Below are 130,235 nucleotides of genomic sequence, written 5' to 3'. Positions count from 1 at the left end.
GTGCGGCGGCAGTTGCAGGAACGCGCAGAGCTTGAATTTGAAAATCTCCGCCACGGAAGGGAGTTCCTAGACGCCGGGACCCTGAGGGAAATACTTATAATGCAAACACAAGGCGCCCCGGCGGTAGATATAGAGAAGAGGCTGAGGCTCAAGAGCGGTGTTGTGAATAGATTAGGGCCGCGTGGGGTGACAATACCCCTGTCAAGCGGATAGCAATGCTTCGCAACGAGGAAGACGCGAAGATATTCGAAAATTATATGGTTCAGTAATCGTTTTTTTGGGCCTCTCCTGAGCACATGATCACGGATCAGAGGTATACCAAACGCCGCCTATCGTAACGCTTCATACACCTGCTAAACGCTTATGCAGGCACAGCCAGCCATCGATGTTCGCGAGATGGGTGGGTATGATTAGCGATGCCACGCTCCCCAAACATCAACCCAACATGCCAATATGCAGCCTAGAAATATACCCCGCCGAACTCTCTCCTACGCCCGTCCCCGTATACGTCTACCAAGCTGCGTGACCGCCGTCGATCCGCAGGTCCGCCCCCGTCATGAAGCGACTGGCGTCGCTGAGCAGGAACACGGCCGCGCCGCGGTAATCCTCCGGCTTGCTGAGCGTATTGAGCATATTTTGCCTGGGCCACTCGACCGCGCGCTCGGGGTACTCCTCGAACAGCTTCTCGACCATTTTCGTGACAATGTAGCCCGGCGAGAGGGTATTGACCCGGATCTTGTTTGGACCCCACTCCATAGCCAAATTGCGCCCTAGTTGGATTACGGCAGCCTTGGAGGCATTATATACTCTAGAGGCTGGGTTAGCTCGTGCTGTTGAACAATCGGCCAGAAAGACAGACGGGATCCGTTACTTACGGGCAAATCAGTCCGCGATTTGCGATAGTTCCACTCATGCTGGCAACCAGGACGATGCTTCCGGGGCGGCCGCTCTCGTACATCCGTTTCGCTACCGCTTGCGCCGTCATGAGGACACCGGTGACATTAACGCCCAGCAAGCGGTTTGCGTCATCGGCCGTGTAATCCAGAGCTGAGGTTTCCTGTTGGATGCCGGCTGCTGCGATCAATCCGTCGATGTGTCCCTCCCTGGCGACGATCTCCTCGGTAATCAGCTGAAGCTTGGGAGCTCCAGCGAGTACATCTACCTGATGGTAGGTCAACGGGCTGCCTAGCTCCTCGGATGCCCGTTGTGCCACCCTGGCGTACGCCGTATCGGGACCTGGTTCGGCCTGTCTGTCGAAAATGTGTACTTAAGACGCCGGAATTGTCAGCATTCTCCAGCCGTAGAAGAGTATGTGGACTTCATCGCACATACCTCTTGCCCCCGCCTCCAGTATAGCTTCGGCCTGTACGAGACCGAGTCCTTGGGCCCCACCTGAAATAACGACGACCTTGTCCTTCAAGGAAAACTCGGGCAGCAGCCCAGGGCGCGCCTTGAGAGCCGAACCGTTCGTACTGCGTGGGGTAGTACTATTGTAGGCAGCTGCCGTCGTTGGTGTGCTAACGGAAGCAGACATTGGCACCGCATGCCGTGTGGTGCTACGGGCAAATCCGTTTAACGCGGTAGAGCGTTTTCGAAGCGCTCCTTGCATAAGTGACCTCATCGTGAATTTTCCCCGGTGTCTGAAGGACGCCGAGGATTTAATATAATCGCTAAAGACGCAATTTGTTGTCTGGGGAATCCTGCCGGGTGTCTTGTGAGTAATGATACCGGTGCCAACCTAATGATTTCTTACCTCAAAGCTGTTCAAGTCGATGTGCTCCCATTAAAAACGACACGGTTCGCGGTCAAAGTTGAGAATCCGAGTAATACAGAGTTGTAATTGGATGTGTACAATCGAGGGGTCGAGATGAGGACGTTCCACGATGCTGGATGATGACAGAGAGAGAGGGAGAGAGAGAGGGAGAGAGGCCGAGAGAGGCCGAGAGAAAATAGGATCTGGTTGACGGAGAGAGGGCCCTTCCGGGGTACCACGATACTTATAGCGACGCCTGGACGCCGCTCTGCTTACGACTATCGTGACCCGATACTTCCATTTTTTTGCCAAGCGGAACTCTCATACCGCAAACATGGCCCCCCTCCCCCTCTAACCTCCGCTCTCAAAAAGGTTGAGCTACAGACATAGTGCCTTGACTCATACCGAGCCAAAGCGAAGCGCGGCCAACTAACAGCGGGGGGGAAGGGAGAGGGCCAAGCGTTGCCCAGTCTAGAACGAGAAGCTTGCCGCTCCTCGACTCGCCCTGTGTGTGCGGTACATGCGGCGCAAGGAGGTACTTTTGGTCTGAACTCGGGCGACTTGGGGGTGAGAGCGGAGGGGACGGAGGAGGGGTTTAGACGATGGTGAGGATTTGAAAAGCCGGTACGTGATCCAAGACCTAGGTACGGTTATTCCATTGAATCGAATTTCGGTTCGCGATGACAACAGCCGAGGCAGTAGACAAGTAGATACCAAGGAAGGGTTTCGAGCCTGACCCCTTTGGGGCATTACGAGCCTAGGAATACACACGTGGACGCCTTGCAAACAAAGAGCACCGTCGGCGAAATCGCCATCTGAGGCCTTCGAGCACCCAAGCCCCAGCGAGCGAAGGCCTCTGAACCTTCGGCTTTCCCGTTCTGGCAAGCCAGAGCGAGTTAACAAGTGGAGTTTTGAGCTATTGCATAGACGCGCTAGCGACGTCAGCCATTCGTCTACTCCTGTGTATTTCGAGCTGGCCCTATCTCGCCGTAGCTTCTGGGGGGGGTTTTTTTTGGTCACGTCCGAGAGCCTAGTTAGGAGGCTAAACGGGGTGGAAGGACGGGCTGGGCCTCTGGCTCCGGCAACCGGATGATGGTGTTGTGGGTAGAGAGTAATATCAACCCGCGCCACATGATCACTTTTATTGCCCGGGTCCTTGGCCATGCATCGCTGTCTCATAGAAGTGTAGGTATACATAGGAGCTGCGAGTCTCCTCTTTTCCCCGCGAACCCACTCCGGGGTCGAGGTGCGCGGGAACTTGGCCTGCAGGGCTTGAAGGATTCCGGGTTCCCCTGTGGTTGGCGGCTGGCCGTACCTAAGGATCTAGCACGAGCTTGAAGTCGCTCGCAGACACTACGGGGGCTTCTGCGAATGATTTCGCGGCAGCGCTGAAGGCGAGTGGCACTATAACTGGGGGGGACCTTGGAGGGCGGTGGTTCAGCTGTAGGGCCAACAAGTTTTGACTCTGGGCCGTCGACAAAGAATGCGGGATCCGTGTCTCTGCCGCGGGTTCATCCTCGGCCTCTAGAATGGACGAATTCGAGTCTGACAGGCTTACCTACCTTACGCGGTCGCATGCGGCTTACAACACCGTGGCGCTCCCCCCGTTCACGATTCGCCGGCTTCGAGGCGAGCAGCAGAGATTCGACAGCCCACTCGATAGAACAATCCAGCCACTACAGAATCCGTCGGATCGTGCCAGGGTCCTCGCCAATGGCGGGGCCCCTGCCTTGATGTACCTACGTACCTACGTTGGGCAGAGGCATCGTCAGTGCCAACGTCGGCGTGGGGGTTGTTCCTAATGCCAATGTCCCTCTAGAACAAGCCCTTCCCCGGGGGTCCACGCGGAAAGGGATTACGCAGCGGGATGTTGGTGGAGAGAGTCTTGGACTCAAGGCACCCCCTGCTATATCTCTCAGCTTCGAATGCCTGCAGCATCGGAGACCGTGGCAACCACCGCGGACGATGGAGGGCAAAGAGCGGCACGCCCAAGAAGAAGCTTTCGCGATCGGGTCTCGACTATACGGGTCGGTTGTCGCCTTTGCTTACAAAGGCAGATATGGGCATCTGCTTACGCTTACCGTATGGGTGCCCCCTAATGGATTGCAAGTAGGTATGTAGTCGGCACCGGCTTAACGCTGGCGACATCCGTGAACGAGGGGATTAATCCAAGCCGCCCTCCCCAAGCCACTCACAGAGTTTGAGGTATCTTTCGAACACGAAAACGCCTATCCGCGCATCGTCCGGTGGGCTACCTCATTCCTACGATCATGTATTGGGATGGGAGGGAGGCCCCATCCAGCCTAACGTTTGGGTGTATGCCGCCGGCTCGTGCCGGCTCCCCTGACCCCGCTGGGGAGGGAGTCGGTGACCAATACTACGGGAACTAAGTCGTACGATCGTGAGGTGCACGGCACACCGCAAGTGTATGTACATACACAACACGGTCAGGATCGTGACCTTCTAAGAAGGAGGCGCAAGACGGGGTTGCGGAAATAATGAGTTTGTTGGACCTGTCAGTCTTATCGGGGCTAGACCGGCCGGTCCGAGTCCCCTTCCCCCCCCCCCAACTCTTAGGCATGAAGGTGCCGACAACGCCTAATTCTTTATATTCTTCCCAACTCGACAGCCAAGCGCCGCTCGCCTCCCACTCTCGCCTTCAAGCCGATGGCACATACATAATCCCGATGGGGTATAACAAACGTGTGTCGGTCAGATTCCGGGCGAGGCAGCACCCGCACGGCAGAGCTGTCTGAGAGTTACATGGCCGAGAAACCCGTTCCGGGAGTGTTAGTATTGATCCCCGTTTGTCTTGAGAGAGCGATCTCGTATACATATATTTATATGTATGTGTATATCCTACTCGGGGAGATCATATTGGCCCCCGACACTTCATTCCGCCCTCCGGTGCTGCTCCCAGTACCTAACCCACAGGCTGCGTCGAATTAATACGGATTCAAAGCGCCCCAAATCTCTCGTGACCGGGCACCCAATAGCCAGCGGCATGGGTGCGACCGCCCAATGGGATGTCGGGCTACACGATGCGGAATGGAAGCGACAGTAGCAATGACAACGATGCATGCAACCCTTGCGGTCTCGAACTGGGCCACAGCAGCTGCGTACACGCATGCGCAGGCCCCTCCGATAATGCCAACGGCGATATGACGCCGGGGCCAGTCGTGAGGGTTTGGGGCATCCCCTATCCGGCCGGACCGCACCCACGACGAGCGCGAGGTTCCTATTGTTCAACTAGAGACTGAACCGGGGGGGATCTATTAGGGAAGGCAAGGAACTTGATGCCGTGGACTAGCGTGAGCATCACCCGCGCGCTCGCATTGCTGCGTAGCACTGCTAGTGACGGGAAACCAACCGCGGTCGGCGGAGTTAAGTAGGGGTGGAATCAACCCGAGAGAGACATATCTTCGAAGCTGCGGCGTTGCAACCCGTGAGTACATGTTTCGTGTCCAAGGTTGCATCGAAGGCAGCTAGCCTAGGTATGCGTGTACAAGGCAATGCCATGTCGTATTCTTACGTAGCCCCGTGGGCATCGTTTCACATAGCAGTGTTGGCCATGTAGCAGTGCCTACAGCTCGATGCTGCCTCCCTTCAACTCCCTGGCCTCCTCTTAATACCGACGAACTGCTTTACTATCGGTTACTGCACACGCCTCATTATCACCGAGTGAAGACTACCTACACAATGCGTTGCACCTCTTAGATGGGCAGTGGATTTGCGCTTGATACGTAGGTGTGTGACTCTCTCTGCCCGTGTCGTACATCTAATCTGACTGAAGCCGAGCCGGACTATCCAGTTCTGCAAATCGGTCATTACGATTGGCCAGTACAAGCAATCATCGCTCCGCAAACCCCGTCGTGTACCGCGTCGTAATAGAGAAGGGAGTTAAGCACACTAAGCGAGCCGATAATAGCACCAATACCGCAACGCATAGCGAGTCGGTAGCCCCCTGCGCTCCGGGCTCCGCACACGCGTCGAGATCCTATCTCCGGGCGGCGATTCGTCGTAGGCTTCATGCCGGATCCCAATCTGTAAAAACCTCCGTGCCCAGCAGAGCCCGGACGTATTTCCTGAATTGCCGGGGGAGGCAATAGAGAGAGGATATTGCTTGGCTCATTCGAGAAGCTCCGAGGTGAGCTTGGCCTAGGTAGGTAGTCTTATGTCGCTCGGGTCACGCGCATGCCAGTCTTCGACCTCTCGGGAAATAAGAAAGAAAAGGGAATAAGGAGATGGCGGGGGCGTAAGAGAGGAAGAAAAGAACGAGGGTAAGAAATTGCAGCGATCTCACGGTCACTGTATTTCCAGTTCTAAACATGGAGAGCCAGGTTTAGGTACCAGGTGGGTACCTAATGCAGGTACCTTATGCATTGCCTGTATGGGGTATGCTCATATGTAAATATCTAGATATGCAGAAACCCTCCGTTCATACTTACATTGGTCATTCATTTGCTTGAGGGCGGTGAGGGAAAGGGGGGCTCTAATTTTACTAACTACGTCTCTTCTTCGCACTATGATCCCGTTCGTATTTTGCGCTGCCGATTACAGTTCCCGGATACGTGTCGCACGGCCTTTCGCTGCGCCACAGCATAGATGGACCTCGACCCTTTCTTCATCTCCAGCCCTTCTTGCGCGACGCGTTATTCCACGAGGTCACCCTCCTCAAGTACCTGCATACATCTCTACGTCTCTCCAATCCACGCTCGGTCCTGAAGTGAGACGCTATAGGCCGATGGAAAATCCTCGTTGAATGGCTTCGATGCGTCCGCAGCTTCTCTGCACACCTAATGGCACGTGATGGGGGTTCGAGGCTGACGGCTGTCTGGTGAGTTCCCGCCTGGGAGACGCCGAGGACGGGGGTCACACTCGGCTTCTTGCGAGAGAGCGCCGGCTAACCGGCGATGATGTTATTGTTCTCTGTGTAGCTTCCTAGCCTCATACATATGGCTGTCCTGTTCCCTGCAGAGACATTCCTTGACAGGTGAAGAGCCCTTCTTGCTAATGCTGCTTTTCCTCCATACTCTGCCGCCAGAGGCTCACAGAACCCTCCAGATCAGCCCCGGCTATCCTCCTTCTTGCTCCTGCTAATCGCAGGTGCGGCGGCTTTCTCTGCCAGCCTGTTTTCGAAATGGCTTCCTGGTGCCGATGGGAGATTTGGTCAGTCCTTGGCCGTCCGCCAAGTTCGTGGATGGGCCACTTCGTACTGACCACCCGCGCTCAGACTCGGAGGCTGTCCTCAAGCAGTCGTCCCTGTTGCCACATCGGCCCCGCCGTTTCTACATCCCTTGCGTCATCTTGCTTGTCATCATCCGGCTGGAGATCGCGCACAGGGTCATGGACGATTTCCAATGCGCCACCGAGGGCGTAGAGGTAGGTGCAGCAATGCCTCCTAGCCGTACCACCAGCGAACGCAAAGCTGATCTCCTCCATGTAGGCCTTTCTTCCCGCCTTCTTGGCCGCCTATGAGCTCCTCTCATACCGTGCCCCCCAAGTCGTGGTGGACCCCGATGAGCCACAAGATATGTGGGGTAACCCTTTGGATGACTTCAAGATCTGGCTCCAGGGCTCCCCGATCTCCCTACTATTCAGCACTATAGTCTTTGGCTATGGCGTTTATATGATGCACGGCTCTACGATGAAGTCTACCTTCTACTGTTCCGCTCTAGGCAATCAAAGCTCGTTCATCGTGGCCATGCAGTGGTTAGGGGTCTTAATCGATGCGGCCATCTTGATAATGCTCTGGAGAATACTCTCGTGGGCGAGGACGACGAAGAGCCGCCTTCGGACGCTTGGTGGCATCCTGGCCCTAGCCTCCCTCGGCGTCTCGGTCCTGTGTTTCGCGACACAAATCTCCCAGCGTCGCGAGATCATCGGCCATCACCCCTTCAAGGGAGTGGGTTCTCTCTACTTCTTCGACATCGTCAGTACCGGCCTGCTTATTTCTACCTTTGTCATTTCAACCGCGCTTTGGATTTGCGATTCCACCGCGTTAGAGCCGACGGCTGTTGCCACCTTCACTTCCGGAATGATCGCGAGTATCCAAAATGTTCTGTTGACCGGGACATATCAACAAACGTCTTCCCCTCAGCCACTGGCGGTGCTTTCCATCATTTCGTTTGGTTTCGTTGTCTTCACGTACGCGAGCAACATGAGATGGATCGTTATCTTCAAGCGGGTATTTCTTCTATCATTTCTGGTTTTAATTGTATTGACTTCGGCAATATTTACCTCGACGAGGAGCAAGACGTTAGGCCGCCATCCAGTAGATGACCTCGTCTATAACGGTAGAGTAGAATTAGACCGTTGGCTACGACATGCGAGTATTAGTACGACGCTCAGACTTGCGGTCGCCGTATACAAGGAAAATCATCAGGGACGCGACCCCCCGCCGCACTTCGACAAGTGGTTCGAGTTTGCGCAGCAGCGAGAATCTGTGATCATCGATGCGTTCAACCAGATCGATAAGGACATCCAGCCTTTCTGGGGGCTGAGCCAACGGCAAATCCAGGATCGCTTCGAAAAAGCAAGGGAGCTCCCAGGCATTTCTATCATTACCATTGCGGATGGAAAAGTATCTCACGGTCCACTCGCCGACCCTTGGGAACAAGTGGTGATAAGTGAGGCAGCGACTATGATTTCAGCCTTTGCCGAGTTCCTCCCCGACATGTCTATAGCTATTAATTTAAGGGAACGACCTAGGGTCTTGGTTCCTTGGGATGATGTTCATAGACTGACCATGGCTGGAAGCAAAAGCCGGTTTCAGTTCATCCCCCAACGCTTACGCAGCCTTCACGGAGGTGAGCCAGCAGACGACGGCCCAACCGAAGCATCCAGAGCGCCCTTGGGGTCAACCGCCCAACCGTACGTATCAGCGAAGAAATTCCGTCAGCTCGAAGCCCTAGCATGCCCGCCTGGATCGGCTGCCCGCGGAGGTGTACACTGGGACGTCAGGGACTTTTGCTCGTCTTGTGTAAAACCGCATTCCGAAGGACAGTTCGTGCACGACTGGGAGATGTTTCTCGATCCGTGTCACCAGCCGGACATATTCAACCTCCACGACTTGCATACGACACCTCATTTCCACGACTTGCACCAAGATCTTCTGCCAATCTTCAGCAGATCCAAGACCGACAGCTTCAATGACATTATCATACCGCTGTTCGGCACTTGGCTCGGGGGCGACGCGGATACGCGGCCATTCAATAACAAGTTAAACATCGTATTTTGGCAAGGCGATGCTAAAGATTCGCAAATCATGACACCTCGGTCGCTGCACGGCGGGCACCGGCACCGGCTGGTTCATTTCGCCAACAACGCTAGTGTCGCCGATAAAACCTCGATGCTCCTAAACGTCGGAGTAGACGGGAAGGATAAGTTCCAGTATGAAGAGGTGCATGTCCAGGCAGCCAACCGGCCGCTTCCGCTCGAATTCTCGTTTACCAACGCCGGGAACTGCAACGATGCGAGCTGCCAGCTTCTCGAGCGGGAGTTCGGTTTCAGGGAGCCGCCGACGTCGCTGCTCGACTACCGGTACGTGATGCTGCTCGACAGCGCCGACGGGCCGCCGCCGACCCTGCTGCAGATCCTGCGGTCGAACTGCGTGCCGATGCTGTCGTCGGTGTTCCGCGAGTGGTTCACGGACCGGCTGATGCCGTGGGTGCACTTCGTGCCGGTCGACCTGCGGTACCACGGCCTGCACAGCACGGTGGCGTACTTCACCGGCCTCGAGGGCAAGGGCCCGGTCAACGGGCGCGAGCGGCCGGCCAAGGGCCGCGTCGAGGACGCGCGCTGGATCGCCGACCAGGGCCGCAAGTGGGTGGACAAGGCCATCCGGCGAGAGGACATGGAGGTCTACATGTTCCGCCTCCTGCTCGAGTGGGGGCGGGTCATCCAAGAGGACAGGGACTCGTTGGGCTTCACGCTGTGAGCGGGGAAGTTGTCAACGCTGGTGGGGCCACTGCTTGCTTGCGGGTACTCACTGGTATGGGAACCGGAGAATGGCGTAGGATATAACGAGACGTTATACCCAAGAGTGGTTGGTATGGTGATGGAGCTGGGGCTAGAATGGTAGGGTTTTGATTTGGGTGCATACCCCCAGGAGGGGGATAATACCTTGGGTACTTATATAGAGCATCTCTTGCATGTGTAGAGTCTCTTGAGGTGGCATTCAGATGGGTTTTTTTTGTCAGCTAGACTGGTTTGTACTCAGAGCTTGAGCGGTAGAAGCAGTGGTATTCCTAGGCGCATAATAGGAGTCCCTGACTTGAATAGCAGGAATAGTTTCGTCTACGTTCTTATATAGGGCCTATGTACATACCTATATACATAGATGTGTATATGTAGATCATCATGGTGTTGTTGTTTTTTCCCAATGTCAGCCGTCGCCCTCGTCCCTATCCTCATCCTACGTGCCTCTCTTTACGTACTTAACGTGACACACACACATCTATAGAGACGGTTGTGCAATTGACCGAATATAAGATATGAGCAATGTGACATTACTTATAACTTTTCTATGGTTGATATAGCCACTTTATGTGCCTGGAGGAGACACATGAGGTAGGTACCTGGGTACCTAGGTACCTATGAATACATCCAATAGACAAGCCTGAGGTTGCCTCGGCGTGCCTTGTCTTACGTATGCCTATTTATAGAGCATCCCGATACAGGAATTAACATTCCCTACATAGGTATTCACTCGAAACGGCATATTTCCGAAGAAACCTCTACCTGTTAATTGCAAAATGTGACGTACGGTACCTTACATAGAGGCAGCTCTCCATCTCCGACCCGCCGCCCCCTCTTATCCCAAACCTGCCGAGCCAATCCCACATCGCCAACCTCACTACTACAACATACCTCACCTGCATCCATCCCAGCAACGGCGAACAATACAGAAGCATTACAACGTCTCTCTCTCTCTCTATCTCTCTTCGGACAAGCACAGAGCCCTACAGGAAAGCATCTCACCGCGATAGGATCTAACCAGGAACCAGCTCATCACGTCCTTTACGGCCATCACGTACTCCGACATCCGAATCGCAGCTAGCCAGGCTACGCCAAGTAGACCTGGAGAAGGACCCCTCCAACCATGGCGGTCATCGACGAGGAAACGTTCTCCAACATCCCCTGGGGAAACGGCGGAAGCGATTCGGCTGGCCTGGCTGGATCAAGCTCGTCGACGCCCACCATAGAAGCCGAGCCTCCCAGCACCGAAGACCAGCGCCATGCTGAAGACCTGCAGCGCCAGGATCCCGGCTTGTCCGGCGACATCATCGAGTGCACCGTCACCGAGCCCCGTAAAGAGAGCGACGGCACGAAGGACGCTTTTGTATCATATCTAATTACCACCACCGTGAGTCTGCGACACTGCCCACGTCCGGCGCTTTGGCACGGCTAATCAATCATCCGCGCAGTCCACGTTCCCCTCCTTCCAGAAACCCACCTTCACCTCCCGACGCCGCTTCACCGACTTCGTCTTCCTCTACAAGACCCTCTCTAAGGACTATCCTGCGTGCGCCGTCCCACCACTGCCCGACAAGCAGCGCATGGAGTACGTGCGGGGGGACCGCTTCGGCCCCGATTTCACCAGCCGGCGAGCTTACTCTCTACAGCGCTTCCTCGCGCGCACCACCTTACATCCCATCTTACGCCGGGCGCCTATCCTACATACCTTCCTCGAGTCCCCCGACTGGAATGCGACTATGAAGGCTCGCGCCTCGAGGAGCAGCACAGCCTCTGACCAGGGCAGTGGCGGCGTTTTCGATAACTTCGCTGACACCTTCATGAATGCCTTTACCAAGGTGCACAAGTACGACAAGCGGTTTGTCGAGGTGCGGGAAAAGAGCGACAAGCTAGACGAGGACCTCGGGCACGTGGAGAAGGTGGTGGCGCGGGTCGCGCGGCGGGAAGTGGATCTCGAGACCGATCTGCGGGACCTCACCGAGCAGTTCCAGAAGCTGATAACTCTGGAACCGGGGGTGGAGAGCGCCGTGCATGGCTTCGCAGCTAGCATCGAGGACACCGCTGCAGGTCTCAAAAAGCTCCGCGAGCACACGGACCAGGACTACCTCGGCAGCCTGCGGGACATGCAAGCGTACAGCCAGGCGCTCAAAAACCTGCTCAGGGCCCGGGAGCAGAAGCAGCTGGACTACGAGCAGCTGACGGAGTACCTGAACAAGTCCACGCTGGACCGGGACGCGCTGGCGTCGGGGTACGGGTACGGCAGCACGGGGGCGCTGGGCGGGGCGGGGGGCTTCATCCGGTCCAAGATCGAGGACGTGCGCGGGGTGGACCACGAGGCGTCGCGGCGGGAGCGGCTGCGCAAGATCGAGCTGCGCATCGACGAGCTGACGACGGAGGCGGAGCGGGCGAAGAAGACGAGCGAGGCGTTCGACGAGGAGGTGGTGAAGGAGGTGGTGGACTTCGAGCGGATCAAGCGGGTGGAGCTGAAGCGCCAGTTCGCCGGGCTCGCCGACGCGCACGTCGAGTTCTACGGCGGCGTCATCGACGTCTGGGAGCAGTACGTGCGCGACATGGACAAGGCCGGCCTGCTGGCGCTCGACCCGTCGACCTACGCCGACTAGAGACGACTTAGGGTCGCCGAGGCGGAAGCCTGAGACGAGCCGCCGGGACCCGAGCCGGCGGCCCGCGGCCGATCTGGAGGGAACGTGTTTCTTTTTTCTTCTCCTTCTTGTCTCCAAACGAGCTTACTAATACAATACACTACACTGCCGCTCGCCACCGCCGCGTCCCGGTGCGGGCCGCGTCGAGCTGGCCATGTCTGCCCCCTCCGCTTGTTATCTATCCAGGGTACGGTGCGCGCGCGTACGCGGACGCACGGTAATATAGGGAGTGATAAGAAGGGCTCGCTTCCTTTTCTTCTTCTTCTTCTCTTCCCCTCTCCGAGCCACGCACCGCGGGAGAGCAGGGCGGGGGAGGAGGAGGCGGAACACGAAGACGGACGGACGCGCAGCTACTATGACGAGGGCGCGCCTAGGTGTGTGTGCTAGCGGGCGAAGAGGGGAAGAAAGAACGAAAGAAAAGAGGGAAGGAGGCAGGAGGGAAGGCGAGAAGCGCGTACAGGCATACGGAAACAAGGGCACTCGGGGGGTGTTGACGTGGGAGGCAGGGAGGCAGGCGGGTAGGATGCAAGGTCGGAGTCCGGGGCGTTCGTTTTCTCTCTCTCCTTTTTTCCTCTTCTCCATCCTCTTCTTCTCCTCCTCCCCCTGCATCTCCTCTCCGCCTTCTTCGTCTGCTAGGTAGGCGGGCTGGGGGTTTTTTTTTTGGCTTCGGGACCGTCCTCGGCGCGTGGACGCGCGTACGGAGGGGGAGGGGGGGGAGCAGGACGGGCCAAGAGACAAACAGGAGAGGCTGGCGGGTGTCATCACGCGGGTTATGTCGAATCGCGTCGGCGAGCAGGGGGGAGGGAGGGGGGATCCGGGGAAGGAAAAAAGAAAAAAGATTTCGGCTCGCTCTCGCGTGGTTTCTTGCCCGTGGGACGGCTTCTCTCCTCTGCTCGGACGCGTGTACGTGTAGTGCTAGACGACCGGCCGGTTCGATCAATCGATCGGCCGAGGACTTTGTGCGTGTACGGCAACGTCGCCCTGGACCGCGGGAACTGCTGCTGCTCTTACTTGAGGACACACGTCGCCGGCGGACGGCGGCGTGTACGCATGTGTATGCCGTACGCATATTGTTGGTATGGACGCATGTGTGGATGTATGTATGTATGTAGCAATCTACACGCCCGCGCCCCGAACGCCGTACGGACCCAGAGCTCCTCCCCTCGTGCCGGTATCGACGATACTAGTACGCTGGTTCGAGATAAATATATACACATGTGCACGTGCGGGGGGGCCGCGCACCGCGATTGTCCTAGGTTACAGGATGCTGCCGCCAGCCTCACTCGCCCTCTCCCCGCCCCCCTTCTCTTTTCTCTTCCTGGTTCCCGGATTTATTTATATGCTTTTGGCGCGAGGGCTTACTCCCGCGGGAGACTTTTGTCGGAAGACTCTCAGCAACCTACTCATTTCTCGGTTAGTAACCTGGAAGTCTGCTGCTGGCGCGCGGCCCCTCCGGCGTCGCCGTTGTCGTCATCATCGTCGTCGTCGTCGTCGTCGCGGCTAGCCACGCTACGACGCTCCCGTGCCGAGCGGTCGTCCTCGTCCTCATCCTCGCTACCGCCAGCGAAGGCGTCGTACAGCTCGCCGCCCCGTCGTCGCTGGCCCTTCTCGACAGCTCCGGCGAGGCCGTCGCCGTCCTCCGCATTGAGCGGCTCGAACTCGTAGCTGTCGCGCGGGTTGTTCCGCAGCCGCTTGCGCCGGACGAACCAGAACCACGCTCCGAGCCCGCAACAGAAGGCGACGATGAGCCCCAAGGAGCCGTAGATCCAGGCTTGTGTGCTGGAGGACACGCCGAAGGTAGGCAGGAAAGAGGGCAGCCAGGAACTGGTGGTCGTCTCGGCAGCTGCGGCATCGGCGCCCGTCTCCGTAGCAGCACTCTCGCTCGAGGTCGCGCTGGGTTTGGTAGGCCGTTCGGGGTGATCTGATGGGACTACCGTGGGCGCTGCGGTGTTGGTGGTAGCCGGGTTCGGAGGGAGGCTAACAGTAGTAGTTTTCGCATCGTGGTCCTTGTCGTCATCCTCAGTCGGCATAGGCAACACTTTGGCCTTGGAGGGGTCGATGCTCTCGCCCCACAACTTGAGATGCCAGTCGATGAAGGTACCAGTGTCGTCGTTTACTTTAGTATCCCTGACGACGAGCGTCCAACTACCAATACCGGCTTCACCCCTGAGTTCCTGTTAGCTTCAAAATTCACCCACTACTGTCAAAGGCTAAAAGCTCACCAGTGGACGACGCTCATGAAGGTCCAATTGTCGTAACCGTCCTTGCTAGTATCTAGCTTACGCGTGGCCGAGAGATGGCTGACCACATTGTCTGGGCTGATGAGATCGACGCTCAAGTCGCCTCGTCGGGTGTGCTCGACGTTCATTGTGACCGTGACGTGTTCAAGGCGCTCCAGATTCGCCTCCGTAAGCATGTCTTTCGTGACTTCGAAGGTGACTGATAGACCATCATTGCCCTGGGGGATGGGCTGGTGAACATGCAACCACGGAGAATAATACCAGGCCTGGGGCTTCACGTTCTTCCAGGATCTCGCAGTTTCCACGAGGGCATAACTGTCAACCTTGCCGTACCCAAAAGTGTGACTGAACTTCTTGCCGATAGTGGTTGGCTGCCATTCCCCGCCCTCGAGGTCGATGGGCACCGCACTCTGCATCGCAATGTACTGCATATCTCTCCAAGACAAATCAGGGCGGATTTCGAGAGCCAAGGCAAATATGCCAGCGGCTAAAGGCGCTGCAGCAGAGGTACCCCCGTGTCCATTGTAACATTGGTTTTCCCCAACATCCGTGGTGTGCTGGGGTAATGTTAGTAGGCAGACCAGCAGCTGGGGAGAGAGAGTCACGTACAATAGCATCTCCATTACCACTGCTGTAGGTAACGACAAGCTGTGCCGAACATTTTTCTGAATAGTAAGGGTGAGACCCCTGCCTATCTATGGCGCCGACAGTAATGCTGTAGATGCTGTTGGTATAACCATCAAAGTTGCAGTTATCATCACTCGCGGCGCCGTTTCCACTAGCAAACACGTAGATAGACCCTAAAGAATTGCGTCCGTTCTGCACACCGTTCAGCATGGCGGCCTTGATAAGGACACCGGGGGCATCCATGGACTTCCCGTCGTCGGGCGGGCCCCAAGAGCAGGAGTAGATGTGGTTATGATCGAAGTCGTAATTTAACGCCGCGGCCTCGTCCGCATCGGAAATCATCTTGCTCAAAATCCGGATGCCGGCGATCTTGGAGTCGTACGCTACGCCGATACCGCACACGTCGTTCTTCGCAGCCGAAACCTCGCCGGCGCATCGGGTGCCGTGCCGGTCGTCGTCCAGAGTCGGACGAGGCTCCGGCCTCTGATCGTTGAAGTCATAACTACCGAAGGCGTAGTAGTTCGGCTTCAGATCATTGCTGTACATGTCGAGGCCATCGTCGACTATAGCTACGGTGGCGTTCTTGCCCGTGACCCCCGAGAGCCAGACATCGGTGACATTTACGTCGTGGCCGGGTTGAATGGTGTTAATAAGATGCCACTGCTCGTGAAATATGGGATCGGATATGCCCAGCTTCTCCATGACGGCTTTCTGCACTTTCACGACGTCCGCGCTGGGCTTGTCTGCTCGCCTGGCAGGATAAAACCCCGCTGGAAGGGGTGGGATGACGCGCTTCTGCATAGGAGCCCGTAATTTTTGCTTGCCGGAGAATTTGACGCCGTCAAGGACATCTAGCCCCCCCAACGACCGTCTTCGCCGGCGCGCTTGCACGGCGCGGCGCACGATGTCGTCGTCGGATTTCCTGGTAGAGAATACGTGGTGGCCTGTGAGCTGGCCTAATTGGCCCTCGTGCCTCAGGCCTAGACGGGTTGCAATTTGCTGGGGTGGCACATCGCGCTCGAGATGGAGGACGTAGTAATCGTGGGTGTCGTAATTCCGGCGGGGGAGGGTCGCGGGCGCGGTCGCGGTGCCTAGTCCAGCCAGGCCGCCCACGATGAGGCTGACGAGGGGAGCGAGCTTCATGTTGGCGAATGGATTGGGCGTGTACAAGGACACCCTTTGTGTCTCTAGTCGATACTACGGGTCGCGCGTGTGGGCGAGCGGGCGAGCGGGTGAACGAGCGAGGGTATGGGCGACGTGGAGGAAGAGAAGACGAAGGCAGGCGTCGTAGCTGTTCAGTAGAGAGATCCTTTCCGTCGATGAGAACCCTTTGGCAATAGGAGGTTTCGGTAAAACAGGATGCCCTTTTTCGAGGCGATAAAGAAGCCCTCTCCCCGTTCTGGGATCAATTCCCCCGGCTTACGAAAACACAACACCAGAGCTTCCCGCCCGGTCGAGCGAGGGATGTGAAGGCGTGTTAATCGGGACGCCGCGATACTATCGTCTGCGTGGCATCAGATTGGCGCCAGCAACATACACGAAAAGAAAAAATCGAGAAGCGAGGAAGAACACGAGACAGATAGGGAAAAAGATGATTCTTGGTCTTCCTCCCGTCGCTTGCAAGGGCCGGCAATGGATTGGAGAACGGGCTGTGTGGGTGGGATGTGTTACTAATATTACATTAGGAGATGCTCCTTTGGTCGTAGGCGCCTCAGTCAGCCTCGGTACGTACCCAGACGCCTTGATGCCAGGTGTTCGCGAGCCATTAGGGGGAGGTACCAAAGGAGGTACCTATATTGTACATGCATGTTACCCAAGTACCTACAGGTACCCGAGGACGCTTGCGCGGCCCCCAGCCACACCACCTTCAGGTCGACTCGGTTGAGAAATAATACTGCTTAGTGTTATAGAACGCTTTTCATCAAACCCCCTTCCATCCGCGTATGGATATCCTGAAAGCAGACGCACTACCCATACGCATGTCCCGCGTTATCCTATTATCCTCCAGGGGAACAACACTCTTTTCGTATTAAAAATTCTTTTTTTTTTTCCTTTTTTTTTCATACAAAAAGGAGAAGGGGAATCCGAGCCCAAGCTCCTCGTTATCGGACTAAGGGTATTGAACCTGGGTTCCTGTCTATCGTCCCTCCCGACTGCCCTCCAGATTTTGCCGGAATGGCTACCAGCAGTTTGGCGATTTTAGGCTCGGTTGATCTTGCGTTGGGCAACCGCTTGGGTACGAAGGCCCAGTTAGAAAGCCCCGTGTCTGAAGCCGTATACGGGTCTTTGCGTCGAGTCAACGCCATATCACCGCTAGCGAGCGTGTCTAGCAGTCACGAACCCGCTCGATATTGCAGCACGCCCAGGCAACCTAGAGCAATCGCCGCGGCGAGGTTTGCTTATTCCTAAGAATCAAGGCGGTCAGAAATGCACCATCATCCTCCACAATGTCTTCCAATAGGATTGAGAACCAGCCGGTGAAGTCTCGGTGGGGTTTCGTCGGATTGACCCTAAACCTATATTGCTACAGTCGCTAGCTAAGGGGTTGGAAGGGCTCCCGTAGGACTTCATCCTCAGTTAACGCCGGCAACACCGAACTGTCTGGCACGGGTTGGTGAACCTCACTACTCGTTCTGGCATATACTTATAGTCCTTCTACCCGGAACTCCCATTGAGTGAGAAAAGCTCGCCACTTCAAGTGATACCTCGTTTATGAGGAAAATGCCGTCCTTGAGTGTAGGTATATTATCGGAGGGGCAAAGGCTTTTAGATTTTTGTCAGGAAAATCAAGATATTCGTAATGACTCAGGGCAACTCACTCTGCGTTGTCCCTTTGGGTGTATAGCTGTGTTTTCGGCATCCAACGGGTTTCAAGCACCCCCTCCAGGCTTTACATTGGTAACAAGCTTTAAGCCTTCTCATATGGAACGGACGCCCTCTATCAAAATTTTCAGCGAAAATGGCCTCCGGTGCTAAAATATTGTACCTGTTCAGAAATACCATGAAGCGGCCGTCTTACGCCTGTCTCTGGAAAAGATGAGGAAATGAAAGCGATTGGGTCTGCGGAGTGCGGAGGCGAGCTCCACCACCCGGATCAGCCTCAACAGACCCGCCGGTCTCGGTGCAGCTTGTTGGTGATGTGATTGCTGTTGACAGGGAAAGACACCGAAGGAAGCATGGAATCCGATGTTGCACCTGCAGGATATATTGATGTACGACTATGTTGAGTATTGTTTCAGCGAGGAGGAGGCAAAATACGAGAATGACTTCTGCACGGAGTGCGGTGGTCGTACCCATCGCGGCCACCACAGCGAGGGGAGAAGCTGCGAACACGAAGACCAACCTAGAGGCGGAGGATTCGCGTAGAGGTCACGGTAGAGACGAACAACGCTACGGAAAACCCGATAAGGTTGGTGTGCGACAAGACCGAGTAGGCGATGTTGAGAGATATTTATAAGAGCCGACGCCGGTCTTCGTTTGGCGCATGAGGCTACTGTTGAAGTGACTGGGGGACGGCAAAGCATGCATTCCTACACACGCAGAAAGAGGCCGTCGCAGACTCTGTTCGGCAGCGTAGAGAAGTCCTAGTGCACGATAGAGAGGCCACTGGAGGGTTTTCTGCTGTGTACTTCTTACTGTACGCCATCCCGAGACTTTAGCTGTCGATGATGGATTCGTCGTACGAGCGCCCTCTTACACGTGGGCCGCCTCTGGCCTCATGTTGTAGCTGGGCATCACGACCTCACTCAAAGCAGGGAGCAGCATTAGTATCTACATACCTAGGCAGCTCTATGAGTAGACATAAGGGAGGGGTGCAGGGGGCGTCTATAGTAGCTGGACCAACCACCTCGTAGTGCCGAACTACTAGGTGCATCCTGGAGGTCGACCGCCTACGGGACGATGGGCACTATGCACAGGTGAGGCGACATGTATGCAGGGGTCGAGCTGCTACCTAAGTATAGCTGTCCTAGAGCTCTCAACCCTTTTCTCTGGCAAAGCTTGTCAGTTTACGTAGTGCCCGTGGGGTCGGGTGTGTAGAAGTAAGCAGATATACGGGTATGTAAGTGCTTATGCTGCAAGGGCCGGGGATATTCGGCGGGACTGTGCAATAGAGGGCAGGTAGTATGAGTGAGTGTAGTAGGCGAAAATATAGGAACGAATCAGGTAAGATGGGAAGACGGGAATGCCATCTCACTTAACTATGGCAAAACAATGTACCTGATAAGTTGACAGGCTGCTGGGATCACCTCGACTTGCCTGGCCTCTCCCAGCCATTTCATTTTGGTCCGGGCTAGCAATCAACAACAACCAACAACCACGCTACTACCTCATCTCTCGAGCGTCTTCGTCCTCGTCTCTGTCGAAGCCGAACCCAGGCAGTTGTAAAGCGAAGGGCCGTCTAACGTAGATACAAAATACCCACGAAGACCATACCAAGCGAAACTCCGTCCCGAACGAATGCTGACCGCTTTTTCCCCTATGGGCTTACAGCGGACGATATACACGGCAGAACTTGCAGACCTGTGTTTTGTCCGTTTTTGTCGTTTTCTTGTACGAGGTTGGATCTGTGTCTTACCGGCTACGCGGGATCGACCCGCGCAAGCTAGGATTCAAACGAGGGGGGGGGAGAAAATAGGGAGGCTTGCGAATGCTAGGACTGCCGGAGTTCTAGAGGGGAGGGTGTGGGAAAGAAAAAAAAAAGAAGCAAGAAAAAAAAGAGATTCTATCTACATATAGTAGCATCATTTTTTTTTCTCTCAACAGCTGGCGTGTAGGTATTTGAATAGTTATCCAAAGCTGGTGACAACCGCCGACAGCTGGAGACTGCTCTCCGTCTCGCCATCTCCTTGTCTCCCAGCCGATTCGTTATTACTGGTGTGATTATATCGAATCCCCTTCTTCCCTCCCACTCCCCCAACCTACCTAGGATCGAGATCAATCCATTCGAGCTCCGATGAATCCCTACACCTGTCCGAGACATCCTGTATCCCGTAGCACATACTTACATGCATACGTACATGCCCATCCTATGTACTTATAGCTCTAGTTCTTGCTCCGCATCGGTTGGAATCCCCATCTTCCCCTGCTTTACTTGCTCGCTACGCTACCCTTCTCGAGTCGCATGTGTCTGCATAGCATTGGTCTGTCCATCATGGGCACCCGCAGATGAGAGCTTCCTGGCCCACCACACCTAAGGTCCCTCCAACCCCCCCAAGCTCCGACTTCAGCTTGTCTTGCCTTGGCGCCCAATCATCACCGAGCCTGATAATTGTCTGGCGCCGCCTGCCATGTCCGCACCGTATTGGGGCCAATTGCCCCCATCCAAAGCTCGTCGCATGTCCGGCGACTATGACCAGACTGATCGCAGACAGTCCTTGGATCAGACCGCTTCCCAGTCCCAGTCGCGATCTAATCGACTCTCTCTTCAAACCGAGTCCACACCCAGTCCTCTCATCTCTCCCGTTACCTCCAGCTTCCCAGCCACCAGTCTTGCTCCTCGTCCCCCGTCTCTCCCCTACGGACAGAATCGATACCGCTCAGAGCTGCAGGAGCGACGCCAGAGACGCACCAGTCGGGCCCAGGACGACGACGACGACGACGACGACAACCTCTACGGAGCTGCGACCTCACCTCCGCCAGCAGCCCCCGAAGTCCCCAGAGCACCTCCTGTTAGCTACAAGGACCCTTATAGGATCGGTAGTCCGACTTACACGTACAGCGCGGACGGCCGCCCAGGGCCACCGATTTCAGCTTACGGACACGGATCTCCCCACGCGCGAATATTAGGCATGGAATCCGAGTCATTCTACAAGGATGCCACGCCACCGGCCGAGAAGCAGGCTAGAGCACCCGTGCTGGACCGGTCGCGGCAGGCCTTTGACGAAGACAAAGGAAGTAGTACACAATGGGACAATGACCCTGAAAGAATTACCTTCACCCGTCTACCGGCAAACACAGACCCTATCGACACGCCACCCGCAGACTCGTCTCTGCCGAAAAGAAGAGCGACGCTAAGCGCGCAGCCACAACACCCGACGTGGGCGGATGATCGATCGCCGCTGCAGAGACTAGAGCTTACGCTCGACAGCATCACGAAGGAGGAGAAACGAGCCCGTGTCGAGGCTGCCGAACGGCGGGCGATAGAACGAACCACTCGAAAAGATAGCGTCTCAAATCGAGATGGGCTTCTTCAACCTGCGCCAGAACGCTCGATTCCTCAGCAGGCTCAGTATAAAGACAAGCGTCCAGCTAGGGATCGTGAAGGGGGCCAGCGGGCGGGTGTCGCCGATCCAATCCAGGCGCAGCCTTCGGCGGTTGATGCAATAGACGAATCGTGGTCTCAGAAGCCTCGGAAGGAGACGAGGCAATATTCACCACCTGACCCATCTCCGGAATCGCAGATTCCGGCTGCTAAGGGCCGGCAAGTTATCTCGGTCGAAAAGTTCGACCTGCCTCAACGTAACTTGAGCTTTCGCGAGCGGGCTGCTAGGAACGATGCCAACCTCCCGAGAGATGCGGGCGGTAGCTCGCCGACGTCGCCAAATACCGCCTTGGGCGGGGGCTTTTCTCTCACACGGAGTGGGAGTAATAAACTGAAGAAGAATCCACCCGCCGATCCCCGGTACGGCGCGCGCAGGGACTCGGAAGAGAAATCGGCGGCTTATGGTAGACGCGGCCCACAGGCTGGAGGGGAGAACGGGCAAATCAGCCATGCCAATACCGCAGCCGCTGTAACCGCCGCAACCGCCGACTCTCGGGTTGAGACGGCGAGGGGGATGACTTCTGCTCTACAGTACGGAGATCGACCTCCGGCTAAAGGTAAGCAGGTCGCTCAAGGAGGCAGCTTCGAGGACCCCTTCCTTCAACGGAAAGGGTATGTCGCAGCAACCGCCCCTAGCCACGCCGATTCGTCCAGTAACGGCCAGCCGTCACCGCCGTCGCAGCACGCCTATCAGTCATCGTTACGAAATACGGAAGTTCCCAAAGCTGCCGCCGGAAATCCTGTGAAGTCCGTCAAATTCCCAGATAGAAAATACGAGGCACGAGCGTTTAGTGACGAGGGCCACGAGTCGGATACGAGTGGCCATAGCCATGGCTTCTACAGATATCTACATCGGGGCAAGCTTAGACCTGGCCGGGGTATGTACCAGCCGCCTAAGTACCTGGACGAGTGGAAACAGGCTACGGTTGGGAAGCTGTCGGGCGCCCTGCTAGATCTTAGCGACGAGCCCGCCGAGAGCGCCGACAAGGGCACGGCATGGTGGGAAGGCCAGCGTAGGGGTACTGTCACGGCGAGGCCACAGGAGCCAGAGACCTCCAACGGAATATATGATGACACCCAGGGCCCGACTCGATTCAAACCACCCTTGTATCTCAAGTGCGGGCCGTTACTACGTTATTGCGGGATCCGGCATGAAAAGCCAGCGGCGCAAGCAAATCACGCTAACGCCACAACCACGGACCGACACATGTGGAGAGGCAGCATCATGATCGTTACCCGCGATTCTGAGTCGTCGTACGATGTCCCGCCGATTCTTCGTCTCTTCGTCCAGCCAATCGAACTCCTGCCACCACCCCCCGCAGAGCTACGCAGCGAACAGGCTCTCCTACCGGAATATGTGGATCCGATCCTCGGCATACCAAAGCTCGGTCGACGGGGGGAGACACTCTTTGTCCGACCGGTAGAACACCTAGAGGAAGGCAAGGATGTCTCGATGCTCGAGCCTGATGACGGCTTGTTTGAGATCACAAGATCTACGCCCGACTTCGACGGCGCACCCGACCCTCCCGGCTCTTTTGCTAATCGCAAAAGGCGCACACTAGTCGATGGAGAGAAACTCGGGAGGTACAAAGACGTGCGCGGGTTTCGTCTACACGCCGAACGGGGGCACACGTTCTGGAGATTCAACATCGAGATTGAGCTCCGCGACGAGCAGCAAAGAATTGCCTATCGTATCAACCACGGTCCGGCTACGGGCTTCTGGGTACCTGCTCGAAACCAGTCGATGAACATCATGTCGTACAGCTGCAACGGATTCAGCCTGAGCGTGAATCCAGACGACCTAAGCGGACCCGATCCCATGTGGCGCGACGTCCTTAACAACCATCAAACACGGCCGTTCCACGTCATGATCGGAGGCGGGGACCAGATCTACAATGATGCTGTGATGCAGGAGACCAAGCACTTCCGCAGCTGGCTGCAGATTAAGAACCCACTACACAAGAACAACGCGCCGTTCACCGCGGCCATGCAGGACGAGATGGAGAATTTCTACCTGAATAGGTACATGATGTGGTTCTCGCAGGGCTTATTCAGCCTAGCGAACTGCCAGATCCCGATGGTCAACATGTACGACGACCACGACATCATAGACGGTTTCGGCTCCTACCCCGATCACTTCATGAAGTCGCCAGTATTCTCCGGCCTGGGAAACGTGGCATTCAAGTACTACATGCTCTTCCAACACCAGAGCCTACCCGGAGAAACGGAAAAGACGGAACCGAGCTGGGCACTAGGTCTCAAGCCAGGACCCTATATCCGCGAGCTGAGCCACAGCTTGTTCATGTCCCTGGGCGGGAACACTGCGCTGCTTGCTGTTGACTGCCGGACCGAGCGCACACGAGACGAGGTCGTCCGGGAGGATACATGGAAGAGGCTGATGGATCGCTGCTACGACGAGATCGTCAAGGGCGAGACGCAACACCTGCTCGTACTTCTAGGGGTTCCTATCGCGTATCCTCGGCTTGTATGGTTAGAAACCATGTGAGTAGCTCTCGTCCTCTCAAATATCAAAGCCGGAAGCAGCAAGCACTAACTTTTTCTCTTCTAGTCTGACCTCGCGGCTGATGGATCCGATCAAGGCGCTCGGAAAGACGGGAATGCTGGGAAATTTCCTAAACCACTTCGACGGGGGCGTCGAAGTCCTTGACGACCTCGACGACCACTGGACGGCGAAGAACCACAAGGATGAGCGGCGGTTCGTCATCGAGGACCTGCAGGACCTCGCAGCGGACAAGTCAGTACGGGTCACGATTCTCAGCGGGGATGTACACCTAGCGGCGATCGGGCAGTTCTATTCGAACCCGAAACAGAAGCTCGCGAAGCACAAGGACTTCCGGTATATGCCCAACATTATCTCATCCGCCATCGCCAATACACCGCCGCCGGACCTCATGGCCGATATCCTGAATAAGCGCAACAAGGTCCACCACTTCGACAAGGAGACCGACGAGGACATGATCCCCATCTTCACCCACGACGTCGATGGCAAGCCCCGTAACAACAAGCACCTCCTGCCGCACCGCAACTGGTGCTCCATCCGCCCCTACCAGCCGGGCCAGACCCCCCCCTCAACCCCGCCGCCCGAGGCCTTCGAACCGGCCTCGGGGATCACGCCGCCGGAAAGTCGCGGCGGCCTGTTCCGCAGGTTCTCTCTCTCTGGGAGCCGCCGTGGTCGCGGCCCGCCCCGCCCCGAAATGACAGACCGCTCACGTCCGCCCGTCTCCGGCAGCGGCGGCGGGTTCCTACGCTCGCTCTCACGGCGGCGTGCCTCCGCGTCGGACGATGGTCACTCGCGGCCAGGCAAGATCCTGCGCACATTGTCGCTCGGCCGTGTCGATTCGACAGCGCGCCCGCGCACGACAGCCGTCGCCGCCTTCGGCGGCGGGAGCGGCAGGATGAGTATGGACCAACCGGACGACGGCGGCGTCAACGGCACCTGGGGGGGTTACAGCGACGAGGACATATACGACGCACCTGTGTACCCGCCTGTGTCTGCTCCCGCGCCCATCGTCGGCCTCGCGGGTAACCATCACAGCAGCGGCGGGCACGCGACGGCGGCAATGGGGCTGCGCGGAGGCGGCGGAGCAGGGGCCCACCGTAACGACGAGTACGAGGCCGGCGACGACGCGTTCTTCACAGCGCGAGCACCCCAGCGTGCGCTCACGCAGCCGGCAGCTGTGTCGCTGTCGGGCCAGCGCACTAACAGCCACACCAACCACAAGAACAACGGCTACGACAATTACGATGACCTGGACGACGACGGCGACGAGCGCTACTACGATTACCACTACTACCAGCACGCGACGCGGACGGGATCGGAGCCGTACGTGCCACGGCGCGCGGCGACGGTATCGGCGGCGATGGCGGAACCGGCGCCGAAGCCGTTCCATCGCACGCCGACGGGTCTCAGCGCGCGCAAGCTGCGCAAGGATGGCCCGGCGCGATATGAGGTCGACCTCACAGGGGGCCTCGACGTATGCCTCAACGTCGAGGTCAACGCGCGCGACCCGGCCGGGATCACGGTGCCCTACCGCCTGCTCGTGCCGCGGCTGTGGTACGAGTACCAAGGCGAGGACGGCGCCGGGACTCCCGAGGAGCAGGAGCCGGAGCCCGAGGAGGAGGAGGAGCCCGCGTCAGGCGCGGGACGTCAGGCGATGCCACCGGGGCCGAGAGGAGCGGCGACCCCGCCGCCCGCTCCCCACTACGGCGGCAACGTCGGCCCCGGCGGGATGCACGACGACTACGACGGCGGAGAAGAGGGAGAGGAGAGGGGGCCCTACGACGACGACGGGGAGGGGAAAGGGGCAGAGGGGGGGGGAGGCAACAGGGTCGGCCGGGGCCTGAAGCGCTTGTTTAGCGGGAGCGGAGGGGGCAGCCACTATAGGGCGCGTAGACAGTCGCCATGACGAGGGCGGGATGAAGTTTACGAGACGAGAAGCAAGAAGGATCACGAGCGTGACGGGAACGACGTAAATAGGGACGACACGAAGAAATGGAACAGACGAAAAATCGGGGAAAGAGGCCGGAGGATCCGGTAATGATGTCGTGTGCGAACCCGGGAACCCCGGCCCGGCGTCCGTGGCCGGCTTCTTTTTCTTTTTTTTTCTTTTTTGGGTTCGAAACGTCGCCCCCTCCTCCTCACGCCCCGTCCCAGCCTTTTTCCTCTCTGGACAGGTCCGGTCGGATGGCCTGTTCATCTACTGCCTGTCGCTTCCGGGTCTATTTTCCCTTTCCCGTTCTCGGGTATCGAGGGAGGAGATTCGTGCAGGGATGCGAGAAAGGGATTTGTTTTTGTCCTTTTTTTTTCCATCGCGAACGAGCTCTTTTTTCTTCCTTTTGGGGGACGGATGACTGGCTAGGCGGGGCAGCACGTCGGGTACGATGCGATGCGATGCGATTACGATACGATATACCTTGGTCCACCTTGGGGGTTTTTTTTTGCGGAGTCCAAAATGAAAGAAAGAGAGGGCGCATGCGAGGAGGCAGAGCGGACGACGAGGGACGGGCGAGACGGCACGAAGGCGCGGAGGGCGAGGCGAGGCGTGATACCGGGGTGCTACGATGTACCGGGTTGGAAGCAGGGGTATACGAAAAGAGACGGAGCAATTTTGACTGACGAGTTACGACGTTCGGCGTGAAGACGGAACGGGTGGCTGGCGCCGCGAGAAGCAAGGCAGGCGGCCTGGGAGGAGGAGGGGGGAGGCGGGGGGGGGGGGGGGGGGGGAGGGAGCGGATGTGGATAGATCATGACCACAATGCATCTAAAGTGTTTATATGCTACGTATTCGTGCTTGCTGCTGCGATCTCGATCCCGACCCGGGCTCGTCCCTGGCGTTGCGGGACGGCGTGTGTTCCTTGGCCGCCACCCCTCCCCCCCCTCTCTCGACGCGCCGATGAGGCTGTACATGCACAGCAAGCAAGCAAGCAAGCGTGCATGCGGTGTATGTAGCCTGCGCCGGCTATGGTCTCCTCGAGCTTAGTTAGCGTGACACCGTACCGCTCTGCCTGTTTGTCGGTCGGTCGGTCTCTCGCGGGAGAAGTTGGGAGCTGGTGGGCGAGGACGACGCTTCGCATCGAGCCAAGCAGCCGGCCCTATCATGATCCCTCGTTTGCGAGAAGGGACTCCTCCTCCCCTAGACGCTATGCTACGGAACCGGGATCGCTTGCGGGACAAGAGAGGGGAAGCAAGGGAGGAAGGAAACGGGGGGGGGGGTGGTTGTGAGGGGCAGCAGCGAGATGGAGCATGCGAGGCCCGTCGGTGGGTTCTGCTCAAGAGAGAGGCGTGCCCTGAGGTCCGGTGGGCGGTTTCCAGAGACTTGGCGATCACGCACGCTTTTCGGTTCCGCAGAGTCCTAGCTCTCTATCCACACACACACACACAGACATGCTTGGCTTCCTCGGGCATCTGGGACTGGGACTGGGACTGGGACTGGGACTGAGACGGGACCCTCCCATCGGCGCCGCGACTCCAAGCGGTACAGCATCGAGGACTTGGCCGGCTCCCCACAACCTGCTTGCCTTGCCCGCTTGGCTAGGTAAGCAGACGTCCGCCGCCGCCATGCCTTCGTTAAGTGGTGGATCGCCGCGACTGGCTGTAGATGGCCGTGGCGGCATACACCTACGCACGCGCCCTGGGCTCAACCCCTTCCAATCCTGCGTACATGCATACGTACATCACGTACATGGAGTTCGGGGAGAGGAGAGCAGAACCCTCCCCCCTTCCCGGCCCCAGAGATCATCCCTCGTCAACCTGGATCCGGCAGCGGTTGATCTGGAGCAGGGGTTGCTTGGGAGCCCCATCTCTACTACATACGTACATAAGACCCCATTTTCATGTGTGACGAATGGCCTCTTCCCCTCCCCCCCCCCCTTACGCCGAACGGGATTATGCATGCTCGGAGAGCGACGTTGAGCTACTCCCCTCCCCCCCCCTCCTTCTTCCATACGTACATACGTATACGTAGTCGTACATATCGGTGGGAATTCAGGTAGCCTATCGGGGTGCCCGTGTTGTCACTTGACCACAAAACTGGTGTCCTGGATTCGAACCCATGTGACAGATGGTACTATCGAGGACCGATGAAGGTTGATTGAGCGGTGCGCGGTGCGAATGCTCCAAGTAGGTATAGGTTCTGCGGTCGCAAACGCGTGCCCCCTCCCGCTCTTCCTTAGGGGTTATATTTGTCCTGCTCTCGCGCAAGACCATCGCCATATTCCTTCGGGGCAACGTCTTGTTAACGACAATCATCTGACGGCGTAATACGGCAGTTAACTATGCCTTGTCATCCGGGGACATCGGCATGTTATGTGACTAATTATGCGCCTCGTCAGCTTGAGAGGGCTTGTGTGTCGGGCGGGTATCCGCCATCTTGGCGTTAATGGGCCCAATTCATCATCTATCCGGCATGCAATATCGCGAAATTCCTCAATCTCTGATAAATCTTCGCGTGGTCATTAGATACGCATGTCTCCCAAGGGTGGCTCTTGGTAACCTGTCCAAGCGCATTCGGAGGGCGTCCGCGACAACTAAGATGACTATATCAATGGCTAGATGTGGTGTAGCGAGTATCGACAATGACGTTTGGGCCCTAGGACTATCCATATATGCCCTCTCTTGGGGAACGCTATCTCTGCATCCCTGTCAGGAAGTCGGGATTCTCGTGACACTACTGGTGCGCTCGCCCATAAGCGGCGATGGAGTTTGGATGCGAGGAACGCTTCTCTGCTTGAACAGTCCCCATATATGTAAGCGAATTCATTGTCTGTTGTCCGCTTCCTGCGTCGGGAGGCGTCCGTCGGGGGGCCCTCATCCAGTAGCAGGCCGCGAAAACTATAGGAAAGGCTGGGATGTCTCCTTCCTAAAAGAGCCTTTGGGCATCGATAGGAGGCCTTATCTGGTGTCCCTCTGCATCTATGCAGGCGTACACACGGCCGTCGGATGAGCTGGCTAAACATATGCAGCACGTCGCCGTTTCAGACTGAATTCGGATGCTTCATGGTTAAAGGCGGCATCGTGTACCAAGTTGCCCCTTATGCAGCTCTGTAGATCGGCGGCGTGTGCCAGAAGAGGACGAATGAGCGACGGCATTCGTGATGCTGTGGCTTGGAGCTTGCATCGGGCAGAGTCACATAGAGATTTCCATATGAGAGGAGTGATGGCAACGCTCCAGGAGGCCCGGTCCGAGCATACCATCGGCAATGGAGGTGTGGCACGCCGCCTGTGCTAGGCGTACCGTGGTGGTGCGCCCCGCATCCGGGGCTTGGTCCAACCCAGCCGACAAGGATAGGAACCGGTCGATACTGCGCCCGCAATTCACGACTTCACGTCTAGACAGACATCGTCTCACCGACCCGAAAAGAGGCAGCAAACGACGAGGACGCGGTGCGGTCTACATTCAAGGCCTCCGCCTGAGCGTTCGGGGTTACAGGTAGGTATAATCTTAAGTCGGCCCGCCAGCGCGTCTGCGGCGTTCCAGAACCGCGGGGTTCACGAACGGTTGAACTACTCCCGCGGATGAGATTTCGACAGGAACCGCTGGACATAGTATTAATACGCGGTCGGAGTCGGGGTCAGGTTTAACACGCGGCAGCACATACGGGGCAGTTGTCGGTCGGTCGGACGTCTTATCGTCACTTCGCTGATGGACGGCCTGGCGACGGTATACGATCTGGGTGCGGGCAGCTTGGACGGCGGTCGCAATCGTCCCCTCACCATCTCTCGGCGCGCCTGGTGCTGAGGCGGCTGGGATGGCTCTGGTGGTTCTGGCTGCGGGTGGCTCTGCTGCTCAGCTGCCATCTCGGCCGACGACGACGCGGATGCGACCCGGAAGAAGGCAGACTCGGCGTGACACGGAGTTGGGTTCTGCGAAGGAAGCATCCGCGAGACGGAAATCCAAGATCACGATTGGCACTTGGCTGAGGTTTAAGGGTGTAGTTGGATTCGAATTGATGATATATGCAAGGTGATCGGAGGCGAGGCCGAAGCAGGACCATCCCTTGCTTGAGCCAGGTCGGCTAAACACTGGGCGAAGTCTGCACAGGCCAGCAGTCTCACGTCGTAACCAAGGGAAAGACAGCTTGAGTACGGAGTCGCATAGCTACAACTGGGAAAAAACTCCACTTTTCGGTACGTACACCCTAGGGGTGTGGTAGGTAGGAAGGTGCAGGTTGAATATTCAATTACACATAGGGAAGGAGCTACCCACCCCTTCGCGAGCCGAGTATTTTATATAGGTTTTCATATAAACGATTTATCCTCGTAAAAAAAACCTAGAAAAAATCGGAAAAATCGGAAATTTGCTTACGTAATTAATTAATTAATTAATTAATTAATTATTTATTTATTTATTCATTTATTTAATTAAAGTAATATATAAATTTTTCGAATTTTCTACTTACTAATATAAGAAGTTATATACGATTTAAGGTTTTTTAATATTATGCTAACAGTTTCCTATATAATTTACTAATAACCCTATTAACTATACTTATATTAATATATTTACTTATTTTTTTTACGGTAATAAAGTAGGTCTAGTATCTAATACTTTATTATATAAATAAAAAAAGACTAGTATTATGTAATCTTATTTTTATTCTTCATTTTCGTTTTTATTCAATTTATTATTTTAAGAAAACTACGTTTTTAAATAGGTTAAAACTTTCTAAAATCGTACCTATTTTTATAGTAAGAATTCTACCTTTCTAATTATTCTATTTTTCTATATAAAGAGGTTCTAAAAAAGAATATTAAAAATTAACGTTTTTTAAGACTTAATTAATTTAATAAAGATTAAAAAAAATTTAAAAAGTTTACGTAATCTTAACTATTATTTTATTTATAATATAAAGGATTAGGTAATGAATTTACTTTAGTACCGTAAAAGAAATAGGTTAAGAAGCCGATATAAAGTATAATTAATAGATTTATTAATAAATTATATAGTAAATTATTTATATAGTTTTAAAAAACCTTAAATTATAAATAATTTCTTATATTACTAAGCGAAAAATCCGAAAAATTTATATATTAATTTAACTAAGTTAATTAATTACGTAAGTAAATTTCCGATTTTTCTGATTTTTCCCTGTTTTTTTTTACGGGGATAAATCGTTTATATGGAAACTTATGTAAAATACCCAGCTCGCGAAGAGGGGCTCGAAGAGGGGCTCGCGAAGGGGTAGCTCGTAAAGCGGTAACCTATAACTCTATTCGTACATATACAAGCTACTACGAGTATGATATTAAGCTATCGGGGACTTGCATTAAACATACATACCTCCTCCTATTGGGGGCGTATGTATAGACGATAAAACTGGGGCGTTCGACCGAAAAGTGGGGTTTTTTCCCAGTTGTAGCTATGCGACTCCGTACTTGAGGCGGGTTGCCGAAAAGCGCAAGAGTTCGGTGTGGCTTTGGGCGGTTGCGAAATGCAGCGCAGTACCTGGAAGTAGATGTAGGTACCCTAGCGCATGGTAGAGGTTGCCTTCCCACTCCAGGTAAGTTAGGAGGTACGCAGCATAGGAAGGCGTCTGCTGTCCCTCCCCTCTCAGTCACCTACCCTACCTAAGGTTAGGCACCTATGTAGGTACCTCCTCTCTGTTCTCAGGTACCTGCTCTCTACCCTTAGGTACGTCACCTATACGCTAGCGGGCAAGTTCTGGCAGCAGCCGGGGGATCCACCTCTTTCAGGCACACCTCCTTGGGGTTAGATCCGAGCTGCCACCTGCGAAGAACCGGGTTCCCACTTTCACCACGCATTGCCAGAGCACGCCGGAATCAATTGCTCACCTCGCGACGCCTACAGCTTACAGGAACCGTCGTCCGAGGGAGGGCGAGACGGGATGACACGACGCGAAGTTCGACGGCGACGGAGCGCGGCCAGGCTCGCGGCCGGTGGCACCTACACACATGTAAGGAGTCTGCGAGGTGGGCCTACAGGACGCAAGAGGACTCTATGCCCCTGAGCTGCGCGCGAGAAGCAGGCCGTGAGCTGGCAGGGGTCCCCATTTGAAGGAGCAAATTGGCGTGCGGGCACCTGACCACCCCCGACCGGGATGACCTTCCTTACCAAGTATCCCGTGTGCCAAGAAGGGTAAAGTGCAGCTCCACGACCCCTCATTCGACTCGTCGTTGGAAGGCGCCCGACTCCAGAGGAGAGACCGTTGCGAGAGCAAGAAGAGCCTCTGAGAGTAGTAAGTACATCCAATCGTGGTGGGAACAACAACGCATTCCTCTCTCCTCTCGCCGGCCTTTTATAGGTTGGCTACGGACGTATCTGGTCCCGTTAACTCGCATGGGCAGGCCGGACCAATGTACGTATGAGTGTGTAGCCAGCCAGCTAGGAGGCAGCTAGGTATTATGTGCTTCGCTATTATATGTGCCCAAGGCATGCGTACACTAATCTAGCCGTGTAGAGAGCGGATAGTATATGCGTACCTTTTAGGACCTCGACGATTCGCTGCGCCGGCGCCGTGTGTGTTAGCTAATCTACCCAGCCAATGCGCGCCGTGCATCATCCCGGGGGGGGTTTTTTTTAACGAGGTCGAAATTGAACCTAGTCCCTTTCAATGGTCAATTGCGACCTCCCCATTTACAACCCATCAAATCGCCTGTTGTCGCCTACATACATCTTCCCCTAAACTACCTACCTACTGGTCCTCCTACTTCCTCACTCCGCCGCATCTCCTGCGCCAACCTGCCGAAGCCCAAGACTCTAAGACGTTATATCGCCTGCCTACCGACATAACGCTCTCTCCTCCTGCATAGCTCCCGCCTACCTAGCTTGCCTAACATCTACTGGTAGCGATGACTCCTCCCCGCCTGTGAGGAAGAGAGGAAGAGCAAGAGCAAAGAGAGCGAGGAGAAGAGAGAGAGAGAGAGGGAGGGAGGAAGAGAGAGAGGGGGAGAAGGATAGAGGGGAAAGCAGAGGAGCTTCCCACCTCCGACTTCTACTCTAATTATTCTTTTCTCTCTTCTATACCTGCCTAAGATAACCTATATCGTTACTACTTACTTCGCCATATGCTTCTATCTCCTCTCTTGTCACCGGCCCTCTCGCCCACTTCACAATTTAATACCTGCCCGGGTCTTGGATGACTCTTGAGGTTGCTGCTGCGTGCCCGGCTGCGTATTGATTATAATTACCTAAGGTATAAAGGTACATACAGCACACAGGGTCCTTGCTCTCTCTCTCCTCTGCATCCCACACCACGTAAGTACACACAGACCCAGACACACACACACGCACACATCCATAGGTATATACCTACATATACACATTATATGTGGTCGGTATCCACGCATATATTGAACCCTCCACGTATCCGCCCAGCCTGTTTCTTTTTCTTTTCTTTTTTCTTCTTTTTTTTTCCTTCTCGTTCTTTTTTTTTTTTTTCCCTTGCCGCCACGCGTTGCTTGCCACACCCCGCGCCTGCTTAGCGACGAGAAACAAATTTTCCCTTTGACACACACACCCCCCAAACGGCCAACCCGTCGCCTTCTCCCGCTCCAATTCACCTCCCGCTCTTTTTATTTTATTTTATATTTTGTTTTATTCCGCGTATCGCTCTCTTATCGCTATTAGTCCGGCCGCCACCCCTCTCTCGCTCCCCTCCTCCCCTCCCTCCCTCTTCAATTGCATTGCTCACTTCCGTGATCGGTCTCAGACCTGACCTTGACGCAGACCGCACCACACAGCTTCAGCCAACTCTTCCCACCCCCCGTCCCCCCCCAGCCTCGGCTAGTACGGCGGTATATACGGAACTCTAGGGATAGATAGCCAGGGAATTGCCTCGTCCCGCGGCCTTGCCACTCCCCCTCGATATCATTTGCCAATTGCGCGCGTTGCATGGATGGCCACACGGTTACCGGCGCCGTTTCGGCCCCGTCCACAAGCCCTACCAGCCCTGTGAGCTTACATCGCCATGGCTCCATGAAGCGGAAGCGCAGCACCGGTGGTGGAGGAGGCGACAGCAGCCCCGGCAGCGTTATCGGCGATGAGGACCAGTCGCTCGCAGAACCCGAGAAGAAGAGGCAACCCGGCGTCAAGCGGTACGTCACCAATCGGATATTAAAAAAAAACACCAACAATCATGAACTTCCTCGCCATGCTCTTCCCTTCCTCTTCCCATCTACGATCTCCGCGTAGACGTGCGCGCGCACATTACATCCATATATACACATACCCCGTGCCAGTACGACTGCCTGTCCCTACATTATACATACCTCACATACCCGTATACGCATGTGTATATACGCGCACATGCACGCCTACTGCTCACCCGTCTATATACCTTCCCGTGCGCGTGCGTGCGAGTTCTCTATGCTGCTTTCTATGTACCTCCCTTCTGCGCGTGTGCGCTTCAGCGGCTGACAATCGATTTCGTACAGAGCGTGTAATGAGTGCAGGCAGCAGAAGCTCAGGTGCGATGTCGTGCAAGATCCGTTCCAGAGTTGCTCGAGGTGTAATCGTCTGAAGTTGGAATGCAAGATCGAGTCCAACTTCAAGCGCATCGGCAAGAGGTCCAAGCATGCCGAGATGGAAAAGGAGATCGACCGACTGCGGCGCAAGATAGCACAAGCGAAATCTCAGGGTTTTGTGGTGGAGGACGACGAAGACCTGCAATCCCAATTGCAATCCCCCGTCGCAAACAGTGCGTATTCGCATACCCGAAACCCATCGCTCATGGGCTCCGATGAGGCTGTCACCTCCCTTCTTACTCTCAAGCGGGGCGGCTCGTATAGCCTGGCCGCAACCCATTATGCCTACGAGCTTGAGACAGTGAGGCTGACCGAGCAGGACGTCCACGGTCTATTCCAGGAATTCTTCACCTGCTACCACCCTTTCCTCCCCTTCCTCAACGAGCATCAGTCCCCTGACCTTTACTACCAACAACACGCCCTGCTGTTCTGGACCATCATCGCTATCGCCTGCCGCCGCTACCATCCCAAGCCCGGTATCCTGCACGAGCTGTCGAGCGGCCCCCTGAATCGGCTGTTATGGAGCACCGTAGGCGACGTACCGAACAGTTACTTCGTCGTCAAGGCGCTCTGTCTGCTCTGCACCTGGCCGCTGCCCACGAGCACGACGACGGCCGATCCCACCCACATACTAGGCGGCGTCATGATGAAAGCTGCTACCGGTATCGGCCTACATCGGCCGAATCATACCCAGGATTTCTCCCGCGTCTCCGTCGAACTCAACAAGGACCAGCTCCATGATAGGGTCACCACGTGGGCTGTGTGCAACATTGTCGCCCAATCGATAGGCACCGGCTACGGCCAGCCTGCGACGACGCTCTACGATTGGACGCTGGCTATCCGGCCAGGCGAAGACGGCCCTTTCACCCTGTCGCCCGAACTGGAGGCGAGGCTGAGGATAGAGCGATTTTGTGACAAAGTCTCCAAAGAAATGTACAGTAATGCGAGCGACCCCAGAGGCGTGGCTGGAGACGAGCACAGGGCGATGCTGATGCGGGTGTATCGTCGGGACTTTCAGGAACTACAAGCGTCAATCCTATCCCAGCATCTCTCGCCCATTGTGGAGATCCACTTGACTGCTGCTAATGTGCATCTTCGTCTCGCTGGCTTCTTCGACTCGAGCAGCACGCCCGGCTACATGGACGACCTGATGGGCCTGTGGCGGGCCATCACCTCCTTCCTAGATCTCCTGTTCTTGGATTCGAACCAGCACATCTTACTGTACGCCACTAACTACATCCAGCAGATGCTCGTCGCCGCCGGGTTTGCTCTGTTAAAGTTGATGAGATCCTTCTTCGCGAGGACGATAGATTTCGATAGGGGGCGGACCCTCTTCCACAAGACGATCAATGCGATCCGTTCGACTAGCGTCTTAGATAACGATCTGCAATGGCGCCTGGCGGAGCTCATGGTTCAGATGTGGAACGGCGCGCGACTCGACAGCAGCAGCAACACCTCGCTACACGAAGACGATGCGGCGGTTATCGACGATAGTCTTCAGCTTAAGGTGCGATGCAGGCATAGTATGAGCCTCGTTTTCGACTCCATCTGGCGCTGGAGGGAGGAGTACCAGGCTCAAGGACGTGGCACGCTCGACGGTAAGGTGTTCCTATCCCCCCCCCCGAGGCCCCGCTGTCAATGTGTGCCATGCTCTCGCAGCCTGGAGTACTACTTACTAATATTGAGCAGCCCTCAAACATCCAACTAACCCAGACTCAGCTAACGAGTCTTCAGCGTCTTCGACCCATATGGACAGCACGCTCCTGCCGCACAATAGTATCGCAAACCTGACGTCCATCACGGCGACTAACGGCGCGATAACCCCGACGGCTCCCCACGGCCTGAACACGGGCGCAAATAGTATGATCGGAATAGGCTACGGCAGCGACGCGAACTACGATTTCTTCGACCCTCAACACTGGATGCTCGACGGCTTATTGGATTTCAACTATACGTTTGCCCAACCCCTGGAAGGCATGTAGGAGGCTCGGCTCTCGTATTCCGGCGACGCTTATAGCGAGCTGAGGGACGAGCGCGCCCTCGGCGTCATCGTTCGAGGGCACGAAGAGTACGAGGCGGAACGAAGCAGGTATCAGAATATAGCCCTTGTAGAGGCAGGCGTGAGCGGAGATTGTTCATTTCGTCGGCCACCTGGAGTGGGTTCTATTTACGTTCAATCTTGGGGGGTATCCCCAGCACGGGCATATTCACGAATGAGGAGATACGACTGGGAAGAAATGGCTTAATACCCCTCCGCATCATACGTGATACCGATAAAAAGGGGCACCTACAGAAGGTGCCTCGGGGGGTCTTGACTGAGGGACGCTTATATATGATGTATCGATAAATGGTGCACTCCGAAATATGCCCAGTGATCGTGTAGTTAGAATCGATTCGGGACATGGTACGGGATTAAAATTGTTGATTTGCATTGCTTCCAACCGTGTTTTCTTGAGCCGGGGCAGCCCACGTAGTAGTGACCGATGTATCAAGTGACCCTGAGCTCGGTAGGAGACGGTCTATCGTCGAACCGACCATAGCTAAGGCTCCGTCATATAGGTAGAGTGCACACGGCGCGGAGGAAGGGACTACGCTCTCGAAGACGATAGAGAATAGGAACTAGATCGCAGGCTGGTGCTGGTCGGTTGGTGGCCGAGCAGCATACGATACGTTGAACCTATGGAGTGATCGTATTCTTGTCAACGTACACATAATCTACCTAGGAGGGTATGGGAAGGTGGCAAGGATGCTTGAGACAGTTTGTAACTCGTCTTTCTTCGAGGTTAGAATATCAAAGTCATGACATCTACGGACGCCGGGTTGGGGTCGAACCCTCACGATACCCGCGTGTCTATCTACGTAGGCTCACTAACGTCCCGGTTGATATAAATGTCTCTAAAGCGTAGATAAGCGGATCAGGCGGGACACGCCTAGCTAGAACTTGGGGTGTCTGCGCGTAGTGGGCACATGGAGACGATCGAAATCGGGGAGAAAATAGCAACGGCGGCAATGCGGGATGCTGGGCGAGAGGGTATTTGAAATAATAGCTTGTCCAGCCCAGCTACGTTTCGGCCGATCCTTGTTACCGCCGGAAATATGACCCTTCTTCCACTTCGGAGAGACCTTGTCTTCGTCCAGATTGACACCTACACGTACACATACATATGCAAATACAAGCCGCCGGCCGGATAGGCGTAGGTACGGCAGAGGAAACAAAGCATGCGAGGAAGAGGTGACATTGATCCCTTCTCGGATAAATGAGCTCTGAACACGTCGTTTCAAGCCTGCATGGCGATGCCGTGGACAGGTAGATAGATACTTTAGTGTATCTCTCTGGCTTCTCTCCCCCCGCCCCTGCTGCCAGACCCCCCTATTGCTGCTGAAAGGTAACCGTCGGTCATTGGCCGGTGTATGAGCCTGACAGCTTGATGGAAGAGGGCCTGGCTATATAACATACATAGCTATGGGGCCCTTGTACAGTACATAGGGGCAGCTGCTTGGCCCTCATCTCAGGGGCTGTCTTGTTCTCTCTGACCATACCAGAATAAACAGGAAGCGCTCAACCACTGCTTTGCCGCCAGGAACGGTAGCTTCTGTCATCTTCATCTTCACCCCGTCCTCCTTCTGTACGGGGTTAGGGGTTTAGCTGGCGGGATTTGAGGTCCAGGGGTGGTTGGTATAAACATCCTGGGTGCCCTGGATGTTTACACACAGGTACCCCTTGACCACATGCCCTCACTGCACAGTATGCAACCGTGATTCGACTCCTACACGTGTATGTACATATTTGTACCTGCCCTCTCTCTATCCCCTCCAGCGTGCTTCCAGTTCCGGTACTTCACCAATCCTCGGTTCCCACTAGAGTAGGTTGTGTGTGCAACGCGTAGCGAGTGTGCCGCGGCGCGTATGCAATGCGACATCCTAAACTACGATATCACACTAAGCACGAGCATATGTATACCGAGATTCCTGCGCTAATAGGGCAAGTAGTCGTAGACCTAGGTTGAGAGGAGGATTTGAGAGTAATGGAAGAGAAGGAGGAGCACAGGGTCAGGAGTGAAAGCGGAGGTTGATACCTGTCAACCACGGAAATATATGCCGGCCTCTGAAACGTGGTTAAATCTCACGCTCCATAAGCACACGTAGCACGAACGGTAGGCCCCTACGCCAGTCGCTTCTGCTGTCACGTCACTCACGGGGCATCGAAGGAGGGTGAAGAGGGAGATAGGGGGGGTGTGTTGGGGGGGTGGGGGGTGTAAGAGGGCTCAGGACCGGGGAGACATCCAGTAATTACTTGACAGCTTTACCTGTGTCTTGGTGGATAGTTGCCGAAATAAGCATCGTAAATCAACGAGAAAAGGTAGAGTAACTTGAAGGTCGCTCTCCCCGGGTTTGGGATCCGCGGTGATACAGGTCTGACCTAGCTACTTGGCCATACTTCACATTACAGCCTCTCCCTTTCGTCTAACTCGGCCGAAAAGTCGAGGATACAACACCGAGCAGACAGATTGGACCTCTTTAGGTACCTTAGGGCCCCCCGGGACTCACCAGAAGCCCAATTCCCGGATGACACTACACGCGCTGGCGACTGTACACATACACACACGGCTGCTGGGCGGACAACGCCGGGACTTGTCTCAGCCCGGAGCAAAAATAGATTAGAATAAGACAGCAAATGTATAACAGAGCTGTTGGCTCGTCTTTTCGATAGCCTATAGCAGATTGAACGACGCTTGGATCGTGGGCCGCATGCTTACCTAGCTGTGCCTCCTGGGAGCTTCCCAGCATGGCCGCGTGGAGATCCCGCGGTGTCACGACGAGGAGCCAGTGCTTTATCTCTGTTTGGGTGAGCAGGAAGATAGCTCCTTGGGTTTGCTCTCGCTTCACCCCCTACCTCACCGAGCCCAGCGAACGCCTCCAAGATACCGTGCTTAGATTACGATTACAACATTAAGCAATCTTAGAGTGTTATGCCAGACACGACAGGGCTACCCAAACCATAGTTGAGCGGCGGGATCTCGTTTTCCTTGACGGGATCTACAGGTTTCCCCCACATTGTACCTATTCATCGTCTTCCTGTTCTATTTCCCGTCCTTCTCCTGCTAAAATAGGCGTTCTGCTCACCCAGCCCCTACCCGTCAGAAACGTATCGAGGATGTTTGGTAGGGCGAAGAAGAGTCCTTAATCACATGGCGTGGTCCAATAAGGGGGGTCCGACGATTTGGCTGTTGGGACGTCCTCGACCAACACACACAACCGTGGGAGCGAGAACGTTGCCAGAAGCAAGTTGTCATCAGGCAGGTGGATACACAACCAGGGGGATCTGGGTTTGCCTCGTGGTAAAGCTGACATTCTCTCCTACAGTTACGCCAAAGCGAGGAGGCGAGGAACCAAGAAAGAAAGAAAGGGGGCCGCGCGCAAGGAGCAAACACGTTTCCTGCTTAGCTAGCGAGCGATGCCCTTGAAGTTCCCCGGGACAGTACACATAGGTTAAAATAGAACCTTCTATATAGGTATCCTTCACCGCGCCGAGCAAGTCATAAGTAAGGATGGGAATGGGAGGTGGCGCGCACAGCAAGCAAGACGGATTGGGCAACTACACAGTGAATCAGTCGGTATCTCGAACGGACAAAGAAGGACGAAACTTGGAAAATCCAGGAAGGCATCTCGAGCCGCGTTTCGCCCGAAAACGCCACCGCAGCGGGAGATTATGTGGTGCCACGCTCATCTACCAATGCGAATATTCACCCTCCTCACCGTCGGAGTTATATGCGATGACGCCGTTCCAAACACGCCATGGTGATCTCCGGGCATCTTCTCTGTTTAGGTGAAAGCTAGCTATCAATTTAGGGTGGTGAGTGTAAAAAAAAAAAAAAAGCACGCAAGTAGTGTCAAGGCATACTCGTACTCAGTAATCCCGCTTCATTGTAGAAACATCGTTCCCCCCGGCTTTCGATCTCTCCTCCTCTATTTCCTTTCCTCTTCGGACCCTCCGAGCCTGGGCCTCATTTTCGGGCCCACGGTTTCCCTCCCCCAAGACGTTCGGGCCCCGCGAGGCGGCCGTGGCTACGCTTATCCCCCCCCCTCCCCTCTCGAAACGAAACTGAGGTCGAACTGTCGGTCTTTCTTTTGGGCGTCGCATGACGCATGTAGCAGGCCACCGCTGATCCGCCACGAATCGCACGCTGGAGAACGAACCAGACGAGACTGCCGGGTAAGCGCCTTAAACCGTTGGGGGTCGCTGCACCGGTGCGGCGGTGCTGACTAGGGTTAATTTGCCCGCTTTCCTCTGCCCCCCTGCTGTCCTTGGTACCCTTTTTCACTTTCGGAATCGACTTCGTCTCCGATGCTATAATGGCATGCATGGCACATCGCACAGCCTGGTGACGAGCGCGTTTGTGCAGGTAGTTAAGCCTCAATTCTTCTGGTGATGGGGAGAAGTGGCGTTGGCTGCCAAGGCTGCATCCAGGTGCGCTTTGCGTTGAACATCTCACGCAGAGCATCGGGAGCGGTCAGTTTCATCTCCGCCGTTGCCTCAAGAAATCGACGAAGAGTCATATCCTCTCGAGTGTCTCTTGGCCTCGGGCTCTGGGCGCGGGTCGGTTCCTGGCCACTCCCCGTCCTTGTTCTGACGTTTCGTCGGCCAGCTTCGCTGCGGCACAGGCAGAGACAAGGAAGCTCCGCGGGGGCGATCAAGTATAGAATCACGTCTGTCCGTCCCCACATTCAGATTGGACCGTAGCCGAGATGTGGGCGTCGATGAGCAGCACCAACACCCGATCCTTCCTCTCGCCCAGCAGGGGCCAGTGCCCGGCTACTCGCTATCCTTCATCCCTGGACACACCTCCAAGATCATAGGGCTGGCCGACGAACCAGTACGGGCACCCGGTGTGAGAGGTTAGAGCGCTGGCTGTCCAATAGCAATGACGTACATATATGCCGTTGCTACGAAAGGGCTCCAGACCGGAGTTGTCGACATGTCGCAAATCGCCGGCAGTATTCCTTCGATGGCGGCGGCACGTACGCGACGGGCTTACGGGTGTGGGTGGATGGTAGACGTGTTTCCCACCCAACCCTCGGACCCTGAGCCTCGCGTCACACCCACGCTCTTCTTCCCCATGGTCTCACAAAGGGATCGAGAAAAAGGAAACAGAGAGAAAAAAGCACACTGGCGTCACTCCCGGTCGTGTAGGACGAAAGAGGACGGCTAGTCATGCACGTACGATGAGATAACGAAGATCCTCATCACTCGCTGCTCACAGGTACTCCCTTAAGAACCTCGAATGGAGGTTATGGGAGATTTCTACGAACCAATCATGGAAAAGAAAGATTTCTTTCCAGTCATCTAGTGAACTAGTTCATGGGGAGAGTTAGAGTGAGGGTAAGAGATACCTACTGTGTTGAAGGGTCCGGGTACTGAAGCCAGAACCATGTCCATGATCACAGGTCCGGGATCGCCCTCTTCATCTCGAGGGCCTTCACTTGTGTCCTTCCCTCCCCGTAATTGGCCGCCACGGTTATATACCCCGCCTGAGCCGAATTAATCGGTCTCTGCCCTGCTCTAGTGGCCGGTGGCTGCTCCCTGAAATCTCCTCCTCCCACCCCCCTTTACCCCCTTTATTTCGAACAGCTGCCCTAATCTCAATTGGCCGGGCTCCACGCTTCAGAGCTAGGCGGAACGGCGACTACGAGCAGCCCCGGTCCTCGCCGGCGGTTAACTGACTGGGTATCTCTCAAGCGGGCCAGGAAGACGGCGGCAGACGGCAAAGAAGGGACCATCTGCTTATTGTGAGACAATCGGGAATTAGGGACTAGAGCTGGCCATGATTTCATTCCGCAATGTCACATGTGTCTGAAATCGTGGGTTTACTATCCCAAAGCTAGTGAGGAGTTCTAGGATTAGCCAGCCCACAGCACACCGCTGGGGCACAGCACCGTTGTCACACCAAGAGTAAGGCTTCTAAGGGCTGGAATGAGGGTACGTAAGGCAACGGGAGGTAGGCATCATGCATCGGAAAAGTCCTCTCCCCGCAAGGCAGCATAATGTAGAGTGTTACCTACACCTGAGGGGTATGGAGGACGATCACTGGCTCCCAAGTCTCTCCCCATTATGCCTAGGTAGCAATACGTAGGGCAGAGAAACGCTTATCTCCTAGGACGTCGCAAGAGTAGTATTTCTAAGCATGTGTCGCATAGAGAGCTTGATAAGCCCAAACTACTAAATAGGGAAGTGTGGGTAGCTGCGTTTCCCTGTGACAAGACAAGAAAATAATCAAAGCAGTAGTCGAGAACTAATACGCAGGGTCTGGGGAGGTAGGGCGGTAAATTAACACACTGCACTGGTGCCCATCTTCTGGGACCACCTGAAATGAACCAAGTTCAAGCTTGTGCCGCCCCCCCTCTTCCCCCCCCCCCCCCGACGAGGTATTCTGGACGAGCTCGCCGAGCGCAAGCCCGACTCGGGAATCTGAGGCCCGCCAGAACGGTAAATGCGACAGGTACCTACGGGCGAGCCAACTGCATACGCGCACACATATATATAACGCCCCTGTGTATTCCTGTAGGGCAGCCTATATTTGGCCGCTCTATATGCGATGGGCCGACAGTGTCGATTGGCAAATGGAGAGAGAGGGCCAGGTCTCCCCCGATTGGGGAGGCATAAGGCATGAAGGGGGGATCTCGATGTGGAGCAACAACCGGTTCCTCGGGTAGGCTAGCGGTCGTCGCGCAACCCTTCTCCTTGCGCTAGAGAGCCATGTAAGTGAGACTGGGCGAGGGGGGGGGGTTTGGAGCCGGGATCGCTGCAAGAGCGTACACAACAGTAATCCCGCGAACTCGAGCCGGTGTGTAGATCGCGCGGCGCGCACCGTGCGCTCCCGCCAGGGGGGGGGGGGGGGGGAGACCGACCGACTGACTCCTACTCCCCGTAGTGGGAAAGGGCGGGCTTAGCAGCTACGTCGAGTCGTTGTCGTTGTTGGGGATTTCTGCTTGCCATCCCGACGTGGTGGACTCGCTGGAGCTGGGCTGAGGGGGGGGAATGGCGGAGACCGTTGGCTGGGTATCGTGCCCAGCAGACTGGGACCCGGATCGCGAGGGGAGTCACGAAAGTACAAACAGGCGCGCGGGTGTGGGACATGTTGTTAGCCGCGCTGGCAGCGCCTACGCCTACACGTTACGCAGCCCCGGGCGAAGTTGGCGGGCGAGAGAGAGAGAGACAAGCCGTATGTAGGTACGACGACTCTCTTGCTGCTGCGCGACCTGACACGAACCTTCGTTCCGCCCTCGACGACCGTCCCTCCGTCGCCTCGCCTCGCCTCGCCTTGCAAAAAAAAAAAAGCTGCAGGCCCACCTTAACCCCCCCCCCCCAGCTACGTTCTACAGGAATGCCGAGGGGCGGACAGTCAGCGATCCAGGAGGCAGTTGCTCGGTAGGCTGGCCGGCAGCACTGCTCACGCACTCGACTAACACACCGGTTCGGTCCGGAATTAGAACCAACTCGCATAGGCTCAGCCCTACCCGGGCTCTAGGACGAGGAGCCGTAGGAGCTCCGCGCCTGGTTGCCTCTGCCTCGCAAAGAGATTGGTAAGCAGGGGTTTTCTGCCCTAGCGGGCACGACAACGATGGTGGCACCGTAGGGCGGCGTCGATGCTACCCGCCTACGCTTGTCATCTCATCAACATGCGATGCGACGCGCTGCCAAGTTTGGCGCACCGCTCGCGAGTCTCCTCTCGCTCGCTCGCCCATTGCTGCCTCGCGGCGGCCACGCGTACGTGCCTACGCACGGGTATAAGCCCGAGGCCGGACGCGGTAGTCAGGTAGGTATAGGCGGAGCAGCGCCAGGTCCCCCGTCGCTGGCACTAGCCAGGCAGCGAGCGCCCAGCTAGGCGGGCGGGCACAGGCATCGAGAGATCGTGAGCAACCGGCGACAACAGGACGGCCGGGAAGAGACGAGATAAGCAGAAGTCGACGGCGGGATCTATAGGCTCCCGGGGGGTGCTGAGGCTGCTTGGCTCTGGTGTGGTACGAGTGTGGCCGGCGCTGATTGGTTACCGACTGGCCGGAACGCTTACGACTTAAGTGGGCCCTGGCCCCCGGATTAGCCACTGAGAGCGCGTGGCCAGCGTGGTCGCATACAGTGCCACATTTTAGGCGCTAAGCGCAATGGCCCCACCTTCCCCGCTAGGTATTTAGCCCACTTGCAGTTGGAGGGGGGGGGGGTGGGCGCACTGTGTACCTCGGAGGGCGGTCCCTCTCTCGCGCGTCCGGTGCAGGTAGCGAGGTAGCGTGGAGGTACTGGCCGGGTAGACTAGGTACCTAGGTACGTGGCATGTGGCTGGCCTCGAGATGCATCATCGCCGTGTAGCGCAGAGAGACAGATGCACGCACACACGCACGCTCTGCGTTCGGGCCTGCGGACGTGGACGTATGCGAAGCAGGTTGGGGGAAATCGATGTAATCATGCGGCTTACCACGGCACAGGCTGTCGGGACGGGACACGGCGAGGTGATTGGCCGAAGGTGGAGAGGAGACCGAGAGAGATGGAGAGAGACTGACAGAGACAGAGAGAGATAAGTCAGAGAGCAGCATACGGAACCTCCACGTACATGCGTTGTGTTCTACGTTGCAGGGTGAGATCGCCAAGCCGTCAAGCCCTGTACGTGTGACACCGTCTATCTACGTTTTCTCCTCCTGCTTCTTTTTTTTCTCCTGCTCATTTTCAATTTACCCGCCCTGGGTGCAGCGAAGTGTCCACTACCTCTACCACTGCGACGGTGGGTGTAAGTGCGGTACGCAGGTGGACCTCTTCGCTAATCCGCCTTTTCCGACTGACTTGACCACGGGCCCCCCTGGTTGCCATGTCGCAATCTCTTGACGTTTTCTTGTGTGCTGGAGACCATCCGCTTCCCCTTTGGGCGCTGGGCTCGCCGGCCGACGCACGAGCTCGTCAAGTCAGCACAGTCAGGAAGACGCCAAGGAGGATTGATTTGCATTATGTATTGTCTGCGTCCCAGACCGTCGGGTCCGACAGCACACCGCCTTGAGGGGACGGGCTGTCTAGGTCAATGATCGTGAGCGTTGCGCGAGCTTTGTACAGTTTTTATCACAGCTCGGCTCCATCCATAGGTCGGCGGTGGTGAGGGGCGAGGAAGACGAAGAAAAAAATAAAAAGAACCAAGCATTGCGACGTTTCATAGCTAGCTGACCTATACCCACCTAGTCCACCTTGCCTACTGCCTTACCTACGTGTGTATATGTATGTTATGGACTTAGCATTACCTGCCTACGTTAGCTGCCGCCGTCACCTATCACCCCATCCGTGCTAAGACGGAGAGAGAGAGAAGAGAGAGAAAGAGAGCGTGTGTGACAGACGGACAGACCCGTCGGTATGGTTGCGTAAATCGGTAGGCAGCGATACGAAGCAGACGCCAAGGGCGGGCATACAAAAACAAGCTGCGACTCCGCCAGCACATGGTTACATCCATCCGCCGTCTCAGACAGCAGCACACCTAGCCTACCATTTGGGGGCTTCGGCTTGAGGGAAGCGTGACGAGCACCCGAGACCGGGCCAGGAGCAGAGCAGAGCACCATGCTACCCGAGAATTCGACCCCCCCCTTTCTCCCCCCCCCCCCCCTTCTCCCCAAAAAGCCCGTGCTGCCTGGCTGGTCTCGCTCCAGGGCCGCGCCGATGGGCCGCCCTCTGCTTCGTACATGGGAGCCCTCCTCGTCGTCGCTCCCCACGACACCGCTTTCTTCGCCCGCAGCCAGCAGGCCAACGTCGGGCAAATGTCAGGGTGGCATGAGGCGGGCCTGCGAGAGATGGAGAGACACAGAGAGAGAGGGCGGCATTAAACCCGACCGAGTCGTCGGGCTGACGCTGGTGGGATGTTTATCTGGGAGATCTGTGTACGGCATCTCGCGGTGGTTTCCCCTCCTCCCTCCCCCCTCCCCCCGTTTTGGGGGCCTCTCTCTGGCAGTTCCTTGGCCGCAATGCAGTCCACGTGGATCGTTCAGGGTACTCTCTCTCTCTCTCTCTTTCTCTCTCGGCGGGCGACGTACGTAGGCGGGCATGCAGGCCCGGTTTAGTTCGTGCTGGGTAGAGATAGATGACTCTGGGCGGTCGACGAAATGCTGCGACGTGAGTGGGAGCGAGAAGAGGAGGAGGACGTCGCAGATAGGGGAGAGGGGAGGTCGCAGCAGTAAGAGGAGGTCGGCAGGTGGCATCTCGCACCGAGTCCAATTTTTTATACCTGCCTCTCTCGTTTTCCTCTGCTCGCTCCGTCGAATCGATAATTCCCTACCCCGTGCGCCCCCGTCCACCCCGTCCACCCCGTGCACGAATCCGCGAGTCCCTCTCCATAGCCCGTGCGATAATGCCAATATTTATTTCTTTACCCACACTCGCATCACCTAGCACACATACACCGGCTCACTCCACCCTCGTTCGCTTGCTCGCTCTCCTTCGCCCACTTCTGCCGCCCGCACCCACGTACCCTCCGAAGCACGTAACCATGCGTGTAGCGTCGACGTATATGAGTATATGGAGGTAAGTATCTTGCCAGGGGAGGTCGTGTAGCTGACAGGGACATTGTCGGAGATCGATGCGTATACGGAGAGATGCATAGCTCTTATGCATGTAGGTATGGGTATGGGTATGGGTATAGGTATAGATAGGTATAAGCCGGCCTACCTTGGGTGACTATTTACGTAGATATCCCAGGTGCTATATATGGAGGCAGTAGAGATCTCACACATATGCGACTTTGTAGGTATATCGTATCGGGCCTGCATGCAACGCGCACATATATAGATATTAGGTACCTAACCCAAGACAACCACGACCCCATCAGCGCCAGCGAGTCCCCGTTGTCCGTCCATCTTTTCTTCTTCTCTGTCTGTCTGTCTGTCCGTCTGTCTCTGCCTGCACTGCGACGAGAGCTAGGTACATGATTCTTTTCGAAGAATGCCGCGATTGGCCCGGGTATATTACCTGCAGTCGGTACGTACCTCTGGGTGTCGCATCCGCACATGTGAATGTACCTAACATCGACAAATGCACATCTCTGGTAATAATGCATTTTGTGCCTAGGTACCAACCCAAAGGCACCTTGGGAGGTACCTACCTAGGTAGGTAGGTATCTACCCTAGCTCAGAAGGCATGGATATATGAGTATATCTACCTACGTGCACAAATAAACGTACAGCGGGCAAAATACATGAGCGTGTACATCGTGCATCGAGGAAAAGGCCGCCAGGTCTAACCCGAGTCGGGTAGTCGAGGCACGCCCAGTGGACCCCAGCGGGGTCCTCCCTGTGGATGTTGTGTGGGGCATCGCGCTCCCCCCCCCCCGTTTTCGCCCGTCTCAGCCCACGCCCAAACCGTCTCCAGCTGTCTGTCGCTTGGCCCGGTTCCAATCCGTCGTTTTCCCCCTTCGCTCTTCACTCCCGCACCCTCTCTCTCTAGATAGATAGACCAGCAAGTAGTGGGAGAGGTAGGTCAGGTCAGGTCAGGTTAGGTGCCTACATACAGCTACTTGCACACACATGAACCTCCTATCGCTCTCTCGATTCAAACGCTGGGAGCTGCATCCTTGCCGTCTGCCGTTCGATTCTCGTTTATCTTTCCATACACTCACTCCGTCTAAGGCGGGGGGGGAAGACGGCGGGCGACGAGGCCGGACCCCAATCTTGTCGACTCCAAATGTTTGCTGGCTGATCCGTACCCAGCCAAAAGGCGCCCTGCCGGAGGGTATCGAGGGTGTCGAGGGGAGCGCGTTTACTGCCTAATCACCGTTGTCTTGACCATTTCGGAACCGTCGACTAGCTCTCGGCGGGACTCCCGTCTTCCCCCTTCACGCTTCTCCTCGAGATCCTGGGGGGTCTGGCAGCCACAGTCCGCCTAGGGGAACCTCGTAGTGCTGGTCTCCGCCGTCACCGTGGTCAGCCGTGCCCGGTCAAGACCAAGGCCGCGCTACCTCTCTACTTGCCTGCACAGCCGCTGGCTCGTGCTTGGCTGAAGGATCGCGATGTCCCGCAAACGCTAGGAGCCGACTCGTCCAGGGAAACCCGCTGTGGGCTCTCCCGCCAGCTACGGCTAACCGCCATCTCGAGCCGAGTCCCCGCCGCCCTGGCAGCACAGGACCGTTTCCACCCTCCGCCGTCCAGCTCTATCGAGAAAAACAAGGTTGACGTGGTGATGTGTTAATACGGTCAGTTTCCCGGCTTCCATGACGCTGCAGAAGTTGGCCTGTCTGGGCCTGCTCTCTTCGCGCCTCTAAATCTACTAGTTTAGATGGCGTTTTGTACGCGTCAGGTGATGAGTGCGCCCCCCCCCCCCTCCCCTCTCTCTTTCTCTCCCGCGGCAGAATATCTTCAGCTGTGTTTCTCGACTTCTCTAGTGGTAGTGCCGACTTGGGGATCGCAGGGTCGACGGAGACGGGGAGGGGAAGAAGATGAAGAACAGCCACAGAGTGGTCAACCCTCCAATCGGCACGCCGAACCTCGACATCTCGGGGGGATCCGCTCTCGACAACTTCATTTCCTTCGCCTCCCGCACAGAGCCCCCAGCACGCTTAGCATAGCATCACTATATACCCTCTTCATTATAATCCTCATAATTACATGTGTTTGCCCCCCCCCTTCTAGGCTAATTATCACATATCATCTCGTCATTTCCCTCTGGTTATTTCGGAGCCCGAGCATACCACGCAGTATACAGGGGAGCAAGATCATGCAGAGACACCCTCCCCCCCCCCATCTCGAGTATGAGGGCATCTGCCTAGTAGTGTCCGCCGCGTCCGCCTTATAGTATTGATCAGACGTTTTCTCGCATAATGCTCTGAATTGGCGTATCTCCCCAACGTCATGTCATACCTGGGAAGACATGCCGCGGGTCAAACACCATTGCTTACCTACGTGCTCATGCTGCTGCCGCCGCTGCTGACAAGAACGGCGCTGGGGTCGGTGGCTACTAATTAAGGGATTCTTCTTTTCCACCACACATTCTCAACGCCATATCCCTGGGTCAATCCACCCCGGTCGCTCTGCAAACCCCCCTGCAAGTTCATGGGTCTTGTGTATGTCTGTACATCCACCCACCCATCTATCCATACATAGATGCCTATTACCTCTCCGTACCAGACTGAGCTCGACAGGATCCATACAATACCATACAATACACACATACACGAATTCCGTCCGTTGCGCAGGTACCTCCTCGGTACCTCTCTGGTTCATCCAGCTGGGCTCCCGAGTCTACATAGGCACAGTGCTTGCACGGTCTACACCCTGTCTCGCCAGTCGACTACTACGCAGGTCCTCTTGTTCGCTTATGAGTAGTCTTCGATTTCCGAACAGGGACCTCATGTGCAAAGGTTTGCTTTCGTCCCTCTATTCCGTGCCTTACCCTACGGCCCCGTTTTATTTCTCTCGCCATGCTAGAATTTCCATCTCTGCCTGCCCGTCCCAAGCTGCCACATCTGCCCAACCCGCTACTTGGACCTGGCCAGCTTCTTCTCCTTCTTCTAGATGGAGGTATGACTAACTACCTATCTAAGATCTAAGCCTCGACGAGGCTTATATCTCCATTCTGGCCGTCGTGGTCCGTACCAGATGTCGGCGGAACCCCTGCTTCGGGCGCTTAGTGGCCATGCTCCGGCACCACGTTCTTGATCGGACGGCACACACACACACACACACACACACACACCAGGGGGGGGCAGGGGGAGGGGAGGGGAGGGTTCAGTCCGATCTGGCCATCAGGGAGTCGCCCGTGGTGAGTAGTAGGAGTAGTAACACTTACAGCGGCGGTTATTCCTGCATGCCCGCTACTTCGTCTCCGCACCCAGCAGTTAGATTCAAGCCCTCCCCCCCTCGGCTTGCCCTGTCACTGCTACCCTGGCCGTGGAATCCTTGAGGAGTTACCTCGAATACCGAGAGAGATGAGACCAGGGTAGTACGTACTCGTGTCCCTGCGTGTGGCCTGTCAATGTACATACGTAACGGGGTGTACTCATACGGTCCGAGACTCGAAGCGTGGAGGTAGCTTCAGGATCATCTCGACGACGTACATATGCCCGCCAGTCCCACCTCAATCTCGACCTCCAGACACGGGATAAGGCTCTAGCTTTTTCTACTGCACACACGTCTTCGCGTTCTTCTCTCGCCCTCGCTTAGCCACCACCTGAAAAGGCACATCTCGTCTTCCCTGTTGCTCAAGTGACCTCAATCACTCCGTTTACCTCCTCATACACCTCTCTCATCTTAATACCTCCCGAGGCCAGCCTCTCTAGCGATCCATGTTTGTAAATACCTTCACAGGACCGCCCACTCCTCCAACTGGTCTCCCCTCTCAAGACGAATCTTTACCCTGCTTTTGGGAATCGTCAGCCGACCACTACTTCCAACCGCTATCTCCCACACTCGAAATGGACGACAACGCGTATGCTCAGCCAAGCTCAGGCCAGATGCGCAATAGTCTCTCGGGAGATTCGAATATGCACGGTGGTCGGCAGCATATTGGAACTCCATCCAGCTCCGGCTACACTCACGATGTTCCCACCACCTACGCTGCGGTAAGTCCAGAACCTCACCCTCGTTCCCTTTTCGTTTTTCTTTTTTGGGTTCAACGTTGGGGATACAGTTCTCATCGAACCTCTAGGTGGCCCCGTTCAACACTTACTCCGCGCCATATGATTCTTCCCTCCCCACGCCGGTATCCGTGGCTGGATCTCCTCCGATGAATGAACGGACTTCAAAAGCTATGCGCCCGTACTCCCAGCATCGCGCGACCTCGCAGCAGCCCACTCCGCCCAGTACTTCGCGCCCGTGGCAGGGCTATCAAATGAATGCCGGGGCGACCTCGCCGATTGCCCTGCAGCAGCCCAACCCCGACATGCTGGAGATGCATGGCCTGGAAACTCATTCTCCCGACGACCATGGACACATGGTCTCCGAGCCCCCATTCCAATGGGGTCAGTACGCGGTTTCCAGCGTCGAGGCGCCAGATGAGATGCAGTCCGAGATGGCACACCCGTCGCTGTTCCCGATGCCGGGCCTGGTGCCCACAGATATGGGCAGGCCTCTGACTATGACTCCCTCGCATATGCCTCTCCCCTCGACGCAAACCCAGGTTCCCGTCCTCAATCACTCCCCGGACCCGCGAAATATAGCCCCTTCGTTAACACCGATCGATAACATGCACCAGAGCTACTCCAGTATGGCACATCACCCCCAAGTAATCATGGATTTTGCGCCATACAGGAGGAAGCCGACCAAATCCTCGAAGAGTGGACGCTCCAGTAGGTCGGGGAAAAGGTCCCGCGCGCCCAGCCGGAATGTCGCGAAGCGCGCCGACGTGGCCTCCGTGGGCGCCGAGCAGGCGTCGGCGGACACCACCTCGCCGAATTCGAAGACGCTCGGTAGGAACATCACCTTAAAACCCGGCGCCTCCGAACAAGATCGGTACATATTGCAGCTAAGGTGCGAGATGGACAACGACAAGGGGAAGGGCATATGGGAGGAAATCACAAAGAAGTACGAGGAGCGGTTTGGCAAGAGGAGGCAGGAGTCGCTCCAGATGAACCTAACTCGAGCTGTATTAAAATTCGTGCAGTGGCCGGCCTTCGAGGTAAGTAAACATTGTCTGCGCCAGCGCCTACTGCTACTGTGCCCATAGCTAACACATCGGCATCTAGGACGAGGCCCTGATACACGCTGTCGAGGAGCTAGATAAGCGCCGCTACTCAGACTTGGCGAAGCTGATGAAGGAGAAGTACGGAGGCTGCCAGGCCTGGGAGTGGAAAGAGGGACACATCCTGAAGCGATTAGTCGAGCTCGGCCTGGAAGAATTCGACTCGGAAGACGTGAACAAGCCCCGGCGCAAGAAGAGGACGGCGGCCAAACGACCGGGCGACAAGCAGTCGTGGGCCAACCCCAGCGTCGCCTTCCCCTACGAGGAAGACACCCGCACGGTGACCTCGGAGCAGGAGAAGTACATCCTGGAGAACTACTGCAAGCAGGAAGCGGAGTCGCCCAGCGCGGACATGATGCACGGCCTCGTGGAGCACCCGGGCTCGCTGTCCGCCCGGGGGAGCGTGGACCGCGACCCGTCGGAGAGCCACAGCGAGCGGGTGGCCAAGCAGGCCTGCGACGAGATCCTGTCCAAGAGGAACGAGCAGATGTACGGCGTGCTCGCGATGGACGGCCGCCACCACCAGATGTCGTAGCGCCACCGGGCCTGCCTATCCTTCCCGAATACCTACCACCACTCCCCTTGTCACTCTGCGCCGTCGAAGCTAGCGGGCTAGTACTGCTGCAAACGCGCGTCCCCTTACATCAGTACCCTTACCATACCTACCTACCCTCGGCGGGCTGAACAGCCAGTCGCCTCGCGCCGAGGGAGGGAAACCTACATTTACTACGTTAGAGGAACACACATATTTTTCAGAGGGCACGGGGGGAACCGAACGGTCTTCGCGCCACCGAGCATGTGCACAGTAGCGCCGTCCCGGCTGCTCCGTGTCTCGGGATAGCAGGGACTCCCACGTGGTTTGCGGGGTTTTTTATTTAATTTTAACGCGGGCGTTGTCGGCATACTACTGCTTACGGTCTTTGCATGCGCAACGCTATACACATCCAGCTTCGCGGCCTCTCCAGTCCTTCAGGCGGTTTTGGTGTTAAGTTGGTCTATGCGGAGTCGGTCATTTTGCCATGTTCTACTTTTTATTTATTCTACTCTTATTTTTACTCTTCTACAGCCGTGTTCACACGATAATCCCGGTCCCAGCCGTTGGGAGTCGCCGTAGCTAGACACGTATTTGCAATTTGGGAAAGGGGGGGTGAGACACGCAGAGAAAGCGTGTGTGAGAGAGAGCATGGGGTCTCTAGTTGGGTTCATTGAGAGTTACGAGATTTTTGAGATACCGAATCGCCGGCGAGGAGTACGGAGTATCAGTAGCGATGTCTCGGTTGTTAGTAACTGAGTCCTCTTTTTTTGTTATTCCTGGTCTGTCTTTCCAGATGGGTAGTTGGTTGGTTTGAAGGGGGGGGCCTGTCGATAGCACTGCTCGAATTCCAGGGAGTTCGAAAATCCGAAAATAAAATCACTTATCTCCTTCGTCCGAGCGAGACACCTGTCTATCAAACAGACTGGGATGATGGACCACGTCACGAGGTGAATTCTGTCGGCTTTGGCGGTGTCCCGCTCTCCTCCCCCCTTTCCCGGTGGCTTAGCACTTATATTTGTCAACTCAGTCTCCGGGAACGCCCCGGGCCGGAGATCCCAGCCTACTCCATTTATTTCATCTAGCAGCAGGCGAGGGAAGCTAAGCCTACGACTGCCATGCATACGCATATAGATAGACGTGGTGCCGGGTATGGGCGTAAGCTAAATCCTGCAAGGGAGAACAGATTTGGTAGCCAAGCCGCACGGAACGAGCACGGGACGTGAATAATGACAACAAGACGAGCCAAAATAGAGAAGAGATAAGTTAGGAAAAAGAGGCGCGGTCGCGCTTGTTTCTAATTCTACACAATAGCCGCAACGTGCCCCATAGCCTAGGCGGTTTCTCTCTTCTCGACGCGCGGGATGCTTCCCGACTGAGACCGAGTTGGTTCACTTTAGGATCTTAGAACACGAGGAAAGACACGTGGAAGCTGCCACGGCCCCTCGTTGTATATGTGTATATATATAGAAAGATAACAACTCGTGAATACGGGTACAGGCGAGATGCTCAAGCTCCTACTTACCCCACGGGCTACCCGTTCTACCTTGCTGGCGAGAGGAAGTACACGCAAAGATCAGCCCCGAGACGAGGTACGACTGGCACGTCTCGACAGAGAGCTAGTCAGTACACTACCGTCTCCCTTGTGCGAATACGGACGACGAGGAAACGCCTCCTCGTCGCTGGGATTTAGCCACCCGTTGTCGCTGTTGCATGGTTGAGAAATCTTGTGACCTGAGGTGGATGTGCGTGCACACCACCGACGAGCTATTTTCTCCCGCCGCCCCGGTGGCACTACATCACGCCCGCCCGGGGGGGCGGGGGGAGGGCCAACGAAACTCGCAGAAAGCCCCCGCGACGCTGTGCGAGGCGGTTCGACTGGCTCTCGGGGGACGTGATAGGGTTCTTGCAGAGGGCAGCATGCGCGCGACGGACGATTATCGTCATTACCGCTATGGTCATGGCTACTATCGCTCCTCGGCCGCGACGCCAGTAAGCCAAGACCGTACGTACGTGTCGTGAGGTGACAGCCCATCCCTGCCGCCGGCGCCAGCCAGCGCCACCCATCGATACCAGTCATTCAGACTTATAACATGGCCCGCGTCCGCGGCACCTTGCGGCCGTCTCCTCTCGATAGGGGAGGGAGACGTGCGTGTATCCGCACCCCGGGGACGATCCGAAATCGCGCCCGCAACACCGTAAATACCTACTACCTAAGCTCATCATCCATCCTCAGCGCGTTTCCAGTTCGTGCCACGGCCTCCTTTACACGGCAAAGATCGCCTGACTTGCCCGCTGGAAGGCCGTCCCTCCCCTTCTTCTAGATCCGCCTCCCACCCCCTTTTCCTTTCCTTCGCAGGGTGGCCAGCCCAGGAGCCAAAAAAAAAAAGATGCCCCGGACTAGCGGAAACGGCGGCCTCTACTATGTGTACGCACGTAGCGAGCCGGTTCCTCGTCCGTCCGCCGCTGAAGCGAAGCCTGAGAAGAAATTCGGGGCCGTAGGCGCGCCGCGAACCGCGTCCTTGGGAAATTGGACGTCTCGCAGGTCCCCCGCCAGGGAAGAAGGAGGGAGAATAAAGGGGGGGAGGGGGGCTGGCGCAAACGGCCTCTAGGCTGGTCTGTCGGCCTATCCCTGGGCGCGTACGTACCTATAGCTTTCCTTGTAAACGCACACATACACACGCTATCTTTCTTTCTCCCTCTCTCTTCTGTGTCTCTATCGCATCACACCCTCCCCCCTTTAAGCGGCCCCCACCCCTCCCCTCGACCCCCTTCTCGCGCGGCAGTGGCAGGCGAAACAGATCCCATTGCTGTCCGTCACTGCGGCTCCCCGAATGCGCGCAGGACTTGGGCAGAGAAGGAGGGTGGGCGGGCGCCCGGCAAGAGCCTACGCCTGCTGGCGCCGCACCCGTCGTGCCCAGCCGCCCCATGTCGGGTCTCGCGCGCGAAGACGGCGGGTGATAGGCCCTGGAGCTAGGGCTAGGGGAGGGGGTTGGCCGGCAGACCACTAGGACAGAGAGAGGGGGTCGACGGCGCTTCCTACGTGCCTGTCTACCCATCTGCCCATCTGCCCGCATATGTACACCTGCATCCTTGTGTACATGCCTACCTACCTACCTCCTAGACGCTGTGCCCCCGTGCCTCTTCCTGCCCGGCAACATGCCACGTCCACGAGGAGGCCGCCTTTCTCTCTCTCTCTGTCTCTCTCGCCCCCTACTCTCTTCTCTACGGGGTCCCCGCCCTCTCTCGCCCCCCTCTCCCCTGCCACGTCTCCTAGGCAGGTCCTGTCGCATTTCGACCAGACGACGCAGCGAACGTCGAAGGGGGGAAACCCCACGAGCCCGGTGTAACGTGACTAGTGCGCTATGCAGAAGCCATCGCCCGTGCTGCGAGTGGATCGCGCCAGGGGGGAGGGGGAGAAGACGTGGGAGCACAGATACAGAGCGAGAGAGAGAGGGAGGGAGAGAGAGAGGGAGAGGGGAAGAAGAAGGGGATTGAGCAGGGGCCGGGGGAGGGGACAGGGCTGCAGTAGCTCGAGCTCCTGAGCCCGTTCTTCCTCTTCCTCCCCTCCCCTCCCCTCTCGTCTTCTGCTTCTGCCCGTCTCACCCCCGAGAGACCGCCCGCCCTAATGCGGCGGCGATCCGAAGGGTTTGGAGCCGGCCTAAGTGCTTACTTCCTTAGGGGCGGCGGTGCCGTCGCATCTGGTGAGACACGCATGCGCGCGCGCCGCGGGTGCGCACTAAAAAGGTCCGCCTATTCAGGCCGCCGCACAGCTAGCTGGCTGACTGGCCGGGCGCAGCAGGTAGTGGCGTGTCCGCTCGTCGAGCTCAAGAGGCAGGCAGCCGTGCAAGAGAGAGAGCTGTCGTATCTGTACGTACGCTCATACAGGCCATATGAGGCCTGTAGGTATAAATGCCCACCTAATGTAGCCAGAACCCAGTTCTGAGCCACCTAGTTATCTCGCACTCTCTTTCCCTTTCTCTGGGCCCCTCTCTTTCTCTTTTCCCGTCCCGCCTTCCGCGAGAGGAAGTCCAGCCCGACCGCCGTCTTCCCGGGCGAGGGCAGGGGTTTGGGGGGAGGAGGGGAGGGGAGAACTGCCGCCCAGGGAAAACGACGAGAGTGCGAGCGGACGAGTGAGTGAGCGACAGAGACAGAGACAGACAAAACCGGGAAGGGGGGAAAACACTTGTCACCTTGGCTGCCTGGCTGTATGGGCGTGACGGACCCGAGACTTTGGATCCGAGGGGAGGCAGCGCTTCCGCGCTTATGCGCCACGTATGCGGACAGCGAGATTGGGTAAGTGTCCGGGATGTTGGCGGGAGGGGAGCGAAATTATGAAATCTCTAGTGTATCTACGACACGCCCACTACATAATTTTTCTCCTCTCGCCCCCTCCCCCGTCCCGCCCGCCTCTCCCCGTCGTCTTCCTCATCCTTTCCTTTCTCCCGTTGGCAAGGACCGGTGAGCGCGACTGACCGGTCTCCTCTTCTCCCGCCCCCCCCCCCCGGGGGGCGACGAGACGTAAGCATGCCAATCACAAACCGAGAGGAGCCACGATGCCCGCTTGGAAACGCTGTCAGGCTATCTGGACGCCTGCGCGGCGGCACCGACGTGCAGACCTGGCTGCCTGTCAAGTCTCGACATACATATGTAGGGGCTATTTACACTGGCCCAGGTGCCGGTGGCCATGGTTACGCACGCGGATACGTGTATGTACGGAGCGCTGTGCTGTGCGTGCAGAGGTTTTAAACGGGGAAGCAGGCCGTGAGCGAGACAACATGAGGAAAAAAAAAAGAAAGAGAATCAAGAAAAACCCGGATTGCCCCGGATGGTGCGGTCCCTGTCGCTGATCATTTGGCACGGACGTGAATCGAAAAAAAAAGGGTCTCAGAGCGAACGGTAGCCGTCGAGAGAGGCAGGGCAGGGGTTATCACAACGGTATTCCGAATGTATCGTGGCCTGCGTTTGTATGTATACAGTATATGCGGCACCGGGGTTGTTAGTCTTGGGCCTATGAGTATGCCTGTCCGTCCCGTCTATCTCGGTCCTCGGCTCTCGCTTGACACAAGCAAATGATGCTAATCTACTTCCTTGACTTGTCGAGCTTGGCGAACTCTTGCCCACTTTCTGCCCACCGAGCTCTGGAGGACCGTGTGCTGACAGGGCATGTGTCTACGAATACCGATGTTCCCGTTTCGGTTCCCACGATCGTCGGCCCGTAACGCTAAGTCCCCCTACACGGAAAGGGGCAGGAAGTGCCAAGTCAATCCATGTAGGAAAGAAAATAAAAAGTCCCCTACATGTGCGATCCAAGCGGACTAGATCCAGAGCACGCGAACACCAGCTCCAGTACCACCCAGCCCTCTCCTGATCTGGACGTTACCGCGGGCGACCTAGTGGCTGATACATACCTATGTGCTGCCTATTTCGTATATATTGTGTGCGTATATGCGTACTGATATTCTGCGACGGACACCGGGGAAGCTCCCCATTCGAGCGATGTTGAGATCGATGGGCATCGAGGAAGAAGAGAGCGCAGGCCTGTCCCTGCTATTAACCCCCGCGCAATATACGCATCTAATCTCTGGCCCGCGGAGGCGAAATTGATCGTGCGAGGTTAGGTGGAGAGAAGGTTTAGGGCAACCCTCTCTCTAAATGGACTACACCATGATTTGCTGCTTTCCGAGCCTGTCTCTTCTCTCTTCGAGGATCAACTCCCAAGTGTCCTAAACGAGTTCAATCGTAGTTTACCGAAGAAGCTGCAAAGTCTACACGTGGATGGATTCCCACGTTCTGGGCTTTGTTGATCCCCAGAATTTCGGAGCCGAGCCGCGGGGTTTAGGGGGAGAGTCAGGGATTAGGGAGCTTGCTGAAGCCTCTTGTCTCTGGCGACTTTCGCGGCAAATGGATCGCGGTTGTGGAACGGACTACTGGGGAATTGCTTGTTCGTGGCGGTCTTCATAATTAGACAACGGAGATCCATATCTATCAGGCATTGGGTAAGCGACATTCGTCTCCTAGGCCTGAACAAACGGTGTTAATATGACGATGGCTTCAGGGGCAGATGCCCTCGAGAGCCCATTGGCCGAATCACGATCAGGGGTGGAAGTTGCTCGAATGTTATTTGAAATAGGATCGAGTGGAAGGTGGATATAGCCGTCCTAGACTACGAGACGGACGTTTGCAGCGGGCTACGACCGCATCTCATGTGTTACCCTTCACCCTTCAGCCGCAGGAGGCATCGAGATGCTGCTCACTACGCTCGCAGGATGTCAGACCAGACTGACCGGGGGTGGACAAACAGTAGACAACATGGGTGATGATCAGGAGTCCAACGCCGGCAGGGTGCGTGCATGTGTGGCTTAAGGGTGGTAGGATACCGGCGAGGTAGACAGCAATTCCCGCGGCCATCTCGGCCGGTAACCGACTTATAACGCCGGCGAAGGGGGGTATTAGACCCGAGGGGATCGGATCGGACTAAGTCCGGGTTTTTTGCAACGTATACCCTCGACCGTCGCGAGTGGTCGCGTACAGTGAGTGGATCATCATCAACGTCATATTGGGGGACATTTCCCATAACATGGCAGCGGCAATCCTAAAGACTGATCCCTTGCATCGTTCCGGCAGAACATGTCAGGCATCTGATAAATTCGCTGCCCTCCTGCTCCTGGGCGATCAGGAGGGCCGGTACGTAAGGGGGAGATCCGGTTCCGCATCTAGACGTTCTTCATATAGACGACTTGGGTTGATTTCAAATCAAAATAGGTCGGCACGACGACCGGGTAGAGCGAGAAAATTGGGTATCGGCGACGTGAAGATGCAAACAGCTAGTTATCTGATCAACATCCCAGCCCTTGTCGTCTCGCTGACCAACTCGTCAGTTGCAGCAGATCGAGGAACGAAGGGCAGCATGCGGAGACGCGAATCTCCTCTCGAGCCTACTCTTCGTGTGCCGGTGGCGAGGCTCTCGACCTAAGGCTACCTATTTTGCAAACCGAGGCTTTGTATCGACAACGGGAGTCCAGAGCCATGTGGCACAGGGTCTAGGATAGATGACAGCAGGATGCGCGACTTTCCACCTAGGTATACCCGCGTGCGCACTGTGCACGACTTCGTACCGTCGTACGCAATGGTGTCCCTTTGGTATTAGGTAGGTAGGTAGGTAGCAACCGCAATGGGAGCAGAAATGACCAAGGTGGAATCGGTGCTAATTATGCGGTCAGGGAACTCGACGGTTTTCGACGTCGTGATCTCACATCGCGAGGTGGAGCGTTATGGGGTAGCAGAAGGAGGTCAAAACGCGAAGGACAGACGAGGCGCGACGACGCGACGACGTACCTAGGTAATTGTTGGTAGATGTGGTGATACCCAGATAAGATAAGAACTTGAGCATGTTATCGATAAGAATCACCTCACTGTCTGCACGTGCCTCTACATGCCGGCTGCAGGTATCTTATCTACCGTTGAGAACCCGATGGCGGCTTAGGTAACTATCCCTCTCCCTATATCCTCCCCCCGGCACGTCGGCACGTGTCCTCTCACCCCCAAGTCGTTGCCACAGCGAGCGCAGGTACAAAAGGTACTATCACCCGCCAGCAGCAAATACGTGCAGTACCGTTAGTGACGGATGTATCTCTCATCCAACCCGGTTACTAATCCAACCGTTCAACAATCTGCAGCTTATCCGCTTCCTCAAGGACAGCATTGCATCACCATATCACCATCCTCTGCCATCTAACGTTTCCTCCCCCTTCCCCCCCCCGTATATACCCTCTCTCAGCATTGCCGTCCCTTCTCTAGCAGCCGGGGCAGGGTACCCTTCTTTTTTTGTCTTGCCTCGTTCTTGCGTTCCGTCTATTGCGCTCTATTCTCTCCTTTCTTACCAGGTTGGCGCGGCACCGCGAGGGCTCCGCCCGTCGATTCCTCGCTCCGGCGTTTCTTTTTCATCACACATGCATTCCCCTGCCTTCTCCTGCCGGCGATGCCCTTGCTAGGCATGGGCAGCGGGAGACTGGCGATCCTGCGCGACTCCGCGACTGACGGCCACCGCACCCGGCTGCTTGTGCTCTTTGCGCTCTTGGTGTCGCCATGGCTGGGCGTGGCGAGGGCGATGCGCCCCAGTCGCGCCGCCGAGTTGAGGCAAGAGACGGTCGGCATGTTCTACCACGGCTTCGATAACTACATGAGGATTGCGTTCCCCGAAGACGAGGTATGCACTGAATTCGACGTGAACGAGTCGCGCGATAAGACCTCTCCGGTTGACTTGGACTGGCGCATCAACTCACAATTTACAGTTGCGGCCCGTCTCTTGTTCTCCCTTAACTCGAGATCCCCTCAACCCGAGGAACATTGCGCTCAATGATGTCCTGGGCAACTACTCCCTAACTCTTATCGACAGTCTCTCGACCCTCGCCATCCTCGCCTCCGCGCCCCCGGATAGTAGAGACACGGGCCCGAAAGCCCTCGGCGATTTCCAGGATGGTGTTGCCGCCTTGGTGGGTCAGTACGGAGACGGCCGACCCGGCCCGTCGGGCCAGGGTGCTCGCGGTCGCGGATTTGATGTAGACAGCAAAGTCCAAGTATTCGAGACCGTGATAAGAGGTGTCGGCGGTTTGCTCAGCGCCCACCTATTCGCCGTTGGCGACTTGCCGATTATTGGCTACGACCCGAGGACTGATGAGGATGTCGACATTCAGAAACATCCCATATCCTGGCCCAACGGTTTCAAGTACGACGGACAGCTGCTGCGACTCGCCTTCGACTTGGCCCAGCGCTTGCTCCCGGCTTTCTACACCCAGACCGGATTGCCGTATCCGCGGGTCAACTTGCGTCACGGGATACCGTTCTACCATAATTCCCCACTCCACGGGGGTGTCGCCTTGGACCCAAAGCCGGCCGAAGACTCACCCGAAATAACCGAAACTTGCAGTGCCGGCGCAGGGAGCTTGGTGCTAGAGTTCACCGTCTTGAGCCGGCTTACGGGAGACCCAAGATTCGAGCAAGCGGCCAAGAGGGCCTTCTGGGCCGTATGGTCGAGGAGGAGTAGCATCGGCCTCATCGGCGCCGGTGTAGATGCCGAGGAGGGCAACTGGATCGGAGGGTTCACGGGTATCGGCGCGGGGATCGACAGCTTCTTTGAATATGCTCTCAAGACCCATATCTTACTGTCGGGCCACGAACTGCCCAATTTGACTGTGCCCAATCAAGTCCATGGCGAGAATTGGCTCGACCCCAACCAGATCTACCGCCCTCTTACCGATGAGGACAACTCTCCTGATTCCTTCCTGCAGGCTTGGCACCACGCCCACGCTGCGATCAAGAGACATCTGTATTCCGGCCTCCACCATCCGCATTACGTAAATGCGCACATGTCTACGGGGTCGCCGCAGGCGTACTGGATCGATAGTCTGGGCGCATATTACTCTGGCCTGTTAGCGCTTGCCGGGGAACTGGGCGAGGCCATCGAAACCCATCTCGTTTACACGGCTCTCTGGACTCGTTACTCCGCCCTTCCGGAGCGGTGGTCCGTCCGTGACGGGAATGTCGAGGGCGGATTGGGATGGTGGCCCGGCCGGCCGGAGTTCGTCGAATCCACATACCACCTATATCGTGCCACCCGCGACCCCTGGTACCTCTACGTAGGCGAGATGGTGATGAAGGATATCAACAGGCGATGTCGCACGAGATGCGGCTGGTCCGGCCTGCAGGACGTGCGCACAGGAGAGAAGAGTGACCGGATGGAGAGCTTTTTCCTAGGGGAAACCGCCAAATATCTCTATCTTCTATTTGACTGGGACCATCCCCTTAACAAGCTCGATGCCTCTTACGTGTTTACTACGGAGGGACATCCCTTGATTCTCCCCCGGAAGAAGGGGGGGAATCGAGTCCCCAAACCGTCGCCGGGAAAAGCCGCCCAACCCTACTTCGACGCTCATTTCACTACCACGTGTCCCCGTCCCCCTGCTCTCCCCCCTCTGACCGGCTCTGCCACTGCTGCGAGGCCAGACCTATACAATGCGGCAACCCTGATTCGTCTTCACCAAATTCCCAACATACACGGCATCCCTGACGAATCGGTTGTAAATTCGGGTGGTCGCAGGGCGAAGACGAGTCTGTTGGCAAAGCCAACAGCGAACTACACCCATTTCCCCTGGACATTACCTCCTTCCATGTTACCGACTGACGGGGTCTGTATCGTATCGAAACAAGCTCAAACGTCGGTGATCGAATTCCCTTCCATTTCGCAACAACCCGCCGGCAGTGCTTTCAATCTCATGTTCGGCGGGCATAATCTCGTCCGTATGGGAAGCGAGGGCATTGCGATTAATAGTCTCTCTAGCCTTAAGCTGACCCTTCTTGCGGAGGAACCGCCGGAAACTTTCGAACGGGCTTGGAGAGTCTACAGCATCGGCAACCTGCCCCTAGGCCGAGACGAGAAAGTGTTCATCGGCCGCGACGTTCTCCAGGACATGTCGGATCCTCTATTCCACCGCATCCGGGACTCGGTCGTCGTCGACCTCCTTTTGCAGATCGAAATTCCTGAGCCGTCGCGAGAGCAAAATTCGACTTCCGCCAGCCGGGAGCCTTCTCGCGAGACCCAAACGACCATCGAACCCGATAAACCTATTGTCGGCGGGACCAACCTCTTCAGCTCGCTCTTTCAGCAGATTACATCCGTTCTGCGGGAGCCGACTAAGACTACGCTGGGCCCCGAGCCGATGCCGAAGCCCGAGTACCGGTATATAGAGCTGCCCGCCATCACGCCGGTGGGGGTCGGAGCTGCTCCGCTGCCCGATATTCGCGAAGCCCCGAACCCCCACACGGCAGGTTATATCGAGTCGCTGTCCTGGCAGCGCATCTTCTTCGCCGACCAGGCCTGCGAAGGCAAACTCCCCGACACGGCGCCAAGGGGTCACCAAGTGATCGTGATGCGTCGAGGCGGGTGTTCCTTTTCAGAGAAGCTAGCCAACATACCGTCGTTCGCGCCGAACCGGAACGCGCTACAGCTCGTCGTCATCGTGTCGGACGAGAAGGACGAGGAGGAGGAGCCCGAAGACGAGAGCGGCGCGTGGAGCTTCAACTTCATCCGACCGCTGCTACACGAGCCGCAGAGGACACCGGCAGGTATCCCGCGGCATCACCCCATCGCCATGCTGATGACGGCGGGCGGCCAAGAAGCGTACGAGGCGCTAAGGACGACGAGGAGCCTGGGGATACGCAGGAGATACCACGTAGAAAGCCAGGGGCTCAAGATCAACAATCTGGTCGTCCTGTGACCGACTAGAAAAAAAGAAAAGAATGACAAAGTCGAATGGTGCATACATAGAGATGGGTGGGTAGCTAGTTAGGTATAACTAGGCACCGCGGACCTTAAGAAGAGGCGTAGACAGATAGCGGCGCGTGGTCGTACGCTGTCCGGAGGGAACGAGCTATATAGTGACGACGCGCTGCGATGTAGATATTTGGTGCTCGCGACTATGTATGTATTTCCGTAGAGAGAGCCGTCGAATGCATGGATTGACAGTACCAAGACACACGCCTCCTCCTCGGGATACGCGGTTGCCTGCCGCCGCGTCTCGGGGCCGACAGGGCAACGTTTTTATATAGATAAAGGGGGGAGGGGTGAGGGCAAGAAAGCGAGCGAACGGGCCAACGAGGTGGATACGGCCCGGGACTCGTATTCGACTTGTCCATGATCATCGATACGTTATGCTGCTGCTGCTACGTAGACTGAAACCTTGCCTGTCGTCCCGAGTCCCCGCCGCCGCTAACAAAAGGCCCCCAGGAGGCTGCCTCCCGGAAAGTTTCCGTTGGGTTGGCGGGGGATCGCGCCAATGCGTAGCTGGGTAGGTAGAGGGAATACCGTGAGTCTGGGTCTGGGTTCGGGATACTCACGTTCTGCAGACCACATACATACACAGGTGCCGCAGCCCTGTCCCGCCCTGCTCGAGCCTCGCTACCCTAGCAGCACCGCACCGCTTGCCAGCCACACAACGGGTACAGCGGCAGGGGAGGGGAGGGGAGGGGGAGGGAGAATAGGCTTTCCAACCTGCCCTCCCCCCCGTCGTCGCAGCCGGCGCGCGCTCACGAGTGGGCCACCGACTGCCCGCCCACTCTCACCCTAGTGCGGACGCGCTGACATCACACGCACGTGGATAGATAGATAGGTAGGTAGGTAGGTAGGTAGTAGCGCCTGTGGGCTAGCGAGCCGAGCGCACCGCGCAACACCGCGGTGCGGCCGCCCTCCCTCTAGCGCTGATTCCGTGTCCCAAGTCTCTCTCTCCGTCGTCGCGCCGTCCGCGCGCGGCGCCAGCCGTCTAGAAAGTGTCTCGGCTCCCACGACGGCTTCCAGCCGATATGCGCGCTAGGCTGCTCGCGAGCGCGCGCAGGCCTGCCGGTCTGGGCCGGAGGCGGCGCGGCGTCGAACGGAGAAGGGTGAGTGATTTGCGTCTTCCTCCCCCCCTTCCCCCGCCCCCCGGGGCAACAATTAAGTTCCCTGCGCGCCGGGCCCGTCGGGGCTATCCGCGGCATGCCGATACATACCTTACACGCCTGGGTTAGGTACCTACAGGCAGGCCACGTACGCATACTTCTCTATTTGCAGGGAGGCACGGGCCGCGACGTATAGTTTGCGGTGAGCCGCACAGAGGTGCATGCGCACGTACATGCATATATATACATACATATAGAGGAGGAACATCGCTAAGGGGGTGGGTGTGCTAGCTTCGTGGTTATGTACGTGGGTTCTTCGGTAAGAGGAGGTGGGTATGTGCGAAGATCGCCCGTAGAGAGAGAGCTAGCTGGCGAGAGGTAGAAGTAGGGCGAGGGAGCGTGATACGGGATGCTTCGGATGCGCTCTGGTTGCGTCTGGATTGTCCTGTGTCGCGTGACTGGAACTCGAACCTTGCTCGCACCACCAGACAAGCGCAAAGCTGGTGCTGCACTGGTGTTTTGCAAGTTCGGCGAGTCTAGTATGAATAGGGATATATGAATCTACTCGGCTGTATGGTATCGGGTAGTACATGGCCGCCGGAGTGAGTACATGTCTCGTCCGGCTGACTACGAAGTGCCCACCTATTCAACGTGAGAAAAGACTAATTCGGGTCATGAGCCGATTCGACGCAACCGAGGCGGGAACTGTACCATATAGATACGCACCATGTACCTACGCTACGGTATAGTTGAAGCCATAGACGGGTCAACCCCGAGTTAGCTCCTCTTCGCGGTCGAGTAGTAAAGGAGGGGATGATCGATAGATCGATCTTAGGCCGGACGAGAAACCCGGACGCTGCCGCACGTGTCATCGGAAATGCCATGTCTTACGAAGCCGGCCGGTTACCATAGCACTGGATGGAGCTTATCGCCCGGATCCATCGCTTCTGGGCTCACGATGCATGCGAGCAGAGGAGACGAATGGTTCGGATTAGAATGCTGTATCGTGACCAGTCCAGGCCAAGGGCCCGCCTTATCAGACAGCCAGCCAGCCGCATTCTTACTGATGCTGTCAGTGCAGATACGAGAAAAAGCCCGAGCTAGGTTGCTAAGAGGCTAGATCCATGCTTGGCCCCTGGCGACATTCCAGCGGCGTTCGCATTCGCACCACCCCGGCCCAGTTGCCTAGGCGATCGCTCGGTAATTCGTTTATCGCTGACATCTTTCGAGGTATTAAAAATTCAATTAGTATAGTGTGTAAACTAGTCCAGCCCTCATCCTCTTCGTGGTCCGTCGTGTGTTCATATTCTCTGATTAGCGTCGAAACATCATGCCTCGACGCCAGCCCAGCCACATCCCAACAGAGGTGTGTTGCGTGTGGGGGGTTGTGACGAGAACTGAGAGCGTGTGGGTGTAGGCGTGAAAGGACCCATGGACCCAAGTCGAAGGGCGAACCGCATTGCGATCGCTGCTCAACTCCACAGTTGCCTATGCGATGCACGCATTTCTCATCCTATCGGCCTAATGCGAGTGAGACCATCCCATTCGTTGGATATCGGATTCGATTCCCTGGATTTTCAGTCGATCGCCCCGCCCCGAACGCCGGTTGCCCCTGGTAGCCACATGCTCTCTTGAGAATCATTCCAGAAAAATTGGAAGTAATGCCGGTATCATGCTGGAGGTTGGTCGTAAAAGGGGTATGTCTTTTATTTCCTTTCCCGCATCATTACCGTTTCGTGTTGTATCGGAGGGCGGAGCTCTTCTTTTCCTCCTCCTGAGTCCGTCCCATGGCGACAACGACTGTGTTCTTGCAGACTCCGTAGCTACAGCACTCCTCCGGTGACATCTCACCGCTAAGAATGAGGTCTCGTTTTGACTAGACAGGCATTAGTTGCCAGTTCCGCGAGTCCGTGAGTCGCCGCGCAAAGAGAAAAGACAAAATACCTACGTCAGGACAGCGAATGGGAGAAGCCTCGACGAGAGATCCCAATAAGGCGAGGGCCGAGATGACTGATAGCAAGAGATTGAACAGCATCGTGAGAGTTCTGTTCAACAGTGATCGAGATAGGTGATATAGGTACTGTATCTCAGATGCGTATGGTTTGGGGGGGGGGGAGAGAAGGGTGAGTTAAAAGACTAGTAAGACTCGAGTTTCCCTTGTCGTAGTTGCGATAACAGCGCAGGAGGTTTCGTGCAAATGGCTTGCGCAACGAGGGAAATCCCTTGCTTGGCGAGTAAATGATTTGTCGAGAGACGCAACGAGTGGACGTCCAACCAACAAACACATAACAGTGAGGATGGTAGGAATATGTACTGCGAGAAGTTGATCACGCCAGGCCCCTAGACGAGGGAGAATGAGCGGCGGGACTGCGTAAATTATAAGCAGGACGGGATGGGTACCGACTAGAGTGGAGCGAAGCCAGGACTGGCAGAGAAACAGCCTCTTCCTCTGCTTGCTGTCATCGGTACGCCACACGAGAGGAGCTCAGCCCGTTTGCGGGCTAAGGTGTGTGCCCGAGTCAACGTCTCGGCCCACCGCGCACGATGACCGGCTGGCCAACACGATGCGGCTGGACTGTCCATGACCTTGAAGGCACGCGGGTGGCTGTAATCTCATTCTTAGGCCACGCTGGGCGGACCATGACGGAACAGCAACGACGGGGAGGGCTCGAGAGACAAAGGCCGAGTCTGCCAGTCGCCCGCGGCTGACTGAATCAACTGTCATCCGTGTACGTGCCCGCGTCTCAGCGCCCACGAGGGGACGAGCCGGCTGAGGTTGTGGTCCGCTTTTTTTCTTCCCAAAAATTTTTCTTTTGCGAGCGAGACACCCAACCTAGCAGAACCACGGTAAGCTTCTTTCCTTTCCGCACGGGGACTCCGTATCCAGCAATTTAATAGCCGAGTATGGGAGGACTATATTCGTAGTATATGCGACCATCTGCATATCATGGAGCGGGTGTCGGTACTGGGATAGCGAGGGGTGGGTGGTGAGCGAGCGAGGATCAACACGACCGAGTTAATAGCCTTTCGGATACTCGCGAAAGCGAAGAAGAGCCGCAATTGGATGCAGACTCGAGAAGGCGATTCAATACGTAGATAGAAATAGAAATGGTGGTGCGGTAGCCCCGTTCCAGCGGCCGCCATTCCAGGGGTGGAGGGAGAGAGGGAAGGGATTCAGCTGGATGAGATTTGGCGGCGCCATGGAACCGAACCCCAGTATTGTGCTGGGTACCAAGGAACATTGCTCGGGGCCACCTCCCGGAAAAGCTTGAGTCCGACCCCCCTGGCAGACTGGGTCTGGCCGTTGGCGGCTGGCAAACCCGACATTTACAGCTTCTTCGCCATCCAGCATTTCGGCATGACCTCAGCTCGTAGCTTAGGTAATGGGTAATGGCTGTCTGTTCTATTCTTAAAGCTAGAAGAACCTGGCCGAAACGATTCGCTGCGTCGGGATCACGCTCACTCCCTTCTTTTCCTCTCTGCGCACTACCACTACTGTGTAGCATGTGCTCTTCGTCGTCGATGGGCGCCCTCTGGGGGGTTCTCGTGAAGACCCCTAGTTTACGAAGCCCGTATCGAGTGCGCAGACCGTCGGCCGACTTTGCGCCTGTCCTCTAATGTCTTACCACATCACGAGAACCGCCCGTCTCTCTCCCCCTCGAGATCGAGCTAGAGCGCGGCCCCTCCAATCGAGGCCTGGAGAAATGTCGCGAGGCGCACGTACGCTCCCCGCAAGACACCCTATGGTCTTAGGCATGTCTAGCCGAACTAGGATTCGACATCACCGCATTGCCGAAAACACCTAGGCACAAAGACGAAACGCACGGGCGATACCCTCAACCAGCATTCCAGCGTTGGTCTTCCCAGACCGGTGTGCCACCCCTATCCGTACAGATGCTTTACCTGCGCATCAGTATGGGCGCGTCCTGGTGAGGAAGCTCCCTCCCGGATTCTAGTACTGTGTGCGGCTAAGGCATACCTATACGTGCGTATGTATTCGCTTGCTGTCCATCCGTCTCACCCGTTACTCCCCATCCATCCCTTGCGATAAAGGGAGCGGTTGGCTCTACAGTACTTCTATATTTACAGTACTTCTATATTTGATTTCTTCCCCTCCTCTTACCGGCCGGCCCAGTCGAGGAGCCTCGATCCCGGCTTTCCTTTGCGAGGCTTCTCTTTACAAGTCCCGAACCGCTCAAGGTCGTCTAGATCTCCTTCCGGACGTTTCCACTCACAGGCAAACTCTGATTCTTGTACCTTCAACAGAGCGCACGAACGCCGAGGCCTGCCCATGGTTAGAATCCGGCCGACCCCCTAGTCCCGCTGCCGTCTACAAGCTGTCAGCCACCCCCTTGAGGTTGCCTGTTAGGAGGTTTGCATCCCTTATAGGGTCGGCCACTACCATTTCCCTGGGTGTGGACTAGGTATGCTCGAGCATCCCGTCCTATAACGCGATAATGGGGTTGGCACTTCGACGACAGCAACCCACGCGCACGTCTCACAGCCGTCATCGTGAGCGCATGAACGGCGTCACCGTAGACGGTATATCGATAGGGCTGGGGGTGGCAAGCTGCCAGCCGGGAGAATGGACACCATACCGACACATCACTAGCGCTCAGTAGAGGAGACACCAGAGCCAGATCGAATGTTTCACCCCGCCCGAGCAACGCTGCAGGTTTGCTTGAACGGACTTAGACGGTTAATCTACACGGCGCGTCGCCGGCTGCCTTGGCCGCCCGTGGCTCCGCCGTGGCCTTCTCCGCGCGGATAGGCGCGTCTTGCAGTGCAACCACTAACCCACCCGCGTATAGAAGGCCACCAACTGACGTCTGACGGCATCACTTACCCGTAGACAATACAGGCCTTGTCCAACGGCAGCGCCAGTGCGACGGGTATATATATACGTGCTGTGGGGGAGCCCCGGGACAGGGGTATGATTGGATCGCGAGCCCTTCCGGATTCCGAGATGGGGCGGACCACGCACCGTAGCAAGCCGCAGATGTGATGCATCGCTGCCCCGTCATGCTATCTTGGCCTCCATCCGACTACTACGCAGTCGATTTCTCGCGCACAAGCTTGAGCTTTGAATTCCATGCGCGCCCTCTCCCTTGCTGCACTCTGCCATGGGGCGGAAACATCGAATCGCCCATCTGTCAACCCGAAACCTCGAGATCGTAGGTGGTACGAAGTTTGTCGCCGTTCTGGGAAATGCGAGGCCCGGTCTGCTCGTCATACAGAGCTGAAAATAGGGGACCGAGGCTTTCTAGACTTGCATCGCCTTCCACCAATACCGCCGCCGCATGCCTTGTACAGCATCCTGTCGTGCTCGTGGCGGGCCGCCAACATCCTATGAGGCCTGTGGTTACGCAGTCCATAACCGCTTGGTACTCCTCCTCCTTGCATGTTACCTAGAGTCGCGGGCAGGCCTCGGTAATCTATTTCCGGCAGAGGGAGATCGGTACTTCAAGGTCGGGTTTCTCATGCAGCCCAACCGCAAACCTGCCCAACCTTGGGGAATTGCGAATAAGCACGTAGGCATCTTAGCGCTCTGCAAGATCCATAGCTTCCGCAGCGTCATTGAGAATCGGCGAAGGAGATGTTGGGAAACGGGGGCGAACCTAGACAACGTGTGCGTCCAAGATGGGGGAAGAAACGCACCAGGATTGGCTTATCACCGCGTCGTCGCCTGGCGCATAACTTCAAAGATGCTAGGCCATGCGACGAGCCACTTGGTGATCGCAATAGTCAGCTTAAGCTTATACGTCGATCGGTAGCTCTCTGCCTATCCTCACTTCATATGAGATAATATGCTGTGTTGCGCGGACGGGCGACTCCGGCTTACAAGCTCGCCCCCCCATGAAGCACCCCCAACGGAACAAAGGTTGCGACTCCGTCTCCCTACATAGATAAAGGAGAAATGTATGCTTCGGTTTATCGCTGAGGCTGGCTGGGTTGAAGCTCGGAGTGCATGATGATGCATAGATAGATAGCCAGATAGCAAGCTCTTTAATAACAAAAGCTCAAGGGTTTTGTAAGTGATGCTTATCAGCCAATCGCATCGTGGATTTCTTGGTTCGAGCCAAGCCGATTCAGGGGGACCCTGTCTCTCGGCTTGAGCTCTCTCAATCTTTACCCCTGTTCCCCCGTGCTTGACTCGGTACTGGGATTGGCTTATCTACGAAACATACTTCCCAATCCGGGATCCTCCTCTATAGCAGGGTTGTCGACAGAGATAAAGCTATCAAGCTACCAGACAGGAGAGCTTGATCTAGGTAGACATCGGCGGAGGAGCATTCGGCATCCCTTCGCGTCTTTACCACTTCGATCTGAACCCACCTCGGGAGACCTCAGGCCGGGCCGGATGTATGGTCCCGAGAATTTACTTGAGACGACGAGACAATTACGTAGCTGGGCACAAGTTTGGGATTTGGTCAAGCTGTTGACATGTCCTGACAACTTGCCCCAAGCCTCAGGTTGAGTATATACACATATATTAGGTATACTAAACAGGCAAACAGCCTACAAAGGGCTTTTGAGGACCCGGGATTTTTGGCGAGAAATTCCAGACTGTCGGGGCACACATTAACATGGAGTAAACCGCACAAGAGAAAAAGTAAGAATTTTTTTTATCTTATCCCCAAAGAGCTGTTGTTGTGAAGGGTAACAAACGTCGTCCCAAGTCACTATGGAGTGTACTGGACGGCAGAATTGCTCGTGTATTAACGTGTGGCTGAGGAATAATATACCTCCCCGTCATCTCTAATTCAGAGAAAAAAACCCGAAAAGCTCTCCTCATCCTTTCCCTTACTCTTGCATCCATCCGGCGATCATCAGACGAAGCCATCAATCGGAACCACCCTGCGTCTCTCCCCCCTCACCCCCCTCTCTTCCCCTGCTACCTTGACTAAGGTAACCAACTCCTTATCCTCCCCCCAGATCGCCAGCAACACCAGTTGCAACAGCACACCACCAAAAGCAGCTCCCCAGATCCCAATATCCATCCAACTGGGCTCCACAGCACGGGATAACCAGCTGACTCCGAGCCCGGAGGACCACAGATAACGTCCTGTTGCTACAGTGCCATGCAACATATCTGGAGTCGTCTAACCAATCGTGTCATATACCCATACCCTCTTGGGACTCTGGAGGTCTTTCAACCTGGTTTCTCCTCCCCGAGAGCACACAATATCCTTGCATCACCAGTCGGGTCTTGACCTCCGTCGTGAGCTGGCCCAGCGCTGTGCTACGAGATCGCCGAAATATCACATACGCATGCTTGATGCCACCCTAGACGGCACGGCTGCTGATACAAACGCCTACCCCTCCACCTCTTTACACACCTCTTTCTTCACCTCCCACCCGTCCTATTCACCTCCCGCCTATCCCATTCACCCCCTGTTATCTATTTGCCCATCTTGGCTGCCTGCCTGCCTGCCTGCCTTGCAAGTAACCCACCACCTTTGCTGGACCCTCTTTTTGCAGCTGCCTCCACCGGCGTACTCCGAAGCAAGCTGACTGTCGCCTCCCCTTCCCTTTGCACCCGGCCGCGGAGACGCCCTACAGAGCACACTTGGAGGAGGAACGGAGCCTGACGACACAGGCTGGGCTGATATAAAGGTCGAGTCATCTGCAAACCTAGAGACGTCAGATCGCGCCAGCCGTGCCGCTGCCGCTTGCCGTTCTCGGAGCACAGAAAAGACGAGATCTGAAAGAAAAGAGAGAGAAAGAGAAAGAGAATAGCTCTCGGTGGCTCCTAGCAACAGCACTAATCATAGCTAGCTGCCCTTGGCCTCCCTTGCTCCCACACACACCCACCCCTTTATAAAAACACACAAGACAGAAACCCCGGCAAGTAAGATGTCGCGCAATATGTCGGCGGCTGCGGACCGCAGCAGCGAGGCCGACAGCGCGCAGAAGGAAAGCAGCGCCGGTGTGACCGACTACGGCGTGGGCTACGTGAGCAGCGGCGGCGGCGACGGCGTGTACGCGCGCGACCTCGAGGCCGGCGGGTCGCTCTTCGCGAAGCTCCAGCGGCTCGCCGGCCGCTTCGGCGTCGAGCAGCGCGGCATCGAGCGCGTCCCGGCCGCGGAGCAGACTGACAAGAGCATCATCCAGGTCGGCACTTTGGTAAGCGAATGGCCTCCCCCCCCCACTTCGTTCTCCCCCGTCTCCCCTTCCCGCCCCGTTGCAGATAGACATGCGGACGCATATACGCCGCAGATGGCGTGCACATAGGCATCTACATGTCCAGCAGCATACGGGCGCGCAGGGCCCTCTCGTCGTTGGATCGGACCTGGCTAACAGCAAGGGAAACAGTGGTTCTCGGCCAACATGGTGGTGTCGTCGTTCGCGATCGGCGCGCTGGCGCTGCCCGTCTTCGGCCTCGGCTTCGTCGACAGCGCCCTGACCATCATCTTCATCAACTTCCTCGGCGTCCTTCCCGTCTGCTTCTTCTCCACCTTCGGCCCCCACTTCGGCCTCCGCCAGATGGTCCTGTCCCGCTTCTGGTTCGGCTACTGGGGCGTCAAGCTGAGTAAGTCCTCCCCTTTCCTCTCCTTTCTTTTTATTCCGTGTACGCACATATATATATACGCTCCCCACGTGTGCCTGCACCCGTCGGGGGACGGCGTCGCGGAGAAGCAGTCGGACAGTGGGCCTGGGCCGCCGGGAGGATGAGGAGCGCGTTCCTTAGCGAGAAAGCTAAGAGTCTGTCTGCTTACCTCGCATACCCGGGGCCCCGACATCCATGCCCTGCCTCTCCTTGGCCCTGATCTCCACGTGCCTGTCACACACAAGCACACCATTTCCGCCCCTTGAACCCCCCTTCGCTAACCACACGCCCCCTCTGTAGTCGCCGTCTTCAACGTCCTCGCGTGCACCGGGTGGTCCGCGGTCAACGTCATCGTCGGCGCGCAGTTCTTCCACGCCGTGAACGGCAACATGCCGGGGTGGGCCGGGGTCGTGACCATCGCCGCGGCGACGCTCGTGATCTGCACCTTTGGGTACCGCGTCGTGCACGCGTACGAGCGCTGGTCGTGGGTCCCCATGTTCGTCATGTTCCTCGTCGTGCTCGGCACCTTCGCGGCGCGCGGCGGCCCCGGCGGCGTCGGCAGCGGCTTCGACAGCCTCCTACCGCTCGCCTCGGGCCCCCGCGAGACCGGCGCGGTCCTCTCCTTCGCCGCCTCCGTCTTCGGCTTCGCCACCGGCTGGACCTCGTACGCCGCCGACTACACCGTCTACCAGCCCGCGTCGCGCCCCCGCCGCCTCGTCTTCCTGTGCGTCTTCGTCGGCCTCTTCGCCGCGCTCTGCTTCACCGAGCTGCTCGGCGCCGCCGTCGCGACCGCCATGGCCCGCGACCCCGCCTACGCCGCCGCCTACCGCGACGCCCACGTCGGCGGCCTCCTCGCCGAGGTGCTCGTCCCCCGCCTCGGCCGCTTCGGCGAGTTCTGCATCGTCCTCCTCGGCCTCTCCATCGTCGGCAACAACTGCCCCAACGCCTACTCGGTCTCGCTCACGCTCCAGGTCCTCTCGGCCCGCACCCAGCGCGTGCCGCGCTTCCTCTGGACCTTCGCCGGCACCTGCGCCTACGTCGCCGTCGCCATCCCCGGCTACGCCCACTTCGAGAGCACCCTCGAGAGCTTCATGCTCGTCATCGCCTACTGGCTCGCCGTCTACGAGGGCATCGCCCTCTCCGAGCACTTCTTCTTCCGCCGCGGCTTCGCCGGCTACCGCCCCGAGGACTACGCGACGCCCAGCCGCCTGCCCCCCGGCCTCGCCGCCGTCGTCGCCTTCTGCGCCGGCGCCGCCGGCGCCGCCCTCGGCATGTCCCAGCACTGGTACACCGGCCCCATCGGCACCCTGTGCGGCGGCGACGTCGGCTTCGAGCTCGCCTTCGTCTTCGCCGGCATCACCTACACCGCCCTCCGGCCCTTCGAGAAAGCCCACTTCAAGCGGTGAGGTGGCGAGGAAGAGAGAGAGAGGAGAGGAGAGGAGAGGGGAGGGGACTGCGTGTGAGATCTAGCACGTAGGTAAGCAATCAGCATCTTAGGAGTTCGGGCGGGACGCCTCCTAGAGTTGCGTAGATGAAGAGCGGAATCAGAAGAGAGAGAGAGAGAGAGAGAGAGAGAGAGAGAGAGAGAGAGAGGGGAGCTATTCTAAACGGATAGATAATGTACTGTGTCTTTTCTGCCTTTGCGTTTGCGTTTGGCAATCTGTTCCTATCACTTAAACTATATGTATATAGAGGCGGGGATTTGCGCGATCTGAAGGAAAAAGAAAACCTTGATCTGGTGGATAACGGGACGGATGACGGAGATGTCACCGCGTCCAGACACACCACCTAGAGACGCACACTGGGAGAGAGAAACGGTTGGGGGAGGCGGTAGCTATTATCCCTGCTCACGCCGTGAGCCCCCGCCGTTTCTAAACCCAAACATGCACATATTTTCAGTGGGAGGGGATTTTTGCCAGCACTGGGTTGGTCATGTTCGCTTTCTTCGTAGGGAGGACCCGAATCGCGTTCGCTCATGTAGCACCCCGTGCCGCGTTGTACTGATGAATGTAGAGAATTATATTATTTTTCTTGCGGCCCCCGCCCCAGTTCGCTCCGAGAATCCTAATAGCGCCCCGTCGCCTCTCCGTAGTTTATACCTAGATAGTGGACGCCAATCACCACGGCCCCCTCGCATCGTACAAGTTCGTGAAGACGTTATATATCTTCCCGTACCAAAGCCCACGATGTAACCGGTCTACAAACCGACCCCTCGTGTCGACCCCGACCCTGCGCCGATGCCTCGGACGCTTTTTTTCCGAAACCCCTCTCTCCTCCAACCCCCGGGATGAGCGACGGCGACGTAAAGGACTTAGGTAATGGATAGCCCCTGTATGTACCGGGATGCTCGGAGCGATAGGTAACGAGGTTCTTGTATGGCCAGCCTGCCCTCGCGGTCGATCTATCCACGACGAAGCCAACCTCGGCGGCGCAGCCAACTGCTAGCCAGATAATACACAGTCGAATCTAGAAAAAAAAAAAGTCCAAAATGCAGCAGTTCGCCCGTGAATGACGTTACTATCGCGTTCAGGCATCTCGCTTGCAGTGGTTCGGCACGTCTTTAGGAAATGTCGTAAAGGGAAGTAAGTGTGTGGTTGTAGTCGTGTGCAACACGCCCGAAGCCGACGGCGGTTTGCTCACCGACCGATCTCGTCTCCGTGGTCGTGCCGAATTCGTACCCCAGGACCGTCGCTTTTTCCTCCGCGTTTCGGAAATCATCAGATGCTCGGCCCTAAGAATGTAAGGGTGGCACGTATCCCTTCGGGCAGCTTTGAGTTACCCGCGACCTCTCACGTGTCCTACCGAACGAACATCATATGCTCTCTCCTGCAGTCAGACGTCAGGAGAAACCTTTATCTCATAGTCGGCATCCGCCCTATGAGCAGCTCAATATCTAACATATATCGCTTCCGCCTTAAGATTGAAATTGGGACTTCTGGAAGCTTTCGGCGGAAATATCCCCCGGCTTACCCGATACTACCGGCGTCGGAGGGATCGGGCTTGTCTGAGACGCCGTGGTCGGTTCGCTGGGGGCGGCCTTGATGGCGGCGATGGGTTGGCCAGGTCGTCTGGCTACTTCTAAGAACGTCGCGGGTAGGTATCCGAGACGTCCGTCCCGGGCCCGGCAACGCCACCACTCGCTCGGGTTGCCCAGCGGATCGCTCTTGCTCAATACGGCGATGAAGTCACCCTTCTTGACGGCCAGGTCGACACCGGGTGTAGCATTTCCGGCCTCGGGAGTGAAATCGTACAGCACGCGGCAAAACTCGAGCTTAGTGGGATCGAGAGGCGCACTGTGAGCGGCAACCTGGACGCGCTTACGCTCTTCCTCCTCGGCCGTAGCGGCGAAGGCTCGGATCATCTTGTTGAGAACATACGGAAGGCCGAAGGCAGCGAGGATGAAGAAGACGAGGGGCTTCCGGCTAGGCTTCGCGGCTGATGGCCCTTGACGTCCCTCGAACTGGGCGAAGGACGCCGGGGTAAGCGCGGTCGCGTCGACGGGAGGGGGGCGACCGGTCAATTTAGCGATCAGCGTGCGAATCCATCGCATCATGGTGAAAACGCCGAGGAGGGATCCCAGAGTATTGCGCAGATTCCCGAGTTGCTCGGCCACCGATACCATAGCTGCGACCGTGTTAGCGACAGATGCCGGTGGCGTCGAAGGCCTCTGAAGGATTCGCTTGCTCACTCACCAAAGAAACTCGAATGGGTGGCCATGTAGGTGCTCTCGAGGATCTGCGCGAAGCCGCTAAAGGTACCAACGATCCCCTCGAGCATCTGGAAAGTAGCCTGGGTGCTGTTGCTAAAACGGCTGGTAAGGCTGTTGGGATTGTTCGGATCATTTGGCATCATCCCGGGCATGCCGCCGTACATGCCCCCATACATACCACCGTAGCCGCCGTAACCGCCCATACCACCCATACCACCCATGCTACCGTACATTCCGGTACCGTAGCCTCCGTATCTTGGGTAGGGAGAGGAGTAAGGGCTGTATCCAGAGTTATAGGCGGCGCGATTGTACGGCGACGCATTCGGGTTGGCGGCAGCGTTTAGGGAATCAGGACGGGGAGGGACATTGGGAGTGGCGGAGGCGGAGGCAGTAGAGGACGCGGGTGATGTGACGGGGTTGGAAGCCAGGGGGGTTGTTGTCGTTGCTGCTGTCGGGGCGGCGTGGGTGGCTGGGAAGCGTGAGCAATTCCACCTTCAGGGTCTGGTCGGAGGGCGGACACGCAGAGGCAACACGCGTAGCGTAAGCGCAGATGGGGAAGACTTACCAGTTCTAGTGCCTGTGGCGCCGGGACGCTCCCACGGCTTGGGTGGCGAGGCCATTGGAATTGAAATGCCGGCAAATGCCTCGCAACACGCTGATCGGCCGCGACGGGTTCTGTGGATGGATGCGAGATGAGGCAAGCAAGCGGCGTCGTGAAAGAGAGATGGACGCGCCGGGGAGGTCGGCGGAGGATGGAAGGGGAGTGAGGGTTTTGGGGCGAGGCAGGAAAAAGAAGGGGTCAGAAGAGACCTCGGCATTAGCTCGCTGCAATAAGTCGGCGTCCTAAGAGACAGAGCCCAAATTCGGCCCACGGCCTCGACCCCACGGGCTAATTCCCCCGTAGCACGTGATCCAGACCAGCCACAGGCTTGAAGAGGTACAAGGTTGTCGTTCCCGGCCTAGGTAGGTACCCAGTACCTGCCCAGTACCTGCCCTCCACACCCGAGGCTACGCAAGATAAGCGACAAAGTCGAGCCATTTGGTGCGTGCGACGGTACGCATCGCCGCCTCACATATGTACTCTGTGCGTAGGCGGGTACCTCGGATGAGCTCGCCGCAGCCCGTACCCACGCTCTACGCCGATAACCCCTATATATCTATATACTCCCTATGGACTCAGCACCAACTGTGTGGATCCCCGCCACCCTGTTCACCCTATTCACTGCCAACGGCACCTTAGGAGATAAGCCAATATTCACGATAAAAACGGCAATATTGGCCTGGACCCAGTTGATATAAGTAAGCTGTTCAACCAGCGGTTCTAGCTCCTAGTTTTATCTCCTTAGTAGATCAGGCTCAGGTTCAGCATCCTAAAGATTCGCATACTAGTTACTTACTTACTGGTGTTGTTGGATCACAGGAAGCGGTCCAGCCAAAACGCACAACTGCACCGACCTGGCTGCAGTAACCGGATACCCGCCTATAGAGGTGTGTCTCTTACGCGGGACGTGGTATGCACGTTGTAGTACTATACGCATACGTCTATTATATGAGCATATTATATAGGCGCGTACCCAATCTATCGCATCCACGGCTCGAGACGAGAGGGGTTTCTGCATCTCACACCCGAAGAACAACCCCCTCACCCACACACACACACAACCCGTGCTTACCAGTGGTAGCATCTGTTCGAACCAGCCAGAAGCTGGCAACGACCTATCAGGTGTTCGGTGCCTTTCCATACATACCCGAGGCCGTCCGAGGACCATATATATCGCTAGATCATATCATCCGATCGACTTATTGCTTTAACGAGAAGCACAAGCGCCACGGAGGTGGCAGAGCAGAACGAAAACCAGGTGGTGCTTTGGGTCTCGGTGCGGTGCAGATCCCGGACCACACCTGGGCTTCGAGATGGCTACCTCCTCGTAATCGGTTAAGCCGCTTTGCATGTAGCGACGGGTTTATGAGAGTGCTTCTACTAGTAGAACGGGAGGAGTCGAGTGACATCGTATGGCAACCCCCCCCCTCCCCATCATAGGTAACTTCTCAGGCCTCCCCTGTGAAGGATCTGAGAATCTGCTAGAGAAATAGGAATAGAACAGGCAAAGGTATTTCTTGCCCTTTTTTCGAAAGAAAAAAAGACACTAGCCTACAACGATTACACCTCAAGTTTGCGCTCACAAGAAGCCGTTTCTTCAGCGAGAGAATGCGACCACTTGGCAGTCTAAGAAGGAATGTGGCATCCGGTTTGGATGAATCTACCCGAATTCGCTTAGGCCCTCTAACAAAAAGGAGAATCTGTTCTGTGAACTGAAACAATATATGTGCAGACGTAGTAAATTAGGAGATTGGATGCCACCTTACGTGAGAATTGACTCCGCGAAGCGATCCGGTCCAGCTCAGGGGGTGCGATGCATCGGCCCCGGCCCAGGGCAAGTATGCTGCTGCCAGAGCAGCGTCAGCCACTGGGAGTAACTAATGTTAGCATCGTCGCCTGGTAACGCCGCGTGGAATACGGGAGACATTTAGGGCCTTACGCTATCACAACGGGGTTCCGTCTTCCTATTATCGGGCTACCGCGACTCGGCGGCCGACCTAGTGGTTATCGGTCTCGTAGTCCTGGAGGCTATGGAATCACGGCTTCCGCGCGAGTCATGATTACTTTGAGATATTCATCAAGAGGTCCGGCCCCAAGAGCAAAGTGACGCAACGCCCGTCGGAGTTAACGAAGAATGGCTTGCAAATTGGAGAAAAATCAAGAAACAAGTACAAAAGAAAGGAGCGAGAGAGAAGGGGGGAGCGAGAGAGGATGCCCCTGGGAGTATATGGGGAGTAGAGAAAGAAAATTAGGCGTACGAGGCGAAACTACCACTCCGTATTATCGACACCTCACATTCGTTATGTATATATATATAAATCACAGAAACAGTTCTTAAAAACTGACGACACCGGCCGCCCCCCCAAACGTCGTTTTTCATCTATGCAGCATGCGCGTGAGCCTTCCTTCCGCGTCATCCCCCGCTACCCATGGCCTCTAGCTCTCCGTCCATCCCGAAAACAAACCCAGCCGCTGGTCTATCCACCCGCCCGTAGCCCTGCCTCCCTGGCGCAAGAGAGAAAAAGGGAGGCGGGGAGGAGGGTCATTGGGCACTGGTCGACTGACCGACCGATCGCTCGCCCGCCCGAACTCATCGACTGAAGGGACAAAGGGAAACAAATCATCGCGATTTCGCTTCTTCTTCTTCTTTTCTGTCTACGACAGGATACCGAAGGTCATGAGGGAGAGGAGGTTGTCGGGCTCGTCGTTGACGAGGTTCTCGACCTGGTTGGCAGTGAGGCTGGTGGCGAAGTCGAAGTTGTCGTCGAGGACCTTGATGGAGGCGGTGGAGGAGGCCTCCTGGAAGACGACGGCGACCTTGATGGGGCGGTCGACGGGGCGGTCGAAGTAGTGGGAGTCGCCGGTGCCGGCGGCGAAGTGGAAGGTGGACTTGGCCTTGGTGTCGCCCGAGCGCAGCACCTCGATGATGTCGGCCTCGCCGCAGCCGCCCTCGTTCGGCGACGCGTTGTCGCCCTTCCAGCAGCTGCACGCGCTGTACTGCCCCGTGCGCGGGATCGCCCCGTTGAGCATCCAGAACGCCGGCATGTCCATGTTCCACCCGGTCTTCCCGCTCAGCGGCATCGAGAACTCCGCCAGGAACACCTTGTTGGCGCCCTCGAAACCCTCTGCAGGGAAAAAGAGAAAGAATCGTTAGAGCAATCCTCGCTATCTGGATAAGAAAACAGGGGAGGGGAGGGAAAAAAAAAAAGAGACAAAGGGAGACAAAGGGGAAAGGAGGGCTTACTGTAGGCCACGGTGCCGGGGCGGACCGTGCCGCAGCTCTCGTCGCACTGCTTGTCGGAGGCGATGATGACCTCGGTCGAGTCGTCGATGAGCCCCTCCTTCAGGACGGTGGGGGATGGGGCCGCCTTGGTGCCGTCCTCATTGGTATACCCCAAACTGGCACCCCAGACACTGCGGCTCCGCAAACAACGTCGGTCAGTTTAACCTTGTCCTACTAGGCCGTTCTCCCGGGTCTTCAAACACCAGGGATCGACCCGGCATGAAGGGAGGCAGGGGAGGGGCAGTCAGACTTACGTGTCGAAGGTACCGGACACGGCCGGGTCGCCGACGTTGCCGAGGAAGACGAGGCCGTCGGCGACCTGCCCCTTGGCGCTGTAGTAGGCGACGCGCTCGAAGTCGCCGGCGGAGACGGCGGTCTTGTCGCTGCTCTTGGACGCGGCCGCGACCTTGACGTTGGCGTCGACGTTCTGGACGGACTTGTACGCGCCCCCAGCGGCGGTGTCCACCTTGGGGGAGGCGGGTTTCGGCGACGGGGTCGCGGCGCCGCCGAACCAGTTGTTCTCCCAGGTCTGGGTGACGCCGTCGATGACGGCGGTGACGATGTCGGCGCGCTTCGCCTGCGGGTGGTCGTGGTGCTTCTTGTGCAGGTGCTGGTGGCCGTGGTGGTGGCGCTTTGAGGGCGCCTTGGCGGCCTCGGTCTGGGTCCCGGAGGACGACGGCGTGTAGACCGCGATCGACTTCAGCTCCAGGGGACCCCGGAAGTGCAGCGTCAACTGCGGTTTTTGTTAGCGACTTGCGCGGAGGAGAGGCTGAGCCCGCCAAATCCATGGATAACACTCACGTCCTCGTTGAAGGGGGCGATGGGACCGGAGTAGACCTTGTCCTTGAACGTGCATGCGCCGTTGGCGTCCATGGAGGCGACGGCTCGGTACTTTCCGGGGATATCGAGACCAGCATATTTGATCTGCTTGACCGAGTTAGGGCAGAAAAAGTTGCCGAACTCCTCGAAGGCGTCGTTACAGTAGCCGGCGTTGGCGGCGGAGGCCGCGGCCACGACGATTGCGGTCGAATACTTCATAATGGGCGAGATCGGGATGTCGTCGAGGTGTTGTTTTTCGGGTTGTCTATCCCTCCGAGCTGTATTCTTGCTTTCGTGTGTACGCTTCGCGTCTCTCTCGACCAGGTAAACCTGTCTTAGATCCGTTGGAATGCAATCTTTTCTAATCCTACTCGAAAGTCTGGGCCGGGAAACAAAACATCTATCAAACGAATGTGGGGATCATTCAAATCGAAGCGTACGTCAACACAATAAAGCGTCGTCGAACTAATTTGAATGTCTGGTAAGGAGCGGCTTGGTGAAAAGATCACCAGTACAATGAACGGTTAGGAAATGCTTCCGGGCAAAGAAAGACGAGACAATAGGACGAGGCGCCGAAAAACGCATGTCTGTGTAAGGGTTGAAAGAGAGGCAGGAAAGGGAAGAGGCGGGTAAAGAATGAATAAGAAAGGGGGCGAGAGAATTGAGATTAAAGACAACTACCCAAGAACTTGGCGGCGTGGAGGGAGTCCATAGACGCCACAAAGACGCCGGGATGTCATGAGGACCAGAGCTATCTTGTTAGCCTGTTGGATAATTGGAGAAGGGCCGGGACAAGGGGATCAGGGTAATACCAGAGTCATGTACCTGCATCTGCATGAACCAGCGACATGGACGATGCAGCATCGTAGGCGTGGCGTCGTATTATGGATCAGGGGGATCTACCCACACCTGTCAGTATTTTGGTCCAGGAACGTCAATAGGAACACACCACTGGTCCTCCCTCTGCCTCTCCCCCTCTCTCACCTCCATCTCTAGGTAGGTAGGTAGGTGTCTGTTCAGTTTGGACCCCTTCATCCCACACCAGCCGCTGAACAGGAGGGGGCCTGATCGCCGCGATGGCAGCGCCGCCTCACAGGTGTCCACCAACGGGTAATATTACGATCATTGGCCGCGTAGTCTGACAGGACGGATCACTTCGTGCCCCTGTCGTGAGTCAGTACCAAGCTTTTTTGTGGATGTGACTAGATCGGCCAGATCATCACAGCGCAAGCACACGCCTACCAGTCACGTACGCACGCACAAACCAGAGAAACATACATTGTGGACTGGGTCGCGGAAGAAGAGCTGGTTTTGCTGGCTTAATACTGTCTATCCACGCCACGCCAGCCTGCCGTGAGTAACATAGTGAGTAGGTATGAGAAAGAAGGACGGCGAAGAGCTGATTTGAAGAGGCCCCTATTTCTATAGTTTTACTTTTATTTTCTCCCCCATTCTTTTTTTTAACCTCCGGCAATTCGTAGGCCGTGTTGAGCTTGTTTCGTAGAGCGTCGCCTGGAGAATAAACGGGAGGAGGATCAGGGATGAGGGATCGCAAGAAAAAAGGAAACAGAAACCCCCGAATCTCTCTTACCTAATCCGTATTCACGTCCCGTGCCATGGCTAGCAATGTGGGATCGGCCAGGGGAGGTCTTTAATTGCACCAATTCGGAACTCTCTAAGAGCCCAAGCAGTAACCCCAGGTCTTCCGAGGTCGTATTGTATGAGAGAGAGGGTCTGGCCGAATGTCACTGGAACGATCGAGGCCGAGCGCTCTACTCCTCCTAGGTTTAATGAGGACTACAGCCGAATGCTAGGCGAGGACCACATACATACCCTGTGCACACACATAGATACATACCTACATACGCATGTGTGTACGGGCTTATCCAACTTAGGTACTATGTCTCTATAGTATCTGCTATTTCGCGAACTTACTATGTCGTATCTGCATATGTGTTGGTTCCCGGACGAGGAGAGAGAAAAAGAGTTCTGAAGAGCTGCCGGGCGCAAAAGCCGAGCCTGGCATCTCTGGTTGATTCGATGATAGCTTGGCGATTCTGCATATGCTCTAGATTACCTACATATGTCGATTCGTCTTGTCTGGTGCACATTCCGACACGTCATCGTGCCGGCTGCATACATATGTATGTGGTGGTGTGCTGGGATTATCGCAGCCTGGTTCGACGCCGGTACCAAATACCGTCTTCGCCTCGCCGGAGCGACCCCATTCGCTAACGAGAGCGGTGTTCCTGGCGTTACCCTAACCTCCTACATACGTGAACCTGCAAAGGGCTTTCGTATGCGCGCGGCAGTGCAACTCATCGTAAGTGGTGATCTATCACCTACGACGTACCTACGTTATTTCCGCTCGTATTCTTCGTTCTCTATCCCTATCCCATCATCCTTTCTTTTTCTCGTTATTTCCTCAAATGTTGGGGAATCGCCGCCATCTCGTGCCAATCGACGGCTTCGCACCCCAACACCCGGAACGAAGCCCTCTCTGCCGTGTAATCTCACTCAGCACCACACAGCCAGGAGGACCCGCGAGGGACTCGTCTGCGGTGCTGATAGGGTTCTTCGCATCCCACTAATACCGACGGCACCTCAGATATCCGCGTCTTTGTGCGCGGGACCTCGAGTTTCCCGCCTAAGGGAAGAAGGCGGCTGTAGGTACCCGAAACCACGACCACCCGACCGTGTGTTTAATCTAGGGAGACCAAGATGAATCCGGATATGGGCACCGTAAAACCAACAAAGAGAGTTCTAGAATAACATACCCACTATTTCGCCCTACAATCTGACTCGCATCCAGCGACCTTTTATTACTAACCATGGCGGCAGGTTGCCATAAAGGTATGTTGGCGATTCTACGGAGGGAGTGTTAAAGGTGGGTATGCCATTGGCATATGAGATGAGTGTATATGCAAGCACGCCTCTGTTTCGACACAGCATCTCGAAGAGAGATCAAACACAAGATCTTGCCTCTCGTCAATGAATTGGGACTGTCGAATATGTTTCAACTCTCGCTTGGCATTTTGTCAATGCTTTCCGTATGAACCCGGCCGAAACGGGGCATTCGACCAGAGCTGCGACCACTTTACCGCGTCAATATCGTGGATACTGGGTGGAGAGGGAGAGGAAATCGGACGAGGTGTTTCTCACACCCCTACCTACGGGTCTGCCCAAAAAAGAACGAAGACGAAAAAACCAGGAAAATGGCCGACGTCCCCAGGAAAACCTGGAGGGTTGCTGTTGACCCACCAATGGTCCTGTTTTCTTGTTTACTATGCGCCACAGGGTGAACGTGGGCCTCGTATTGAAAAAAGGCCACGAGATGTGACTAGTAAATAACGACCAAGAGTAAGTTACGTGTGAAATATGTAGACGAGAATCAGCATGCAGAAGAGCCTGCATAGAGGCATGATATGCCCACGTTGAGATATCCAAGTCGCCGAGAGATCAAAGACCTATTAGCCCCGAAACTATTAGTGGAAACACTCTTCTGCAAAATTACATAGGTATGTAGGTACATATACCTACATACCCCCACGCGTCTTCATAGTATCAGTATCGGTGAGTGGATATGGGACCGAGATGCAGAGAGATCTGTTTCTTCCGAGCTACCGCCCTGGATGGCCTGTTGTCATCCTGAACCATAATCACCTTACCATACGCGTAATACCGACTATCTATGTGGGCAGTAACGAGCGGTCAAGCTCGTTCTATTTCATTACTGGGGTCGTAAGACTGTGATTTCTGGAGACAATGCTCGGGATGCCTTCACGCTAGCATGCGTACTGCTAACAAGATGATGACGCGTCTCTACAGCGGCCAGCACATCTCCAAGCCGTGTGTAAATCTTTTGAAGGGGTCCCATGATTCCGCATGCTCGTAGCAACTCCTTCGTTTTGACGAGCATATGCTATGCCCCCGGCCTTCATGAGATCGCTTCCCTCGAGATCAGGTGTTGAAGAAAGCGTGTAAGGAACGAAAGAGGGATCGCATAGTCCACACTGGCTTTTATATCGACATCACCTTCGTAGCACCCTAGATGCCATATCCCTGCTGGCGTCGGAAGCAACCACAAGTCCATATTGCGGGCATGTCGGCATCACATTCGTTGATTCTCGCCAGACATAGGCAGGGTTGGAAAGTTACGAGCCTGCAAGTCAGATAGATGGCGGCTCACCGTAGCATAAGCATTCGTTTCATTTGCTGCTGATGGAGACTCGGCCTGGGCCGCGGCGTTGCATAGGGAATGCAGTCATCTTCGTTCCTAGGCTTTGCCCCTTGTTACGCCGCGTTACCCTACCCATGAGGCTCTACTACTTATCACAAGTGCATCGACAGCACCTAACGACACTATGGTAGGAGTCGTGGCTGATGGCCGGCCTACAAGGTGCTGTTGCCGCTATAAGAACAGGAATCACCGAAACCAACAGCTCGCTCGCGTCACATCGTCATTCACGGCATTACCGTCCCTAGGTAGGTATATATAGGGTTAGGAAGGGTGCTATCATACAGGCGTAAATCGCTCCTCCGAAGCCGCGACGGCTGTTGGAGGTCCTGAGTCTTGTCTCGACTTCACGCGGCCCAGCTCCACTGTCCCGCCATCTCCGTGCTCCCCGGTGAACAGCGTCGTCGCCTCCGAGTTGAGCGGGTCGAGCGGGTTGGGCTTGCGCTCGGGGCCCTTGGAGCGGGGGACGTTCCTCATCACCTCGGGCTTCGAGGACGGGTTGCGGCCGCTCAGCTGCCGGACGAGGGGCTTGAGCATCGGGACGGAGGCGCAGATGAGGCCCAGGCTGGACTCGAGCGTGGTCCAGATGGCGAAGGAGAAGGAGTCCCACTGCGCGTACTTGGGGTTGAGGAACTCCCAGGCCACGGCCATGCGCGTCAGCGAGGCGCACGCGACGAAGATGCCCAGCGTGAGGACGAACGCCAGCGCGACCTTCTGGCGCACCGGCAGCGTCATCTTGAGGACGTGGGGGAGCACCAGGCCGATCAGCCACAGGTCCGTCAGCGTGTGCAGGGCCGCCGACGCCGTCAGGATTGGGTAGTAGGCCATGCAGTGGCCCACCCGGATGTCGAACTCGTACCCGCCCTCGACTGGGTTGCAGATGAAGAAGGTGAGCAGGAAGAAGACGGTGCCGTAGACGACGACGCAGCCCATGGTGGCGAGGACGAGGACCCGCTGGTACGGCAGCTTCAGGATGCGCAGGTAGAAGAACAGGATGCTGACCTTGGTCAGCACGAGCGACAGCTGGTACGTGCTGATCGTCGCGTAGGACAGGCGGATGCCGACGGGCCGGAGCCGGAGCGGGATGTTGCTGAACCTGTGCCCGAGGCCGTACTCGGTCTCGACGCCGACGACGGTCACGACGGCGACGGCGAACAGCCAGGCGAGCAAGATGAAGGCGTCATCCCACCACTGGTTTTTGAGGAGCAGTCTCGAATACAGGCGGCCAATGACGACGAAACTCGCGAGGATCAGCGGGGTGATGATCCCGGCTAGGATGTCAGGGACCTGGGAGGGTCCCGTAAGCTGTTTGCGGATATCGTTAGCGACGGTGGGCGTCCCGACGGGGTGGTTCCAGCGGCATGGCTATAGCCGACTAGGCGGGTCGACAGAGACGAATGTGGGGATTTCTCACCTCTAGCGGTACTGCTTTGGACGACATGACGGCGTGACGCTACGAAGAAGATGGGGAAACACAGAGAGAGGGCATAGAATCGCGATGGACCAGGGAGTCGAGCAGCGAATATGAGAGGCAAGTTCGTAAGTGCTTATTGGGTTCTCGTCGCTCACGCTGACGCTAATTCCATTTTATACAGCAACGGCGGGAACCCCTCTTCTTTATGAGGCACCGATTTTTATCTGTCTCTCTTCTATTTCGCAGTGTCAGCCGTCACGGCGGCGATCGGTCCAGCTGCAATCCTGCCAGCCAATCCAAGGACGACCTGCTTGGCGATCAACCGACGATCGTCCAAGAACCCCCCCGCCGCGGCGTTCACCCGCACATCGGTGAGAGCGAGCGCCCACCATTCTCCAGCCGAGCATCTCGCGACGATGGCTCTGCGTAAAAGGACTGCTGACAGGGTGCCATTCCGGACCGTGGCTGCATGCCGGCCATGTCCTCTGGGCTTATCAGAGCTTGGATTGTCCGTTCCCCGTCCCCGGCTTGTCTCTGATCGTAGGGCTGGGTTAAAAATATCGGGAGCCCGCCAATCGCGGGCCAACTGCCTCACCCCTCCTCGAATCCGTAGGCATGGATGTAGGTGTGTGTGTGTGTGAGTACTGCACTGCCACGCCTTGGCGCCCTCCCGGCCGGGGGCTCCCTCCAGTGTGTGCACGCACATACTCATAAACCAAGACCTCCTCGTCCAGGGCCTGAGCAGCTGAATGCCCAGCAGCTTATTTGTGAGTAATTAGGGCCGACGTGCCCGGGTGCCTCTCCAGGTGTGTAGAAAGCTCCGATATAGTGCAGGCGGCTGTTTATTTATATAAACCAAGCTAGGATGCTTGGTTTTGCCTCTGGATAATATAAGATGGCCCGTATCGGCATGGTGCACACTATAAACAGCATCAGCGCTGGCGTCAGAACTGAAAACCAACAGGACGGCCCGGTCTCGTGATGAATTCTCTCTTTTCTTTTTTTTTTTCTCTCCCCTCCCTTGGGAACATCCTTCGGAACGTTTTACCACTTTCGTATCCGTGCTATCGCGCGAGGATCGCAAGACACTGCTGTTGTCGACCTCAATCCTTCTTGCTGACGTTGCTATGTCACGATATCTCGCTCCTCGCCGGACACGAGAATTACTCAGCCAGTGAGAACGGCTGATAGAGAAGGGAATACAATCTATCCGTATTTTCGCAATAAGAGTCCTAGGATCGGCTTCAGAGGTGTCCTCACCAGCTCGATACATTATCCATAATTATACCTAGGTATCGCAAATGCGGGCTTGTGAGCCTTTTGCCCCGTTCCATTACTCTCTCAATCAACTCTTAGGTACCTCATAAATAGAGGAGCATTTCTACACCATGCCGTGTACCAAAAAATTTTCTTTTCCTTTTTTTAAAAAAAATTAATTTTAGACAGCGGGAGCGAGGACATGGAGGAGGAGATAATGGACTTCTAGAATGGCGGGCGGGCGCCGAGACACGCCCCCTCATCTCCTATTCTAGATTCGCCGTCGCAACCTTGCTCCACTGAATTTCCCCCTGGTTCAAGACTGATGAACAACGAGCTCGGGTGGCTTCACACAATCGTGTTCCCTTCACATTCTACGTCGTAAAGACTTGTGGATGTAGTATTTAGGTGCCATAGCAAAGGAAGCTCGGGGCAATAATTGCATCCTATTGTCGGGTTATAATAGTAGGTAGGTAGGTGTTTGTACATCTAGATCGGTTCATTGAGACCATCTGCACTCCAGCAACTAAAATAGGTCGGCTGAAGATGTCCACACAAGAAGATATGGCGTCCATGCATATCATATCTCGACACGCTACTTACCATTATCATGGATTCAATGGATAGTGTGTTGAGAAAACTTCTTATGATTGGTGCCGCGCGAGGATGGAGATGTGTTCCCCTTATTTCGGTTCGACCGCCGTTGTATGGGTTTCGATGCATGTCGCGTGGCCTATCGAACTCCATCACAAAGCGCATCTTCAGTAACGCCAAGGGGATACGTTACAATAGAGCTTTGCCCAAGCCAGCCGAAAAGGACTATTTTGCTTGTTTTCCTTGGTACGGGCCAGTCGATATCCGAGAGCCGACGGCTCTCCCCGAGGGCTACGCGAAGACAATACATGGTATGGTCAACCAATCAACTGTGAAGATTCCCCGCCATAGACGTTGTATAAAAGCTCGTTAGGTAGCTACACATGGCTTGGGTTTTGGATCATATATGTTGCAAAGTCACGGACGATATGGACGGGCTATGATGCTGGTGGTTGACTCTCCAAACTCCTAATAGGGGCTCAACCTTGGGACGGGTTATTGCTTTCTTGTCGTCCACTGCGGTTACCACATCTATTAGTCCCCTCCCCGTGTGGGTGACGAGATGCGCCATGGCGCTAGAAGAGGAATATAACAGTTCCCGAAGCGGTAGGCGTTTTGCTATCGCCGGCCTTCCGGTACCGTCGATGCCCACCGAAGCAACCAACCGGATACAAATACCCCCGGTCCTAGGTGAGAAGTGACATCGAAGTTATCGGTCCTCCTCTGAGTCTATCGGAGTTAATGCCCATCATCAGGCCTAGTCCTCCATCTCACGAGCTCTCGACCGGACGTTTCTTCGCTTGCCCAAGTAACGTTAACAGTATCTCCCCCTTATATGCTGATTCTCGTCTCATACTATACCACCACGAGCCTGCGAAACTCGGCCGATGCCGATGGCGTCAAACCCGTGGTCAGGGGCACAATAAGCCTTGCCCGTGCTATCGCCGTGCGGGAGGTGCTGGGGAATCCTTCGATAGTGTCAGGCCTCTAACAAAGATACGTCGTAAAAAGCAGCTCTGCAACCTCAGGGGGCCTAAGCTCGTTGGGTTCGGGAACTCGGGCTATCATCAGCCTCTTCCGGGCCGTTTATTTACGTGGTCCGCCACTACAGCGCTAGGGGTACGCGCGATGGACGAGTGACGACTCTCCTCGGGCGGTGCTGTGGATATTCGGAAAATCGCTACCGACCCCTAGGCATACCGCGACACCTAGGGTCTTCTGAGCTAGGTTGAACATGTAGAAAATTTCCGGACACTCCCCAACCTCGCTTCTGGCGGCCATAGTCCCCAGAGGGAATGGGTGGTCTTGACGCTGAAAACAAATACTTCCTAGTCTAGCAAGGTCTTTGTCTAAGACAAAGAGCACGAATGCTAGTAATACCGGGGGCGAGGGGGGATATTATTTCCTGTCATAAATGCGTACGGTGGCTGGTGAGAAAAATATGACCCCCCCGGTCCCCCATCTCACCCCCAAAGCCATCTACGTCAGCTAAATGGCGGATAATCCCGCCCCAAGAAGCTATCTGTGCGGGTATACCCAGCGAAGCAGCCAAGTGGTCTGGACCGGCAATTAGAGCTACTGTGCCCAGCTTAAGCTAGTAGGGAGACTCTCGAATAGTGCCGGTAGGGGGAATACCTACGTAAGGGGTCGACAGGAGACCACACGGCGTAACTCGTAGGTAGATAATGAATACATACCTAGAGGGGGCCACGTAACTCCAGAGACAGACAGGGGAACCTTGGTTTATTTCGACGCGGGTTGTCAATTATTTCCACGTTCTCATCTTCCAACCCCCGCGGGGGAATCAGCAGTAATTGCGATTACGCCATTGGGGACGCAGATCGTGACATCGAGCTGGGTGTGGAATCAGGATCCCGCGAGCCCGCCTAGGGCCAATCACAACCGGGTCCATCCACTCGAGCATTGCGACAGCTAACCCTCGTGATGGCGAAGTGCTGTGTTGCTGTCCGTTATCAGACTAGGTAGATGCTACTCAAACGTTCGACTCGTGGTGGTAGACTATACTCCAGCTCCTCCCTCCTCTCCCGTTGGCCTGGTCCCCAGCTGTAACGTCACGCGTATGACCTACCCGGCGTGCTCGGCCCTTGCGTCTGTTGTCCTTTATAAACTCGCCCGCATCCCTTCTACTGCCATAGCAACGCCGTGATTCGGATAGCCAGGTTGACGCGGACACGCTCGGCCTTTCGGACGGAGGAGAAACGCAGAGACATAAACCAGCAGTACGCCACTGCCGTCATGCCTGGCCAACGCGCTCCCACGCCCAAGGAGGTGGAGGTGAGCGAGTCCGGATTGGATGCCCGGGACTCGTCCCAGCACGAGGCGGAGGAGGAGGTGGTGGTAGAAAAGCAGAAGGTGCCGTGGTGGTCGTACATCTGGGACTACGAGCCGGGGCGGACGCGGGAGGAGCGCGTGTTCATCCAGAAGCTCGACGTGTTCCTGGTGACGATGCTGTCGCTCGGGTACTTCATCAAGAACCTGGACCAGACCAACATCTCGAACGCGTTCGTCAGCGGCATGAAGGAGGACCTGCGCATGGACGGCAACGAGATCAACATCGTCGACACCGCCTGGACCGTCGGCTACGTCATCGGCCAGATCCCCTCGCAGATTGTGCTGACCAAGGTGCGCCCCTCCGTCTGGGTGCCCGCGTGCGAGCTCCTCTGGACCGTCCTCACCTTCTGCCTCGCCGCTGCCAAGACCTCCAACCACGTCATCGCCATCCGCTTCTTCGTCGGCCTCGCCGAGTCCATCTTCTACCCGGCCGCCCACACCATCCTCGGCTCCTGGTACAAGCCCTCCGAGCTCGGCAAGCGCGCCTGCATCTTCCACGCCTCCTCCGCCGCCGCCAGCATGTTCTCCGGCTACCTCCAGGCCGGCGTCTACCGGGGGCTCAACGGCGTCAACGGGCTCGCCGGTTGGCAGTGGCTTTTTGTAGGTCCCCGGGGTGTCTTCCCTCCGCCTGCCCCCCCTGCTCTCTATCCCGAGAGCGGCCCGTTTCGCGCATTGCTGATCTCCCCCGCGTGCGCGCGCGTGTAGATCATGGACGGGGTCATCAGTCTCCCGATCTGCGTCGCGGGATTCTTCATACTGCCGGACCTGCCCGAGAACACGAGGGCGTTCTACTTGAGTGAGAGCGTAAGTTAACACCCGCCACAGCTAAGCATTCGGCAAGAAGAAAAAACGACCTAGATGCCGTATTGACATACCTACAACTAGGACCGCGAGATGGCAAGGACGCGCATGGAGAAAGCTGGACGCGCGCCGCGCACGAAGTTGGGACGCTCGACTTTCAAGCGCATCTTTAGTCAGTGGCGGGACCCGGCCCCCTGAGATCAGCTGCGACAGGACTGACTGGTAGGACAGAGCGCTGGCATGTTTACCTTCTCACGATTCTGTACGTCATATTCATCATCATCGGCCCGTCGGGGAGCGTCAACCCTTTTGCGCTATGGCTCAAAGCGAAAGGCGAGCCTGTGGAAAGGATAGTGAGTAGCCCACCCTGCCCCCCCCCCCCTCCCCTACAGAACCGCCCTTGAGGTATACTAATAGATCCCCCCCTCCCACTCTCTTCCCGCGGTAGAACATCATCCCCACGGCGTCTTCGGCGATCCAGCTCGTGCTCACGGTGTTGTTCGCCATCATCTCGGACGCGATCCGGCGGCGGGCCAGCATCATGTCGATCTCGACGTTCCTGGGGGGGTTCTCGGCGCTGATGCTGGCCATCTGGACGGTGCCGGACGGGCTGAAGTGGTTCTCGTTCCTGCTGCAGCGGGCGTCGGTGCCGTACGGCCCGCTCAGCATGAGCTGGGCCAACGAGATCTGCGGCGCCGACGCGGAGGAGCGCGCCATCGTCATCGGCGTCATGAACTCGATGGGCTACGCCTTCAACGCCTGGGTCCCCATCCTCACCTACCCCCAGGTCGACGCCCCCCGCTTCCGCACCGGCTTCATCTACTCCACCGTCATGTTCGGCGCCCAGGCCGCCATCACCGCCGCCGTCGCCTTCATGCACAAGCGCGACCAGCAGAGGAGCCGCCTCGGCGAGGCGGGCGGCGGAGAGCCCGAGCGGGCCGACGCCGGCGTTACTGTGAGCTCCTCTCTGGACCGCCCGTAAATCTTTTTGGTTGTCAGACGATTCTCAACATCTTAGGTCCCGCTTCTGAGTAGCCATGTTAGTTGAATCACACACAATTGCAGACAAGATCACGCAAGCTGCGCTCGCTCTTGGTAAACGGACTTGGTTACACCCAATGTTACTGAGCGTTGACTGACGTAGAGCATAGGTTCAAGAAGACAGCGATATATAGGTAGGTATTATATGTATTATGTAAGAGCAACGGTTCGATATAATATCCGCTACAACTATACAGGTAGACGGCTCTAGATTTAAAGAAGAATGTATAGTAAAATCAGGATTTGCTTGCTTTTGCGCTCCCCGCCCCCCCTCGAGACCAGCTTCCGCACTTGCGTAGTTGTCTGTTCGCTTCCCACGGCCGACTCGAGTCCTCCTCCCCGCTGTTATTCACGGAGCCCGCGTACAGAGGCAGATCAGCGGCCAATGTGCAACTCACGAGGTGCCCGCAGCTCCGTTCTTCGCTTAAAGCACTTACTACTCGTCATCCTTCGGGTCCCACGATCCCAGGATCATATTACCTGGCGCGCGTTGGCGTTAGCCCGCGAGGGGCCCCCTCTAATCGAAGAACAGGGAAAACATACCGTCGGGTGACGAGGGCGGCCCGCCGGCGCCGAAAGGCGGGTAGGGCGACCGCATGCCGCCGGCGGGGCCGCGCGGGCCGTACACGAGGCCGAACTGCGGCGGCGGCGGCCCCAGCGGCGGGCAGCCGGGGCAGGAGTACGGGCCGGGCCGCGAGCACTCGGGGCAGCCGCACGGCGCGCCCATGCCCCGGCGGCTCTGCATCTCGACGAAGCGGCCCATGGGGCTGGCGGGGCCGGGCGGGAACGGGGGCGCCCAGCCCTGGCGCCTCCCGGGCGCGGGGTACGCGCGGCCGCCGAACGAGGGCTCGGGCGACGACGCCCCGCTGAACGAGGGCGCGGGGGACGCGCGGCCGAACGAAGGGGAGCCGCGGCCCGGGCTCGAGGGGGAGTCGAGGGGCGAGGAGGGGCGGTAGGACGAGGTGGGCGGGACCCTGATGGCCGGCCGGCTGACGTTGCCCTCGCGCAGGCTCGCCCGGATGTCGACGACCTCCTTGTGCTGCTCCCCGAGCGAGGTGTCGCCGTAGATCGGGAAGATCAGCGGGCGGTCCCGGGACGTGAAGACGGGCTCGCGGCAGGTCGGGCAGGTCGGGTTCCGCACGTTGATGTGCTCCTTGAGCCAGTTGTAGAGGCACACGTACCCGAACGCGTGGCCGCAGCCGGGCAGGACGGTGTAGGCCTCGTGGGTGTCTCGGGATTTGCTGTCGTAGTAGCCGTTGACGAGGCTCAGGTTCTTCGTCGTGCAGATGGGGCACTGGATGCTGAGCCTAGTCCGGGTCTGGTCGATGATGTTGCCGCTCTCGTCGAAGTGCTCGAGCACCTGGTGGAAGTTGGTGGTTTCCACCGTGTCTGTCCGAGCTGGGCTCATGATGACGACTGCTGGCTGTACTCGGATGACTTTCTCTTAGAGTGAAACGTGTCTGACTGCAGCACTTGTGTTCTGGAGCGGATGAAGGGGGGGTTGTCTTGTGGGATGAGCCTGGTGCGATGGGGGATAGTAAGAGCGAGGGTACGGAATTTCCAGGCTTAAATAAATTCATGAGGGAAGATTGCCTTGGAAACTGCCGGTTCGCAATTCGATTCATGGACCAGCTGCACACGGCGGTTGTTTATAACTCGACCATGACACAAAGTCCCTGAATCACAGGGGAAGAAGTTGTTCTTTGGTATCACCAAGCTCGACATCGGCAGAATGAGTTATGATTGGCCGATGAATCGCAGCCGAAGAACGGTTCTTTAGTTGTGTTGGGTTATGATGCGAAACAACCAGACAAAAGGATTCTCCATCCTGTCTCTCGAAGCTAGTAGGCAAACAGCAATGGGATGTATGCCGTAGGAATAGCATCGCATGAATCTGAAAACGAGTTTGCTCGTCGCCTGATAGTCATGTCGGGCACCACCTATTATCCAGTATCTACGGGCGGTGGCCATATCCTCGAACAGAGCCTCCCGTCTGCGCTCGATAATTCCACGGCCACCCGAAGAGGATGCTTGAATTTGCGACTCTACGAAAACTCGCCCAGGCCTTTCGTGACAATATATGCAACGTGGCCTGATAGCCAAACTGCATTCGAGTACGTTCTCTGTTCGTGGCCCCCGAGACTGATAGAAGCACAGTATACAGAAAAGACCTATTTTTCTTCACAACTCACGGCTGAATGTCGGCTGGAGCGTCTCCAGGAATAATGACGTAGGAACTAGGTATGCCGTCTACGGCGCCAGGTTAAGCGACCGCTGTTGCGAGGCGAAACGTAGGTATATACAAAGCCATACTAATAAAATGCGCGCGTGCGACAGCATGTGGCTCTATTGACGGGTGAGGGTATTCCGACATCGGCCCGCGGAGAGACAGGCGTCCGCATTGTCTCTTGTCCCGATCGCAGCACGCGCTATGGGACCCTCGTTCTCCTGTGGCATGGTGGCACGCGGTGCCAGGAGGTACCTAGTTTGCCAAAGACCGCGGGTCAACAGCCAACCTTGAGCCATTTGACTGGCTTCGAGAACGCCAAAACATGTGCATCCTTACCAAGGCCGACGGTGCTTCTATGGGTGAAGGAGGGAGGAGGGAGAATAGAACAGGTCACGTAAATAAGCCCTAGGAGGTAGGTACCTAGGTACCTAGCATACCTCCTAGGTACCTGCAGGATCGACAAGAGAATCTAACCGATACTCGAATATCCTCGCTGTTCCTCGCCTAACGACGCAAAGTACCTGCCGACTAGAACCTAACCGCATCGAGCCCGCCCCCTAACCCCAATCCGCGCTAGCGCTCCATCTTATCTAATCGATCTCGTACCATGAAGAGACCACCTCGACGTCACCAACGGGTAAGCTTAGTAACCGATTCCACCGACATCTTCCGTGGCCCTCCGCCTCATCCGCCCTTCTATCCCCGTCTACTCGCCGACGCATTCCCATCCCTATCCTTATCCTCCCCTCTTCCCTCTTCCCTTCCCTCCTATCCCTCCCAACCTCCCCACCGCACCACCCCCTAACCCCCTATCTCTCTCCCTCCCCCTCGCCCGGCCGACTATGCCCCGGAGCGAGATCGCGCCCCTGATCAGCACCCGCGGCGCGCAGACCATCACCATCAGCACGGACGGGCGGCGCCGCGCGCGCGCCCGCTTCGCCACCGGCATGTTCTGGGCCCTCGCCTGCCTGTACGGCGCGGCCGCCGTCGGGCTCGGCGCCTTCGGGGCCCACGGGCTCAAGAAGACCGTCTCCGACCCCGCCCGCCTCGCCAACTGGGCCACCGCCGCCCACTACCAGGTTCGTCCCCCCCCCCTTCTTCCCCATATCTTCGGTGCCCCTTTCGTAAGGCTCCCGCTCCGGCAAAAAACTAAAAACTAAAAACTAAAAACTAAAAAAAAAAAACAGCTCGTCCACTCCGTCGCGCTCCTCGTCGCCTCGCGCCGCGAGGCCCCCACGCCCAACCCCGTCGCCGGCACCCTGTTCCTCGCCGGCATGACCATGTTCAGCGGCAGCCTGTACGCCCTCGTCCTCGACCCCGCGCGCTTCCGCTTCCTCGGCCCCGTCACCCCGCTCGGCGGGCTCTGCCGTAAGTCTTCTTCGCTCCTCCTCCCGCCTCGCGCCTCTCGCCTCTTTTGCCGTCTCCCCCGGCTAGCCCGCTCGCTAAAAACCCCGGGGTAAACAGTAATTGGCGGTTGGATCACGCTCGCCTTCCAGTGAGACCACAAGAGAGAGAGAGAGAGAGAGAAAGAAAGGAGGTACTTTTTCTGCTTTACGCCTTACCTCGTGCTCGCGCGCGGGAGAGAAGAGGAGGAGCAGCCGGAGCCATATCCGACCTTCCCCCTCCCCTGACGCCATGGGGTCCCGCAACTAAGCAGGCGAATAGGGGGTGGAAGGGGGGCGTTGTTGTCGTTGTAGGATGAGAAAGACTTGGCATGCGCGGGGGCCGCAGGGCGGCGATGTATTCGTGTGGGCGCATACCGGCCGCGCAATAGCGCGGCATCGCTTCTTCCCTCTCTTCATTTCTATCCTTCTGTTCGTTTATCTACGTCGACACGAAGACGCATCCCGTCTTCCTCGGCTAATCACATTTACCTATAACAAAGAGAGAAAGAGGACGGAGATTTAGCCGCAACAATACCTACCTACCTACCGTATTTCCACTTCGCGGGCCGTAGTTGAGCGCTTCGCCGCCTGGCCTTCTACGCATCGTCTCTCCCCGCGTTGGCCCTCAGCCACCTGATGGACTTGGCTCATTATTACCTATAGTTCTAGCTAACTTGCCTCTCTAGTATCTGAGCGCGTTGCCCAGAGATAACTAGGTTACTACCTCGTAGAACTACGTCCGTAGCGCGAGTTTGCAACAGCACGCGTTGCCGTGGACAGTCGTAACCATTTTCCCTCGTCGACGTCGTTATCCGTCCTTTCGTATCGGTGTATTGTGGCATCTCAACGGGTATGGCTAATGAGATAGCTAAGCAAGTCTCCAAAAAGGGGGGAAAGGGGGGTTCGCAGGAGTGGAGGCCAGAACCTCCTTACACCTGTGCATATGCCGAACCGTCCCATCCCTTTCCATGCAGGGTATCTTCTCGCAGTCTGCTCTTCTTCAAAGAGGATCATGAATCATGAACCGCCACCCGTAGTTCGCTGCCTCCAATGGACATCCAGTTGTTGGAATTTATCCCAGTCGTCCCCGATCCTAGCACCCCAGTTCGCGCGGAACACTTCCTCTCCCCCAACCCGTTGTACGAGACCCTGTAGCCTTTCCCGAACGAACGCGAGGCTCTGGGTAGTCCTCGCCGGGCTGTACCACTCGAGTATTTTGAGCCTCTCGTCTTTGACCGTGTCCCAGTCTTGCCGTTCCGGTTCCCCTGCATACACTAGCAGGTCACTTCCAGGATGGTCATCGTTGTCGAGGATTTCCGACATGACGAACACCCACATCTTGAAATATTCGCGCATCTTTTGCAGAACGAGGTCCTGCATGACTTGGGGCTCGAGGAGGCGTGTAAGGGCCAAGAGAGTCAGCTTGTTCGAAATGTCTGCTGTGTATCTTGTCGCTATGAGGAGCCATTCGGCACTGAGCCAATCCCAGACTCGATCCGGAGGATCGAGTGAGGTGAGCAGCTCAGCAAAGGTCCCGGGGTCGAGGACGGCGATGTGAGAAAGCACCTCGAAATAATCACACAGAACGGGGGTTTGCACTATACGTCGGTCGTCCCCGTCGATCGACGCCTCGTGATGCGTATGCAGGACTTCGAAAATATGCGGGAGCAGCCCCGTCTTCATCATGTCCCGGACGACAACTTGCAGCCCGGTCACGCCTCCGAGCTTGTGAGAGAGCTGCAAGTAGATCGATGCATTCGCCGCCGCGGCCTTGACGAGATCACGACTTCCCGATCTAAGACAGCCAGCGAGGGAGCTTAGAGTGGGCTCCCTCAGCTGGTCTTCGAGCAATGCTTCGGGGGCGAGGACAATGTAATCGCCTACGAGCTCCACGTATTCGCTCACGTGCTCGTTCTGCAACTCGAGCCCCCGGATGGCGATGCGGGCGAGATGGAGAAGGTCTGAAGGTAAAGGGGGCGTAGTCTGCGTCAGGGCGCTGCGCCACAACTCTAACACTTCGTCGATCAGGTACAAGTAGATTTCGGTATTTTCCTGCGTCGCCTCGATGATCAAGGGGACGATTCTGACGTGATAGCGCTGCCACTCGGTCTTCAACGAGACCACCAATGCTTGCATGATAGCCAAGACCGACTGCTTCAGCATGGTATTTTGGTCGCCGGCAGACTGCCAGATGGCAGGTAGCGTGTCCATTACCATGTCGCTGAGGTGGTGCACCTGGGTGTCCATGCGTTGTACGAGGCATCTCGTCGTCTCGAGAATCGCCAGCTTCGTCTCGTCAATGTCGACCTGCTGCAGTAGGCCGATGAGCTCGGTAAAGATATCGGCTGCAAACGGGACGAACAGTGCTTCCTGGAACTCGATCTCGTCGACGACGCTTTTCAATTGCCTTGCGGCCGTGATGCGGACGACGATATCGTTGCATCCGTCTCTGGAATTCAGAAAGTGTCGGAAAATCTCGTACACCAAAGGGCGGGTTTTGTTGTCCATTTTCACTGGCACCCATTGGCTGAGAAGGATGGCGATCCTTCTCCTGAGAATCTGGCACCATTGCCCGGCTTGCTGCGCGTCGGCCGCGATCGTCGTCCTCACCATCTCGCCGAAGTCGACCTTGTCACAGACGATCGGGGCGGCGAGACCCATGGCAGTGTAAACTGCCTCCTTGATCGCCAGGTCTGCCTGCGGGCCCCGGGCCAGCGAGAAATACGATAAGAGGGGCTCTACGAGAAGATCACTGTGATGTATGACCAGGTCCAAAAACAGTCTTTCCGCGCAAGGGCGCACCTCCCACTCGTACGCATTGCCCTGGGTTTCCTCCTGCTGCTCCCATTCTTGCGGTTCTTCGTTCCAGGCATCCAAGTCGGCTTGGCGAAAGGCGAAGAAATGACTAATAATCACGTTTGCCATCTGCGTGACGAAGTCATCCGTGAATACGTTGGCCTTGACAGTTGCGATCGCGTCTCGCTGCTCCTGGAGGGAATCCTGAGGACGGTAGCGGATCGTCTGCTTCGGCTGGTGTACCAGCTTGATGCAGGCCCTCACCAGGAGTAGGCCCTGCAGCGCAAGCCTCTCTACGAGGGGGCCTTCGGTCTTAGACTTGGACTCGCCGGCGAGATTTTCTTGTCGTATTCCGCTCGAATTGTTGAATATCTGGGCGAACTTTGCAACCAGGTCCCAGTACGCGCGAACGAGGTCGAGCGAGTTGGGAAGGGACGCGAAGCTCGCGGGATACTCCCGCGCCATCTCGATGTGGAGCTTGGCGAATTTGAGGAGGTGCTTGCCGATTATGTCGGCATAGGGCGCCACGTTGGGAGCATCGCTATCGACGAAAGCGAGGAACTGCGCAAAATGCATCTGGGTCAGGCCCCAAACCCTCCGGACGGTGTCGTCCTGGTGAGGATTTTCGTAGCCAAGCAGGAGAAGCCGACGAAGGGTCTTGAGCGCCTCGTGGCTGTTCTCCATGGCCAGCAGGACGCGATCACCACCTTCACCGCCATGGGACAGGGACGCGATCCACTCGGACGTCTTGGCGTCGTATATTTCGGCGAGCAGGTAGACAAGCTCCGGCGTGACATACTGAAGGGCGGTCTGAGACTTACGCAAACGTGCCGTCCCCAGTTCCTTGACGATGTGAAGGAGTATCTTCAGCGCGCCCGAGAGTTCAGCCTGATTGCCGTCCTTGGTGGCCCTGATGATAGCGATAATCTTGGTTAAGGGATCGGACCAAGCGTTGGGGTAGTCGATGCGGACAAGCTTGGCGACGACGAGGGTATTTTGCATGGCTAGTTGCCTGTCCTCCTCGCCGATGGTGCCCTGGAAGAGTCTTTCTCGTATGGCCTGCTTGCCAGCGGGTGGGATGGTGGGCTTCGAGGCATCGAAACTATGACGCCAGCGCTTGTTGATGCCGTTCTTGAGTTGAATAATGGCGAGGAGCCTGACATCGCGGGGCAGGGATTTGTCCAGAAATGCGGCCTGCCAGAGGAGATGAACGTTAGCGGCGTTGCCATCGAAAGGGGAAGCGTTCCGAGACAGAGACACGCACGTGGAGGGTTGGGTAGTAGTCCGGGCTAGACTCCCAGGCCTCTAGCTGCTGCGTTGCCGATTGGCGGCGGTTGGTGTCGTGGGAGGAGGCCGACTCCAGGGCACGGCAGAGCTCCGGGAAGCTGAGCGGCGTAGCAGCGCCGGGAACCTCGATGGCGAAATCCATCCTGACGACCTCAGGCTCGGAGCATGCTGCGTGGGGGTTCCGATGCCCGTACGGAAGGCGCCTATAATGTCGGGACGACGCTGTGCCACGACGTCGAAGAGGCGATGCTCCTGTATACACAAAACGTTTACGGCTCGGAGCGTTGAAAAATGAAGAAGATGGAAGCAGAAGACGAGGGGCGAGTGGGTATAGTTGTGTCTTGTCTGCAGCGGCGGGGGTCGGAGAGGAGACGGCCACCAACACCGTGTACAGCGTATGAGTGGAAATGACACAGGCTTTGGTGGTGGTTAGATTGAAGCTGTGGCCGACATGTGCAATGGAGGAGGGGGTCTGGGACGTTATTCCGGTGTGCAACTCAACAAGAGTGCGGGCAAAGTTTTGCAGACGTTGCTCTCGAAGTGGCCATGATTGGTGGAGCATCGAAGGGACAATGACGGATGTACCCTCGATTCCGTACTCGAGGCGTTGACGGCGGCTGAAGGCGTACCTAAGCTCAAGTGTCTGGCCAGGTGGGCAGCCCGGTATCCAGTATCATACTAGCAGAGGTATGCATGTGTGTACCTTAGGTACTTTAGGAGGTACCCAGCCACAGGGAACGGGCAGGTTCCTAGGCAGGTACCTGGTACTACGTAACAGAGCCCCGTCGAAGAATTCATTTAGAGGGGTGGTAGCAGCAGCACAACACCCGGCATAGCAATACCCAGCAGGCGGGCAGGGCCGAAAGGAGACCCAAGTTAGCGGAGGTGAGGGATCTACGTCGTCTGTGCTCTACTTGTAAGCTATCCGTCATAGCAGTGCCTCCGGGGGCCGGCATGGAGCTGCTCATCAACCAAGTTCGTAAACATGGAGAAGCGTCGTACTGAGACCTGACACTTTTGCAAGGTAATAATACCGGACGTGCTATGGAACCTGTATGTACGTACTATAGGTATGTATGTACCTGCACAAATGCGTTTATACAGGGGTGCTTACCGAAAGCTCCACCGAGCGGGAAACGGCTCTTTTAGGGGTCGATGCTACATAACGGCATGCCGTAGGTACCTGGTACCTAGGTATGTACGTGTATACCCCTGGAAATAAAGCTTCTATACCTGCCTCCTTAGGCTAGGTACCTAAGTTGGTGGTGATTCGGTACCTGCATAGGTTCCAATAAATGCATGTCCTGTGCACATACCCACGTGCTGCCTCTGTGGCGGCCGTATATCCGCCAGTGACAAACCTGGTGTTTTTGGATCTCAAATCTCGAACCACACGTCACGTAACGTGCCCAGATGAGCATGTAACCAACGCTACCAAGCCGTCCAGGGACTCCGGCAACAAAGATGGCATGTTCGCAACCCGTCCCCCCCCTCCGTCGTTGTTGTTGTTATACCGTATCAAGCATCTCCCTACCGCCAACCTACATACAGCTAGCCGTGGTCTCGCAAACTAAACAAATACGAAGGCGTTTTCTATAGCATAATAAATAGGTTATTCCTAGCATCTACACGAGGTAGCAGCGTGGAGTATCCCGCTCGGCCGCATTGTCCGAAAACAAATATCCAAAAATAGGAGGTAGCCAAGAGTGCGAGAAGTTGGTGGAAGCATTAGAATTGAGAGAGAGCTAGGTAGCGATTGCACCTCGAGCTATACCCTGTGCAGATGAATTTACCAACATGCAAGACCTTGAGCGGGTTAGCTAGGTACCCAAGGCTTATGCGGCTGGGTTGATGGCCGTTAAAGCCGCCTGCCTACAGGGGTAGTGTGCCAGGGGTTGTGTGTATGTGTGTATGTACATCATGGGCAGTCGAACAGAGATAGGCAGTAGAGACAGGCAGGTGGGCGGGCATGTGAGTCGATCGCCGCAGGATTGCGCCGGTAGATACGCTCAAGAGATCTCGCGAATACACAACTACAACACTAGTAGAGCCTCGGTGAGTTTGCGCGATCCTAGCAGGATGGGTAGGTAAATTTCGGGTCTTAGCCCGACCTACACCCCCCACCCTCCTTCGCCTTTCCCTCTTTTTTTCCGCCCTTTGCCTGGTCGAGTCTATCTCGCTGCCGTAACCGTACGCGTGCGCAGGTGGTACGATGTGTTATCGCACGTACGCGCGCGCGTTCCCCCTTCTTGTCCTTGCTTCTCCTCGCTGCCTATCCGCCAGCGAACTCCCAGGCTCCAGCGCTGTGTAGAAAACAAAGGTATCACAATCCGCTCCTGCTATGCGTACCTAGTCCCAGGCTATATCGCCGTCGTCATGCTTCGTATATGTCGGTGAAGTTTCCGGTCGGCCAGCTGTCGTTCATCGGCCACCCTTCGACGTGGTAGACCTGCTGGTAGGGCTCGAGGCTGAGGTCGGGGACGAGTGTCGACGCCTCGTCCAGGAGACATGTCGTAGGTATCGCGGCCCACGTCTCAGATGCCGCGACGCCGGGCCGCCAGCAGCCCGGGCTAGGTCGTGGCGCCAGGTACTCCTTCGCGACGAACTTGATATCCTCCGCAACCTTCCGCGAAAGAGGCCACATCTCCCCATGTGCCGTGAGGATCTGCACAATCCTATTGATCCGTTCCCTAAAGGCGGGCGAGTCCAGCCCGAGGAATACGCACGCGTCGAGGTAGGCCTGCGCCACCCGGAGCATTGCCGGTGCTACCACCGTGCTAAGGCTCCTCGTAGGTAGGGGACGTCGGAACAGGTCGCAGTAGGAATTGGCAGCGTGGATGTCGATCGGATGGGGGTTCCAACCGAAACCCCTAACCATCTGCCCCTTTCGGTCGGGGCCTTTCGCCGGCCCCAGGGGAAAATACTCTCGTATGTTGAGGCCGTTTCTCGGTGCCGATTGCCTTAGGCGTAGTCTATTGCTGGTTTTAGAGCAAGTTAGCTTTCCGCAGCAGCCTGTAAATGTCATCACGCGCGCAAACTAACACATGTGCGAGGGCGACGCTATGGTACAGCACGATGTCGACGATCCCATCCGGATCCACCAGGTTCATCTTCCAAGTAGGCACGCGTCGCAGGAAGTCGCAAATTCGAGAGTCGGCCCGTTCGAATATTTCCGACTTTTTCTCGTCAGGGGCCTCGTTATATCTAACTAGAAACTCGGTTTGGATCTTGCAAATGTCGATGAAGTACGCCATTGACGAGAAATGCGTGTGTCCTAAGCTGGATTGCGTCTCGTACTGCGCTTGCGAGACCGGTTGCGGAATAATCTACGGGGCATGTTAGAGGCGCGTGTTTATTCGTTGGGTAGGTGGAGATGGGCAGCTAAGATAGATAAGGGCGACGGAGAGAGGTGATGGAGGAAGGTGACGTAGAGGAGAATATCGCGTCGTAGGGACTGCGACGACAAGTTCTTGTCGGCCTGAAGAATAAATGACGCGAGATAGGGGAAACAAAAGTCCTTACTCCTGATTCGTATTCCCACTCTTCGCAAGGCAAATCTACATCGCAGTCCACATCGGCAATGGTAAGTGTGGACCCGACCTCGGTCACTACGCGCAGGGAGTCCTGGAAGGCTAGGCACCACCAAGTCCTTCGGTAGCTCTCGGCGAGGATGGAATCCGACGTCCCGTCGGCGAAGGCCTTCTGGTTCATGCCGAGCTCGACCGCCATCGTGATCGCCCGATTTGCCCAACCGGCGTGGTGCTCGAAGCTCATCTCTCCGAAAGCTGCGAGACTCAGATTGAGAAGGCCCTGGACCGACTGCACCGTAAACGGCAGCGACCCACAGGCCGCTGAATAGGCTACCTCTCTCAAGTCATCCGACGGTACCTGACTGGTGTAGAGCGACCCGATAAAGTTGATAACGGAAAGTAGAAAGTGGTACGAGTCCGGGTCTGCGGCGACGCGGCTTAGGAAGAACCTCTTGGGCGGCAGACACGGATAGCTCGGATGAAAGTAGGTGTAGAACAGGTCAATCATCAGCTCCTTTTCGCTTCTCGGCGAGCTGGGTTGGTGCGATTCCACGCCGACGGTCCAGCCGCCGGGCAGGTCGTGATGGGACTGAACGGAGGAAGCTGCCGAAGAGACGTTAGACGTCGGGAAGAGAGAACCGGGCGACGCGGCGGCCGACGGCGGCTTGTCCGATATCAAACTCCGTTTCTTCGGGTCGCGTATGCCCCGTCTCGACTTGGCGTAGAAACACGGCTTGTCCTCCTGCTGACAGCGGTTGCAAGCTGGCAAGGTGGCGTCGCACTTGACGTGCTTGCTGCGACACTGCACGCAGGCCAGCGACACGCGTATGTTGGCCTTGGACCGGTTCGCGGGCTTCGAGTCCGAGCCGTCCGGCGACGAGACCGTCGAGGCTTGCCGGCTGAGGCTGTCTGTGGTGGTGTCATTGTCCCGGCTCATCCCCATTAGATCGGTGGCAACCCGAGCGGATTTTCCTGCAGAAGTTGTTCGACAAGGCTTTAAAAAAAAAAGAGAAAAAGGAAAAAGAATTTGCCGCCGACAGCGCTGGAGTTTGACGGCGAGAGCTTCGGTTGGGTGCAGCTTTCAGAGCCTTTGAAACGGACTTGACTCGTTCAGCCGGCCGACGAACGATAGGGCTGATGAGCGGCTCCTCATATAAAAGAGCTGACAGCAAGCTTCATATTTAGTTCTGACAAGTGTCTACCAGCATCAGGGTTCTCATGGCGCAAGATGGGTCCAGATACCGCCATGTGGTAGTGTAGGTACATGCCCGTTATGGATGCTGGTCCCGACAGGTGTGTGAGTAGGTATTGTATATGCAGACCCATGACTTCTCGGGCTTTCTACCAGCGGTGGACACACATCTAAGCCATCAGCCCTAGTGGGGCCCACCGGCACGGGATGGATTGGGGGTGCGAGAGTGCGAGAGAACTCCAGCGGAGTTGCGATTCTGGATGGTCGTGGGTGGTTGTGGGCGGTTGCGTGGTGCGGCCAGGGAGGGAGCGGACTCGAGAGCTCGCGCGGACTCTGGGCGGCCGAGCTCTGCGATCATACCTCCTCCCTACACGCACCCTCAGACCGCATCCGGCCACCTACACGCAGCAGCGCTACCCTTACATGGGGATTGGCATATTCTCCAAGGGTGGCCGGGGGGGGGGGGGGGATCTGCTCTCGACTCCCAATTGGCGCGGTGTAACGATGCGTACATGCATCTCCAGCATCGCCTCCTCATTCATGCTCCGGTAGCATGTCTTGGTCCATGGCAATCTGGCCATATAGGAGTGGGCAGCGATAGAATGTTGGTCGAAGGTGAGCACGGCTTGCCTGTTGGTGATGTTGTAATCAGGACGCACTATAGCTTTGGCGACTGATCGCGGTTGTTAGGAGGAGGGAGGGCGTATCTGCCTTGATCCATGCCTTTCATGCGCCAGGTTCGTATTGCCTTAGGTTAGGAGGTACCTTGGGTACCTACCGTAGGAGGTACATTGGGCAGATGCCTCAGGTACCAAACCCGAGGTACCGAGGCAAGGTACCTTAGGTACAGATATAAGACATGCATACCTGCATACATTCCGAGGCAGGTACCTGAACCTACCAACCTTAGGTACAAGGCGGCGGCAGCGTTCCCTCGCGTGCCTCAGGTACATTCTACACGTACAGGCCGGCAAGGAACCTCACATGGCATGGAGGAGGCGTTCTCACTACCTCCCAGCCTAGGTCGAAATCCCCAGACCAAGCGATGTCAGATCCCCTACCCTGTAATTATCTACCGTCCAAGGTCCCTCCCTCTCTTATCTTTCTATACTATAGTATATTCGTCCCCTTTCCCGTATCATCGTCGGGCGCCGAGGTTAGCCCGCGTTCTCATGAGGTTATTTATAGGCAATATGTTTGGCCGTCGCTTTTGCGTATTCGTCTACACGTGCTTCGTTGCCGGGACGCGGGTCCTTAGCCCGATCTCGTCTACTGACCACGGCTGGTTGATCTGACGGGATAAGATCCAGCCGCCACCATCCTATCGCTGCCTCATCTTCTTCTTGCGTCGGAAAGCTTTCGGCGTCGCGTGCAAGCCCTCGGGGCGTTCTCGCAGATCAGCAAGTACGTGATCATCTACTCAGGCAAGGTAAGCTCGAGAGTATCCGACGATACGCCGGCCGCCTTAGCCCGTTCCCTTCGCACGTAGCGTGGGATGAATACGACGGCCCCCTTTCCCTTTGAGGCTCGGTATCAGGATTTGGCGATAGCGTGTATGTGTGCATGAAGGCCTTGGAGTTGCTAACTAGGGCCTTGCTGCTAATAGACCGAGGGAGAGAGGGCTTAGCCACGCACGGTGGTAAGTAGGTCTGTGTGCCTGCAGACAAGCCCCAGGGTAAGGAAACGGACAGGCCCTACGCCCATCCCCAGGGTCCTACACCAGGGGGGGATCCGTTGATTACAAAGGCACTGGGGTGCGAGCGCGCGCACCGGATTGGTCTATCGGTATTGACTCGACTTCTAGCACGCGGCCCTTAAGACGGACTGCTATTGACGCAACACGTGTTATGCTGGCGATGCCCGGGCGGGAATGGGTTGGAGTGCATGTGCTGGGTATCCCTGGCGGTCGTCCAGGTACCGAACCTGTTCACTAACCTCCCCCAACACCCCTAACCCCTTCCCCTACGACATCGGGCTTAGGTGCCTCCTGCACAGGCGGGCAGTGGGCAAGGCGGGCAGTGCCACGCTCCAGGGCCGGGGGTTGGGGGGGCCTCTGTTACTACCTATGACCACATCGATAACGTAGCATAAACCAGCCAAGGCGAGTCCGCCGGCAGAGCTCGACACCAGGTTGTTCGGTCCACTGCTGCAGCGGGTACCGGTGTGTGCGCCGGGGTACAGCACCGCACCGTGCTCGACGCCTGCCAAGCACGGTGCCTTGGCAGCTAGTTTCGCCGGGCAAACACGGTGCGCAGCAGCCCCCCGGTCTGCGCCGGCCAGGTATCGCGTCGAGTTTTGCCGAGGTTTACCAGAGCAGAGCCCGCCAAGCCGCGTTGGACCCCATCAGCTCGCCCAACCTCGGCGTACCCCGAACGGGCCGACGGGGGACTGAACCTAGGACACAAAAACTCCCGCCCGTCAACGTCACTATGCGCAGCTTTCCCCAGATTCGTCCATCCCTCCCGCCTTTCTAAGCCTCATCAAACGTTACAGTTGCCAATCGGCCTCGACGCTCCTCAACACTTCCCAGATACCGCCTTGCGTGGTTTTCCTGCTCTCGTGGCTTCGGGGTCCCCAAGCCATGGTCTGATCGAGCACACCGACAACAGAGCTTGGGACCGCCGCGTACTACCATGCGTTCGCGCCGATGAGCACTACCAGTTTCGCCCAAGCCCAGCAGCGCCTGGCTGCCCGACGGCGGGCTCGTGAGCAGGAGGCTCAGGCCCGACTCGTCGCGAGCCGGCAAGCGTCGCGTGTCTGGTCCGAGGTCGCACGCCTGCCCTTTCCCTTCAACCGCGTCGGCGCCGCGTCGCTGTCGGCGTGGGACGCGATCTCGACGCGTGAGGGCACCCGACCCGCCTTTCGAGTCGGCCAGGTCGATGCCGAGCTCCTGGACGAGGACCTCGTGACGCAACTACGCGACCAGGTCGGCGAGGCGCTCAAGTACTTCGGCGCGAATATAAAGGACGACTGGTCCGCCGAGATTCTCCTCGCCCTCCGGCTGGTGCTCTTCAAGCTTTCGGTGTGGGACCACGACGCGACCTACGGCGCCGCCCTGCAGAACCTCAGATACACCGATGCGAGACGCGACGGGCCCGTCTTGGTGCCGCCGAGCAAGTGGCAGAAGAGCCTCTATGGCCTGATAACCGTCGGAGGCAAATACGGGTGGACGAAGTGGGAGAATTGGCTGCTAGACCAGGACAACGGATACGACCAACCCTCGCCAACGGTTCATCGGCTCTCGAAGTTCACGTCGCAGCTCACCACCCTCCACTCGGTAGCCGCGTTCGCATCCTTCCTCGCCTTCCTTCTGCACGGGAGGTATCGCACCATATTGGATAGGGTGTTAAAGATGCGTCTTGCCCCACCCACGAGTCAGGTTAGCCGGGAGGTGTCGTTCGAGTACCTCAACCGCCAGCTGGTGTGGCACGCCTTCACGGAGTTTTTGCTGTTCGTGCTGCCGCTCGTGGGCATCAACCGATGGCGGAGATGGCTCAGCCGTACCTGGAAGAAGACGAAGGAAATCATCCACGTCGGCGCGGAGGGCGACGGCGCCGGCAAGCAGGGCGACTACGCGTTTCTGCCCGAACGCACTTGCGCCATCTGCTACCAAGACCAGAACTCGGCGATGTCCGAAACCGAGGTCCTCGCCGCGGCCACTTCGAGCGGCGTCATCGGATCGGCGCAGACGGACATTACAAATCCGTATGAGACGATCCCCTGCGGGTGCATATACTGTTTCGTATGCCTGGCGACTAGGCTCGAGCGCGAGGAAGGCGAGGGCTGGACCTGTCTAAGATGTGGCGAGTTGGTGAAGGAGTGCAAACCGTGGAGCGGAGACGTGTTGGAGGAGCAGTCCAAGTCGCCGTCGGCAACTACGAAACACGTCGGCTTCGTTGACGAAACCCCCGTCGCCAACCGCCCCGGGCAGGGTGAAGACGCGGATCGCCAGTTGAAGAACGCAGAGGTCCGGTACCGGCAGCCCTCAACGGCCGCGTCCGACACCCCTGACGATGAGGATTCCGAGATCTACGAGGAAGAAGAGGCCGGCGTGGGGGAAGATTTCAACGAATAACTGCCGAACATGGATGCATCTTAGAGACTGCAGCGCCCGGATGATCCTGCTAAGCCGGAGGAGGCTAGAGATCTTCGGCTTCTAGCACGACGCATGTATGCCACCTATTTAGAAGTAATACGATACGATATGCACATTATGATCAGCTTACCCTCGTTCGAAAACGGAAACCCGATATATATTGTATGCAGCAGCACAGCACAGTACTGCCCATACCTGTAGAAGAAAGTAGCAAAATTTCGTGCCGATCGCTCTTGTCGCCGACCCGCCTTGTCGACTCTTATTTTCTCCCCAGATCCTATCACACGACGTGCATATACATACTCCTTTTACAGAGCCCGACGGGGACCGTGGTCCAGCGTTGTACCCAATCTCTCCCGATGTAGCTCACCGTAGTGTGTATTCCGCTGTGCTATTGCGTCGCGACGGGCTTTGGTCTATGCGGTTCTGATAGCCTAATGGCCAAGTCTAGTTAGGGCCAGGGGTGCGGCCGGTGTGTGCTCTGCAGGGCTGGTGCGGGACAGGAGGATGAAACTAAGTTGCAAGTTTACCCCGTCGGCGTTTACTCCGTGCCAGCGTCTTTAATCCCCTGGAACCCATCTGTCGCTTCTTCTGTGGTTGGCTCGCATATGCGTGGTTGACTTCCCCGGGGCACGTCTAGAAGCCAGTTCTCATCAGGGCAAGGGGAGGGGGTTGGAGGCGCCCAACCTGGAGGGGTCTCAGGGACAGGGAAAGTTCCGGCATTCCTCAAGGAGAAGACTCGGGCGTTTTCAGCTCGAGAGCCCAATAGAAGGTGGAAAACAGGAGGGAAAAAAACCTACATCATTATGCGGTGTCGTTTGGCATGCTGACGTGTAGCTCTCCCGCCGCTGCACTCCACCTTTTCCCCCTGAAGCGAACCGGCTGCCTCCCTAGATCCTATGAAGCACCCGAACTTCATCCTAGCATCCGATCCTACCTTGACTATCCACTCTTCAATCACCGCGGATATACTCTCTTTCGTCTCTTCATCTACGCGCCGTCCTGGAATTCTTTTGTTGCGTTGTCAGTTGATGCCGAAACATACGGTCGAGGGTCTCCCTACCATGGCGATCTATACTAGATCCTCGAATTCATATCAACGATACGCTCCGTAGTAGCTGCAATGTTGGCGATATTCTTTTAACACCTCTTCATCATTCCCCTCTCAACGGCTAGTGACAACGACAAGGTTATTCTCGAGGTCGCCCATCCCGTCTTACATAGGATAGGCGAGGAGAAGCGCAACTAGATGGGCACAGGAAGTCGAGTAACGGGCACTACCCGCTCCCGCCCTATCACCACGAAGAAATCGATACTGGTGAGTCTCTGCTGGGTCTCTCCATCCCCAAATCGTGGAGAAAACTAACTAGCAGGTCAGTCGGCGTGCGCCGCGAACCGTCCGTTATCTACAGATAGTCTCGCGACTAACCTCCCCCGCATACGCGTGCAGGTGAGCTGTTCCCCAACGGCGCGCAACTAAACAATATCTGGTAGGTGCTAATATGCTCCCCGACGGAGCTCGTCTCCGCCGTACGCATTCGATGTTGCTTGTATTCGCTCTGAGACAGCTTCCGCACGCGACGCCCTCCACCCCTGGGCCGCTCGACAGACGCATCCCTCCCTAACGACTTCGGGCCTGGCGACTTGGCGTGCTCTCTAAGACCGACTCAGCTACGTGCGTACGTACGTGGCATTATATGTTCACCGTGCCGAAACACTCTGTGTTCTCGAAGCCTCGAAAGCTCCACCGTCTCGCAGGTAGCAGACGTCCAGGTGGAAGCATTCCCCCCCCAAGGTTGCCCGATCGGTTCCTGTATGTTGCCGCAGCCTGCACGAGGTGTCGTCGACTTCTGAGGGACACCGACAGCCGATATTTCTCGACCGAGACTGCAAACTCGGGAGACAACCTTTTCCCCTGCACTCCCTCTTTTATCACAGCGAATGCGAGTCCTCAGCCGGGCAATGTTTCCCCCCTCCGCGACCCGCCCCGATCTATAGCTACGAGAGTTGACGTGGAGATTGGGAAGCTAATACTATACCTTGCCTTGGTTCCCTACGTAAGGCCAGGCCATTGCCGTAGGGAACCTTTGCGAGTAGCAGCTTTGTAGCTACAGAGGGTTCTCTGCCCGGTTTGGGTATTTCGGCGCACGCGACGTCTGGTGAATAGCGAAGACCAAAGACGCGCATAGACGCACATACACACGTATACAACAAGACATGTTAGGTATATGGCCGCCTCCTGTATATATATGCCTACTGTTATGTAGGCATGCACCTCTAGTACCTCTATTTCCACTGCACACATATGCGGAGAGTAACCTAGCTTGCCTAAGCTTATCGAGCATACGGAGGTAGGTATAGGTAGATATATCATATGAGCGGACTAGCTACTTTTTCTTTTCTCCTTTCCTTCTCAGGTAGCCAGCCAACACATCTTTGCTCCCCCACGTTCCCGTGGTCACTCTGCGCGCAATCTATTCATCCATCCATTGCTTGAGATAGCGCCGTGACATAGGTATAGCACGTACACACGCTTGGCACAGCATGGACAGGGGGGGGAGGTATGCTTAGGTAGGTCGAACGAGGGAGCAGAAGACGATAGTTGCCAATCGAACCAAATGCCGTGAAATAATATCCTAGCACCTATACTACCCCGGGGGGACCAGAACTTGAAACATTTCTGCGGAGTCGGATGAGCTTCAGGGGTACCTAGTGTATACATCCGGCGGGCTAAGAAAGCTACCTACCCATCATGCAAAGTCCATTGGCATCTTCTCTTGATATTAGCAGGGCGGAACGAGCCCCGTAGCCGCTGTTAGCTAGGATACTTGTGGGCCTGCTAATGTGGCTATATTTCCTCTATTAGATGGGTAAAGGTGCAACTCCGGTTGCACGCAGGTTGGCCCGCGACCTTATCCACTCAGCGTCTGGAACAGGATCCTAGATGGAAATCAGTAACGGAGAGGGCTAATGCTAGGAGGCTACGTCTAAACGGCCTCTGACCCCCACACTCTGCCCACCCTGCCTTGCATGCCTTCACGCATCTAGACTCACATTTCCGCAAGAGAACAAGCCTGAGTATATTTCGAACTACTACCACACGCCGACGTTATCAACTCATACCAGCTAACTAGTAATGGAGGCATGCCGACGCGGGAAACTCGGCGAAGTATGAAAAAGTGAACAAGAGTCGCACCTCGATCACCGGCTGGTTATCTTGACATCGACTAGAGAAGTCCTCAAGATGTGTAAATACAACGATCAGCAATACCATCACCTTAGGTACCGGAGTGATCGGGGGCACTATTAACCTCACCACGCTTGAAGGAGCGCACCAAGGCTAAACACCAAGGACGCTTCTGTCGTGATGCAAAGCCTGAAACAGATGCAACAGGAAACCCAATTCAACTTAGATCCACAAGACGACCAGGAGCCTGACCAGTGTGCCCACCACCGCTGGTTCGCGTTTCATTCGTCTACTCTCAAGCAACAGTTGATACCTTGGCAGCCATGATGCCTTCATCCACCAAGCGATAGGAAGGATAGTCAGGGCAAACCCGATACTGATACTGCTAAGAAGACGCCGTCCGTTTGGTAAAGAGGGCGAGGATTTAGATTTTGCCGCGCACACTTAGTGAAGCAATCTGGGCATCCCACCCAAACTCAGGTAATATCACCTTCTTCTCTCACGTCTTCCAACAGCTCACTAGTCTTTGTGTACCACCCACTCCAACACTTGGGAATAATCATGCTCGGGGAGGGAAGGGATCCCAAATTTGGGAAGTTGCCATTTCTGAAAGCCTTTTCTATCTTGGCATCATCGCATCATTCAAATTGTCTCCTGTCTTCCAGTATTTCGTAGAAAATCGAGCCAAGAGCCAAGATTTCATCCTTAAAGCTATACTGATAGGCGGCTGAACAATCGAGAGAGAGAGAGAGAGAGAGAAAGTGGGCGTGTAGACGAGTGTGTGTGTGTGCATGCGCATGCGCAGGTATGGAGTATGGAGATTATCTGCCATTTTAGCTGATAGAGAAAGATGATGAGTACAGGAGAGATATCTGGGCGCGAATGGCTCGTCTCATACCGTCCCAAACACAGCTCTCTATGGATAGATGAGCCTACAAAGCCACCAACCATAGCGTTGAGGTCATCATCTAGAAAGATATTATTGCAAGATACGTTGCAGTGCATCACACCTTTAGAATGGAGAAAGGATGTGGCGTCAGCGGCCCGTCCCGCCCATCGGAGTCGACATGACAGAGGTGGCCTTCGAGGAGAAGATCGTAGGTGTTGCCGAATCGAGCAATGGAATGCGAACTGTAGGATAACACATCCACCGAAAACACCGTAATATCTCAAAATTGTCCCTCTCCAGTTGTTACTGCCCGAGCTTAGCCGGTTGAATGCTGCAGCCTCTCTCTCCATCTCTCGACCGTCGCCAGCACTGGGATAACGTTTAGCTACAGCATCGAGCCGAAGCACCCAAGAGGATATCCTAGCACCGACTGTTGGGCTCCCACCCGTGGTGCTGGAAAAAGTAGCGTCGACTCAGAAATTTGCGAGGTTTTGCTGTTAAAGTTACTAATGTCAGTTAGCCTAGCTATAATATGATGATCAGCCCCAACAAATTAAAAATAAATTGAAGCCAACCATGATGACTACCTTTCTCGATGTTTAGGGAGATCTGGTCAGCACACATCGTACAAGACTCGTTTCGCCTGTGCTAAGTATTCGAACATGAAGGATGAACAGAGCTCTCGCTCGCGGTCATAAGACACAGATCGAAACGCTACTTGAAGTTCCCGAGGATGCTTTTAAGAGCAAGCGCGTAGTCACGTCTTGCTCCAAGGAGATGTCTGTATAATCAGGCTGTGGTGTTCTATTCATATATCTGTCGTACGAAAGCCCCGCCTTTCATACAGCAACCGTGAGTTTCGGTGCAAAGTCATCCAAGGTAGATAGAGTCCACACCGGATGGAATCTCCCAGTTCCCAGTTCATCCGGTAGATCCGTAATCACCTTAGAGATCAAGGAAATGGAAAGTTCCGAGACTCGTAGGCATGTCGTAGGATGTAAAAGTCTGCCTCGTAATGTGCGTCTGGACGGTGGATATATCCGCCGAGAGCTTTGGACGGGAAACAATACGCCGAGTTCAGCTTTACAGAGGGATGTCCATGAAAAAGCATGGTGAAGCTGAGGAGCGGTCAACCACAATTAGCGCCGCAGGATCGTGAAGGAGAAGCCCCTGAAGAGAGGCGAGGACGGACCTACAAGAGATGAGCATTGATACATGCTAGTAGAGAATGATAGAGAGCTAACTCCGGAACCTAGACACTTCATACCGAGATCCGAAATATTTATACTGCGTGAGCAAGATAGGCTACTAACTGCGACTAATCACATGCCTAATCACTGGCACAGCCCCCCGCGCTGATTGTGTACAAGGGGGAAACTACACGGGGTAAACGTTTATGAATGTACTGAAAATGTTATATGAACGAGTCTTCATTCTCTTGTACGAGCACTTGGGTCTGCTAACACCGAATGCAGGGGGTGATCCGACTCTGGCAAGGTTAGGGAGTCACATTCTAATGCCATTCCATCTACATAGCGATCGAAACTTAGTATCACAAATGGCACCAGTTGTATCAATACCACAGTCTACTTAAACACCAGCGCGGAACTATATACAGCCCACGTCTCGGGCCAAAATCTAACTGGTATCCTTACTTTCACCCGGCACAACTAAGCTTTTGGGCGGAAGAGCTAGCCGCTCTCGAATCACATCGCCGATATCTTCCCAATCGCACATCCCCCCCTGGCCCACGTCGCCGCAGGCCAAAGCCTTACTGCTGCCGTTAGTTCCCCAACGCCATACAAAAATGCCTGCTAGTGATGTAAGGGAGACAAGGGGGTAACACAGGGAGTCGCCTTTGCGGCAGCAAGACCTCGTACCATCCCGCCCTTGCGTCGGCCCCGGCGACGCCCCGTGCGTGCGTGAGCGTGGGAAGCTGCTGCGCCGTGGCCGGCTGGGTCCGCGTGAAGGTGTTCATCGAGGGCGCGACCAAGATCCTCTTCCCGCTCGCGGGGTCGTTGTCCTAGGCGCGGATGACGGTCGTGAGGTCGAGAGGATATTCACGCCTCGCACCCACGGCTCGCTCCGCTCGTCCTCGTCCCGACGGACAGAGTCGGCCGTTGGGGAGGGAGGCGAGGGGGGCTGCTCCCGCGACTGGCCGGCCAGGAAGCGCGCCGCGTTTTCCGTGGGGATCACGCAGATCGACAGGTCGGGACAGTCCGCCAGCGAGGATATCCAGAGCGGAAGCTTGATCGCGGCGACGGAGCCCGCGATGTCAGCGGCCACCGGGCAGGTACCGAGGTATATAGGTATATCGAATAGAGTCAAAGGATAAAGTAATTGGGGAGCGATATATTGAAGGCAATGAATGTGCTACCCGCCCCCTCCCCCCTGCCCCTGAAAGTTAGGTACCCCCGACCGCCCGGGGAAGGGAAGCACTTGCGTCTATATGCTCTATGCGCGGGGCGTGAATGTCTCAAAGCTGCTTACCGCTGGCGGCAAGGAGGAGGAGTGTCTTTGCCGTCGTCGAGCGAGCGTGCCACGTCGGCGGCTGCAGATCGGGGAACGGCCTCGGCCTCGGCCACTTTAGGTGTTGTAGCCACAGTAAGAGGATGCGTTCGGATAATCCGATTTCCCACGTAGCAGCCGATGACGATAGCGGCCTGTAGGTATTATTTATCCCTGTAGAGATGACGGAAGCTCGTGGATGCCTTTTATTAGTCAGTTTAACAAGCGCGTTTCCGTGCCGTTCACGGGTTCGGTGGTGGGGATATAGGTAGGTACTTACCTAGTTTATGTACCTAATGTCCGCACGCGGGGCTTAACTGCATCATGTATATGTATGTATTATGTATGTATGTATGTACCAGGTGTATGCATCACCTAGGTAGAGGTATCTAGGTATAGAATCAAGGGTTCGGCTAAGAATAGGTACCTACATAGCTGCCAACCAGAGCTGGGGTGCATCCCACATCCCCCGCGGGATGGGGCCTTACACACTATGTTGCGTAAGTCGGCATTTCTTCCGCTGGGCACACATACGTGTATTGTTGGCTTGCCCCGACAAAGCCGTGGAACAACCAGGCAGCTAACACAACCGAGGTGCATTGCCACTTGAGCAAGTCAGAGCTACACGGCGAGAGTAAGACGATAAACTGTTGCCGCTTTCCGTAGCGACTAGCGACTGACATACTACCAGCTACTGGTTTCCAAGAAGGCGATATCGGGCGTACCCGCGTCTTCATACACGGCGGGCATGGTGGTAATCACGGGTACGCATACGCTATTCCACCCTTTCATTTTCAATGCAAGACGTAAGTTTGTTGAAAAGCTATGGGTTTGAAGCTTTAAAGAAATCCGCCATAGGAAGAAACCCCAGCTTACACTAGAGCGTGGGTGTAAGTATACATAATCGACATATTCGAGAGATGGTTAAACATTTCCTCTCATAGTCCAGATTGTTTAACACCCATAGGCCTTCGTGGAGTACTACTCATTTGCGCGTTCCCAGTATAATACACACATCCATGCCTCTCATTCCGTCGCCTCCGGGGGCGATCTAGGCATACACTCAAGTTAGTCCTCCCAGTAACGTCATAAAAAGCGACGTTCGAATTCCTGATGCAACTTCGGACTGATCTCGTCGCTACTCAACCCGTCAACTTCCCAGAGAACGCCCTTCTTTGCGTAATGCTCCAGCAGAGGCTCGCTGGTCTCCTGGAACTTCTGAAATCGCGCTCTGTAGACTTCCTCGCTATCATCGGCGCGCTGTACAAGCGGGTCACCTGTGATGTCGTCGAAACCGGGGACCTTGGGCGCGTTAAACGAGGTGTTATAGACCCGGCCAGAAGGCTCGTGGACCCAACGCGACGCGATCCGCCGCATTATGACATGGAAGGGCGTCCGTATGGAGACGGCCCAGTTGATGGGTACGATACCATCCAGTCTCTTAGCTTGGGCGGCAGTGCGTGGAAAGCCGTCGAGCAGAAAGGAGGCGGCGGGGTCTTCCAATGCTTGTCTGGATAGGGTTGCTCCAGCCAGAGGATCCGCATCTAGGGCCGCTTCGTAGGCGCCCACGACGTTCGCAAACAGAGGACCGTCCTCTTCCAACGCAGCCGACGAGGACGAAAGGGTCATAACATTTGGTCGCCCGCCAGCAAGCCAACCGCGATGGTTGAGCTCATTGGTAATCAGCCGCAGTATAATGTCGTCCGAGACAAGCCCGCCGGTCTTCACGGTCCTCTCGACCTTGATGCCGAGAGGCGTCCTGCTCTTGACGTTTTGGCGCAGTAGATCTCCAGATGAGATGGCCGATAGCTGGGGGAAGCGCGCGAGGAGCCGTTCGGATTGTGTGCCCTTACCCACCCCTGGGGCGCCGATGAGGATTACTCGGGCCGCTCGTCGGAGGCGCATAGTGCGTAGGAACGATTCGGAGATACCGGGGTTTGAAAATGCGCAAGAGGATAGGTAGGCTCTGACGTTGCCCACCGATAGGAGAATTTAGGGTCCGAAACGGGGCAAAAGGCCGTTGAATTGTTGCGGTCTCGGGTAGTTCTCGGATGGTGGTGGGCGATGATTCAGATGACGGAACACCGTCGACTCTTTGACTGTGGAGAGAGAGACCCAGTCGTGGGGAAGAGACGGGGTAGATCAAGAGGAATCCATTGTGTCGATCGGAGCCGGATATCTATAGGTACGTCAGGTAGATGAATGGGAGAAGGCCTGGGGTAGGGTTTCGGAGATGGTCCGGCAACAAGGCAAGGAGGAGAGAGAGAGGGAGAGGGAGGGAGAGGGAGATGATGGGATATGACAAATGGGATACTAGACAAACCTCGAATGATGTGAAAAGGACGGAAAGACGAGAGCGAGTCCGTCTCGGAGGGGTGCGTGGAAATGTGGAGAGCAGCCAGCCAATGAATGGAGGAGGGTTGGAAGCTTAGCACCAGCCCGCCGAGATGAGGTACCTGCCTTCTAAGTACCTCAGGTACTGTACTTGGGCATACTTGCAAGTCTCGGGCCTACCACCTCTGCCTCCCTGGAGCGATATATGTCCAGGCCCCCTGAGAGGAGCTTGTTGGAGGGACCTCAGTTACGGTCCATACCTATAGACACACACCTCTTGATAGACGTCGGGTTAATGTACCGGATGCGGAGGTACCTACAGGTACTTTCCTGTCCACGCATATAAGTTTTAAACTGTAATTTTCCTGAAATGGTATGTGGAGGTACCTAAAGTGCAAATACCTACCTAGGTACCTGTGCCAGGTAGGTAGGTACCTCCCATCCTGAGCATAGAGTGTAGACACCTCTTACGGTAAGTGATACTATGATTACAAAAATAACAACCTTCAAGCTTGACTGAATGGCATACCTACATGGGAATGTGTGCATATAAGCTGCATGCACCGATTCAAGTACATTGGATACCTAAACACCTGCGGATATGCAGGCAGGCATCCATTCAAGGTTGCATGATGCCCGACCCGAGTGCACATCAGGTGCCTACATCTGCCTCCACCTCTTAGAGATACCTCCTAAGTAATCTACCCGAGGAGGTAGTAAGTCCCTAAGGTAGGTAGGTACTTAGGTAGGTAGACACATTAGTACCTGACACCTCTGGGCCCTACCCCAGTTGTCACCTATTCAGACACCTAAGACTGGGCACATTTACAAGATACCTGCCCTTAGTACGGGGTATTGGAGTAATATGGAACTCCAGGTGCCTCCGGCTTCCCCTAATTGTTTAGTGCGATTCCGGGGAGACGGGGAAGAATTGTGTACCGTGCAGATATGTACATACCTGTACTTAGGTACCTAGGTAGGTATGCGGTAGATGACAAGGCCTCTACAACAAGGGCTCTACGTCAACAACTCCAAACCGTTCCGGCGATGTAATACAGCTATAGGTGGGCGCATCGTATGGTCTATAGGGCCTGACGGTGCCCGTCGATATCTAGGTACTATATGCCAGTTATTCCTACCGTGGGGTAGCATTACCCCGAGGCTGGGACCCCAGAGTCCAATGCTAGGAGGTAACCGGAAGGCCACCCTAGAATCCCGGTTTCTGCCGTTTACACGTGAAGCCCACCGCGCTGGTGACTCTTTACAACCGCGAAGTCGTTGAACCGCTTCCATGGTAGGAACCGGGGTTGCGCGGCAATGCCTAATGGTAAGCCTCGGGCAGATATAGTCTCGGCTATTAGGTCCAATGCCGAGCTACCCACGGTTTGAGGGCGTACAGTCAAGTGACATAAAACTACATTAGGTAGTCGACAGACAGAGTGGCAAGCCCCAGAGCCATCTTCGGCCCGGATATGCCTGGTAGAATGCGACACCCGACGTCGATGGGTTCTCCTGCTCCGCGATAGCACGTGCTTCCACGCAGAGAGGCTGTTGATGGTAAATCCATTGCGCGCACCCTTCACGTCGGGGCGATTGGTCCGGTAGGTAACCTGTCCGCGGCACGTAGCACGGTGTCTGCGGGCTTTTGACTGGTCATGAGGGGAATTTTTATTCCTCGAGCTTGGTCGGCGTGGCCATGATGTTCCACAGTACTAGGTGTCGCCTTCGACAGGCTCGAACGAGCTAAACACAGCCCTTAACCCGCGAGGCGAGGCTCCTAGGTAGATCCCGAGCCAGCCTCTCCAGCTCTCGGCGGCTCGGGTACCTATATCGTACAGTCGGTCCTCTCGACGACCAACGGCCTCTCTCGTAGCGCTATAACACGCCAAAACCGGGCAGGCATATATAATATATCACACAAAGCCTACCCCCTTCCGGTTAACCGCCGAATCCGAATCCGCCGCCGCCGCCGCCGCCACCACCCTTCTGTTGCATCTCCTGCTGCAATAACTCTGACACCTTCAGGTGAACGTCGAAGAACTTGGCGGCGCATCGGTCGAGGCAGACACTCTCGCCCTTATTCAGCTCGGGTTCTCGGTAGTCATTGGGGACACACTTCTTCGCACAGGCCCGAGTGAGTCTAGGAGGGTGTGTTAGGAAGCACTGCACATTAGGAACGGCCCGTTCTCGCAAGCCTACTCCGGCTTGATCTCTTCTCAAGTGCGCGAGCCAGGGAGGCGTACCGGTTATGCATTTCCGTCAGGAGCTTCATCTCGGCCTGTACGGCAGCGATCTTTTCCTCCGAGGAGGGTTGGGGTCTCCCAAATCCGAGGAACGACATTTTTGGCAACGGGGGTCCAGAGTACGAGGAAAGCGTCGTAGTTTGTGTTTTCTCGGAAAGCTCTGAGTTCCATACAGAAGATTGGCATTTGACAGAAATGACAGCTCATTACGTAATACAGGTACGAACGCCGAAGGCGGTTATCGGATTAACAGCCGTCCCGGTTGAGCTCCGCCGGCAGAAAAGCGAAACTTCTACTTGGTACATGTCGAGGGGAAGTCAATCACAGGCTTCCCATCGTCAACACCGCACGTAGATGGCGAGCTTCCTCAGGGGAGGCCGCAATTGGAATATAAATCCTGAGAGAGGCCGCTACCTGGCAATGGCAAGGACGGCCTCGCCGCACCATAGGTAAGTCTGGTACGGTCGTCCGCCTCCCCCGTCCTTGTTTTATACCTAATACCGCACCGCCTTGATGAAACTGCTCTTAAGAACCGTTGCGACTGACACCATATTATGGTGCTTGATCTTAACTAGCCAGCTTATCTGAGCCCACACACCTCCCCCCTCTATAATTTCAATTGCCTGTATAGAGACATCAATTCTGACGGATACCCGTCTGCGTCTAGCAATGAATAGCCAGGCATACCTCCGGTTCCTCCGTCCGTATCTCTACCGGATTGCCCCGGCTAGAGCGGCTGTGTATACGCGGTTCTCCTCTATAAGCTCGCGCGGTTTAGTTCAAGGCAGAGACTTAGCCAACTCCGGGTCGCGAAAGTCCCCATGTACCAGACGGCTGCATGTTGTTGCAGCCAAGAGGGCTGCAGGCAGCCATTCTGACGCTCCGTCAACGGTTCCAACCACGACCGCAGCCGTCCGTCAGGTTGTCGTGGACTCTCGAGTCCAAAAGCTGAAGCAATGTGGCGCCCTTCACTATCCGAGACTCGGAGACCGGCCTAATAGGATAAGCATACCGGGATTTCGGGAGAGATACCGGGACGAATCTTCGACCCCGGCCGAGGAAATAGTTTTGCTAGAGGGTCGGGTCATGTCAGTGAGACGGTCCGCGTCCAAACTCGTGTTCCTCACCATTCTAGGCCAGTATCAGCAAGTCCAGGTCATGATTAGTCTAAGTTCGATAGCCGAGCCAAAACCCACTCCCCAGCAATTCAAGGACGCCCTCCACCCGTACCTTCGCGGGGACATCGTCTCCGTCACGGGCACCGCGGTGCGGACGAAGGCGGGCGAGCTGACTCTCAAGGCAATCAACATGCCCTCTCTCCTAGCTCCCGGTCTAGCGCAACTCCCTGAGGATCTATTCAACCACGAGACGATGGTTTTGAATAAGCACATAGATATGTTAATTCACCGCCGGACATCGAATATCTTTCGCCTCCGTTCGCATATCATCAAGGCCATGCGAGATTTCTTCCACGAGAGGGATTTCCTCGAAGTGCAGACGCCCATCCTAGCAGACTACGCCAGCGGGGCAGCCGCCCGACCATTCCTAACATCGGCCGCCGAGTTACACCACAAGGAGCTTGCCTTGCGGATCGCTCCCGAGCTGTGGCTCAAGCGTCTGGTGGTGGGCGGTAACGACAAAGTCTTCGAGATTGGTCCCGCTTTCCGCAACGAGGGCATCGACACTACGCACAACCCCGAGTTCACGATATGTGAATTCTATTCTGCGTACTCCAATCTGTCCGAGTTAATCTCCATCACGGAGGATTTTGTCACACGGCTGTTTCAAAAGACCAAACGCCTCGTGGAAACCGAATTCGAGTCACTTGAGGGGCCGAGAATGGATTTACCCGAGGGGAACTGGGAACAAGTGGAATTTATTCCAGCGCTGGAAGAGGTCCTTGGGTTTAAATTCCCGGATCTCTCGCTACCCGACGCGCTACCGAAGCTCATCGAACTACTAGACGGCCGAGTCAAGATTGAACAAGGGCCGGAGCTCACACTAGCCAAGCTCCTCGACGACACCGCCGGCCAGTATCTCGAGCCTCGGTCCCAGGAGAAGCCCCTTTTCATCATCCACCATCCCGCTTGCATGGCGCCTCTTTCTAAATCGTTTACCTGCCCTAAGACGGGCCAGCTTGTGTCCGCTCGTGCCGAGCTATTCATAAAAGCGCGCGAGATTGCAAACATGTACGAGGAGGAGAACGATCCCTTCGAGCAACGACGCAAATTTGAGCTGCAACTGGCGTCACGGAGCCACCAATCCGGCGAGGCAAACGGTGATGCGCTCGAAGTGGATGAGAGCTACGTCCGAGCGCTAGAGATCGGGCTACCTCCGACGGGAGGTTGGGGCTGCGGTGTAGACCGACTCATTATGCTTCTTTCCGGAGCGCCGCGGATCGGCGAAACCCTCAGCTTTGGGACTCTGAAAAATGTCGTAGCACTCCGGGCAGCCGCCTAGGGGACAGTCGCCCAGAAGATCTGATGTCGGCCCACAGGTATCGGGAGACACAGTCAAATAAGTATTAATGAAGAAAGCTCGAGGCTCAACTGAGCGAACCTCGGTGCGCGTCTGTGGCATGAGGATCGGCTCCTCGGGTTCCCAGTCTCATAATCGTAATCTATCCTTGACTTGAGGGCCAGCATTCCTTTCCTAAGCATTCGTTCATATCCCCTTGCCAAGAGTAAGAGAAGAGAGAGAGTAGTGCTAGTGCCCTCCACCCCGAACTTGCGACAAGGGGAGCCAGAGGAAAGCATTCAAATGGAGAAAACTAGGTTGCTAATGATTCCTGCGTAGTTGATTCTCTATCGAAGCTTATAGAGCAAAGAGGCCAACAAGCGTAGAGCCTTCGCCCCCCGCCCTTATTATTCGAGCAAGTTTGGGGGCTCTACCGTCCCAAAGCTGGGGAGAACACCGCCCGATTTCGGGGACCATTTTTGATATCTTGCACTTCTCTTGTGGTTTATATTTATGGAACCCAAGGCTTGCGATATATTCCTTTTCTCCATTTATGACTCCCTCGATATGAGAATTTTACTATGCCTATCATAAACGGCCTGGCGATGTGGGCGCATCCATGTCATAACATGTTACCATATCGACGGTGTGAATAAACGATAGACCATCTGGAAACCTACTTCCGATGTCTTCACAGTGGCAAGCGCAAGACTATGACAAGAAGCAATTTGATTTTAGAAGCCAGAGTTTATATAACGCGGTGGCCGCGCGTACTTAAGCAACATGATCCGCCGATTCTAACATCGCCGTCATCTTCATCAAGATCTGCCTATGAAGCCTCCTTTCAGGGAGGGAACCCACTATCACAAACCGGCATCGTGGCTCCCGTACTAAGCCCAATAACCATCTCCAGATTCGCTGCTACCTCCCGATTCACTGTTATCGGTGCGAGGCTCCTCGCCCGCACTCTTCTTTTGCGCGGAGTCGAAATCGACGCTCTCGAGGGCAGTGGTGTCGTTGTCGCCGTCATCGAGGCTGGCACGGATCAGGGCCTGGACGCAGCGACGGTAGTAGTAGACCGCGTCGTCCCAGGAGGCGGCGCGGCCGGCGACGGCCCTGACGTGCAGCATCAGCTGGCCGTCGCCGACGCGGGCGCGCTCGAAAGCGATGCTGCGGTCGAGGGCGGCGCGGGCGTCGCGGTTGCGGGCGCGCTCGGCCGCCGGCATGGGCGGGCCCTTGTAGTAGCGGTGGTCGAGGGCGGCGGCGTCGCCGCGGCAGCGCGCGACGGCGGCGGCGGCAGACGCGCGCCCGCGGTCGATGGACCGGCGCGCGAGCCGGGCGGCCAGCACGACGCGCTCGCGCCACACGTGGACCTGCTTGAGCTCGGCGGGGGCGGCGGGGCCGGGGCGCGCGTCGCGGACGAAGAAGCCGCAGTCGTCGTCGGGGAGCGGCAGGGCGGCGAGGACCGCGGCGCGCGGCGCGACCGACACGTCGTAGAAGGGGAACGCGCGGTCGCGGATCTCGGCGTCGGAGGCGGTGCGGCGGGCGGTGAGGAAGCCGGCGAGCGAGGGGGCGGCGGCGGCGCGGCCGCCGGGCGGCAGCAGCACGCGGGCGACGGCGAGCTTCTCGCCGTAGAAGCGCTCGGCCTGGCAGGCGAGGAGGGTGCCGAGCTGGCAGCCGGCGCACTCGACCTGGTCGCGGGCGCGGTGGACGGACTCGGCGGTGAAGAAGAGGGTGGGCAGCTCGACGTGGCAGAAGGCGCAGTGGACGAGGGCGAGGCGGCCGCGCGCGGTGGTGGTGCGGCCGATGGCGCAGGCGTCCATGGGGGCGCCGGCGGCGGCTAGGAGGAGGTCGTTGTGCAGGGTGCGCTTCATGGCTTCGTAGAGGCGCTCGTTCTCGCGGGGGCACGCCGGCGGCGGCGTGCGGCGGGGGGGCGGGTGGTGGGCGCCCTCGTCGAAGGCGTAGAGGTTGTACAGGGCCTCGAGGACGTAGCGGAGCGCACCCGGCGCGAAGGGCACGCGCTCGAGGAACTGGCGCATGCCGGTCCCGGGCGTGAACCAGTCGACGCCGTGGGCCAGCGCGAGGGGCACGGCGACGGCCAGGACCGCCGCGACGGCGAGCCGCGTGTCGACGAGCCCCTCGTCGGACGGGATCACGCCGTACTCGCCCCGGCGCGCCTTCCCGCGCGGCGGGCCGAAGTAGTAGAAGGGGGAGAAGTCGGCGTCGACGCGGCTCAGCGACTCGTCGCCGTTGCGCTCGATGACGGCCTCCAGCACGGCCACGGTCTCCCCGAAGTGCAGAAGCTCGCAGTTGTGGACCCCGAGGGCCGCCAGGCGCGGCAGCCCCTGCAGGCACAGCTTGAGGATCGGGACGTCGAGAAACATGACCGAGTGGAGGTGCAGAATGCGCACGTTGTTTCCGCGGACGTGGATAGCGCGGACTGCCAATGTCGGTCAGCTCTACGGGCGGTTGTTAAAATATCATCTGGGGTGGGCTCACGGATTCGGTACATATCGACAACACAGCGCTCCGCGGTTGGCGGTCCGAGGCCACGCCCGGCCTCACCGCTGGCGTCCTTGCCCGCAGCATCCTGCTCCTCGTCGTCGTCGACGAATTTACCCCTGACCTTGGAAAAGAACAGGAACGGGCACGAGCCGGGTTTCGGATGCAAGTCGTCCTGGGCCTTTGCGTTCGCCTCGTCGATCTCGTCGTCCGTGAAATTGACGTTGAGAAAGACTCCGTTCGTCAAATTGATCCGCGTCTGTCTGCGCGTTAGCCGACGCTCGGGAGGGCACCGAGCGTTCCGCTTATGAGGGTTTCCCCGCCTACCGAGACTTGGTTGATGGCGAACATCAGCGTCTGGCAGGTCCGGCTGAGATTCGACAGATCGCCCCAGCGGCTGCCCAGATGCTCGAGCACCTTCAGAGACAACTCCGGGAGCCTGAAAAACGCGGTGATGGCGGCCGGCTGCTCGCATTCCGGCAGCGCGAAGGAGCCTCTCATCGAATCCGCGCGGGCACCGCCGGCCGTAGAGGCTTTGGCAACAGGCCCGCGCCGCGGAAGCAATGGTCCCTTTTCGAGAGTTAGCGAGGACAAGCGGATCCGTTTTCGTCTGGTCGACTCACACTCATAACAGCATTGGGCACATGCGGATACCGATCCAAACCGAGAATGGCCTTGTCCAGGCCGCAGACGGGACCCGGATCCTCGATTTGGTATGCTGGGTTGTTGTCACCCTTAGCTAGGGGGCGACGCAACGGGTTGTACTTGGCGCATTCGTAGATGTCTTCGTCGGTGCGGCCAAGTCCGTGCTGAAGAGTGCCGCGGCTACGGCGGTAGAAAGTAAGATCGGAAACGATGGGGGATCTGTAGCTCCTGTACGTGTGCGACAAGGACCCGAAAGACTCGTATCTTGCAGCGACGGCTAGTTCCAGCTCGATGTCTTCGGCGCTCTGGAGAATGTTGCCGGCCCCACCAGCCCTCGTGGGATGTTCCGGCTCGAGGAAATACGCGTGCTGGAGTTTCTCGGAGTACTGGTCCAGCAAGTTCGGGACGGGCGTGACGCCGATATCCTTCGGATAATCCATCTCGGGCAAACAAGGCCCAGGGACGACGCTGATGATGACCTCTATATATCGTGAGCGGATTTTCGCCCCCTGTTTCCTCCTCGGGCAGGAAAGGAAGGCTGGCGTAGTGAACCCTCTAGCTTTTAGGTTGGTCCAGGCATAGGTATCGGAAATGGTATCGAGGACATTGGTTTAACGAGAAGGCGACTTGGCGGATGTTGAGAATGCCGGTGGCGGGGGAGGGTTTGCGGAACTCGACTTCAGAAGGAAGACACGGGACAAGAGGGTGGAACCGCGTACCTTCAGTGGTTACTGGTGCCTGAAACCTACGCTCAAGACGGCCTGTATACGGCCTATGTGGGTTGAATGGCGAGTATAAGGTCGGGGGGGGAAGTCGAGCTACAATATCATCTCCTGACTGATGGTCCCTGAAGTTAGCAGACGGATCAAATGCTAGATACTGCTGAGAAGGGTGCTTTCGTGGCGAAAATATCCCCCATCCCAAGCAAACAGACAGCGCGGGTAGGTGATAGGAGAATCCGTGAGAGTATAATCAGGGGGGGGAGTTTCGGTATAAAGGGGGGTCCAAACAATAACTGCCGTCTTATGATTGGCAGTATGTCGTAGTCTAGGGCCGTCGGCAATTTTGAGGCCTCCGGACGAATCAAGAGGTTGGTAGACTCTCAGAATGAGACGATTGGGAGAGGAGGGAGGGAGATGTATTTCCGCTCTTGGTTAGGGCACCGTGTAGGACGGGCAGTGGTTCTTAGATAGGGTTGATGTTAGGTAGGGGAGCGAGCGATGGACTTCAAGGTTGATCACGAGTATCGCTACAGGGGTGACGACCGGAGAGTACTAATATGGTTTATGAAGGTATCCTGTGGCTTCTCGTAGGCCTCGAGACTGGGACTTGATAGAGGACGAACGAAGCAAGAGAGGGAGGCTATCGAAGGCCACGAGCCTAGGGAGGTTCGCAAAAGTAGCTTGATGTTTACGCGTCCAGTAGTCACTAGGGATACAAGATAGCCAAGTATTCCGAGTTCTCATAAGATGAAAATACCTATTTATTCTCGCGCCCTCGAGAGGCCGTAGGTTCCAGTGACAGCGGAACAGCTAGTAGAAAGGGGTGCGTTGGATGTACGGGGTACATTGTTAACCGCGTCAAGGCTGCTTATTAACGATATATACGGAAAGTAGTTCCCGTATGTAAAGATCGACAGGGCAACAAGACTGAGGCTCTTGTGCGATAAGTCCGGCCTACCAACAACATCTCCTCGGCCCCAGAGAGGTCACCGGCCATGACCAGTAGAAAGCCTGACTGCGTATGCTCTGGGGCTATCTTTGAAGAGGTTAGCCGTTGGAAGGAGAACAGAGACGTTCCGGTCGAGTAACAGACACATTAAGACGTCGGCCGTTCTTCGACGGCCAGGACGAAGAGATTCTCGAGGAGTCGATATTATCCATCTTTCCACTGACGGTGTCTGCCCAGTTACCCGGGATAAGTACATCGAAGAGGAAACAGAGCCGCGACGCAACCAGTCCCATCGTTCACCCTCATCATTCGCTCACGGATAACAGGAGTAGCTACAGACCGCGAGGGAAGAGAGATCCCACCGACTCCGAGAGAGGAGGCCACGCAAGGACGGGCCAATCAAGTCCCCCCTAAACGTCACGACCGATTTCCTTACCTCGGTTGCCCGACTCCCTGCCCGGTAAAGGTCGAATGAGGAGGGATGAACAGCAGGACCAAAGGCAGTATATCCACATGGTACAGGCCACGCCCCGAGCACGATCAGCTAGCGAGATAGGGAGGAAGTTTCGGACGCGATCGGGGCTCGAGAACTGAAAGCGGCACCTGCAGGTAGCCGGCAGGTCTTCGATCCCCGGGTGCGGCCGTCCCAAGCCTGAATTGGGTGCCGCTAGCATCTCCCAAGCAGAACCGTTCGGGCATTCCAAGCCTCTTACTATACAACGCGAACGAGAACTCCCATGCGAACGGGGCTGGGGACCGAGCGGTCCCATCACAGCAAGTCCGAACCGAAACACGTACGGCAACCCGCGACCGTCAAGGGGAATAGATTGGGACGGCAAGCTGGGACGAGGTGGAGATTCTAACGCCAGCTCTACACCACGACCAGGCCAGCTCGACTTGGGGCGTTTTTGGCGTCGGGCAGGGGGTTACGTCCCCATCCCAGGGCGAGGCAAACGACACGGCCCCGTGGCTCGCGACAGCAACTCAGCCAGCCAAATCCTTTCCACGCAACATCCCCACCGAGCTTAGGTGGAAGGCGACAGTGAACCATCGCGGACGGTACTCGACGTGCCTAAGCCACATAAGCTACGAGGGGCAAGGGGAAAGAGCGCGCGCACGCCGGTCCCAGGTCCTCTTCGGCCCTGGGACCGACGGCCCAAGCACCGAAGCCTCCGCGACGCGCGGGAGCGCCATCGAAACGCGACCCAGCACGAGCACACGCGCGCGGGCCAGCAGCAGGCCTGCGGCGCCGTGGAATCCGCCGGGGGGCGGTGACCGCCGGCCGAGCCAGGGGATCCGGAGGGAGGGCGTCCGCCGAGGCGGCGGCGTGGTGCCTGGCGCGGGTGGCGACGGCCGCCTGGGCGCCGACAGCCACGGCGGCGACAGGCCTATCAGAAGTGCGCAGGGGCGCCACCGCGCGCGCGCTGCCGATGGGCGACTAGGGGGGGG

The 130,235-nt window shown here is 56.5% G+C and overlaps 31 protein-coding genes across 31 annotated transcripts in view; 16 read left to right on the top strand and 15 right to left on the bottom strand.

Annotated features, from left to right (window-relative positions):
- Window positions 1-269, top strand: part of GGS23DRAFT_595463 (uncharacterized protein) — a gene marked incomplete at both ends in the record, with an annotated part of 686 nt that extends 417 nt beyond the window's left edge. Inside the window, 2 exons of the mRNA XM_051518317.1 lie at window positions 1-162; window positions 231-269. The exon at window positions 1-162 is cut by the window's left edge and continues 209 nt beyond it. Coding sequence (XP_051373474.1) covers window positions 1-162; window positions 231-269 — 201 coding nt within the window. The remainder of the gene's footprint in view (window positions 163-230) is intronic.
- Window positions 270-510: 241 nt separating this feature from the next.
- Window positions 511-1,534, bottom strand: GGS23DRAFT_595462 (NAD(P)-binding protein; the record flags this gene model as incomplete). Its single annotated transcript, XM_051518316.1, has 3 exons — window positions 511-808; window positions 876-1,266; window positions 1,333-1,534. 3 exons carry the CDS (start codon window positions 1,532-1,534, stop codon window positions 511-513), a joined length of 891 nt encoding a protein of 296 aa, XP_051373473.1.
- A 415-nt stretch (window positions 1,535-1,949) lies between these two features.
- Window positions 1,950-3,285, bottom strand: GGS23DRAFT_462298 (uncharacterized protein). Its single transcript, XM_051514131.1, has one exon. The coding sequence runs from the start codon at window positions 2,948-2,950 to the stop codon at window positions 2,225-2,227; it is 726 nt and encodes a 241-aa protein (XP_051373472.1). The 5' UTR covers window positions 2,951-3,285; the 3' UTR covers window positions 1,950-2,224.
- A 2,923-nt stretch (window positions 3,286-6,208) lies between these two features.
- On the top strand, window positions 6,209-10,159 carry GGS23DRAFT_561679 (glycosyltransferase family 90 protein). Its single transcript, XM_051515968.1, has 5 exons — window positions 6,209-6,590; window positions 6,691-6,746; window positions 6,818-6,922; window positions 6,987-7,135; window positions 7,200-10,159. The coding sequence occupies exons 1-5, from the start codon at window positions 6,553-6,555 to the stop codon at window positions 9,690-9,692; spliced, it is 2,841 nt and encodes a 946-aa protein (XP_051373471.1). The 5' UTR covers window positions 6,209-6,552; the 3' UTR covers window positions 9,693-10,159.
- Window positions 10,160-10,762: 603 nt separating this feature from the next.
- GGS23DRAFT_462187 (uncharacterized protein) lies at window positions 10,763-12,556 on the top strand. Its single transcript, XM_051514129.1, has 2 exons — window positions 10,763-11,120; window positions 11,182-12,556. Exons 1-2 carry the CDS (start codon window positions 10,857-10,859, stop codon window positions 12,349-12,351), a joined length of 1,434 nt encoding a protein of 477 aa, XP_051373470.1. The 5' UTR covers window positions 10,763-10,856; the 3' UTR covers window positions 12,352-12,556.
- On the bottom strand, window positions 12,458-13,626 carry GGS23DRAFT_462215 (uncharacterized protein). The gene is made up of 2 exons (XM_051514130.1): window positions 12,802-13,626; window positions 12,458-12,632 (listed from the first exon to the last, which is right to left on the bottom strand). Exons 1-2 carry the CDS (start codon window positions 13,457-13,459, stop codon window positions 12,565-12,567), a joined length of 726 nt encoding a protein of 241 aa, XP_051373469.1. The 5' UTR covers window positions 13,460-13,626; the 3' UTR covers window positions 12,458-12,564.
- On the bottom strand, window positions 13,458-16,896 carry GGS23DRAFT_561672 (peptidase S8/S53 domain-containing protein). Its single transcript, XM_051515967.1, has 3 exons — window positions 15,240-16,896; window positions 14,613-15,187; window positions 13,458-14,556 (listed from the first exon to the last, which is right to left on the bottom strand). Exons 1-3 carry the CDS (start codon window positions 16,398-16,400, stop codon window positions 13,794-13,796), a joined length of 2,499 nt encoding a protein of 832 aa, XP_051373468.1. The 5' UTR covers window positions 16,401-16,896; the 3' UTR covers window positions 13,458-13,793.
- A 3,262-nt stretch (window positions 16,897-20,158) lies between these two features.
- Window positions 20,159-26,103, top strand: GGS23DRAFT_462120 (uncharacterized protein). The gene is made up of 2 exons (XM_051514128.1): window positions 20,159-24,021; window positions 24,089-26,103. The coding sequence occupies exons 1-2, from the start codon at window positions 20,546-20,548 to the stop codon at window positions 25,944-25,946; spliced, it is 5,334 nt and encodes a 1,777-aa protein (XP_051373467.1). The 5' UTR covers window positions 20,159-20,545; the 3' UTR covers window positions 25,947-26,103.
- Window positions 25,834-26,742, top strand: GGS23DRAFT_561664 (uncharacterized protein; the record flags this gene model as incomplete). Its single annotated transcript, XM_051515966.1, has 1 exon — window positions 25,834-26,742. A coding segment is annotated over exon 1 (620 nt), but the record flags the coding sequence as incomplete, so codon positions are not given.
- A 484-nt stretch (window positions 26,743-27,226) lies between these two features.
- On the top strand, window positions 27,227-28,185 carry GGS23DRAFT_462072 (uncharacterized protein). Its single transcript, XM_051514127.1, has one exon. The coding sequence runs from the start codon at window positions 27,425-27,427 to the stop codon at window positions 27,950-27,952; it is 528 nt and encodes a 175-aa protein (XP_051373465.1). The 5' UTR covers window positions 27,227-27,424; the 3' UTR covers window positions 27,953-28,185.
- A 1,262-nt stretch (window positions 28,186-29,447) lies between these two features.
- Window positions 29,448-30,115, bottom strand: GGS23DRAFT_561659 (uncharacterized protein). The gene is made up of 2 exons (XM_051515965.1): window positions 29,615-30,115; window positions 29,448-29,468 (listed from the first exon to the last, which is right to left on the bottom strand). The coding sequence occupies exons 1-2, from the start codon at window positions 29,915-29,917 to the stop codon at window positions 29,463-29,465; spliced, it is 309 nt and encodes a 102-aa protein (XP_051373464.1). The 5' UTR covers window positions 29,918-30,115; the 3' UTR covers window positions 29,448-29,462.
- Window positions 30,116-33,255: 3,140 nt separating this feature from the next.
- Window positions 33,256-36,963, top strand: GGS23DRAFT_561647 (uncharacterized protein). Its single transcript, XM_051515964.1, has 3 exons — window positions 33,256-34,093; window positions 34,433-36,120; window positions 36,212-36,963. The coding sequence occupies exons 1-3, from the start codon at window positions 33,891-33,893 to the stop codon at window positions 36,502-36,504; spliced, it is 2,184 nt and encodes a 727-aa protein (XP_051373463.1). The 5' UTR covers window positions 33,256-33,890; the 3' UTR covers window positions 36,505-36,963.
- Window positions 36,964-48,766: 11,803 nt separating this feature from the next.
- On the top strand, window positions 48,767-49,463 carry GGS23DRAFT_461917 (uncharacterized protein). The gene has a single exon (XM_051514125.1). It carries the CDS (start codon window positions 48,813-48,815, stop codon window positions 49,326-49,328), a length of 516 nt encoding a protein of 171 aa, XP_051373462.1. The 5' UTR covers window positions 48,767-48,812; the 3' UTR covers window positions 49,329-49,463.
- On the top strand, window positions 49,464-50,626 carry GGS23DRAFT_461936 (uncharacterized protein). The gene is made up of 2 exons (XM_051514126.1): window positions 49,464-50,053; window positions 50,132-50,626. The coding sequence occupies exons 1-2, from the start codon at window positions 49,599-49,601 to the stop codon at window positions 50,433-50,435; spliced, it is 759 nt and encodes a 252-aa protein (XP_051373461.1). The 5' UTR covers window positions 49,464-49,598; the 3' UTR covers window positions 50,436-50,626.
- Window positions 50,627-50,946: 320 nt separating this feature from the next.
- On the top strand, window positions 50,947-52,746 carry GGS23DRAFT_595455 (uncharacterized protein; the record flags this gene model as incomplete). The annotated part of the gene is made up of 3 exons (XM_051518315.1): window positions 50,947-51,093; window positions 51,180-52,148; window positions 52,216-52,746. The coding sequence occupies 3 exons, from the start codon at window positions 50,947-50,949 to the stop codon at window positions 52,744-52,746; spliced, it is 1,647 nt and encodes a 548-aa protein (XP_051373460.1).
- Window positions 52,747-60,385: 7,639 nt separating this feature from the next.
- Window positions 60,386-64,656, top strand: GGS23DRAFT_561627 (glycoside hydrolase family 47 protein). The gene is made up of 2 exons (XM_051515963.1): window positions 60,386-60,952; window positions 61,038-64,656. Exons 1-2 carry the CDS (start codon window positions 60,725-60,727, stop codon window positions 64,017-64,019), a joined length of 3,210 nt encoding a protein of 1,069 aa, XP_051373459.1. The 5' UTR covers window positions 60,386-60,724; the 3' UTR covers window positions 64,020-64,656.
- Window positions 64,657-72,861: 8,205 nt separating this feature from the next.
- GGS23DRAFT_461616 (permease for cytosine/purines, uracil, thiamine, allantoin-domain-containing protein) lies at window positions 72,862-75,306 on the top strand. The gene is made up of 3 exons (XM_051514124.1): window positions 72,862-73,302; window positions 73,492-73,708; window positions 74,027-75,306. Exons 1-3 carry the CDS (start codon window positions 73,033-73,035, stop codon window positions 75,130-75,132), a joined length of 1,593 nt encoding a protein of 530 aa, XP_051373458.1. The 5' UTR covers window positions 72,862-73,032; the 3' UTR covers window positions 75,133-75,306.
- A 1,334-nt stretch (window positions 75,307-76,640) lies between these two features.
- Window positions 76,641-78,055, bottom strand: GGS23DRAFT_595452 (uncharacterized protein; the record flags this gene model as incomplete). The annotated part of the gene is made up of 3 exons (XM_051518314.1): window positions 76,641-77,350; window positions 77,419-77,904; window positions 78,001-78,055. The coding sequence occupies 3 exons, from the start codon at window positions 78,053-78,055 to the stop codon at window positions 76,641-76,643; spliced, it is 1,251 nt and encodes a 416-aa protein (XP_051373457.1).
- Window positions 78,056-80,691: 2,636 nt separating this feature from the next.
- GGS23DRAFT_595451 (putative TOS1-like glycosyl hydrolase-domain-containing protein) lies at window positions 80,692-82,357 on the bottom strand (the record flags this gene model as incomplete). The annotated part of the gene is made up of 4 exons (XM_051518313.1): window positions 80,692-81,161; window positions 81,281-81,450; window positions 81,574-82,052; window positions 82,121-82,357. 4 exons carry the CDS (start codon window positions 82,355-82,357, stop codon window positions 80,692-80,694), a joined length of 1,356 nt encoding a protein of 451 aa, XP_051373456.1.
- A 4,224-nt stretch (window positions 82,358-86,581) lies between these two features.
- Window positions 86,582-87,905, bottom strand: GGS23DRAFT_461516 (uncharacterized protein). Its single transcript, XM_051514123.1, has 2 exons — window positions 87,790-87,905; window positions 86,582-87,680 (listed from the first exon to the last, which is right to left on the bottom strand). The coding sequence occupies exons 1-2, from the start codon at window positions 87,814-87,816 to the stop codon at window positions 86,655-86,657; spliced, it is 1,053 nt and encodes a 350-aa protein (XP_051373455.1). The 5' UTR covers window positions 87,817-87,905; the 3' UTR covers window positions 86,582-86,654.
- A 3,444-nt stretch (window positions 87,906-91,349) lies between these two features.
- Window positions 91,350-94,468, top strand: GGS23DRAFT_561604 (MFS general substrate transporter). Its single transcript, XM_051515962.1, has 6 exons — window positions 91,350-92,592; window positions 92,698-92,796; window positions 92,878-92,965; window positions 93,025-93,146; window positions 93,242-93,888; window positions 93,945-94,468. Exons 1-5 carry the CDS (start codon window positions 91,897-91,899, stop codon window positions 93,773-93,775), a joined length of 1,539 nt encoding a protein of 512 aa, XP_051373454.1. The 5' UTR covers window positions 91,350-91,896; the 3' UTR covers window positions 93,776-93,888; window positions 93,945-94,468.
- On the bottom strand, window positions 94,271-95,492 carry GGS23DRAFT_619381 (uncharacterized protein; the record flags this gene model as incomplete). The annotated part of the gene is made up of 2 exons (XM_051521007.1): window positions 94,378-95,492; window positions 94,271-94,314 (listed from the first exon to the last, which is right to left on the bottom strand). Exons 1-2 carry the CDS (start codon window positions 95,240-95,242, stop codon window positions 94,271-94,273), a joined length of 909 nt encoding a protein of 302 aa, XP_051373453.1. The 5' UTR covers window positions 95,243-95,492.
- A 1,061-nt stretch (window positions 95,493-96,553) lies between these two features.
- On the top strand, window positions 96,554-97,589 carry GGS23DRAFT_461449 (uncharacterized protein). The gene is made up of 3 exons (XM_051514122.1): window positions 96,554-97,143; window positions 97,252-97,432; window positions 97,529-97,589. Exons 1-3 carry the CDS (start codon window positions 96,907-96,909, stop codon window positions 97,561-97,563), a joined length of 453 nt encoding a protein of 150 aa, XP_051373452.1. The 5' UTR covers window positions 96,554-96,906; the 3' UTR covers window positions 97,564-97,589.
- Window positions 97,590-98,466: 877 nt separating this feature from the next.
- Window positions 98,467-101,674, bottom strand: GGS23DRAFT_604270 (ARM repeat-containing protein; the record flags this gene model as incomplete). Its single annotated transcript, XM_051519583.1, has 2 exons — window positions 98,467-101,439; window positions 101,510-101,674. The coding sequence occupies 2 exons, from the start codon at window positions 101,672-101,674 to the stop codon at window positions 98,467-98,469; spliced, it is 3,138 nt and encodes a 1,045-aa protein (XP_051373451.1).
- A 1,574-nt stretch (window positions 101,675-103,248) lies between these two features.
- GGS23DRAFT_561600 (uncharacterized protein) lies at window positions 103,249-106,675 on the bottom strand. The gene is made up of 3 exons (XM_051515961.1): window positions 105,055-106,675; window positions 104,575-104,858; window positions 103,249-104,510 (listed from the first exon to the last, which is right to left on the bottom strand). The coding sequence occupies exons 1-3, from the start codon at window positions 106,003-106,005 to the stop codon at window positions 103,907-103,909; spliced, it is 1,839 nt and encodes a 612-aa protein (XP_051373450.1). The 5' UTR covers window positions 106,006-106,675; the 3' UTR covers window positions 103,249-103,906.
- A 1,988-nt stretch (window positions 106,676-108,663) lies between these two features.
- On the top strand, window positions 108,664-110,422 carry GGS23DRAFT_461398 (Pex12 amino terminal region-domain-containing protein). The gene has a single exon (XM_051514121.1). The coding sequence runs from the start codon at window positions 108,902-108,904 to the stop codon at window positions 110,327-110,329; it is 1,428 nt and encodes a 475-aa protein (XP_051373449.1). The 5' UTR covers window positions 108,664-108,901; the 3' UTR covers window positions 110,330-110,422.
- A 5,642-nt stretch (window positions 110,423-116,064) lies between these two features.
- Window positions 116,065-117,534, bottom strand: GGS23DRAFT_604268 (putative thymidylate synthase; the record flags this gene model as incomplete). The annotated part of the gene is made up of 4 exons (XM_051519582.1): window positions 116,065-116,203; window positions 116,283-116,449; window positions 116,500-116,673; window positions 117,469-117,534. 4 exons carry the CDS (start codon window positions 117,532-117,534, stop codon window positions 116,065-116,067), a joined length of 546 nt encoding a protein of 181 aa, XP_051373448.1.
- A 190-nt stretch (window positions 117,535-117,724) lies between these two features.
- GGS23DRAFT_561587 (adenylate kinase) lies at window positions 117,725-119,258 on the bottom strand. Its single transcript, XM_051515960.1, has one exon. It carries the CDS (start codon window positions 118,837-118,839, stop codon window positions 118,021-118,023), a length of 819 nt encoding a protein of 272 aa, XP_051373447.1. The 5' UTR covers window positions 118,840-119,258; the 3' UTR covers window positions 117,725-118,020.
- Window positions 119,259-120,483: 1,225 nt separating this feature from the next.
- GGS23DRAFT_561585 (mitochondrial import inner membrane translocase subunit TIM10) lies at window positions 120,484-121,710 on the bottom strand. Its single transcript, XM_051515959.1, has 2 exons — window positions 121,512-121,710; window positions 120,484-121,408 (listed from the first exon to the last, which is right to left on the bottom strand). Exons 1-2 carry the CDS (start codon window positions 121,607-121,609, stop codon window positions 121,207-121,209), a joined length of 300 nt encoding a protein of 99 aa, XP_051373446.1. The 5' UTR covers window positions 121,610-121,710; the 3' UTR covers window positions 120,484-121,206.
- Window positions 121,711-121,802: 92 nt separating this feature from the next.
- On the top strand, window positions 121,803-123,997 carry GGS23DRAFT_461212 (lysyl-tRNA synthetase). Its single transcript, XM_051514120.1, has one exon. It carries the CDS (start codon window positions 122,181-122,183, stop codon window positions 123,969-123,971), a length of 1,791 nt encoding a protein of 596 aa, XP_051373445.1. The 5' UTR covers window positions 121,803-122,180; the 3' UTR covers window positions 123,972-123,997.
- Window positions 123,998-124,858: 861 nt separating this feature from the next.
- Window positions 124,859-128,275, bottom strand: GGS23DRAFT_619369 (uncharacterized protein; the record flags this gene model as incomplete). The annotated part of the gene is made up of 4 exons (XM_051521006.1): window positions 127,094-128,275; window positions 126,798-127,040; window positions 126,468-126,729; window positions 124,859-126,408 (listed from the first exon to the last, which is right to left on the bottom strand). The coding sequence occupies exons 1-4, from the start codon at window positions 127,553-127,555 to the stop codon at window positions 124,859-124,861; spliced, it is 2,517 nt and encodes an 838-aa protein (XP_051373444.1). The 5' UTR covers window positions 127,556-128,275.
- Between the last annotated feature and the right edge of the window lie 1,960 nt (window positions 128,276-130,235).

Source organism: Durotheca rogersii (assembly GCF_024521655.1).
Source record: "Durotheca rogersii strain YMJ 92031201 chromosome Unknown GGS23scaffold_6, whole genome shotgun sequence".
Lineage (NCBI taxonomy): Eukaryota > Fungi > Ascomycota > Sordariomycetes > Xylariales > Xylariaceae > Durotheca > Durotheca rogersii.
The sequence above is the reverse complement of the archived record's forward strand: the minus strand, read 5'-3'. Positions and strand labels throughout refer to the sequence as shown.

Coding starts and splice junctions, on each gene's coding strand:
- GGS23DRAFT_462298 (XM_051514131.1), bottom strand. CDS start 2,950: ATGTATACCTACACTTCTATGAGACAGCGATGCATGGCCAAGGACCCG.
- GGS23DRAFT_561679 (XM_051515968.1), top strand. CDS start 6,553: ATGGCACGTGATGGGGGTTCGAGGCTGACGGCTGTCTG. Junction 6,747..6,817: donor GCAGAGACATTCCTTGACAG/GTGAAGAGCCCT, acceptor AGAACCCTCCAG/ATCAGCCCCGGCTATCCTCC. Junction 7,136..7,199: donor GCGCCACCGAGGGCGTAGAG/GTAGGTGCAGCA, acceptor TCCTCCATGTAG/GCCTTTCTTCCCGCCTTCTT.
- GGS23DRAFT_462187 (XM_051514129.1), top strand. CDS start 10,857: ATGGCGGTCATCGACGAGGAAACGTTCTCCAACATCCCCTGGGGAAAC. Junction 11,121..11,181: donor CATATCTAATTACCACCACC/GTGAGTCTGCGA, acceptor TCATCCGCGCAG/TCCACGTTCCCCTCCTTCCA.
- GGS23DRAFT_462215 (XM_051514130.1), bottom strand. CDS start 13,459: ATGCGTACGGCATACACATGCGTACACGCCGCCGTCCGCCGGCGACGT. Junction 12,633..12,801: donor CTCCTTCCCTCTTTTCTTTC/GTTCTTTCTTCC, acceptor AAAGGAAGCGAG/CCCTTCTTATCACTCCCTAT.
- GGS23DRAFT_561672 (XM_051515967.1), bottom strand. CDS start 16,400: ATGAAGCTCGCTCCCCTCGTCAGCCTCATCGTGGGCGGCCTGGCTGGA. Junction 15,188..15,239: donor GTGGTAATGGAGATGCTATT/GTACGTGACTCT, acceptor ACATTACCCCAG/CACACCACGGATGTTGGGGA. Junction 14,557..14,612: donor TTCATGAGCGTCGTCCACTG/GTGAGCTTTTAG, acceptor ACAGGAACTCAG/GGGTGAAGCCGGTATTGGTA.
- GGS23DRAFT_462120 (XM_051514128.1), top strand. CDS start 20,546: ATGTCCGCACCGTATTGGGGCCAATTGCCCCCATCCAAAGCTCGTCGC. Junction 24,022..24,088: donor CTTGTATGGTTAGAAACCAT/GTGAGTAGCTCT, acceptor TTTCTCTTCTAG/TCTGACCTCGCGGCTGATGG.
- GGS23DRAFT_462072 (XM_051514127.1), top strand. CDS start 27,425: ATGCTTGGCTTCCTCGGGCATCTGGGACTGGGACTGGGACTGGGACTG.
- GGS23DRAFT_561659 (XM_051515965.1), bottom strand. CDS start 29,917: ATGCTTCCTTCGCAGAACCCAACTCCGTGTCACGCCGAGTCTGCCTTC.
- GGS23DRAFT_561647 (XM_051515964.1), top strand. CDS start 33,891: ATGGATGGCCACACGGTTACCGGCGCCGTTTCGGCCCCGTCCACAAGC. Junction 34,094..34,432: donor AGGCAACCCGGCGTCAAGCG/GTACGTCACCAA, acceptor GATTTCGTACAG/AGCGTGTAATGAGTGCAGGC. Junction 36,121..36,211: donor AGGACGTGGCACGCTCGACG/GTAAGGTGTTCC, acceptor AATATTGAGCAG/CCCTCAAACATCCAACTAAC.
- GGS23DRAFT_461917 (XM_051514125.1), top strand. CDS start 48,813: ATGGCGTTTTGTACGCGTCAGGTGATGAGTGCGCCCCCCCCCCCCTCC.
- GGS23DRAFT_461936 (XM_051514126.1), top strand. CDS start 49,599: ATGTCTGTACATCCACCCACCCATCTATCCATACATAGATGCCTATTA. Junction 50,054..50,131: donor TCTCCTTCTTCTAGATGGAG/GTATGACTAACT, acceptor GGTCCGTACCAG/ATGTCGGCGGAACCCCTGCT.
- GGS23DRAFT_561627 (XM_051515963.1), top strand. CDS start 60,725: ATGCCCTTGCTAGGCATGGGCAGCGGGAGACTGGCGATCCTGCGCGAC. Junction 60,953..61,037: donor TTGCGTTCCCCGAAGACGAG/GTATGCACTGAA, acceptor CACAATTTACAG/TTGCGGCCCGTCTCTTGTTC.
- GGS23DRAFT_461616 (XM_051514124.1), top strand. CDS start 73,033: ATGTCGCGCAATATGTCGGCGGCTGCGGACCGCAGCAGCGAGGCCGAC. Junction 73,303..73,491: donor TCATCCAGGTCGGCACTTTG/GTAAGCGAATGG, acceptor CAAGGGAAACAG/TGGTTCTCGGCCAACATGGT. Junction 73,709..74,026: donor CTACTGGGGCGTCAAGCTGA/GTAAGTCCTCCC, acceptor CCCCCTCTGTAG/TCGCCGTCTTCAACGTCCTC.
- GGS23DRAFT_461516 (XM_051514123.1), bottom strand. CDS start 87,816: ATGTCGTCCAAAGCAGTACCGCTAGAG. Junction 87,681..87,789: donor CCAAAGCAGTACCGCTAGAG/GTGAGAAATCCC, acceptor ATCCGCAAACAG/CTTACGGGACCCTCCCAGGT.
- GGS23DRAFT_561604 (XM_051515962.1), top strand. CDS start 91,897: ATGCCTGGCCAACGCGCTCCCACGCCCAAGGAGGTGGAGGTGAGCGAG. Junction 92,966..93,024: donor GACTTTCAAGCGCATCTTTA/GTCAGTGGCGGG, acceptor CTGGTAGGACAG/AGCGCTGGCATGTTTACCTT. Junction 93,147..93,241: donor GCGAGCCTGTGGAAAGGATA/GTGAGTAGCCCA, acceptor TTCCCGCGGTAG/AACATCATCCCCACGGCGTC.
- GGS23DRAFT_461449 (XM_051514122.1), top strand. CDS start 96,907: ATGCCCCGGAGCGAGATCGCGCCCCTGATCAGCACCCGCGGCGCGCAG. Junction 97,144..97,251: donor CCACCGCCGCCCACTACCAG/GTTCGTCCCCCC, acceptor AAAAAAAAACAG/CTCGTCCACTCCGTCGCGCT. Junction 97,433..97,528: donor CCCGCTCGGCGGGCTCTGCC/GTAAGTCTTCTT, acceptor CGGGGTAAACAG/TAATTGGCGGTTGGATCACG.
- GGS23DRAFT_561600 (XM_051515961.1), bottom strand. CDS start 106,005: ATGGGGATGAGCCGGGACAATGACACCACCACAGACAGCCTCAGCCGG. Junction 104,859..105,054: donor AGTGGGAATACGAATCAGGA/GTAAGGACTTTT, acceptor CATGCCCCGTAG/ATTATTCCGCAACCGGTCTC. Junction 104,511..104,574: donor AGCGTCGCCCTCGCACATGT/GTTAGTTTGCGC, acceptor CTCTAAAACCAG/CAATAGACTACGCCTAAGGC.
- GGS23DRAFT_461398 (XM_051514121.1), top strand. CDS start 108,902: ATGAGCACTACCAGTTTCGCCCAAGCCCAGCAGCGCCTGGCTGCCCGA.
- GGS23DRAFT_561587 (XM_051515960.1), bottom strand. CDS start 118,839: ATGCGCCTCCGACGAGCGGCCCGAGTAATCCTCATCGGCGCCCCAGGG.
- GGS23DRAFT_561585 (XM_051515959.1), bottom strand. CDS start 121,609: ATGTCGTTCCTCGGATTTGGGAGACCCCAACCCTCCTCGGAGGAAAAG. Junction 121,409..121,511: donor CTGACGGAAATGCATAACCG/GTACGCCTCCCT, acceptor ACACCCTCCTAG/ACTCACTCGGGCCTGTGCGA.
- GGS23DRAFT_461212 (XM_051514120.1), top strand. CDS start 122,181: ATGAATAGCCAGGCATACCTCCGGTTCCTCCGTCCGTATCTCTACCGG.